The sequence below is a fragment of the Pinus tabuliformis genome, chromosome 6 (genome assembly GCF_031772625.1).
Source record: "Pinus tabuliformis cultivar Carrire ecotype Pingquan chromosome 6, CPIR1, whole genome shotgun sequence".
NCBI classification, from domain to species: domain Eukaryota; kingdom Viridiplantae; phylum Streptophyta; class Pinopsida; order Pinales; family Pinaceae; genus Pinus; species Pinus tabuliformis.
The window spans coordinates 1,649,071,556-1,649,215,734 of NC_142292.1; the positions used below are offsets into that span (position 1 = coordinate 1,649,071,556).

Here is a 144,179-nt window from a genome sequence, read left to right on the forward strand (position 1 = left end):
ATATACAGAGGCGGATGAGACATTAGATGCAATTCTCAGACATCAATTGCCCACACAGGAATGGTTGACTAAGGCAATACAGATGATATTATAAACTAGAGCATGTAAATCAAATTTTGTTATTTATTATTCAAATCTACAAGTGATCATGCACAGGAAAACTTGAAAAGATCAGCAAGCATGAAAGAGGAAGGGCTGAGCCAACTCAGCAGAAGTAATTGGCCAACAAAGCACAATTGACAGCTAACAGGTAGCAGGGCCGAAAGTTACAGCACGACATGCCATAAAGACGCATCTTTCAGAGTTAAAGCAGAACGGTCAGACCGACTCAGTGGCCTCTAAAGGCCAAAATATCTTCTGACAAACATAAAGAGCTTTTATGTTGTATTAAAAACAGTCATAACTTCTTATCTACTGTTCTGTACAAAGTTGGTGAAAACATTCATTTCTCAGATGACTCAACGCCTTAGATATTTTGTATAATCGTTTGTATATATTTCCCCCTCGCACAAGCTTAGAGGGGTTGTTGTTGATGACTCTTCAAGAGTTCTTTGCTGTAAATTTTCAGAGTTTAATACAAAGGCCAATGGAATTTCCAAAGTCTGTGTTGTCTGAGGGATTGTGATGCGATTTGCTGATTGCTACAGGATTCCTGTATGTTGTCATGGCTCAATAAGTTTCCTTTAAACTTTCGTTATGTTTCTTTCTGTTAGTTTTCATAACTCATCCATGTTCTAGATTTCACAATTACTGGCACAAAAAAAGACTAATTCCAGGATTTATTCATAGAATACCCTGAATTCAATCTATGCTATTACAAATGTTTTCTTCAGTTATGGTTATAAAGGTGTGATTCTTAATTGCTGCACCTCTACACTGTATCTTTCACAGAAATTATTGTTTAGGAATTCAAGTCTGCTCCTCTACAATACATCTCTTTCTCACAACCCAGCTTAGTGGAAAATTCTTACTTGCTTTTCACTGGTTTCACACATTTCATCACTATAATATCAAGTTTGTTTCATGAGATATTCAAAAGGCCCTGCAGTTTCAGCAATCATAATCTACTTCTCAAACAACCAGTAACCAAAGACTCCATTGCCCAATGAACTAGAATTATCTGAAGGTTTACACCTTAGGTACAGAAGACATCCCTCAACCAAAATATAAATCCAAACCCTGAAAATCAGAGCTAGCCTAAAATACTATCATAACAGAGACAAATCATAAAGAGAGAGCCCTCTCTGATTACAGTTTGGCTAGAAACTATAATCCAAAGATTGGTTAGTGGTTACCCCGGCCGTATTCCCTTGGGAGTCATAGGGAACAACCTGGGTGTTAACATAATTGGCGACTCCACTGGGGACAAGCATACTTTTCAAGCTGTTGTCTATCTATAGACAGTGGTTCTAAAAAAGCTTAAACAGTCCCTTAAACAATCCTAAAATATCTTAGAAAATACCAAAAACAAATTCAGAAGCTGTCTCCTAAAAGGGAAACTAGACACACTAGGTCAAACCCTGACCCAAATCCACCAGCAGTTTTTGAAAATCCAAATACAATTCCTAAAATAATTAGGAAACAGCAAAGGTAGGAAAATCCTAGTGATTTGAGTCCTGAGACAGGTCACCCTGAACCAGTTCCAACTCCTATCAAGGTTCTATTTCGGTCTACTCCTGTTTCCCCCAGTTCACCATCTACATCTCAAAGCCCTCCTTGTTGTGGGGAAAAGTATCCGACTCGGATGACCCTATCCCTACTCTAAGGGTGACAGTCCTTAGCAACAACTGAAAGTAAAGCTTTGATTATTTTCCTTTATGAAAGTACAGAGAAGGAAGAAAAGATTGACCAACCGGTGTCTTTCGCTTTTGTCGATCCTATCCTCTCTCTTTGTCTCTTGTTCCCAGCTCCCTGCTTCCTTTGCCGGTCCAGCTACACACAGATCCTGCACAAACACAAGAGAGAAACTACAAGAAACATGTACTCATAACTGATGCATGGATTAGAGTGAATCAGATATACAAGTAAATACAATACATCAATGCAATACAAGTATATAGGAGAACATTCAAAGCTTTATTGATAGAAGTAAAAGGGTTCTGAGAAGGTTACAACCATCAATGGCTCCAATCCAGCAGCACCTCCCCAGCAGCAAGAAATCTCCTCTTCACCTCTATAAAAGCAATCACCCAATAGCTCTAACTGTAAACCAACAGCACTTCCTTGCTTTGCACAAAATTCCAGCCTCCTTAGACCTCATAGAAGAGCTCTATATATAGGATAGAAGAAGAGAGGATGAGTCAGCTTGAGACTGACATAAAGCTACCTTGTGTCCTCTCCCTCTTCAGTTAATCTTCAGTTCTTGAGTCCACTTGGAGATCCTTGCTTACACATGGAGATCAAGTACCTCTTACTCATCACAGGGCGAATCTCTTGAACCAAGTGTCAGTTTGGAAGCTTCCTGGGCAATTGACACCTTGCAGAATGACTGTGCCACTTGGCCAATCTCGCCCAGCGCAGGTAGCCTTCATTAGATTTGACTTCCAGCGCAGGTACAAGGAGGAGCAGTTGCAATACAGCGCAGATGCTCAGTGGAGCAGCTGACATGATCCAAAAATAGCCTGTTTCTGAGTGTTTTCAGGTGGAGAACTGATGGGAAGTGCTGTGGTTTGCTGACCTTGTTCTTCTAGGGGTAAGAACAACATGTTTAGGGACTGAGGATCCCTGTAATTAATGACATTTCATGCTCCATGTTGCGAGGCACAAAAATGTCTATAACAGTTGCCCCCTAAAGTATGAGGCCGTTTATCGGGTGAAATGCTTTATCTAGAGGGTCCGAAGTTCATTCCAGTGCTGAGGAGGTGCCCTGTAATACAATACAATACAATACAATACATTATTTTTCATTCTGTTTTCATGATCTAGCTGAGGCGGGCATTCCCATGCTCAGCTTTATAAATACATTTTGGTACATATAACAGACGATCGTCTGATGGTAGACTGATAATTTTCTGCTGAAATTATCATCCTTTGAATAGGATGATCATCTGCTGCAATGATGTACATGACAAATGCTTTTATATTTCCTGAATATATATCGCAGCCCGGATGGATGAAACTAGATCTGGGGTCTTCAAACTCGTTCGATCTTCACTCTAAGTACAAGTCGATCCATGTGAGAATTGCGCTGAAGTCGAACATGGAAAGACATCGCTTGATTACCGGCCAATAATGAAAACTGTTAACAAGCGCGAGAGGAATCACCGATAATGATAATGACCCTCAAGGTACTGCAGTACAATTCACGTGGCGTGAATAAAGGACTTGGCGTCGAACGCCACGCAAAATCTCCTGGTCGAAGGTCATTGATGTATACCTGTCGCCGGAAGTGAGAAACTTGCCATTGAGGCATGCAAGCTTCAAAGTACTGATGGGGTTGTTCCTAGATCAACTTCTTGGATAATGAGCTGAAGTCGACAAGAAGCGATCCGTCAAAGCAGGGCCTTAATGAATCCCACATCAATGACACGGAACGGAGCTAATGATTTTAGTGGAGGTGAAAACAAACTGTGACATATGATTCAGGGTGGCGATCATGAATGGATGAAGGATAATGTACGGCAGTGGATGGGACACGGTTGACACTTTCAGAATGACCTCTCTTGAACATATAACGACACTGATGCGATGGATCGGTAGCATTACCCCAAATGTGGATGGTTTGGCGAGGACCATGGTGATGAGACCGGTGAATGAAACAACCCAACCCGATGTGGTACGGAGGAAAAGTGTCATGTTCAAGAGTGACTTGCTACCATTAAACTTTGATGTTCTCCCAATTTTTCCCCAGTCATTTCTGACCAGTACCTCTTTATTTTTGTCAAGCTTGAGGAGGATAACATATGCTTGTTCTATAACCTGCCCTTCGGGCAAGCCCATCGCTATGATTTAACGAGCTTAGCGATAGGGAAACTCGTTCTCGTCTAAAGACAAGTTTGTCGCTATTTAATCATTTTAACGAGTCTAACGACAAGGAAAACTCGGTCCTTTTCATTTTTAGAGAGTCTGAAAAGGTACAGAAAGTTAACTCCATAATTCCTTTTTCGTCATCTAATCCCTTAAGTCCGAAAAAGTATAAAACAATACAGAAGGGATGAATTTTCGATTGCTTTAACTTGCCGAACAAGACAAGCGCTCGATCTTTTTGTGCAATAATCCCTCAGGTCCAAAAAGATTAAAATCTAGAGGAGGGATAGCGTTCCGGTCGTTTAACGAGCTGGAAGGCCAAAACTCGGCAAACTTTTCATTTTTTACGAGTCAGTGAAAAGAGCTCAAAGAAGACTCGTCTTTTGAGGAACGAGTGATAAACAGGGATAGCAGCAGATTCCAGGTACAAATTGGAATTTTCCAATCACGGCAGTGTCACAAGGATGGCTAGGTGAAATCACTCTTCGCAGCTGTTTCTCAAAAGAGGTAAACACACAAATGGAGGTGAATGATCGGCCAAATGAACAGTGGAGGTGATGGTACACAAACACGACCAAGGCTTTTATGGCTGATGAATTTACGATCTCAAAAGGTTATTTACCGGTTCATTTTTTCTGAATGAGCTTGAACTCTAAAGGAAAGCTTGCTCATAACTCATGTTTATTTTTTAACGAGCATGAACTATGTGCTAAAACTGCTCGGATCTTGCGTTTATTTTTTAACGAGCATGAACTATGTGCTAAAACTGCTCGATATACCAGTCATAATAAGAACGCCTCCTGTGAGATAGCTATTTTTTAAGGAGCTTTATCTCACGAAGCTATGCTCCAATTTTGGCAAGTTTTTACCTTTGCCCCACAGGCTTTCTTCATGCAAGGTCGGAAACGGCTAATCCTACGAGTTTAAAGGGTTAGACCTACAGGTTTAAAGGGAGGACCTAAAAATTTAAAAAATAAATAGTCGTCCGTTGCTTACATTCCAAAAGTTTGCATGCCCCCAGACATAGGATAGGATTTCGAGGCTGCCCCTCCTCTCCCCTACCTCTGCTTTTCTTTGGGTGTTCACAGCTACTTGTCATCTTGCCAATCTAATGTTAACGATACTAGTCTTCTCGTTATTTTAAGGGGTCTTATGCGGTACTCAGGCTTCCCGTCGGCCCAACTTTTAATGAACAGCTATTTGTGACAAGAGAAGAACACTACTCAAAGATAAAACATTGGTATTATTGAGGGAGGCTTGCTTCTTTCTTATTATCCGAAGAGGGTTCTATTCGCTGCCGCAAATCAATCTCTTTCTTCGGCGATGTCTAACATTAGGTTACTAAAGATGGTGGCCACTTGATGTAGCAATAGAATCTCTTTCTTTGGAGGCTGCCCCTACTTATCCTTCAAAACATATGTTTTAATGGGTGAGCCTTGTCTTCAAAGATGGTTACTACTTGATACAGCAAATGGTCCTCATCCTCGGTATCCTGATTATCTAGACAAGGGGAGCGAGAAGCTATTATCTCACTCACATAACTTTGACAAAAGAGTATTATTCCAAAACAACCCCTCTTCCTTCTTTCGGACGGGGTACGGACTAGTCATATTCTTCTGCGGAAATTCTTCCTTATACCCAGGGTTTCTTCTGCCTGAAGCAGACCAGGGTGCATGCCCCCTGGGTCCTAGTCTTTCTTTCCGAATCACTCGCACTCATCGGGAAGGAGGACTGGGGGTGGAGGCGAATCTTGAGTGAACAGACCATTTAGGAATGGTATTTGACTATTTGCGATGCGAGATCCCGGAAACGAAAGTTGGTCTACGAGCTTGACCACCCTTCCTTCGTGTGGAAAACACATTACTCTAAAGAGTGAGGAGACTATCGCTCCCATGCAATAAATATAGTCGCGTCCGAGGAGTAGGTTATAATCCAAGGGTCCTTGGACGACCAACACGTTCATATTAACGGTCTTCCCTTTCAATGTAATAGGCACATTGGGGAGGATTCCTAATGGTCGACTGGTTCCTTTATCAAAACCTGAGAGATTTCTTAACTCAGGTAAAAGCGCCGGGGAACCCAGTGCTTTCCAAGCAACAGAGGAAAGGATACTCACAGACGCCCCCTCATCAATGATAGTACCGGCCATAATCATTCTATAGATCTGGACAATGATTCTGAATGGTATACTGGCTGGTAGCCGGGGTCTGCCCAGTTGATTCCAATCAAAGGATACAACCAGGTTGCTTGGTGGTGGGACCGAATATACGGCCGGGTATGACCCTGATGATGTTCCTTCCTGCGATAAAGGAATGGGCGCATTGCCCTGACGCTCATCAGAGTCGGTGCTAATGAAAAGAACCTGGATGGTGTCATCCTTATTCTCTTCAGTGAGGATGTCGCATGAAGATGACTCTTCGGCGACAGTGTCATTTGAAGATGGGTCTTCAATGACAGAGTCATTGGACGATGAAACCTCTGAAGGAAGAACCGGGTCAACTGCCGTTTCGACCTTTAGACTCTCGTCTGGTCTGGATTCAGTAGGTTCATTCTCAATGACCGACACTTCAGCTGACCACCTGGGCGGGTCAACTGGATTTTCAACTATCAAGGGATTAGGCACGAGTTTTTGGTATCCAGGAGGAAGTCGTAACGGTGAAACCGGACGATCTTCCAAAACTCTCTTGGCCTCATCTAAGAATGGACATTTGTGGATGGCATGCTCGCCTTCACACAATACACAGGGTGATCTTGGTCTCCCTCTTCGTCCTTCACTCTTGCTAGTTGACGGACTGCAATCAACATGACTATCAGAGGTTGATGCTACCGGATTGTGCAACCTCGGGGACCAGTCCCTTAGTATCCGGGGAATACAAGGACAATCACGATGGAAGTGGGTCCCTTTGCAAATGACACATGGCGATTTAGGCCCGGTCGGTGCAGTGTGTGGGTTTTTGTCAGCTTTCTTCTACTTGCCCCCAGTCGCCTTCGCCATAGACTCCTTCTGCTTCTTTTCTTTCTTCTTCTTTTCCTTCTTCTCCTTGGGAGGCTGACTTTTGCCAGCTCTACCTTGCGAAGATGAAGGATCAGAGGAAGTATCGTAAGAAGTGGAAGGCTGGTGGGTAGTTCTAGATTGTTCTGACTGTTGATTCGACTGCTCAGGATTAGTGGCGATCTGGACTACATTAGTTGAAAAGAGCCATACAGGTAGGCCGATTGTCAATCTTGGAAGTGACAATGTTGCCATATGAGGTGCACCAACATCTCCCCAAGAGGAGAAGGGATTTGGACTTCCGCCAAGGTTACTTCCTTGGTTGGTGGGCTCCATACTTTTCAACTGAAAGATCAACGTGGGAATAACAGGTGATTATGTTCCGCTTAAAATAAATTTTATTAACGACGCTTTTAGACACAAACTTGCTTTTTCATGTTTTAAGAGTCGAGAAAAAGCTAAAGATGACTCTAGTCGCCTTCGATGTATTAACGAGCCCGAAGTGACAAATGCTCGGTTGGACTTTTTCAGTTATAGAGTTTGAAAAAGGCCAAAAGAAACTGCTCTGGAGATCTAGGCAGAGGGTGTGCCAAACCTTTCGCGAAACCACAGAATACGTTTTACGGTACGGGTGGTCGATCTTCGTGAATGCTGTGTTCACTGCATCGCGATCAGTAGGGCGGCCGACACGGCTTCCTAAGGATAAAGGATAAATGCCTATAGGGGTCTCCCAATATACGCGACGGTACGCGGGAGCACAAGTCCGTATTTGTGCCACCGACTCTCAGGAGGAATCACCCACCTTCGTAGAGATCGACAGTCACTATGTTTAACGACGCCGGAACACGTCTCTACCTAGACCTCTAGATGTTTGCGTTATGTTACAAAGCGTTTTTATGTAAATTGGGTTTATTTTAATGTTGATCTTGCTTAGCAGTTTGCCTTTAAGGATCACCACGAGATGTATATATACAACTTCCTACATGCAATCTAAGATGAGAAGCAAAACTTTTCAATCTTTCAACTTTGAAAACCTTAATCTACTGAGGGAAAAGAAAGACACAACTTTTCTCACAGATCATAGAACACACACTAAAATGCAAATTTTCCTAAATCGTCAAGCACACAGTCAAATGAAAAATGCACAATGCATGTATTTCTTTTCGTTATCCTTAATGTTGATGTAAGACAGAAAGGAAAACTGTTGTATAACTTTTGAATCTAATTTCAAGCAGAAGTAAACAAGCTTGTCCAAAATCAAAGGACACCTTAAGATTGACTTGTTTAGACACTGGAAATGTATAGATTCAAACCATAAAATGAAAAACAAACAAACTCAAACAACCATGAACAGTAATAAAACTAGCTCTTAAGATCACAAAGACACTTTTACAGTTCGGGATCTAAGAGGCCACGGCTATACTGGTTTGATTTTCACAATGGGAAACTGTAACTGAAACAAGAAATACTGAAAGAACAATCACAGTTTCATCACACAACTGAGGCGGAATGATGTCAAGGAAAGTTGGTTTACAGCAAGTACAATGACAAGCAATCAGCAGCAAAACAACAGTGAAAACAGGGCTAAGACACAGTGGGAAACCTCAGGAAGACATAGCCTAACTGGATCAGCGCAGGCTCTGGTCTGTCAAATTGACTCTCAGCGCAGTTCCCGAAGGGAGTACCTGCGCTGGAATGCAGACTGCCTGTGGACAGCCTGCACTGAGACACGAGAGTTGCGTTTACAAGGATTTCCGGGTCATAAAAAGCTAAAAAATGCACTGTTTTTGCTGAAATAAAAAGCTATAGGTCAAGTACAAGCTAAGGGATGATCAAGAGGATGAAAAGCTATCACAAAGAGTACAAGAGTCTTTTGTAGATCAGCTCTTCAAATCATGAATCTGCTCAAAATGAGCAAGAGTAGCAGCCCGTCTACTTCGCTTTTGATATAGTCAAAAGCTTTTCGATTCGGTACTCTTTGGTTCAGGAAATGAATAGCAAAGATACTACAAACACCAACAAGATACTAGGCTCCCCAGCGGAGTCGCCAGTTTGTTGTGGGGAAAAGTATCCGACTCGGATGACCCTATCCCTACTCTAAGGGTGACAGTCCTTAGCAACAACTGAAAGTAAAGCTTTGATTATTTTCCTTTATGAAAGTACAGAGAAGGAAGAAAAGATTGACCAACCGGTGTCTTTCGCTTTTGTCGATCCTATCCTCTCTCTTTGTCTCTTGTTCCCAGCTCCCTGCTTCCTTTGCCGGTCCAGCTACACACAGATCCTGCACAAACACAAGAGAGAAACTACAAGAAACATGTACTCATAACTGATGCATGGATTAGAGTGAATCAGATATACAAGTAAATACAATACAAGTATATAGGAGAACATTCAAAGCTTTATTGATAGAAGTAAAAGGGTTCTGAGAAGGTTACAACCATCAATGGCTCCAATCCAGCAGCACCTCCCCAGCAGCAAGAAATCTCCTCTTCACCTCTATAAAAGCAATCACCCAATAGCTCTAACTGTAAACCAACAGCACTTCCTTGCTTTGCACAAAATTCCAGCCTCCTTAGACCTCATAGAAGAGCTCTATATATAGGATAGAAGAAGAGAGGATGAGTCAGCTTGAGACTGACATAAAGCTGCCTTGTGTCCTCTCCCTCTTCAGTTAATCTTCAGTTCTTGAGTCCACTTGGAGATCCTTGCTTACACATGGAGATCAAGTACCTCTTACTCATCACAGGGCGAATCTCTTGAACCAAGTGTCAGTTTGGAAGCTTCCTGGGCAATTGACACCTTGCAGAATGACTGTGCCACTTGGCCAATCTCGCCCAGCGCAGGTAGCCTTCATTAGATTTGACTTCCAGCGCAGGTACAAGGAGGAGCAGTTGCAATACAGCGCAGATGCTCAGTGGAGCAGCTGACATGATCCAAAAATAGCCTGTTTCTGAGTGTTTTCAGGTGGAGAACTGATGGGAAGTGCTGTGGTTTGCTGACCTTGTTCTTCTAGGGGTAAGAACAACATGTTTAGGGACTGAGGATCCCTGTAATTAATGACATTTCATGCTCCATGTTGCGAGGCACAAAAATGTCTATAACACTCCTCTCACATCTTCACCCACTGCACATATCCCCTTGACCAACACTCTAGGTGCTGCCACACCTGTTACCCCTGTGGTACACATCGTTCCTTTTATCCCAGTTGCTCCTGTAAATCCCCCAAACCTTGTGAATATGGCTAACAGATATGCACCCTTGCAGTTACCAGCTAATGCTGCAGCTCTACCCCAAGACTACCAAACTAAAATCTCATATTTTGACTCCACTGGCCATCTTACAGCTATTCAGCATGCCAAAAGGATGCAAGACCATTTTGAGACCTATGAAATAGATGATGACAGTGTGAGAATGAGGATGTTTGTTCAAAGTCTGACTGGGGATGTAAGAACTTGGTTTAGATCCCTGAATGCAAATTCCATCACAACTCCTGATGAACTTTATCAAGCCTTTACTAACAGATGGGAGAAAAAGAAAGATCCTCTGCACATACTTGGTGAATATGACACTATCAAAAGAGGTCCCCAAGAGACTGTTTTGGAGTATTGTGCAAGATTTAACAATGTATATAACGCAATCCTGCAAAATTTAAGATCTCCCCCTGATTTGGCCTTGTACAAATTTCCTGATGGTTTTGACCCTGATATGGCCTATCAGTTGAAGGAGAGAGACCCTCAAACCCTTGCAGATGCCCAAAAGGTTGCTGTCACAGTGGAAGCTAACCTGATTGCCAAAAGAAACAGAGCAAGGTTGGAAAAGAGAACCACCTTCAAAGAAGAACCCTCAACCTTTGATCAAAAACTCGATGCAATACTCACTGGTATGAAGAGATTAGGGGATAGAGTGGAATCGGTTGAGAGAAAATCATCATGGGAAGCACCACAAAACAACCCTCCTAGGAATCCAAATTTTAGGAGAACTCAAAACCCAAACGTTGGCAAGGCCAGTACTGAGCAAGACATAAGACCCCCTTTTCAAGAAAACTATGCTGAAACTTCCACATCAAGTGAACCCAATGAAGATTCTCAGATTAATTTAATGGGTCTAGATGGTGAAAGTCAAGTCTTTTTGACACAAGAAGACCATGAGGATGATGTAATCAAGCTGTTCCCAACCAAATCAGGTGAGTCATTTGACTTCAAACAAGGCTATGATACAACTGTTTATGAAGTCCATAAGCAATACAAGCTAAGGAGCAGAACTGTAAATGTAACTCAGCCTAAAAAGACAAAGGACAGCCAGCAGCCCAAAAGAACCATTGTCACATAACCAAGTAACAAAACTGGTCCAAATACAGATGAGGTAACCGTCGAGGAAATAGCTGAAACCTTTTCCTCAAAACAACAGCCAGTAGATCCCTCACCCTTGAAGCCCAACCTAAGTAACACCTCTCAAGAGATGAGCAAGAAGGGTAAGCCTCAAGATCAAGATAAGAATCAAGAAGAAGAGTTAGTGAACAAGGAAAGAACTGTCATCCACAGCCAAAAGATCCAATCTGAAAAACCCTTTGACCTAGAAACTGAAATTAGTAAATTGAAGGTGGCTATTCCTCTCTTAGAACTGGCCAAACATGACATTTATAGGCAACAAATCAAGAAGTCCCTTCAACTTACTAACAACAAAGATAATGTCAATGTGCTGGATGATACCCCAGAATTACTTTTCGGCCCAGAGGTGGATGGAAAGACAACAGGTGTAGGCATTTTACCTTTCTATGTCAGCCTACATGTTCATGACAAGATATTACACAATGCAATGTTTGACTCGGGTGCCTCTCACAACCTAATGCCCAAATCAGTCATGGAAAGACTAAACCTGGATATTACAAGACCATACAAGGACCTGTTCTCTTTTGATTCCATCCAAGTCAAGTGCTTAGGCCTAATAAAAGATCTATGTGTGTCTCTTGTTCAGTACCCAAACAAAATGATTCTAATGGATGTTGTAGTTGCTGACATCCCACCCAAGTATGGGATGCTGTTATCAAGGTCATGGGGGGCTAAACTTCAAGGTTCCCTGCAGTTAGATATGTCATATGCCACCATCACTGTTTTTGGGCAACCAAAGAGATTATACAGAGAAACATTAATGAAATACATGGTCAGCAGTGAAGAAAAGCCTCAAAACTTTCCCATATATGTTGTCCATTCAGACATAGACTCATACATTCTCTTCAATGCTAATACAACTCTCTCAGATAATGAGGTTGAACCCAAGGCACTCATACAAGAGGAAGACTCTAATGAGCAAACTGCTACCCAAGAAACAATGATTAAGCAAACATTAAACACAGTCGCTGCTCAAGAAAGCGAACAGGTTCCATCAAGTGAGGAGGCTGCTCTAGAAAACAAACCAGATGGCAAACCAGAGTTTCAACTTACAATTCCAGCACACAAGGAGGTCATTAAGTTCTCCCTGGGACAAGAGATCCTATGGTTCCTTCAATTTGATGGGTCAGTCAACAAATTAGGGGCAGGAGCTGTGGTTTGGATACATAATAAACAAGACAGTCATGCAGAAGGCCGAGCCTATAGACTGAATTTCAAGTGTACTAATAATATGGCAGAATATGAAGCTCTTTTACTAGGCCTCAAGCTAGTAAAGTTCTTACAAGCCACAAAAGTCTCAATTATGGGGGATTCAGATTTAGTCATCCAACAAGTGAAGGGAAATTTTGTCACCAATGACAAGAGACTGAGGTCTTATAGGTCTGCTGTGGCTGAAACACTAAGCTTCTTCTCTGAATTCCAAATCACCAAAATTTCTAGGACCCATAATCTTCATGCTCATAGTTTAGCCACATTTGCAAGTACCTGCAAGCTGCCTTTTGAGCCCCATTATTGCTTTACAGCCGAGGCAAAACACAGACCTTCTGTCCCAAACAATGTCAAAGACTGGCAGGTATTCGAAGATGATGCACAAATAAACAACTTCTTGACCTTGCAACAAGAATTTGCAGGATTAAATATTGACACAGAAAGAGCAAGTCAATCACAAATACTTGAAAGAGCAAGTCAATCACAAATACAGTTTGAACATACTAACCACCCAATATCACCCAAAACAGCAAAACAAATGCTAAATCCAACTATTTTCAACAAGGAGAACATACAACAAATTCAACAAACCAATCATGAGGAAGCAGCTGCTGTAGAGGCTGAAATCATAGAGCTGAAAGACAATTTTCTCCCAACAGGCCTAACTCCATTAGAAGACATCTTTGACTCAAATGACATCCCTAGAAAACCAAAAATGCAGCCCCTAAATGCAGCCATTGAAGAATGCAACATTGGCACTATTGACAAGCCCAAGATAATAAAGCTATTTACATCTCTGCCTCCTGATCAAAAACCCAAATACATTGACCTTTTCAAAGAGTTTCAGGATGTCTTTGCATGGGGTTATGAGGATTTAAAATCCTATGACACCTCTGTTATCCAACATACTATCCCTCTCAAGCCTAATCAGAAGCCATTCAAACAAAAATTGAGAAGGATTAATCCCATGCTCCTCCCTTCAATTGAAAAGGAATTGCAAAAAATGTTTAAAGCAGGCATCATAGCACCAATCAGGTTTTCTGATTGGATTTCAAATTTGGTCCCTACAAGAAAGAAAACTGGTGAAATAAGGCTTTGTGTAGATCTAAGAAATCTGAATCAAGTATCCCTCAAAGATAATTATCCCTTACCCAAGATGGATCACATCCTCCAAAGAGTGGTAGGTGCCTCAAGGATCTCACTACTTGATGGATTCTCAGGCTTTAATCAAATCCTGGTACACCCTGATGATCAAGACAAAACTGCATTTACAACCCCATGGGGAACTTTCAAATATGTGAAAATTCCTTTTGGATTGAAAAATGCAGGGGCAACATTTCAAAGAGCAATGGATATTGGTTTTGCCAAGGAGATTCATGACTTTCTTGTCATTTACTTAGATGACCTCACACCTTTCTCAAAATCAGATCAAGAACATTTGAAACATCTAAGGCAGATCTTCTTAACATGCAGGAAATATGGAATTTCCTTGAATCCCAAGAAGTCTCTATTTGGTTTGGAAGAAGGCAAGCTGTTAGGACATATCATTTCAAAGGATGGCATAAGAATTGACCCAGACAGAATCCAGGCCATCTTACAAATGCCTCACCCAAGAAATATAAAGGAATTACAATCCTTTTTCGGTAAAATCAACTTCCTGAGGAGATTTATCCCAAATCTGGCTGAATTGAGCAGATTACTGAATAACATGTTAAAAAAGGATTCAAAGGTAAAATGGACGGTAGAGGCGAGTCAAGCCTTTGAAGGAATAAAATTGGCCCTTACCCAAACCCCAGTCCTAACAAATCCTCAATTTGACAGGGAATTTATCATATTTTCCTTTGCTTCCCAGCACACAATTGCTGTTGTCTTGTTACAGAAAGATGACCAAGGAAATGAGAAACCCATTGCGTTCTTTAGTAGAGCTCTTAGAGATGCTCCCCTAAAATACCAAATCATGGAGAAACAAGCTTATGCTTTGGTCAAGGCCATCAAAGACTTTAGGATTTACATCCTCTACTCACATGTTATAGCTTATGTACCAAGTCCCATTGTTAAAGACATTCTCACCCAAGAAAATTTAGAGGGCAGAAGAGGAAAGTGGATTGCCAACATTTTGGAATTTGATATTGAGATAAAACCTACAAAACTAATAAAAGGGCAAGGTTTGGCCAAACTGATGACAGAGGCAAACTTCCAAGCCTTAGACATCAACCAGCTGGACAGTGAACCGGAGCTGGTGACTCCAAAGATCAATGTAGCCTTTGAACAATCCCCTTGGTACTCTGATATATGTTATGTATTACAAAACCTGTGTGCTCCCCCAGGATTGTCCAGAACTAAATGTAGGTTCCTAAAAATGAAAGCTTCTAAATTCTGTGTTATGGATGGAAATTTACTTTGGAAAAACCATGAAGGGATATTGTTAAACTGCTTAATTGAGAATGAAACTAACAATATCATAAAAGAATTTCATGCGGGTGACTGTGGTGGACACTTGTACTGGAAGTCCACTGTGGATAAAATACTGAGGGCTGGTTACTACTGGCCCACCATGTTCTCTGATGTCAAGAAATTCACCACCTCATGTCATAAATGTCAAGTGTTTGAGGGAAAGAGACAGTTACTGCCACTTCCCTTAAGGCCTATTGCAACAGAGAGACCTTTTCAACAATGGGGCTTGGATTTCATTGGGGAAATTCATCCCTCATCTTCAGGCCAACATAGATGGATCTTAACAGCCACAGACTACTTCACTAAGTGGATTGAAGCTGTTCCATGCAGACAAGCAAATGATTCAACAATCATTCAGTTTTTGGAGAATAACATATTGGCTAGATTTGGTTGTCCTGACAAAATAATAACAGACAATGCTGCTGCTTTCAGATCCAAGAAGACGGTGAATTTCTGCCACAAATTTCACATTACCTTGGGCCATTCTACTGCATACTATCCCCAAGGAAATGGCCTTGCTGAGTCATCAAATAAAAGCCTGGTAAACATTATAAAGAAAGTGCTAGAAGAGAACAAAAAGAATTGGCATAAGAAGCTTGTGAATGCCTTATGGGCAGATAGACTAACAACCAAGAGATCAATTGGGACCAGCCCATATGAGTTAGTCTATGGATTAGAAGCTAAATTCCCTTCATCACTAGGGATTCCTGTCATGAAACTTCTTCAAGAAAGTCAAGCGGAACCAAATGATATGCAGAGAAGGATAAATCAAATAATATGTCTGCAGCAGACTAGAGATCAAGTGTACAGCAGAGTTCAAGTTTTACAAGAAAAGCTAAAGAAAGCGTTTGACAGAAGAACTAAGGTAGAAGACTTTAATGTTGGAGACAAAGTCCTCAAGTGGGACTCAAGAAGAGAGGATAAAGGAAAACATGGAAAATTTGATTCCCTTTGGACAGGACCATTTGCTATTCAAGCAGTGCAAGGAAACAATACTTATTTCCTCAAAAGTCTTGATGACGCTGATTTGAATGAAGGTCCTGTGAATGGCAGGATGCTGAAGCACTATTTTGACTACTGCCCATAAGTACAGTCTGAGTTTCCATTGTACATATTCAAGTGTATATATTACTCTCTGTAGGATGTAAAAATGCAGTTTCTCAAGTTTTATTAACTATCAGCAAAAGGCAAATAGGATCAGAGATCTACCAAGATGGGAAGAGCACAATTTTGGCATTGTAAAGCAGCATACTTCAAGTGTTGGTGAAAGCAGTCAAAGGCCAAGGCATTCTGACCTGCTGTTCTTGGTCTTTCAAATGAAAAACCATCCCCATGTGGAGCCACTGTTAGCTACCTATACCAATAGGTTTCATATTTCATGATTGGCAAAGAAAGTTCCAAATATGCTCTACTTTGATGATGCAAAGATCCCATATTTCCAAGAGAAGATAAGATGTGTATATAGCTTGATGTGTACTCAATTTTGATGGATGGTCCAACAGCCTAAGCTGGATCATGCCATGTTTTAAATTTTCAGTTGTAGAATAGAGAAAGAAATCTGTCCAAACTGTTTAATCTTGGCAGACAAGTAGCTTAGGTAGAGAATTAAGGTTCCCAACTGCTTAATCTGGGACCTTGGAAGCAATAAGGGTAGCATTAGATAGAAAATCAAAAGGAAAAAGTCAAAGAAAAGAAAAGGCAAATAAGGGTCTGCAAGTCTAAGTGCACCCTCTATGAAGAAATAAAAAATGCTAGGCAAATAGATGGGTAGGCAGATGGGGTTGCAGAAGTGTCATTCCTTACAATTGAATGGGGGCTAAACTATTCACAAAGGAAAATCAATGGTTTGAGAAGATCCTCTTCTCCATTATGTTGCAGCAAAGTTAAGGAGCATGTCTAACCTCCCAGTTTCCCCTTTCACTCCCATTCCTAACATCCCCTCATCAGTTGAGATTTATGGAAGAATTGGTGGTTTTATAGTGGTTCTTATTCCTTTAAAAGCCACATTTCTTGTCTAAAATTCTTTTCATTTTGATCTACTCCCTAAGCTAAGTGATTTTCAAATAAACTTAGTGATTTCACCCCTCATTCACCTCTTCCACCCATATTAACCCCTAACTTCTACTATCTAAATCCCCTATGTTACCCTTTCCCTACTATTATAACACCATGGTGTATAAACCCCAAACATTGTATAAATATCCCTCCCCTTGGCATTATAGCCATATGTCCTCTGTCAGGGATCAAATTGACATCTGGTCAGTTTGAGGAACCTAAGCCTTAACCCCCTTCCCCCTTCTGAATCCATTTGACCCATTAAACCCTTTATTTGCTAAGACAACCTTATGAAAAAACCCCTTTTACCCATAACCCGCTTCATTTGCAAAAAGCACACAAATACCCACTTTTTCCGACTTATCCAAAGTATGGGCGCGATATTATTTTCATTTGAAAATACAAAGAAAACCATATAATTCCGCCGAAACCCAAAGTTTTCCGCCGGGCGCAAATCCCAAAAGAAATATTATTTTATTCCGCCCTCCGCCCGTATCGTTCGGTCATCTCAGCGTCCCGTCGACCGTTGGATCGAGCCCCTTTGATCCAACGACCCTCGTGCATATCGGACCGGCCCCGACGTACGAGATTTACCTTCCGATATCTGTCAGAGGGTGACGTCAGGCCTCTGCCACGCGCCACCCCCACAGCGTATCGGAGGTACATCTGACATTCCTGCCTCCGTAACAAAAGCGGTGCGATATGAAACCGCTAACCACTTCCGGTTTCGGTTGATCCGCCCTGCCAGCGTCACCGCCGTGTCAGCGCCCCGTACCCGATTTGACCCACCTTTCTGCCACTTCACCATCCCCATGGACCCCTTGTATGCCGCCACGTCACCCGATGATGTCATGTTGACGTCATCCGACCTTGACCCCACCTGATGACGTTATGCTGACGTCACCCAAAAAAAAAGAGCGCCAAAGTCCTAAAAAACCATATTTTGGCCGAAATGTCGCATTTTTCGCACTTTTTGCAAAAGAAGCTGTTATATCCTCTGCATGAATTTTACGTCGGAGCATTCGCCAACCTGCTGAATTCAACCTCGAGACCGCCGGCGCGCCATTTCACCTGCATCCTTGACCATTGCTGACTGTATATCAGGTATTTATCCGTGCAAATCCTTTCTGCGCCCGGTTATTGTCTGTAAATTGCCAAATTAACTCAAAGCAGTGAAAAAATAGATAATTCACCGGCAAATCCCCTCTGCCTTGTTCCCATTTGCACCAAGAAGGTCTAAATTCACCTGCTAAGCCTCGTTCACCTGAAATTTTTGTCCAAACTGCATTCTGTTCGCGCAATCGCGAACTAGTAACCCAAACCATACCAATTTGCTGTAAAAGAGGGAGTAAGGCCAGACATTTGCCTTAGTTGTGATCAAAGCAGTATTTCAATTGCTGCAACTCACCTTTTGTCCTCTGTACCCAAGTAATTCACCTTCCTGTTCAAAGAAAACTCTTTAGTGTTGTTCTGCACAGTAACACTAGTCCATAAACCACAAAAATCCTTAAAGCATCCATGGATCCACCAGTAGCCCCAGTGGCATTAAACGTTGCTCCATTGAATTCCCCTCAGAGACAATTGGAGTGGCAGCCTCTGGCAGACCTGGACTATCAAATTTCAGAGGAAATGCTGATGAGGACCAAGTTCCACATCCACCTGCTGAATGAATTAAAAGCTAAACATGAGAGTGGGACAGATGTGCTGGGCATATGGGACTCTTTTCTCCCTATATTCAAGCTTCCTCAGGTCAATCAGTTCCCTGATCTGATCCACCTATGTGCTGAAAACTATGACCCTACTCAGAGGGCAGTGCTTGACCCTTCAGGATCAGTTGTGTTCTATATCACCCCAGAAGCTATCAGAGAGATGCTCTGCTTCAGGATTGAGAAGAAACTGGTCCCTCTATCACTCATAAACTTGATAAATCAAGGAGCCAGATTGACAGATGCTTAGGTCACCAAATTAAATCAGCTCTACATTGACTCTGACTCTGTGAAGTATCCTCCTATCAATCAAGTATACCTCAACCAATTGGGCAGAGATCTTGCAGACATGATTAGTCCCACTTTGGGCTACAATTCAATTGAGTTTGTGGATGAAACTGTGCTGGTAATGATGCTTATGTTTGCCCCTGGCAAGTCTCTAGTCTGCTATGACTATGCCACCTATATATCAGATAAAATACACAAGCAATTGATGAACCTGGCCAGAGAAAGGGTGTTCAGATACACCTCCTACATCTACCATTTGATTTTGTACTATCAACACAAGAGATTTCATTTTGCTATGAAAAGAGTGGATGCCCAAGGCAATCCAAGGTCAGTGGTCTATTGGTCCTCTGCCTTCCACTACAGATCTCACTCTCCATACACTTACTGTGAGTTCATAGATCTCTTCATCCACCCAGCCATGTCTATGTTGATGAGCTCACCTCCTCCAAGGCTCACTGATGACATGCAAAGGATCCTTCAGCTATCCAAATCATACAGCATTGGGGACTGGTACTTCTACCAGAACCACACATTCATTAGGATATATGGGTGTGAACTGCCTCCCTACAGATTGCCCAAGTATGTGCCCATGAGATTATTTTCCCTGGAATATTTCAGGCAATTTCGCAATGCCGATGTGCTGCACTTTTCAGGCAGAGGCAAGAAAGCACAACTAAAGGTCAGGAACCAACTTGGCCACTTTATCTACAACAAAAGGGAAGAAGGTTGGAAGGAGGCAGATAACATGTTAGAATCCCTTGGCCTGCAAACCAGTTTCCTGTGGAAACCATATGACCCCAGTCACTTCATATCTCTAAGAAGGGTCAAGTATAGGCTGTCCGGTTATGATCATGTGAGGATTCCTCACATAGAAAAATATGCTAATCAAGTAAAATGGAGAAGAGGAACCCTAGAGGAGTCTGTTACACAATAAGAGTTGAATCAAAGAGCAGTGAGAAGTCTGAAGAAGATGGCTGACCTTGAACTTTGTTCACAGGTACCCACTCTTCCAAGCACACAAGTGGGAGCAGTTGCTTCGTCCTCAACTGCAAATCAGCAAGCAGCCAAAGCTAGTGAGCCAACCTCTAGCAAAGGCAAAGAAAAAGTGATGGAAACAGAACAGCCACCTCATGAGGAGGTGCAGCAGCAACAACAGCAGGTGGAGCAGCCACAGCAGCAGGTACAACAGCAAGAAGAGGGGCAGCATGACAAAGAGCAGCCATTACAGTAAGAAAGGGCAGCTGAGGCCCCAATTTTCACTGAGCAACAGGCTCAAAACACTGTGCCCCCTAGGCAAGAGACTACTACTGAAGCTTCAGTCCTCCAAACTCTACAAAAGGAGGACATAAGTAGGAAAAGGGACAGAGAGACTCCCCTCACATCATCCATAGATCAGGGAGGAAAAAGGCATAGAATGAATCCCTTCTCTGAGGAGGAAATGCCAATAGGGCAGTCTCTGGGCATGGGCCCACCTAGTAGAGAAGCATCTGCTAGCTCCTTCCAGCAGGGACAAGACAGAACAATAGGAGGAGAAGTCAGCTCCTCAAGCCACCAAAGAGAAGCTGAAGGAGGAATCAAACAACAATTTATTGACATTAAAAGGAAAAATGAGCCACTTAAAATACAACTCTACAATCATCTGCTGAAAATGGCTCCTACCAACCAGCAAAGACTGATGTCTGCCTATGATGTTCAGGAGGGCAAGATGATAATGAGTCATTTTATGCCAGCTGTAGCACAGCCACAGTCCCCGGCAGATTATATAAGGACCAATCTTGAGGTCCTTGCCAAGGACATCCACCCAATGGACAAAATTGAATTGCACAAACAAACCGGTGAGATGTTGTATGCCTCCTTGGCAGATAAAACAATGGATAACTACATGCTAGAAAATAGCCTAAATAACACCACTGCCCAGCTTGAATTGGAAAGGGCCTCCTCTCAAGCAAAGGATAACAGAATCAGGGCCTTAGAAGATATAATTATAGAACTTGGGCATGATCCCAAGGATATTAAGGCTGTGCAAGCATTGTTGAAACTGAGGGATGCAGACATGGCAACCCTTAGAAAGATGGTCAAAATCCCAGCAACAATTCACCCACAAACTGAAGAAGTTGCTCAGCTAAGGCATGATCAAGATGCCACTACTTTGCTGGTATCTCTTTACAAACAACTAATCCAGACCCAAGAGAAGTTGGGAGAGTCAGAGGCTGCCCGGGCAGCATTACAGGCAGCATTGCAGCAAAAGGAAGGAGGTCAAACCTCTCAGCCTCCTCCTGAAATAATCAACCCTGAGGAAGCTCCTCAAACCACTGCTCCTCCAACTCAACAAACAGAACAGGCACCACCATCCACTTCAGCACCAGTGCCAACAACAGACCAGGCTTCAAGCCTGGACATGCAGAAACTAAGGAATGAAATCCAAGCCCTGGAAGCCCAAATGTCAGAGTTAAAAGAGGCCAGGGAAAATTTGGTCAAGTTAAATGAAAGATATGACAAATCTAAGCAGACTGTAGCAGAAAAGGGCAAGGATATAAAGGCCCTTAAAGACATGATTAAGGAGCTGGAGAAGGAGCTCACATTAGATAAAGTGACAGCTGAGCTCAAGACAGTGCTATGGGCAAATATTGGTCAGTCCATCACTGACCAATGGCAATATATTGAGACAATCCATGAGCAGATTGAGCTCATAGCAAAAGCACAGAGAGAAATCCAGAGATCAAGGGCATCTCTAGGCAATATGCCTGAGGTTGCCAACAGAATGATCAATGTGCTTAACAACAGAACAAGTGCTCAGTTGGCTACTATGGGAATCCCCAACAGAACTGAGACTATTCAGCTAATAAAGAGGGTCCTAACACTGAGAAGCCTAGTGCAGACACTAGAAAGAAGGACCCAAGATATGCAGACCGAGGTCAATAGATTCATGGAAAAATTTGTGGCTTTACAAAACAGAGGTCTTCCAGGCTTACTGAACAGCGCAGGAAAACTTCTTTCACATGAAAACTACGCCAAGAGGTTGAACACCTTTGCCACAAATCAGATCACAGAGAAGGCCAGCACCTCAGAGGAAACAGGGCCAGCATCAGGGCAAAGTCTCTACAACAGAGTAGAGAACTTATTCTTTATCATGGATGAGATCAAACATCTGTTTGAAGTACCTCCCACTTTTTATAAATATACAGAGGCAGATGAGACATTAGATGCAATTCTCAGACATCAATTGCCCACACAGGAATGGTGGACTAAGGCAATACAGATGATATTATAAACCAGAGCCTGTAAATCAAATTTTGTTATTTATTATTCAACTCTACAAGTGATCATGCACATGAAAACTTGAAAAGATCAGCAAGCATGAAAGAGAAAGGGCTGAGCCAACTCAGCAGAACTAATTGGCCAACAAAGCACAATTGACAGCTAACAGGTAGCAGGGCCGAAAGTTACAGCATGACATGCCATAAAGACGCATCTTTCAGAGTTAAAGTAGAACGGTCAGACCGACTCAGTGGCCTCTAAAGGCCAAAATATCTTCTGACAAACATAAAGAGCTATTATGTTGTATTAAAAACAGTCATAACTTCTTATCTACTGTTTTGTACAAAGTTGGTGAAAACATTCATTTCTCAGATGACTCAACGCCTTAGATATTTTGTATAATCGTTTGCATATATTTCCCCCTCGCAAAAGCTTAGAGGGGTTGTTGTTGATGACTCTTCAGGAGTTCTTTGCTATAAATTTTTAGAGTTTAATACAAAGGCCGTTGGAATTTCCAAAGTCTGTGTTGTGTGAGGGATTGTGATGCGATTTGCTGAGTGCTACAGGATTCCTGCATGTTGTCATGGCTCAATAAGTTTCCTTTAAACTTTCGTTATGTTTCTTTCTGTTAGTTTTCATAACTCATCCATGTTCTAGATTTCACAATTAATGGCACAGAAAAAGACTAATTCCAGGATTTATTCATAGAATACCCTGAATTCAATCTATGCTATTACAAATGTTTTCTTTAGTTATGGTTATAAAGGTGTGATTCTTAATTGCTGCACCTCTACATTGTATCTTTCACAGAAATTATTGTTTAGGAATTCAAGTCTGCTCCTCTACAATACATCTCTTTCTCACAACCCAGCTTAGTGGAAAATTCTTACTTGCTTTTCACTGGTTGCACACATTTCATCACTATAATATCAAGTTTGTTTCATGAGATATTCAAAAGGCCCTGCAGTTTCAACAATCATAATCTACTTCTCAAACAACCAGTAACCAAAGACTCCATTTCCCAATGAACTAGAATTATCTGAAGGTTTACACCTTAGGTACAAAAGACATCCCTCAACCAAAATATAAAACCAAACCCTGAACATCACAGCTAGCCTAAAATACTATCATAACAGAGACAAATCATAAAGAGAGAGCCCTCTCTGATTACAGTTTGGCTAGAAACTGTAATCCAAAGATTGGTTAGTGGTTACCCCGGCCGTATTCCCTTGGGAGTCATAGGGAACAACCTAGGTGTTAACAATTCAGAACCAATTGTAACCTCAAAAGGCATACATCATAATGCATACGCTACTTTACTGAACCCAACCTGCATGTATACGCTACTTCCTTTAACCAAACCTGTGTATACCTACAAAATTACTGAATCATAAAACCTCTCAATCAAAATTGTACCAACCAGTAACAATCTAAAGATCTACAGTCAAATTATAGATATATAAACAGTCAGCAGCAAAGATAACCCTTTTCACTTAATAAAACAATCAATCAGACACAAACTCCTTATGCATTCAGTTTTACTTTCAGATCTAAGAAGACTTCATTGACAGACAACAGTAAAACAGTAGCACTGATCAGATAGATCAGTCATTTCTGAACAACAGGCTTTTCTTTTGAATGCGTGTTGTGGGGAAAAATGCCTATGCAGGACGATCCTATCCACCTAAGGTGTGACAGTGCCTTAGCAACAAATGAGTACAGCTATTATGATTTCTTCCTTTATGAAATGTGAAGAAGGGGAGATCGATAGACTTACCGTTGTCTTCCGTTTGTCCCTCGATCTAAATCCTCTTCTCTTTGGATGTTCACAGCTACTTGCCTCCTCGCTTGCTCAAGAGAACAACTACTTGATTCCACGAGATCACAAGAGAACAACTACATGTGACAAGAGAACAGCTACTTGCGACAAGAGAAGAACATAACACAAAGGCAAATATTCATATTCATAAATGATTCAGGATTAGAAGTAAATCAAATACACTAATGCAATCATATAAAATACATCGTCATATAGGAAAGAACCAAGATAGCTTTATTGATTGATAACAGGGTTCAGGAAGAGATACAACCCAAAGGGCTCCAATCCAGCATCTCCTTCCCAGCAGAATGGAATTCCTTCTTCAGCTACCTTCAAAGCATTAAGCACCCAATGTCTCCAGTCTCGAACCAACAACAATTTTTTGCAATAACAAAATTCCAGCCCCTAGATCCCATGGAGGAGAGATCTATATATAGTCATTTTGGAGAGAGGATGAGTCAGCTTGAGATCTGACTAGTGTCCTCTCCCTCTCTCAGTTCTTGAGTCCACTTGGAGGTTCTTGCTTCCACTTGGAGATTTGGAACCTCTTACTCATCACCAGTCGAATTCCTTGATGCAAGTGTCATTTTGGAAGCTTCCTGGGCATTGACACATTGAGGAATGAGCCTGCCACTTTTCCAATTACGCTCAGCGCAGGTAGCCTTTGTTGGAGTTGACATTCAACGCAGGCAGACAATGGAGCAGTTGACATTCAGCGCAAATGCTCAGTGGAGCAGTTGACATGATCCAGAATTGGCTTGTTTTTGAGTGTTTTCAGGTGGAGAACTTCTGTGAATTGCTGTGGTTGGTTTTCCTTGTTCCTCTAGGGGTAGGAATAGGGACTTTGGATCCCTTAGATTATGGACATTTTATGCTCCATGTTGTAAGGCACAAAAATGTCTATAACAGTTGCCCCCTAAAGTATGAGGTCGTTTATCGGGTGAAATGCTTTATCCAGGAGGGTCCGAAGTTCATCCATCTGCTGGGAGGAGACCTGTAATAAGATACAATACAATACATTATGATTCATAATGCTTTCATGATCTAGCTGAGGCGGGCATTCCCATGCTCAGCTTTATAAATTCATTTTTGTACATAGAAAAGATGATTGTCTGATGGTAGACTGATAATTTTGGCGAAATTATCATCCCTTGAGTAGGATGATCATCTGTTGCAATGATGTACATGTCAAATGTCTTTATCTTTCCTGAATATATATCGCAGCCCGGATGGATGAAACTAGATCCGGGGTCTTCAAACTCGTTCGATCTTCACTCTAAGTACAATTCGATCCATGTGAGAATTGCGCTGAAGTCGAACATGGAAATACATCGCTTGATTACCGGTCAATGATAAAAATCATTAACAAGCGCGAGAGGAATCACCGATAATGATAATGACCCTCAAGGTACTGCAGTACAATTCACGTGGTGTGAATAAAGGACTTGGCGTCGAACACCACGCAAAATCTTCTGGTTGAAGGTCATTGATGTATACCTGTCGCCGGAAGTGAGAAACTTGCCATTGAGGCATGCAAGCTTCAAAGTACTGAAGGGGTTGTTCCTAGATCAACTTCTTGGATAATGAGTTGATGTCGACAAGAAGCGATCCGTCAAAGGAGGGCCTTGATGAATCCCACATCAGTGACACGGAACTAAGCTAATGATTTTAATGGAGGTGAAAACGATCTGTGACATATGATTCAGGGTGGCGGTCATGAATGGATGAAGGATAATGTATGGCAGTGGATGGGACCCGGTTGACTCTTTCTGAACGACTTCTCTTGAACATATGGCGACACTGATGTGATGGATTGGTAGCATTACCCCAAATATGGATGGTATGGCGAGACCATGGTGATGTGACCGGTGAATGAGACAACCCAACCCGATTGTGGTACAGATGAAAAGTGTCATGTTCAAGAGCGACCTGCTACCATCAAAGTTTTCCTGATTTTCTCCCAATTTTTCCCCAGTCATTGCTGACCAGTACCTCTTTATTTTTGTCAAGCTTGACGAGGATAACATATGCTTGTTCTATAACCTGCCCTTCGGGCAAGCCCATCGCTATGTTTTAACGAGCCTAGTGATAGTGAAACGTGTTCTCGTCTAAAGACAAGTTTGTCGCTATTTCATAATTTTAACGAGTCTAACAACAAGGATAACTCTGTCCTTTTCATTTTTAGAGAGTCTGAAAAGGTACATAAAGTCAACTCCAAAATTCCTTTTTCGTCATCTAATCCCTTGAGTCCGAAAAAGTATAAAACAATACAGAAGGGATGAGTTTTCGATATCTTTAACGAGCCGAATAAAACAAGCGCTCGATCTTTTTGTGCAATAATCCCTCAGGTCCAAAAATATTAAAATCTAGAGGAGGGATAGGTCTTCCTCTCCTTTAACAAGCTGGAAGGCCAAAACTCGGCAATCTTTTCATATTTTACGAGTCAATTGAAAAGAGCTTAAAGAAGACTCGTCTTTTGAGGAACGAGTGATAAACAGGGCAAGCAGTTGATTCCAGGTACAGGTTGGAATTTTCCAATCACGACAGTGTCACAAAGATGGCTAGGTGAAATCACCCTTCGCAGCTGTTCCTCAAAATGGGTAAACAATCATATGGAGGTGAACGATCGGCCAAATGAAAAGTGGAGGTGGCAGGTGCAAACACGACCAAAAGCTTTAACGGCTGATGATATTACATTCACAGTGGTTATTTACCGTGGTAGGTTCATTTTTTAATGAGCTTGAACTCTGGAGGAAACTCTTGCTCACAATCGCTTTTCTATTTTTTAACGAGCATAAATTCCGCGTTAAAACTGCTCGATATTGCTTTTCTATTTTTTAACGAGCATAAATTCCGCGTTAAAACTGCTCGATATCGCTTTTCTATTTTTTAACGAGCATAAATTCCGCGTTAAAACTGCTCGATAACCCAGTCATAAGATAAGAGTGTCTCATCAAGATTCTATTTTTTATGGAGCTTCATCTCACTAAGCTTTGCTCCCCATCCTCTCTTTATGCAAGTTAGGACACGGCTAACCCAAAAAACAGATAAATAACCACTCTTTGCTTGCACTCCAAAAGGTTTGCATGCCCCCAGGTATAAAGTATGATTTCAAGGTTACCTCTACTTCAATTCCATCGAAACTTTCGTTTCACCGGGAGAGGCTTACCTCTTTCAGGTTACCCAAAGATTGTCTCATTAATCTTTCAAACAAAACAATTCCTCGGCAATGTCTACCGAAATAAACAAAGGTGAGTGACGACCCCCGCCCTCTCACATAACTTTGATAGGAGAATATTATTCCAGAACAACCCCTCTTCCAACCACGGACGGGGTACGGACTAGTCATATTCCCCCGCGGAAACCTACCCTATACCCAAAGTTTTCCTGCCAGAGCAGGCCAGGACGCATGCACCCTGGGTTCTAGTCATATCCTCCCGGATTACTCGCGCTCATCAGGAGGACGGACCGTGGGTTGAGACACTTCTTGCGTGTATAGACCATTTAGGGATGGTACATGACTATTTGCGATGTGTGATCTGGGAAACGAAAGTTGGTCTACGAGCTTGACCATTCTTCCTTCATGCGGAAAACACATTACTCTAAAGAGTGAGGAGACTACAGCTCCCATGCAATATATATAGTCTCGTCCAAGGAGTAGGTTATAATCCAAGGGTCCTTGAACGACCATCACGTTCATTTGAACGGTCTTCCCTTTCAATGTTATGGGCACATTGGGGAGGATCCCTAAAGGTCGACTGGTTCCTTTATCAAAACCTGATAGATTTCTCATTTCAGGTAAAAGCGCTGGCAAACCAAGCGCTTTCCAAGCAATAGAGGAAAGGATACTCACAGATGCCCCCTCATCAATGATAGTGCCAGCCATTACCATTCTGTATATTTGACAAATGATTCTGAATGGTATACTGGCTGGCAACCAGGGTCTGCCTAGTTGGTTCCAGTCAAAGGACACAACTAGGTTGCTTGGTGGTGGGACCGAATATACGGCCGAATATCGCTCTGACGAACTTCCTTCCTGCGATAAAGGCATGGTGGCATTGCCCCCTTGATCATCAGAGCCAGTGCTGATGAAGAGAATTTGGACGGTGTCGTCTTTATTCTCCTCTGTGATGGTGTCATTCGAAGATGGAGCCTCTGAAGGCAAAACCGGGTCAACTGTCGTATCAACCTTTTGACTTTCGTCAGGCATGGATCCAGACGGTTCATCTTCAATGACAGGTGCTTCGGCTGACCACCTGGGCGGGTCAGCCGGGTTCTCAACTAGTGAGGGACTTGGCAGGAGTCTTTGATATCCAGGAGGGAGATGCGCTCGTAAAATCGGGTGATCTTCCAGAACTCTTTTTGCCTCGTCTAAGAAGGGACAACGGTGGATGGCGTGATCGCCTTCACATAGTCTGCAGTGAAATTTAGCTTTCCCGTTCTGTCCTGGGGCTTCACTCCCACTAGTTGACGGTGAGCAGTCGACATGGCTATCAGAGGTCGATGCTACCGAATTGTGTTGATGGGGGGACCAATCTCTTAGTATCCGGGGGATACAGGGACATTCTCTATGGAAGTGGTCTCCCTTGCATATGACGCATGGCGATTTAGGCCTTACGAGTGTTGTGTGTGGATTTTTGTTAGATGACACTTGTTTTCCCCCAGTCGCCTTAGGCTCCTTCTTCTTCTTTTCTTTCTTCTTCTTCTCCTTCTTCTCCTTAGGAACCCGGTTTTTTATTCGACCAGTTCCGTCAAGCGAAGAGGAAGGAGGGGAGGAAGATGAAGTGGAAGGCTGGGAGGCAACTCTTGTCTGATCTAACTGTTGACTCGACTGTTCAGGAATGGTGGTGTTCTGAACGACACTGGTTGAAAAGAGCCAGACTGGTAGGCCAATTGTCAGTCCTGAAAGCGACAATGTGGCCATGTGGGGCGCACCAACATCTCCCCAAGAGGAGAAGGGACTAGGATTTCCACCAAGGGGAACTCCTTGGTTGGTGTGCTCCATCTTTTCAACCTAAAGATCAACACAAGATTAAAGGGTGATTGTTCCGTTTAAAATAAATTGTTAACGATGCTTTAGACACAACTTGCTTTTTCACTTTTAAAGAGTCGAGAAAAAGCTAAAGATGACTCTAGTCTCCTTCGATGTTTTAACGAGCCCGAAGTGACAAATGCTCGGATTGGACTTTTTCTATTATAGAGTCTGAAAAAGGCCAAAAGAAACTGCTCTGGAGTTCTAGGCAGAGGGTGTGTCAAACTTTTCGCAAAACCGCAGAATACTTTTTAGGGTACGGGCGGTCGATCTTCGTGAATGCTGTGTTCACTACATTGCGATCAGTAGGGCGGCCGACACGGCTTCCTAAGGATAAAATATATATGCCTATAGGGGTCTCCCAATGTATACACGACGGTACGTGGGAGCACAATCCGTACTAGCGCTATCGTCCCTCAGGAGGAATCACCCACCTTCCACGAGATCGACAGTCACTAGGCTTAACGACGCCGGAACACATCTCTAGCCTAGACCTCTATGTTGTGCGTTATGTTACAAAGCGTTGTTAGGTTCATTCAGTTTATTTTAGGTTGATCTTTTTAAAGTTTGCCTTTCAAGGTTCACTACGAGATGTATGATACAAATTCCTAAATGCAGTCTAAGATGATAAGCAAGCTTTATTATCTTTTCAACTTTGAAAATCCTAGCTACTAAGGGAAAAGAAAGACACTATCTTTTCTCAAAGAGCAATCAGCACACTCTAATGCACTTTCCCTAAATCCAACATGCAAACTATCAAATGCAAAATGCACAATGCAGGTGTTTGTTTTCCACTTTCTTAGTATAAATGCCTACAAAGAAAGCTTTTTGCACAACTTTGAATTTGCTTTAAAAATGATCAATACAAACAAGTTCACTTTTTTCGAAATCAGAGAAGGTAGAAGAGATTACACTACTTAACAATTTTCGAAATAAAGAATTGTTTTGACACTTCAAAAGAGACAAATTCAAACCAATAAGCAAAAGTAAACCTATAATCAATCTGGAAACAGCCAATGAACTCTCTTCTAAGATCACAATCAATCAGATCTGAATCAAAGGCTACAGGATGACTACTTTACTCATGCAAAGGAAAACTGTAAATGATGCCACAAACACATAAAAACATTCATAGTATTTTTGTACAAAAGAAGTGGAATCTAAGCAAAGAAAAGGAGTTATCTGACTGGTACCTATGCTGGTTAAAGGCTGCAAAAAACAGAGATCTAAACAGGGCAACAGACAACAGAGAACCCCAGTTGCACAAGGCTAAACTGGTTCAGCGCAAGTCCAACATTGTGGAGTTGACATTCAGCACAGGTAGCCTTCACAGGACCTGCGTTGAAATGCAGACTGCCTTCACAGTGCCTGCGCTGAAGGAGAAACTCTCGTTTCCCCTGGGTTCTGGGTCATAAAATGCTCAAAAATCAACTGTTTCAGGCCAAATCAGAAACACAAGCAAGGTATAAACAGAGGGATGCTTTGAGAGGGTACTAAAGACTATCACAAGGATCATCAAATCATTTGTGGATCCATTGTTTGGATCATAGACAAGTCCAGCAACTGGATCAAAGCAACAACTTTCTACTTTGCATCCGGGAAAGATGCAGTTCGATAGTTGCCGTCAAGTCTATGAAGTAAACAAATGACAGAAACACAAAAGAAATGAATAAATAAATTGTCCCCAGTGGAGTCGCCAATTTGTTGTGGGGAAAAATGCCTATGCAGGACGATCCTATCCACCTAAGGTGTGACAGTGCCTTAGCAACAAACGAGTACAGCTATTATGATTTCTTCCTTTATGAAATGTGAAAAAGGGGAGATTGATAGACTTACCGTTGTCTTCCGTTTGTCCCTCGATCTAAATCCTCTTCTCTTTGGATGTTCACAGCTACTTGCCTCCTCGCTTGCTCAAGAGAACAGCTACTTGATTCCACGAGATCACAAGAGAACAACTACATGTGACAAGAGAAAAGCTACTTGCGACAAGAGAAGAACATAACACAAAGGCAAATATTCATATTCATAAATGATTCAGGATTAGAAGTAAATCAAATACACTAATGCAATCATATAAAATACATCGGCATATAGGAAAGAACCAAGATAGCTTTATTGATTGATAACAGGGTTCAGGAAGAGATACAACCCAAAGGGCTCCAATCCAGCATCTCCTTCCCAGCAGAATGGAATTCCTTCTTCAGCTCCCTTCAAAGCATTAAGCACCCAATGTCTCTAGTCTCAAACCAACAACAATTCTTTGCAATAACAAAATTCCAGCCCCTAGATCCCATGGAGGAGAGATCTATATATAGTCATTTTGGAGAGAGCATGAGTCAGCTTGAGATCTGACTAGTGTCCTCTCCCTCTCTCAGTTCTTGAGTCCACTTGGAGGTTCTTGCTTCCACTTGGAGATTTGGAACCTCTTACTCATCACCAGTCGAATTCCTTGATGCAAGTGTCATTTTGGAAGCTTCCTGGGCATTGACACATTGAGGAATGAGCCTGCCACTTGTCCAATTACGCTCAACACAGGTAGCCTTTGTTGGAGTTGACATTCAACGCAGGCAGACAGTGGAGCAGTTGACATTCAGTGTAGATGCTCAGTGGAGCAGTTGACATGATCCAGAATTGGCTTGTTTTTGAGTGTTTTCAGGTGGAGAACTTCTGTGAATTGTTGTGGTTGGTTTGCCTTGTTCCTCTAGGGGTAGGAACAACATGTTTAGGGACTTTGGATCCCTTAGATTATGGAAATTTCATGCTCCATGTTGTAAGGCACAAAAATGTCTATAACAATATGCTACTTGGAAGAGTCAAGCTTGCGTGTATACGCGCCTTTACCAAGGCAAACCAGTGTATAGATCTGCATATATGAACTCACAACTTTGTTGTTATTCCAGACTTCAGACATACCCAGATCATGACATTTAAAGAATAAAAAATGTGTAAGCAATCAGATCTATCCCAACCAATATCAAATCATACAATGATGTCATTTCAAGTCTCATGATCCTGATCCAACATTGTATCCAAGGTGCACAAAATATTTCAGATCATATCATAATCATAGCCCCTGAAACTTAAAATATACTTCAGATAGAAGTATTCCTGAGAAACCCTTTCACTTGCACTCTTGGCCCTTTCATCTTCTCCTCCTTATATAGTTTTTGGCCTTTCTCAATACCTCAGACCAAAACAACTCTTAGAGCCTATGGTATTATTGAACGAGATCAAATGGTCATTACACTGCTCAATATTGTGGGCTAATACCATGGTATTGACCCTTGGTATTCTTTAAACTTGAATTTCCTTGATTTTCCAACCTATACGCGCTTTTGCTCTTGTGAAAGTGCATGCATACGTATACGCTCTTTTTGTTATGTTAACCCGTTTGTATACGCTTCTTTGTCAAAGTGAACCTGCGTATACAACTTACAACATCCTTTTCCTTCAACTTCTTGGTTTTGATCAGTAGACCTTTGTTCCAACTTCCTGTTCTTCTGTACCAATGTCTTGTTACCTCTGAATTGACTTGTTACAGTGTGAGTTGCATTTTATCAAATCTGAACTGACTTGTGAGTAAGTTTCCATCAATGCAATCACTTGTATCATAATGCAAAAATATCCCCCTTAAGACTTGATGGCAACCATATTAGTGTTGATTAGTGCAAGCTACAGAAACTGTTAGAGATATTAAGCAACACCAAAATACTCCCCCCCTTTGACATCAAGGGCAAAGGGCGGTCCAAGATATTCTCCCTTTGAGATACACTATGTTGTCCATGCTCCCCCTGAGTACATGCAGTGTATGCGGAGATATTTTTTAAAAGAAAAACATGACTCTATAACTCAATTACGTGAGTATGACCTTCCTATCACCAATGACTCATACATACATCAATCACCCAACCAAGTGGGGATACACCAAATTTGACTCATTCACCCAACCAAGTGGGGATATACCAATTGTTTACACTTGGCAATATAACAATTATTACATCATCCTTCCCATGCATAGTGGGGAAAAAATTACATCATATGTCCAATAGGACTCATTCGAAAATAGACTATGATAGAATGTGACATATTACACCCTAGATCTTTACATGACCTATGCAACAATGAATATCTGAAACCATAGTTGAAATCAACAACCATAATGCCAAAAATGAAGAATTTTTGTGAAGGCTAATACTCCCCTTGAACCTGTGCTACCTGTGCATTGTCAACAAACCATTCATCAAGGCATCTTCATCAGTCAGATAAAAATCAATGAACAAAGCATATCAACAGACAATAATCATCCATATCAGACTGAGCACCCATGTCAAAGTCTGAACCACTGTTTTTCTATCAAAAAAACATATATGCTCCTTCAGCCACAAAAACTCGCATATATACACGACTATCCTTCATGAAACGCACGTATAGGAACCTTCCTCTGAAAATTGGATTTAACAACAGGATGATGCCAAAACTACTCCCAGATTTTGTTTGAGATATTCAAATGTTTCTCTAAGAAGCAGTTTGGTAAAAATATCAGCAACATGTTCTTTGGAGGGAATACACTCCAATTTAACCTTTTGTTCAAGCACTTGTTCTCATAAAAAAATGGTACTTGATGGGTATGTGCTTGGTCTTGGAGTGCATGATAGGATTTCTCGAAATACTGATGGCACTTGTATTATCACATAAAATGGAGATGGGTGGAGAACATGTGATTTGAATGCCTTGCAATGTTTGCATCATCTAAAGTAGTTATGTGCAGCAAGATGTAGCAGCCACATATTCCACTTCAGCTATAGAGAAGGCAACCAGACTTTTTTTCTTGTTGAACCAAGATACTAACCGTGATCCCATATAGAATGTACCTCCACTGGTGCTTTTTCAATCTTCAACATTTCCTGCCCAATCAACATCTGTATATGCATGAAGTTTAAGATCTGTATCTTTAGGATACCATAGACCAAAGTCTTGATTTCCTTGAAGATATTTGAATATTCTTTTTACAGCTTGAAGATGTGATTCCAACAATTCCTACTACATGCATGATATTAGGTCTGGTACTTATTAGATAGAGCATACTTCCAATCATAGATTTGTATGCTAGTTGATTCACTGTAGGTGATTCATCGTTAGAGCTGAGACTACATCCTATTACCATTGGAGTACATACTGGTTTAGAATCTTCCATTTCATATTTCTTTAGAATCTACTTGAGATATTTGGTTTGTGAAAGAAAAATACCATCTTTTATTTGTTGTACTTATAGACCAAGAAAATAAGTAAGTTCACCAAGTAAGGACATTTCAAATTCTTGCTGCATAACTGAAGCAAAGCTTTGACTCATAGATTCTTCATTGCTTCCAAAGATGATATCGTCAACATAAACAACAATAATTAGTAGTTTATCATTCTCAATCTTGGTGTATAAGTTGTTGTCCGTAGATCCTTTTGTGAACCCTTGTTGTTGAAGATATTTGTCAAGGTGATAATAACAAGCCCTTGGAGCTTGTTTCAGTCCATAAAGAGCCTTTTTGAGCTTGCATACAAACTTTGCATCATTTGCTAGAATGAATCCTTTTTGTTGTCCAATATAGACTTCTTCTAACTCTCCATTAAGAAATGCAGATTTGACGTCCATTTGGTACACTTTGAATTTCCGAAAACTTGAAAGAGCAAGAAACATTCTTATGGCTTCAAGTCTGGAAACAGGTGCAAATGTTTCTTCAAAGTCTATACCTTCTTGTTGAGCATACCCTTTACATACAATTCTTGCTTTGTTTCTAATAACCTCTCCATTTTCATTCAATTTATTCTTGAATATTGATTTTGTTCCTGTAACATTTTTATCAAGAGGTCTAGGAACTAGTTCCCAAGTATCATTCTTTTCAATTTGGTCAAGTTCTTCATTCATTGCCTTAACCTAGCATTCATCTTTACTAGCTTCATTAACATTATATGGTTCTATGGAGGACAGTAATTCTAGATAATTGGAAGTTCCTGCAAGAGTTCTTCTTGTCTGTATTCCAGACCCCTTTTCTCCTAGAATTTGAGATTCTATATGATTCTTTTGAACATACCTAGATGGAGTCTTTCCCTATCAGTTGTATCTTCTTCTGATGCTCCATTGGTTTCTTACTCTATATCATTTTAATTTGATACAAGAAAGCATTCACAGTCTTCCTCATTTTCATCATCCTTTGTATGTTTCAAGTTTCTGCATGCTTCATCAATTACTACATCAATGCATTAAACAATTTTCCGAAGTCTCTTGTTATAACATTTGTATCCTTTACTTTTGGATGAATAACTAAGAAGAATTCCTTCGTTTGCTCTAGGTTTAAACTTACCAAGTTTTTCATCAGTCTTTTTGATGAAACATTTGCTTCCAAAAAATCTAAAGTGTTTTATAGTAGGAGACTTACCATACCAAATTTCATATGGAGTTTGATCACTATTTAACCAAACATTATCTTTGTTGAGAATAGTCACAGCAGTAAATGCAGCTTCACCCTAGAAGGTGGTAGGAGTTCCAGATTCATCAAGCATAGATCGAGCCATTTGTTGAACTATTCTGTTCATTCTTTCCACTATGCCATTTTGTTGAGGAGTTCTAGCAACAGAGAACTATCTTTTTATTCCATGTTGTTCACAAAAATCAAAATATTCCTCTGATATGAATTCTCCCCCTCAATCAGATCTGAGACATTTGATTTTTCGATCTGATTCATTTTCAACTAAAGCTTTGAAGGCTTTAAACTTTTCAAATGCTTCATCTTTATGCTTTAGCAGACCTATCTAACACATTCTAGAGAAATCATAAATGAATAAAATAAAGTACTCTTCTCCACGAGGTGACTTTTTCCTTGTTGGTCCACACAAATCAGTATGGATGAGTTCAAGAGGCTTACTCGTTGATCCTTGTTTTTCACTGAAATGAACTCTAGTTTTTTTACTGACTTAACATGGGTTGCATATGGTATTTTCTAGGATGCCGATATCTGGAAGATCGCGAACCACCTTGAGCCTCCATGCTTTTCTTATTTGAGAAAATCTTAGATGCCTCGATTTTCTGTGCCATAACCACTTTTCATCTATTTTTCTTAGATAGCATTGCTTCTGTCCTCCTTTCAATATGTATATATTGTTTGGAGTTCTTGTACCTTTGATTACGATCTTTCCTATATCAATCTCACAAACCACACATTCGTTTGATCGAAGCACAACTTCATTTCCTTGATAACACATTTGACTGACACTCAACAAGTTATGTTTTAAACCATCAACATACATGACATTTCCATCTTTAACCTTTTCTTTCAAATAAACATAACCTTTACCTTTAATGATAGCTGGTGTGTCATTTCCAAAGGAGACATTCTTTTCCTTTTCTAAAGAATTATATGAATGAAGTTTCTCTTTATCACCTGTCATGTGTTTAGGGCATCCACTGTCAATGTGCTACTGATTTTCTTGTCCTTCTGAAAACAAAGATATGCCATATCTTTCTGATTGAAATTTCTTCTTTCTCCATACCCTGGAATTTGATGTTGTTTTCTCCTTTTGGAGTGTTCGCGGAAATTTTCTCTTGCTTTCAAATTCTTCATGACCAAAGTTAGTAGAAAAAGAAAATTCAATTTCATCTTCAAGAGGATAAAAGTTATTATAACAATTTTTCTTAATTCCTCTTATGCTCCTTGATTTTGTGGTTCTCTAGTCATGATAGTTTTATAAGCAACACATTGAGCAACCCTATGCCCAAAGTTATGGCATGAAAAACATTGTCCATTAAAGAAGTTTATGTGATCATAGAACCTTTTGGTATTGTTTACCTTTTGGTTGATGCTTCTATTAATGTTCATCCTTAGAGTAAATTGAGCATGATTTACCTGATGAGTACTTTTAGGCATTTGCTGACAGTTGACATATTGTTCACTGGTCTTTGCTGCATCAAGATAGCTTCTGGTGGAGGCTGATGGATTTTGCAATTGGGATAATTCTTCAGTATATCCAAGACCTTTCTTTATAAGAGGAGAACATTGAACCTTGACGATTTCATTTAAAGTTTCTAATCCTTTAGCAAATCTAAGATTAAGAGATTTTGTCTTCTCAAGTTCTTTTCTTAGACCCACAACTTCACATTCTAGTTTTTCATTGTGCTTTTCTATTTCAGTGAGTTGATGTGTCAACGTGTCTATGATCATATTCTTTTCTTCCAAACAAATTTTGAGTTTAGTGATTTCTTCAAGAAATTCTTCCTCTTCTAAGGCATCCAAAAAATCATCATTGTCATAAGCCATGAGTAGTTTATAATCTTGTTCAGTTTCATCTTCATCACTATTAGATAATCCATCACTATCTTCATGAGTATAGTAACTTCTTCTATTAACAACCTATTTTCTATAGCCTTTTGCAGATTCCTTTCCTTTTTCATGATTATCTTTATGAGGACATTTTGCAGCATAATGGCCAACTCTACCTTTGAATCTTTCGGAGCCCTGTTGAATCTTCTTAACAAATTTTACCTCATCTTCTTCTTCTGAAATATATCCTAATTCATTGTGCTCCTACTTTTATTTTCCTTTAGCTAACCCTTTGAAAGTGGCTTCTCTCATATCTAATGGAACTCCTTTCCTCATTTCAAAGGTAGTTAGAATTCCATGAAGTTGAACCACAGTAATAGATTGAAGATCCTACTTTTCTTCTATGGTAGATGCTTTTGACTCAAATTTAGAAGACAAGGATCTCAAAATTTTCTCTACTAAAGTAGACTCCTTTATTTCTTCACCTAGATTCTTAATACAATTAACAATCTCATCTACATGCAAAATGTAACTAGCAATACTTTCATCACTATGCATCTTAAGAGTTTCATATTGAATTCTTAGATTTTGGTGCTTAGCACGTTTTACCTAGGAGTCTCCTTCGTAGCTCTGAATGATTTTGTCCCATATCTCTTTGGCTGTCTTGAATTGCATGACTTTGATGAATTCTGATTCTGACAAACTTCCCAATAAAGTATTGACTGCTTTGGCATTAGTTTCATATAACTTCTTACCTGATGTATCTATAGGTATTGCTACTGGAAATTAGTGTCCTCCTTCCACAATTTCCCAAACATCGGCTCCAAGCGATTGAAGATAGGCTCTGGTTCTTATTTTCCAATATACCAAGTTGTTCCCATTGAAGATTGGTGGTCTGATAGATCCCATGCCTTCATGATTGTTCATCTTGAAAGATCTCCCTTCAAGTGATCAAGCTTCTTCTGAAGGACCTGCTCTGATACCAATTGTTGGAAATAATACTGAGAGGGGGGGTGGGGGGGGGGGGGGGGGGGGGTGAATCAGTATTTACAATTCAATAATATTTCATTTCCCAATCATATTTATATACGCTACTTCAGTGAAGTGAACTTGTGTGTGCACGCTACTGTGATTAAAGAAACCAATGTATACCCAGAGAACTTATGATTTAGTTAATTTATCATGTGTTGATCTTTAATCAGTGCATCATAATCATATTATATAGTAGCTATGTGTATTACTAACAGAATAAACCATCACACATAAACAACAGACATGAACACCAAGATTTAAGGTGGAAACCCAATGCGGGAGAAAACCACCTGTTGCTGTCATCTCTATCTTCTTAATATAAAAAAAATCAGTTTACAATCTTGTACTGTTGCAGACTCATACCAGTGTGCAAGGACCCACTTGCAGAGGGCTACAACCTTCTCTCATTTTCTAGCTTCTATTGGAAGGGAGCTACAACCACCTAGCTCTTGTACTAGCCGATATGTTTACTAGTACATAGGCGCCGACCTACAGAAGGCTATGACATTCTCTCTTCCTCCAAGGACCACGTTTCATAAATTTTTAGACTGGATACTCCTGGTACACAACAACACAATACGAAGGCCACATTGTTGGAATTATGATACAGGTGTTGTCCTTGATGGCAACTCATTCACAGGTCAATTTAGTTTTGGTAAAAGGAAACTCACAGTACAAAAGGTCTATTCAAAGGTTACAAGGCAATGGTACAGAAGAACAGGAAGATGGAACTAAGGTCTACTAATCAGAATAAAGAAGGTAAAGGAAAATTTTGACACATGCTAGTCCACTTAGCCAAAATAGCATATACACGTTGTTCCACATAACAAAAAGAGCGTATATGTATACACACACTTCCACAGAAACAAAAACGCATACATGATTGGAAAACCTAGGTTTTGGTTTGAGGTATTTGGTCCATGGTATTGACCCTAGGTATTTGGTCCGTGGTATTGACCCTAGGTATTTGGTCCAAGGTATTGGTCCTAAGTGGTTGTGGTCCAAGGTATTGACAAAGGGCCTAAAGCTATATAAGGAGGAGAAGATCACAAGGCCAAGTGTGCAAGTGTATGGGTTTCTAAGGAATACATCTATCTGAAGTATATTTTATGTTGTAGGGGCTATGTTTGTGATTTGATCTAAAATACTTTGCACCTTGAATTCAATTTTGGATCAGGATCATGATAGTTGAAGTGACTTATTATTCGATGATTTGATATTGGTTGGGCTAGATATGACTGTGTGCACCTGTTTTATTCTTTAAATTTCGTGATCTGGGTTTGTCTGAAGTTCAGAAGTGCAGAAAATTTATGATTTGATATTTGCAGATATGGACGTTGGTTCGTCTCTTTAAAAGCACATGTACATGTAGGTTATACTCTTCAAAATAACATGTACAAAAGAAAATCTTCTTTTTCATATCTGACTGATCTATCTGATCAAATTCTGTTTTTTTACTACTGTCTGTCAATGAAGTATTCTTAGATCTGAATGTAAAATTGAATGCATAAAGAGGCTGGTATTTGATTGATTGATTGTATAAGTGAGAAGAAGTGATCTTTGTCGTTGCCTGTGTAAAGCTCTGTAAGTTGACAGTAGATATTCAGTATATTTCTGGTTGGTACAGACTTGATTCAAAAGTTTATGTTTGCAGTAGTTTTGAAGGTATACGCAGGTTTGATTAATGAAAGTAGTGTATACACACAGTTTGGGTTCAGCCAAGTAGCATATACACTCTGATGCATGGTTTTTGAGGTTACAGCTAGTTCTAAATGATGATGGAGGTTTCTGGGTTCAGCACAGTGTTCTGGTGTCAGTGATCTGATTGTTCAGATTAACTGAATGTTGGTTGATGTAGTTAAGTTCAAAAGTTTTTTTTATGGGTCGAGTATGAAAATTGGATGAAACGCGGCCTTCAGATTGTGGTGTTGTGATCCAGGAGTATTCAGTCTGAAAATTCATGAAATGTGGTCCCTGGAGCAAGAAAGAAGGCCGTAGCCTTCTGTAGGTTGGCGCCTACGTACTAGTAAACAAATTGGCTTGTACAAGAGCTGGGGGTTTGCAGCTCCCTTCAAGTAGGAGCTGGAAAATGAGAGAATGTTGTAGCCTTCTGCAGGTGGGTGCCTGCATATTGGTATGAGTCTGCACCAGTACAAGATTGTAAACACATTTTCTTATTATTAAAAGAAGATAGAGACGAGAGCAGCAAGAAGTTTTAACCCACATTGGGTTTCCACCTTAAATCTTGGTGTTCATGTGTCTTGCTTACGTGTGATGCTTTATTTTGCTTTTACTGCACTGTCTAATAAGTTACTGATGTACTGGTTTAATATCAACACATGATAAATTGTCTAAATCACAAGTTCTCTGGATATACGCTGGTTTCTTTAATCACGGTTGTGTGTACACGCTAGTTCACTTCACTGGAGTAGCGTATATAAGTCTATTTGGGAAATAAAATTATTGATCTAATAATACTGATTCACCCCCCTCTCAGTATTATTTCCAACAATTGGTATCAGAGCAGGTCCTTCAGAAGAAGCTTGATCACTTGACAGAAGATCCATCAAGATGAATACTCACGAAAGCATGGGATCCATCAGATTGCCAATCTTCGATGGGAACAACTTCGTTTATTGGAAAATAAGAACCACAACCTATCTACAATCTCTTGGAACAGATTTTTGGGAAATTGTGGAAAGAGGATATAAATTTCCAACAACAATTCCTACAGATGCGGCAGGTAAACAACAATATGAAACCAATGCCAAAGCTGTCAATACTTTATTAGAAAGTTTGTCACAATTAGAGTTTGTCAAATTCATGCAACTCAAATCAGCCAAAGAGATATGGGACAAAATCGTTCAGAGCTATGAAGGAGACTCTCAAGTAAAACATGCTAAGCTTCAAACTCTCAAAATTCAGTATGAAACTCTTAATATGCATAGTGATGAGAGTATAGCTAGTTACTTCTTACGCATAGATGAGGTTGTTAATTGTATGAAGAATCTGGGTGAAGAAATAAAGGAAGTTACCTTAGTTGAGAAAATTTTGAGATCCTTGTCTACTAAATCTGAATCAAAAGTGTCTACCATAGAAGAAAAACAAGATCTGCAAATTATCACTATGACATAGCTTCATGGAATCCTAACTGATTTTGAGATGAGAAAATGAGGTCCATCAAATATGAGAGAAGCCGCATTTAAAGCTTTGACAAAAGGAAAAGAAAAGGAAGAACACAATGAATAAGGACACATTTCAGAAGAAAAAGATGAAGTAAATTTTGTCAAGAAGCTTCAATGGGGTTCTGGAAGGTTCAGAGGTAAGCTACCTTTAAAATTCTTTGCTTGTGGTAGAGTCAGTCATTATGCTGCCAGATGTCCTCATAAAGATAAATATGAAAAAGGAAAGGAATATGCAAAAAATGTTGAAAATAGCAACAAGAAATACTAAAAATAGAAGTGCTAAAAATAGCACTATTATAAATAGCATTTCGGGATACCTTCCTATTTTAGTCAGTCCCTAAACTAAAATAGAGAAGTAAAATTTGAATTTGATCTTAGAAGCTGTTTGTAAAATAATTAATTAATTCATCTTGAGTTAATTAGTTGTAGGAAATCAAACATGAAGTCTATGTGAGGACATGCAACAGTTTCTTCATTGATTGAGGAATTTATCCCTTAGTTAAGGAGATGGGGATGAGTTGTACTTTGAGTTGTAATTAGTTAGCTTAGTTATCTGAGTTAAGTCCAGTTAGATTAGTTCAAATAGATTGTTGAACTAATTGTGAGATCAGTTAGTTAATGCATGCATGCATGTAACTGCTGCACTTCATATAACTAAGTATTCTCTCATAGAAAACTCATGCATGTTAGTTCAGTCAGAGTCCTAGTTGAGATCAGGTGACGGGATAGTGTACTATCAGTTGCAGGAATATTCCTTGGAGGATATCTCTTGCATGCAGAAGGAATTCATTCCTTAGAGATTGTGCAGTTACTTCTTCAGTTTAGTGAGTGTGTGATGAGGCCAATTCGCAAAGGTGGCATCACTGGACCCCAAGGAAAACTGTGCAAGGAAATAGGAGGCTTGGAGGGTTGAGGATAGTCATATGTTGTGTCTATTTAGTTTGTGATTTGTGTTGTTCAATTGCAGAGAGAGCAGGATAGCTTGTGAGCTAATTATGTTTGTAATCTGAACATACCTCCACTTGTATGATATTACAGAGATCGGGGCTTTAGGCTGAGGCTTTCCCCAGAGTATTTTTGTGTGTTCATGTGTGATTGCTTTCTCATTCTCAGTTATATGTGTTCTTATTGATCTTCCTCATATTCGATTAAGATTCCGCAAAGTTTGTTTTCGAAGTAGATCTTGTATTTTGCTTTAGTATATTTCCTAATCTGTTGATCTTCTACATGGTATCGGAGCAAAGGTGATCAAAGGAGAGAACTGTATACAAGAAGGGAGAAGTTTGAAGTTTGAGGTTCCTTAATATAGAAATTGAGTTCTTAACACATCTCATTTTCACCAATGGCGTTCAACGGTTTAAGACTCGAATATGCTCTTGATGGCAGTTTGAATTATATAGCCTCGAAGGATCACATGGAAGAAGTATTAGAGCATAACGGTCTAAAGGACTTCATTGATCAAGAAGTCCCCAAGCCCGCAGCAGCTAATGCTACTGAATTGGCAGAATGGAAGAAATGTGTGGCTGGAGAAAGGAGAATCCTTCTAGGGGGAGTTCAAGACCACATAGTCTTGAGTCTCCATAGGAAGGAGACATCGTTTTCGATGTGGAAAACATTGAAAGATCTATATCAGAACAACAACGATCAAAGGAAGCTAGCGTTGAAAGACAAGCTTCGGAAAATCAAGTGTGAAAAGGGTGACACGATCTCTACGTATCTGAACAAGCTCACCACCTACAGGGATGAGCTTGGAAGCATAGGGATCACGACAGCCGATGATGACATGGTGAGTCTTGCGCTCCTCAGTCTTCCTAAGAGCTGACATAGCTACCAAGACTCGGTTAATGGAAGAGAAAAACTGCCAAATTGGGAATGAATTTCGTCGGATTTGATGCAGGAGGAGATAAGAAGAAGCATTAGAGATGGATCCTCATCGAATGAAGATGATGAGGAAAATCTAGCCTTACCGAGTAAGGCGAGGAAGGGGAAAGGGAAGTGTCCCATTACAAATCTAGTTCTTCCAATGGTGGGAAGAAGTTTGACAAATCGAAAGTGCGATGCTTTAATTGTCATGAAGTGGGTCATTATGCTACAATTGTCCATAGAAGAAATCCAAGAAAGGTTCCTCGAAGGGATCTAATGGTGAGGCACTGGCCTCACAGTTTGAGCTATATTTCTCTCTTATCGCATGCATGGTTTCGTCCATGATGGGATGTGTTTGGTACCTGGACAGTGGAGCTTCCTCCCACATTTCAGGTGACAAGAATCTTTTCAGTACCTTAGAGGAGAAGGATCTCTAGATGCGGATCGAGATGGGTGATGATGGAAAGTACCGTGTTTCAGGTGAAGCTACGGTTGTGTTTCAGAGGGAGCATGGAGCTCCCCTCACCTTGAATGATGTAAAGTATGTACCAGGTTTGAAAAAGAATCTTGTGTTTGTTGCTATGCTAGAAGATAAAGGCTATGATGTAGTCTTTAGTAAAGGAAAGGTATTCCTGAGGCATATCAACACTAGACAGACCAAGCGAATAGGGATTCGAGTTAAGAATCTCTACAAGATGGAGGTAGATGAATGTGCTGCTTTGAGTTCCAAAGCTGAGATGGTCCAGAGCCAAGATGTTGGCGAGCTATGGCATAGAAGATTGGGGCACTTGCACCATGGAGCCCTGAAGATCATGCAGCAAATTTCTACTAGAATACCCAAGGGAAAACTCGAGCAGACGATTACATGCAAAGGTTGTACGTTGGGTAAATATGTGAAATCTTCCTTTCCAGATCGAGACAGTAGACTCGCTGGAGCAATCCTGGAGCGAGTTCACTCAAATGTTTGTGGACCATTCTCTACAGCCTCCACTGCTAAAAAAAGGTACTATGTTATTTTTATTGATTATTTTTCTCTTAGATGTTGGATCTACTTTATGCAAAATAAGGATTAGACCTTCTTGAGGTTTTGTGAGTTTAAAGCCTTGGCAGAGAAAGAATCGGGAAAGAAAATAAAAGCCTTGCATAGTGACAGTCATGGAGAGTATGTCTCCCAACAATTTAAGGACTTCTACACTACAGAAGGAATTAAACGAGAGTTGACGACACCCCATAACCCACAACAAAATGGGGTGGCTAAAAGGAAGAGCAGATCGATTATGGGAGCAGCTCAAGTGGTGTTGCATGACCAAAGCCTACCACTACATTTGTGGGCTGAGGCATGCAAGACAACAGTACACTTGCAAAACAGAAGCCCGCACCGTATACTGGGAATGAAGACACCTATGGAGGCCTTTTCTGGGAAGTGACTAGATGTGAGTCACTTCTAAATCTTTGGATCATCAGTTTACTTTCATGTGACCAAAGATGCCCGGAAGAATCTATATCCCACAGCTGAGTTGGGAATACTTGTGGGTTACACGGATACAACCCATAACTATAAAGTGTTCCTGCCTACCAGACAGAGGACAGTGGTACACAGGGATATAGAGTTCGACGAGCAATAATCCATGCAAGTATCACTTGAGAGGGAGCTCAAGTTGCATGCAGATGAGGAACTTTCAGTTCCTAAGGAGGAGGAGCCTCAAATTGATGTGGAGCAGCCGCATACAGAGAATCTGGGAGTGGAGACATCCACTCATGCTGAGACTTCCAGAGATGGGCAAAAATTCTCAAGGGAAGCTGACAGGTTGATGCTGGGTGCACGAGAGAATGTGGGATAGCCATCTTCTCAGCGCAGACAGAGGAGGTTGCTCGAACGATACACTAGTTACGTGGACCTGGTTGGGGAGTGTGTAGATTCTAAGCCTTCCTCATTCGAGGAGGCAGTGCAGCAACTAGTCTGGGTTGATGCAATGGTGGAGGAGTACGACTCCATCGTGTGGAACTGTGTTTGGTATGTTGTCCCAAGACCTCAAGACAATTCAGTGGTGAGTTCCAGATGGATTTACAAGGTAAAGTAGGCAACTGATGATAGTGTTGAGAAACATAAGGCAAGGTTTGTTGCCCGTGGTTTCTCACAGGTCAAGGGGATCGACTATGATTAGACCTTTGCTCCTGTAGCAAGGTACTCATCTATCAAATCGATGTTGGCACTATCATCTCAGGTGGGTTGGAGGATCCATCAAATGCACATGAAGACAACATTCCTCAATGGGAAGATTGAGGAGGAGGTGTACATTAAGCAGCCAGAAGGTTTCGAGACCTACGATTGTGAATCGCATGTGTGCCAACTCAAGAGGGCTTTGTATGGGCTGAAGCAAGCACCTCGTGCTTGGTACACCAGGATCAACAGCTATTTCACCAGGTTGGGCTTCACCAAGAGTGAAGAAGATGTGAACCTTTACCACATCATGGTAGAAGGTAAGCCATTGATCATTGTTCTTTATGTTGATGATCTGATTTTGACAGGTGATGATCAGCTGATTCGGTATTGCAAGGAGGACCTTGCAAGAGAGTTCGAAATGAAATACATGGGTCTTATGCACTACTTTCTATGGATGGAGGTGCGGCAGAGAGATGGAGAAGTTTTTGTGTCTCAAGGCAAGTATGCCAATGAGATCCTCAGGCGGTTCCATATGGAGAAGTGAAAACCCATGTAGACTCCTCTAGCTGGGAATTAGAGGAAGGAGGATGCTACTTCAGGTGAGGTAGTAGCTGCTAATATTTATCAGCAGCTAGTGAGTTCACTTATGTATCTGGTGAACACACGACCGGACTCACGCTTCGCAGTGAACTAGCTGAGTCAAGCTATGGTTCAACCTACCAAGCTGTTTTGAAAGGTAGTGAAGCATGTGCTGAGATACCTCAGAGGCACATCTCAGTTTGGATTGTGGTACAGACGGAAAAAGTGAGTGAAGCTTTAGGGTTTCATAGATGTGGATTGGGCAGGGAGTCCATCAGATCGGAAGAGCACTTTTGGAGGAATCTTCAACCTTGGTTCAGCTGTAGTTTCCTGGTACAACAGGAAACAGAGGTCAATTGCACTTAGCTCCGCAGAGGCTAAATACATGGCTGCTAGTCAAGCTACATGTGAGACCATTTGGATGCAGAAGATTCTAGTGGGATTGTTTGGTCAGAGGATGGATCCTATAGTGATCTACTACGATAATCAGAGTTGCATCAAACTCTCTGAGAATCCAATTTTTCATGACAGGTCCAAGCACATAGATATCCGACATCACCATCTTCAAGATTGTGTGGTCAAGAGGATCATGTTGTTCCTGTATGTTTCGACCGAGGAACAAGATGCAGATATTTTGATGAAGGCATTGTCAAAATGCAAGTTTGAGTTCCATAGAGATAGGATTGGGATTACTGATAATCCCTTTCTTGTTGAGAGGGAGTGTTGAAAATAGCAACAAGAAATGCTAAAAATAGAAGTGCTAAAAATAGCACTGCTATAAATAGCATTTCGGGATACCTTCCTATTTTAGTCAGTCCCTAAACTAAAATAGAGAAGTAAAATTTGAATTTGATCTTAGCATCTGTTTGTAAATTAATTAATTAATTCATCTTGAGTTAATTAGTTGTCGGAAATCAAACATGAAGTCTATGTGAGGACATGCAACAGTTTCTCCATTGATTAAGGAATTTATCCCTTAGTTAAGGAGATGAGGATGAGTTGTACTTTGAGTTGTAATTAGTTAGCTCAGTTATCTGAGTTAAGTCCAGTTAGATTAGTTCAAATAGTTTGTTGAACTAATTGTGAGTTCAGTTAGTTAATGCATGCATGCATGTAACTGCTACACTTCAGATAATTGAATATTCTCTCATAAATAACTCATGCATGTCAGTTCAGTCACAGACCCAGTGGAGATTAGGTGATGGGATAGTGTACTATCAGTTGCAGGAATATTCCTTGGAGGATATCTCTTGCATGGAGAAGGAATTCATTCCTTAGAGATTGCGCAGTTACTTCTTCAGTTTAGTGGGTGTGTGATGAGGCCAATACACATAGGTGGCATCACTGGACCCCAAGGAAAACTGTGCAAGGAAATAGGAGGCTTGGAGGGCTGATTATAGTCATATGTTCTATCTATTCAGTCTGTGAGTTGTATTGTTCAATTGCAAAGAGAGCAGGATAGCTTGTGAGCTGATTCTTTTTGTAATCTGAACATATTTCCATTTGTATGATATTACAGAGATTGGGGTTTTAGGCTAAGGCTTTCCCCAGAGTATTCTTCTGTGTTCATGTGTGATTGCTTTTTCATTCTCAGTTATATGTGTTCTTATTGATCTTGCTCATATTCGATTAAGCTTCCGCAAAGTTTGTTGTAGAAGTAGATCTTGTATTTTGCTTTATTATATTGCATAATCTATTGATCTATAGTGGGAAATTCTACATGGTATCGGAGCAAAGGTGATCAAAGCAGAGAACTGTATACAAGAAGGGAGAATTTCAAAGTTTGGGGTTCTAGAATATAGAATTCGAGTTCTTATCACATCTCATTTTCACCAATGGTGTTCAACGGTTTAAGACTCGAATATGCTCTTGATGGCAGTTTGAATTATATAGCCTCGAAGGATCACATGGAAGAAATATTAGAGGATAACGGTCTAAATCACTTCATTGATCAAGAAGTCCCCAAGCCTGCAGTGGCTAATGCTACTAAATTGGTGGAATGGAAGAAATGTGTGGCTAGAGCAAGGAGAATCCTTCTGGAGGGAGCTCGAGACCACATAGTCTCGAGTATCCATCGGAAGGAGACACTGTTTTCGATGTGGAAAACATTGAAAGATCTATATCAGAACAACAACGATCAGAGGAAGCTGGTGCTGAAAGACAAGCTTCAAAAAATCAAGTGTGAAAAGGGCGACACGATCTCTATGTATCTGAACAAGCTCACCACTTGCAGAGATGAACTTGGAAGCATAGGGATCACGACAGTCGATGATGACATGGTGAGTCTTGTGCTCCTTGGTCTTCCTAACAGTTGGCATAGCTACCAAGACTTGGTTAATGGAAGAGAAAAACTATCAGATTCGGAACGACTTTGGTCAGATCTAATCAAGGAGGAGATAAGAAGAAGCACCAGAGATGGATCCTCATCGAACCAAGATGATGAGGGAAATCTAGCTTTAGCGAGTAAGGCGAGGAAGGGGAAAGGGAAGGCGTCCCATTCCAAATCCAGTTCTTCCAATGGTGGGAAGAAGTTTTACAAGTTGAAAGTGCGATGCTTTCATTGTCATGAAGTGGGCCATTATGTTATGAATTGTCCACAGAAGAAATCCAAGAAGGGTTCCTCGAAGGGATCTAATGGTGAGGCACTAGACTCATAGTTTGAGCTTGATTTCTCTCTTATCGCGGGTATGGTTTCATCTATGGTGGGATGTGTTTGGTACCTGGACATTGGAGTTTCCTTCCACATGTTAGGTGACAAAAATATTTTCAGTACCTTGGAGGAGAAGGATCTCCAGATGCGGATCGAGATGGGCGATGATGGAAAGTACCGTGTTTCAGGTGAAGGTACGGTTATGTTTCAGAGGGAGCATGGAGCTCCCCTCACCCTGACTGATGTAAAGTATGTACCAGGTCTAAAGAATAATCTTGTGTTTGTTGCTATGATAAAAGATAAAGGCTATGATTTAGTCTTTAGTAAAGGAAAGTTTTTCCTGAGGCATATCGGCACTAGATAGACCAAGCGAATAGGGATTCAAGTTAAGAATCTCTACAAGTTGGAGGTATAAAACTGTGCTGCTTTGAGTTCCAAAGCTGAGATGGTGTAGAGCCAAGATTTTGACGAGCTATGGAATAGAAGATTGGGCCACTTGCACTATTAAGCCCTGAAGATCATGCAATAGATTTCTACCGGATTACCCAAGGGAAAACTAGAGCAGATGAATACATGTAAAGGTTGTACCTTGCGTAAATATGTGAAATCTTCCTTTCTGGATCGAGACAGTAGAGCTGGACCAATCCTGGAGTGATTTCACTCAAATGTTTGTGGACCATTCTCTACAGCCTCCACCGCTAAACAAAGATACTATGTTATTTTTATTGATGATTTTTCTTGTAGATGTTGGATCTACTTTATGAAAAATAAGGATCAGACCTTCTTGGGTTTTGTGAGTTTAATGCCTTGGCAGAGAAAGAATCTAGAAAGAAAATAAAAGCCTTGCATAGTGACATTCATGGAGAGTATGTCTCCCATTAGTTTAAGGACTTCTACACTGCAGAAGGAATTAAACGGGAGTTGACGACACTCCATAACCCATAGTAGAATGGGGTGGCTGAAAGGAAGAACAGATCGATTGTGGGAGCAGCTCGAGCGATGTTGCATGACCAAAGCCTACCACTGCATTTGTGGGCTGAGGCATGAAATATAGCAGTATACTTGCAGAACAGAAGCCCGCACTGTATGCTGGGAATGAAGAAACCTATGGAGGCCTTTTCCAAGAAGCGACTAGATGTGAGTCATTTCTGAATCTTTGGATCATTAGTTTACTGTCATGTGACCAAAGATGCCTAGAAGAATCTAGATCCCACAGCTGAGTTGGGAATACTTGTGGGGTACATGGATACACCCCACAACTATCGGGTGTTCCTGCCTACCAGCTAGAGGACAGTGGTATGCAAGGATCTGAAGTTTGACGAGCAAAAAGCCATGCGAGTATCACTTGAGAGGGAGCTCAAGTTGCATGCAGATGAGGAACTTAAGGAGGAGGAGCCTCAGATTGATGCAGAGCATCCACATGCAGAGGATCCGGGAGTGGATACATCCACTCATGTTGAGACTTCCAGAGATGGGCAGAAACGCTCAAGGGAAGCTAACAAGTTGATGCTGGATGCGCGGGAGAATGTGGGACAATAATCTTCTCAGCGCAAACAGAGGAGGTCGCCCGAACGGTACACTGGTAACATAGCCCCAGTTGGGGAGTGTGTAGATTCTAAGCCTTCCTCATTCGAGGAGGTAGTGCATCAACCAGTCTGGGTTGATGCAATGGTGGAGGAGTACGACTCCATCGTGTGGAACTGTGTTTGGGATGTTGTCCCAAGACCTCAGGAAAAGTCAGTGGTGAGTTCTAGATGGATTTACAAGGTAAAGTAGGTAGTTGATGGTAGTGTTGAGAAACATAAGGTAAGGTTTGTTGCCCGTGGTTTCTCACAAGTCGAGGGGATAGAGTACAATGAGACCTTTACTCTTGTAGCAAGGTACTCATCTATCATATTGATGTTGGCATTATCATCTTAGGTGAGTTGGAGGATCCATCAGATGGACGTGAAGACAACATTCCTCAATGGGAATATTGAGGAGGAGGTGTACATTGAGCAGCTAGAAGGTTTTGAGACCCTCGATTGTGAGTCGCATGTGTGCCAACTCAAGAGGGCTCTGTATGGGCTGAAGAAAGCACCTCGTGCTTGGTACACCAGGATTGACAATTATTTCACCGGGTTAGGCTTCACCAAGAGTGAAGCAGATGCAAACCTTTACCACATCATGGTAGAAGGTAAGCCATTGATCATTGTTCTTTATGTCAATGATCTGATTTTGACAGGTGATGATTCGTTGATCCAGTATTGCAACGAGGACATTGCAAGAGTGTCTGAAATGAAATACATGGGTCTTATGCACTACTTTCTAGGTATGGAGGTGTGGTAGAGAGATGGAGAAGTTTTTGTGTCTCAAGGCAAGTATGCCAATGAGATCCTCAGGCGGTTCCATATGGAGAAGTGCAAACCCATGCAGACTCCTCTAGTTGGGAACTAGAGGAAGGAGGATTCTACATCAGGTGAGGTAGTAGCTACTAATTTTTATCGGCAACTTGTGGGTTCACTTATGTATCTGGTGAACACATAACCTGACTTATGCTTTGCGATGAACCAACTGAGTCAAGCTACGGTTCAGCCTACCAAATTGTTTGGGAAGGCAGCGAAGCATGTGTTGAGATACCTCAGAGGCACATCTCAGTTTGGATTGTGGTATAGACAGACAGAGGGAGTGAAGCTTCAAGGCTTCACAGATGCGGACTGGGCAGGGAGTCCATTAGATCGGAAGAGAACTTCTGGAGGAATCTTCAACCTTGGTTCAGCTACAGTTTCCTGGTACAACAAGAAACAGAGGTCAGATGCACTTAGCTCAGCAGAGGCTGAATACATGGCTGCTAGTCAAGCCGCATGTGAGGTCATTTGGATGTGGAAGATTCTAGTGGAATTGTTTGGTCAGAGGATGGATCCTACAATGATCTACTGCGATAATTAGAGTTGCATGAAACTCTCTAAGAATCTAGTTTTTCATGATAGGTCCAAGCACATAGATATCCGGTATCACCATCTTCGAGACTGTGTGGTCAAGAGGATCATGTTTTTCCTGTATGTTTCGACCGAGGAATAGGATACAGATATTTTGACGAAGGCATTGTCAAAATGCAAGTTCGAGTTCCACAGAGATAGGATTGGGGTTACTAATAATCCCTTTCTTGTTGAGAGGGAGTGTTGAAAATAGCAACAAGAAATGCTAAAAATAGAAGTGCTAAAGATAGCACTGCTATAAATAGCATTTCGGGATACCTTCCTATTTTAGTCAGTCCCTAAAGTAAAATAGAGAAGTAAAATTTGAATTTGTTATTAGCAGTTGTTTGTAAATTAATTAATTAATTCATCTTGACTTAATTAGTTGTAGGAAATCAAACATGAAGTCTATGTGAGGACATGCAACAGTTTCTCCATTTATTGAGGAATTTATCCCTTATTTAAGGAGATGAGGATGAGATGTACTTTGAGTTGTAATCAGTTAGCTTAGTTATCTGAGTTAAGTCCCGTTAGATTAGTTCAAATAGTTTGTTGAACTAATTGTGATTTTAGTTAGTTAATTCATGCATGCATGTAACTGCTGCACTTTAGATATCTGAATATTCTCTCATAAATAACTCATGCATGTCAGTTCAGTCAGAGACCTAGTTGAGATCAGGTGATGGGAGAATGTACTATTAGTTTCAGGAATATTCCTTGGAGGATATCTCTTGCATGCAGAAGGAATTCATTCCTTAGAGATTACACAGTTACTTCTTCAGTTTAGTGAGTGTGTGATGAGGCCAATTCACACAGGTGGCATCACTGGACCCCAAGGAAAACTGCGCAAGGAAATAAGAGGCTTGGAGGGCTGAGGATAGTCACATGTTGTGTCTATTCAGTGTGTGAGTTGTATTGTTCAATTGCAGAGAGAGAAGGATAGCTTGTGAGCTGATTCTTTTTGTAATCTGAACATATTTCCACTTGTATGATATTACAAAGATCGGGGTTTTAGGCTGAGGCTTTCCCCAGAGTATTATTGCGTGTTTATGTGTGATTGCTTTATCATTATCAGTTATATGTGTTCTTATTGATCTTGCTCATATTCGAATAAGCTTCCACAAAGTTTGTCGTAGAAGTAGATCTTGTATTTTGCTTTAGTATATTGCATAATCTGTTGATCTATAGTGGGAAATTCTACAAAAGGGAATAGGAAACAAGTTGTGAATAGAAGGAGTTACTATACTTATGAAGATAACGATGATTTTTGGGATAGTTTAGAAGAGTATAGTGATGGTTTATCTAATAGTGATGATTATAGACTTCTCATGGCTGATGAAAATGATGATTTTTGAAATGTTTTAGAAGAGGAAAACTTTCATGAAAAAATCTCTAAACTCAAAATCTGTTTAGAAGAAAATAATATGATCATAGATACCTTAACATACCAACTTGCTAAAAAAAGAAAAACACAATGAAAAACTAGAATGTGAAATTGTGGGTCTAAGAAAAGATCTTCAGAAAACAAAATCTCTCAATCTCAGATTTGCTAAATGATCAGAAACTTTAAATGAAATTATCAAAGTTCAACGTTCTCATCTGATAAAGATAGGTCTTGGATATACTGAAGAATCATATCAATCATAGAAGTTGTCAACCTCCACCAAAAGCTATCTCGATGCAGCAAAGACCAGTGAACAGTATGACAATCATCAGCAAAGGAATAAGGTTGATCACCAAGTAAATCATACTCAATTTTCTCCAAGGATGAATATCAATAGAAGCCACAACCAACCTCAGGAAAATCATACTCAATTTTCTCCAAAGATGAATATCAATAGAAACTACAATCAACAGGTAAATAGATTCGATAGTCACAAAAACTTCTTTAATGGACAATGTTTTTCATGTCATAATTTTGGGCACAAAGCTACTCAATGCGTTGCTTACAAAACCATCATGACTAGAGAAGCACGAAATCAAAGGAATGTAATAGGGATCAAGAGAAGTTCCTATAATAACTTTTCTCCTCTTGAAAATGAAATAGAATGCTCAATTTGTAACAACTTTGGTCATAAAGAATATGAATGCAAGAGTAAATTTCGGCAAACACCTCAAAAGGAGAAAACACCATTAAATCCGAAGATATGGAGAAGGACAGAATATCAAACAGAAAGATGTGGTATAGCCTTGTATGCAGAAGGACAAGAAAATTAGTGGTACATCAACAGTGGATGCTCCAAACATATGACAGGTGACAAAGAGAAACTTCACTCATATAATGCCTTAGAAAAGGAAAAGAATGTCTCATTTGGAAATGACACTTCAGCTGTCACAAAAGGTAAAGGTTCCGTTTTCTTGAAAGAAAAGGTTAAAGTTGGAAATGTTATGTATGTATATGGTTTAAAGCATAATCTATTGAGTGTCAATCAAATGTGTGATCAAGGAAATAAAGTGGTGTTTCAATCAAACAGATGTGTTGTTCATGAGCTTGATACAAGAGAGATCGTGATCAAAGGTACAAGAACTCCAAACAACTTATACATACTCAAAGGAGGACAACAACAGTGCTATCTAAGAAAAAATGATGAAAATTGGCTGTGGCATAGAAGATTGGGACATCTAAGCTTTTCTCAAATAAGAAAAGCATGCAGACTCAAGGCTGTTCATGATCTTCCAGCTATCAGCATCCTAGAAAATACGATATGCAAACCATGTCAAATCGGTAAGCAAACCAGAGTTCACTTCATGGAAAAAGAAAGCTCAGCTAGTAAGCCTCTTGAACTTATCCATACTGATTTATGTGGACCAACAAGGAAAAAGTCACCTCGTGGAGAAGAATACTTTATTTTGTTCATTGATGATTTTTCCAGAATGTGTTGGATAGGTCTTCTAAAGAATAAAGATGAAGCATTTGAAAGTTCTAAGCCTTCAAAGCTTTGGTTGAAAATGAATCAGATCAAAAAGTCAAATGCCTCAGATCTGATCAAGGAGGGGAATTTATATCGGATGAATTCTTTGAATTTTTTGAACAACATGGAATAAAAAGGGATTTCTCTACTGCAATAACACCTCAACAAAATGGTGTAGTAGAAAGGATGAACATAACAGTTCAACAAATGGCTCGAGCCATGCTAGATGAATCTAGAACTCCTACAACCTTCTGGGATGAAGCTGCATTCGTTGCCATGACTATTCTCAACAAAGCAAATGTTCGGGTAAATAGCAGTCAAACTCCACATGAACTTTGGTATGGTAAGACTCCTACTATAAAATATTTTAAAGTTTTTGGAAGCAAATGTTTTATCAAAGGGACTGATGAAAAACTTAGTATGTTTGAACCCAGAGCAGATGAAGGGATTCTTCTTGGTTATTCTTCCAAAAGTAAAGGATATAAATGTTATAATAAAATACTTAGGAAAATTGTTGAAAGCATTGATGTTTTAGTTGATGAAGCACGCAGAAATCCAAAACAGATAAAATCAACAGAATATTATGACAATGAGGAAGATGGGGATTACTTTCCCACATCAAATCAAAATTATATTGAAGAAGAAACCAACGAAGCACCAGAAGAAGATATAATGGTAGAATAAAATACTTCGTCCAGGTATGTTCAGAAAAATCATCCAGAAACTCAAATTTTAGGAGAAAGGGAGGCTGGTGTACAGACAAGAAGAACTATTACAGGGACCTCAAGCTATCTAGTATTACTATCCTCCACCAAACCTCAAAATGTAAATGAAGCATGCAAATATGAATGTTGGGTCAAGGCCATGGATGAAGAACTTGAGAAAATTGAAAAGAATGACACTTGGGAATTAGTTCCTAGACCTCATGATAAAAATATTATAGGAACTAAATGGATATTCAAGAACAAGCTGAATGAAAATAGAGAATTCATTAGAAACAAGGCCAGAATTTTTTGTAAAGGGTATGCTCAACAAGAAGGTATAGATTTTGAACAAACTTTTGCACCTGTTGCCAGACTTGAAGCCATAAGAATGTTTCTTGCTCTTTCCAGTTTTCGGAAATTCAAAGTATACCAAATGGATGTAAAATCAACCTTCCTTAATGGAGATTTAGAAGAAGAAGTTTATATTGAATAACCAGAAGGATTCATTCTTGGAAATGATGCAAAACTTGTATGCAGACTCAAAAAGGCTCTCTATGGTCTGAAACAGGCTCCAAGGGCTTGGTATTACCGCCTTGACAAATATCTACACCAATAAGGTTTTACAAAAGGTTTTGCAGATAGCAATTTATATACAAAGATTGAAAATGATAAATTGCTAATTATTATTGTTTATGTTGATGATATCATTTTTGGTAGCAATGAAGAATCCATGAGTCAGAATTTTGATTCAGTAATGCAACAAGAATTTGAAATGTCCTTGCTTGGTGAACTTACCTATTTTCTTGGTCTACAAGTTCAACAAACCAAAGATTGTATTTTTCTTTCACAAACCAAATATCTCAAGTAGATCTTGAAAAAGTACGGGATGGAAGATTCTAAACCTGTATATACTCCAATGGCAATATGATGTAGTCTCAGCTCAAATGATGAATCAACAACAGTACATCAACCAACTTACAGATCCATGATTGGAAGTTTGCTTTATTTAATAGGTACCCGACCTGACGTCATGCATGCAGTAGGAATAGTTCGAAGATTCCAAGCAAATCCAAAGGAATCACACCTTCAAGCAGTCAAAAGAATTTTCAAATATCTTCAAGGAAATCAGGACTTTGGACTATGGTATCCTAGAAATGCAGATCTTACTCTTCATGCATATACAGATGCAGATTGGGCAGGAAGTGTTGATGATAGAAAAAGCACTAGTGGTGGTGCATTCTATATGGGTTCCAGGTTAGTGTCTTGGTTCAGCAAGAAACAAAGTTCAATTGTTTTATCTACAACTGAAGCATAATATGTGGTTGTTGCAACTTTCCGAAAACAACTACTTTGGATGATGCAAACTTTGCAAGACATTCGATCACATGTATTCCACCCATCTCCATTCTATGTGACAATACAAGTGCCATCAGTATTTCAAAGAATCCAGTCATGCACTCCAAGACCAAGCACATACCCATCAAGTACCATTTTCTACGAGAACAAGTGCTTGAACAAAAGGTCAAATTGGAGTATGTTCCCTCCAAAGAATAGGTTGCTGATATATTCACTAAACCACTGCCCAGAGAAACATTTGAATATCTCAGACAAAAGTCGGGAGTAGTTGTTGCATCATCCTACTATTATATCCAGTTTCTCAAAGGAAGGTTATTATATGTGGATTTCATGAACTATAGTCACGTATACATGCGGGTTTCTATGGCTGAAGAAGCTTATATGTTTTTCTAATAGGAAAAGCAGTGGGTCGGACTCTGATATGGGTGCTCTGTCTGATGTTGATGATTACAGTCTAACGATATGCTTTGTTCATTAATTTTTATCTGACTGACAAAGATGCCTTGATTAATGACTTGTTAACAATGCACATGTAGCACAAGTTCAGGGGGAGCATTAGCCTTCACACACATTCTGCATTGTTGGCATTATGGTTGCTGAGTCTAGTTATGGCTTCAGATATTTATAACATTTGTTGCTTAAGTCATGTAAAAGTCTAGGGTGTGATATGGCTTCTCATACATTTGAATGAGTCCTATTGGACAAATGATGTAATTTGTATCCCCACTTTGCATGGGATGGATGATGTAATATTTATTGTATTTTTGTCATGTATAAACAATTGGTATATCCCCACTTGGTTGGGTGGATGAGTCAAATTTGGTATATCCCCACTTGATTGGGAGATTGATGTATGTATGAGTCATTGGTGATAGGAAGGTCAAACTCACATAGTTGAGTTATAGAGTCATGTTATTCTTTTGGAAAATATTTTTGCAGACTCTGCATGTGCTCTGGGGGAGCATGGACGGTTAGCATGTACAATAATATCAGAACATGCACAAAGAAGGAGTTTAATCAAAGAATTCAGCATGTGCCTAGGGGGAGCATGATCATATTCAATTGTTCAGATATGAAGAGTATCATGGTTTTCCCTTTTCCCTTGATGTCAAAGAGGGAGAGAATTTTGGTATTGCTTATTATCTCTAACAATTTCTACAGCTTGCAGAAATCAACACCATCATGGTTGCCATCAAGTCCAAAGGGGGAGATTGTTGGCATTATGATACAAGTGTTGTCCTTAATGGCAATTCACTCACAGGTCAATTCAGTTTTGGTAAAAGGGAACTCACAGTACAACAAGTATATTCAGAGGTTATAGGGCAATGGTATATAAGAATAGGAACATGGAACTAAGGTCTATTGATCAGAATAAATAAGGTAAAGGAAAAAGTTGATACACGCTGGTCCACTCAGTCAAAACAATGTATACAAGTTGTTCCACATAACAAAAAGAGCGTATATGCATACACGCACTCCCATAGAAAGAAAAGTGCATACATGATTGGAAAACCTAGGTTTTGGTCCGAGGTATTTGGTCTATGGTATTGACCCTAGGTATTTGGTCCGTGGTATTGACCCTAGGTATTTGGTCCAAGGTATTGACAAAGGGCCTAAAGCTATATAAGGAGGAGAAGATCAAAAGGCCAAGTGTGCAAGTTTATGGGGTTCTAAGGAATACTTCTATCTGAAGTTTATTTTATGTTGTAGGGGCTATGTTTGTGATTTGATCTAAAATACTTTGTGCACCTTGAATTCAATGTTGGATTAGGATCATGAGACCTAAAGTGACTTATTATTGGATGATATGATATTGGTTGGACGAGATCTGACTGTTTACGCCTGTTTTATTCTTTAAATGTCATGATCTGGGTTTGTCTGAAGTTCAGAAGTGTAGCAAAGTTATGAGTTGATATTTGCAGATATGTACATTGGTTCATATCTTCAAAAAAGCATGTACATGCCAGTTATACTCTTCAAAATAGCGTGTACAAAAGAAAAGCTTCTTTTTCAGATCTGACTAATCTATCTAATCAAATTCTGTTGTTTTATTGTTGTCTGTCAATGAAGTCTTCTTAGATCTGAATGTAAAACGGAATGCATAAGGAGGCTGGTATTTGATTGATTGATTGTATAAGTGAGAAGAAGTGATCTCTGTCACTGCCTATGTAAAGCTTTGTAAGTTGAAAACAGATATTCAGTATATTGCTCATTGGTACAGACTTGATTCAAAATCTTATGTTTGCAGTAGTTTTGAAGGTATATGCAAGTTTGATTAACAGAAGTAGTGTATACGTGTAGTTTGGGTTCAGCCAAGTAGCGTATACACTCTGATGCATGGTTTTTGAGGTTACAGCTGGTTTTAAATGATGATGTAAGTTTCTGGGTTCAACACAGTGTTCTGGTGTCAGTGATCTGATTGTTCAGATTAACTAAATGTTGGTTGATGCAGTTTAAGTTTACAAGTTTTTTTTTTATGGGTCTAGTATGAAAATTGGATGAAACGTGGCCTTCAGATTGTGGTGTTGTGATCTAGGAGTATCTAGTCTTAAAATTCATGAAACGTGGTCCCTGGAGGAAGAAATAAGGTCGTATCCTTTTGTAGGTCATTGCCTACGTACTATTAAACAAGTTGGCTTATAGAAGAGCTAGGGGGTTGCAGCTCCCTTCCAATAGAAGCTGGAAAACAAGAGAAGGTTGTAGCCTTCTGCAGGTGGGTGCCTACGTACTGGTATGAGTCCGCACTAGTACAAGATTGTAAACAGATTTTCTTATTATTAAAAGAAGACATAGATGATAGTAGTAGGTGGTTTTCACGCACATTGGGTTTCCACCTTAAATCTTGGTGTTTATGTGTGTTGCTTATGTGTGATGCTTTATTCTGCTTTTACTACACTGTCTAATAATTTATTTATGTATTGGTTTAAGGTCAACACATGATAAATTGTCTAAATCACAAGTTCTCTGGATATACATTGGTTTCTTTAATCACAGTTGCGTGTACATGCTAGTTCACTTCACTGAAGTAGCATATATAAATCTATTTGGGAAATAAAATTATTGATCTGATAATACTAATTCACCCCCCTCCCAGTGTTATTTCCAACACATGTTTCATCAAATTTTCACACTAGGCCCATCAGAAACTTTGAAATTCAAATTGCATCAACCAATAATAAGTTAATATGAACAGTCAGATCACTGTCACCAGAACACTTTGTTGAACCCAAAAACCTGCATCATCATTCAAAACCAACTATAACCTCAAAAATCATAGATCATAATGAATATGCTACTTTATTGAACCCAACATGCGTGTATATGCTACTTCCTTTAACCAAACCTATGTATACCTCCAAAATTACTGAACCATAAAACCTCTCAATCAAAATTGTACCAACCAGTAACAATATGAAGATCTATTGTCAAATTATAGATATATAAACAGTCAGTAGCAAAGATAACCCTTCTCATTTAATCAATCAATCAATCAGACACAAACTCCTTATGCATTCAGTTTTACTTTCAGATCTAAGAAGAATTCATTGACAGACAACAATAAAACAACAACACTGATCTGATAAATTAGTCATTTTTGAACAACAGGTTTTTCTTTTTCATACGCTACTTGGAAGAGTTGAACCTGCATGTATACACTCTTTTACCAAGGCGAACCAACATATAGATCTGCATTATTAACTTACAACTTTGTTGCTATTCCAAAATTCAGACATACCCAGATCATGACATTTAAAGAATAAAACATGCACAAGAAATCAGATCTAGCCCAACCAATATAAGACCATATAATGATAAGTTATTTCAGGTTTCATGATCCTGATCCAACATTGTATCCAAGGTGCACAAAATATTTCAGATCATATCATAATCATAGCCCATGCAACTTAAAATATACTTCAGATAGAAGTATTCCTGAGAAACCCTTTCACTTGCACTCTTGGCCCTTTCATCTCCTCCTCCTTATATAGTTTTTGGCCTTTCTCAATACCTCAGACCAAAACAACTCTTAGAGCCTGTGGTATTCTTGGATGAGATCAAATGGTCATTATTCCACTCAATATTGTGGGATAATACCATGGTATTGACCCTTTGTATTATTTAAACTTGAATTTCCTTGATTTTCCAACCTATATGTGCTTTTCCTCTTGTGAAAGTGCATGCATATGTATATGCTCTTTTTGTTCTGTTAACCCGCGTGTATATGCTTCTTTGTCAAAGTGAACCTACGTATACATCTTACAACATCCTTTTCCTTCAACTTCTTGATTCTGATCAGTAGACCTTTGTTCCAACTTCCTGTTCTTCTGTACCAATGTCATGTTACCTCTTAATTGACCTGTTACAATGTGAGTTTCCTTTTATCAAATCTGAACTGACTTGTGAGTGAGTTTCCATCAAGGAAAACACTTGTATCATAATGCCAACATGTACATGTGATGTTGTGCACACGTTGTGCAGGTGGTTGTAGTGTACAGGTGGTATTGTGTACATGTGGTACATATGGTAATGGTGTAGATGCATGTATTGCATTGTGTTGTATGACGTGTGTACTTGTATGTGTGTGATGCACACTATGTGTATGTGCACATGGTTGAGGAGAAGGCACTGGGTGCTTTTCTGGTGTGGCACCTGATCCAGAGTGCGTACAGAATAAAGACAATGGTAGCAGCTAAGGATTGATTAAAGGATAATTATTAGCATTCTACTTCAGTTTTATCATGCATTTGACTTATAATTATGGTATATGATGATTATATGTGATATATGATTCTATTTATGATGGTTACATGTGATTTATGATTTGATGGTTATGTTGTGATCTAACTTGATGTGATATTTTTATACATGTTTATTTTGTCAAATATGTTATTTTGACTTTTTGTGACAGGAAGCGAACAAAATTGCAAGTGTACCTTATTAACAAGCTACCAATGAGGTATGATGTGAATTTATTTCGATTTATTTTAAATCTAATGTAAGTTATGTGCTTGGAACAAGAATGCATGAACATGCTCGGTTGGGTGGTTGAAATTGACTACAAGAATTAGCAACAATAGCAAAAGAAATTGGAACATGTATCAGTATGCTAGTAGAACACTTTAGGAGTAGGGCCATTGTGGGCACTGGTACCCAATAGTGTCCATTGATTTCCATCAGCATGTTATGACTAGTATGATGGTTTTGAGGCAAGTATATTCCTTGGTGTTGTATCTTCCGGTGGGAGGAAGCCTTTCCAAGGGATGGATCGCTCGGGATAGAGGATTCCTGGGAACATGGAAGGTGACTGACTGCAGGGAAGGGGGTGACAAGATTTCTCGAGGGACTATGTAGCAGAGAAGGGAAGGTCATGGATATATTGGTTTGGGTAATTAGCATTGCTAGATAGAATCATATGCACATTGGGAGTGCACCCTAGAACAATGAGCCAATAACTGTTCACTAAGAGGAAAAGTAGCGCAGGATTGTAGTGATGGACATTAGATGCAACTTTGACTATGGCAATGGATTCTATACTTCCTGGAAAGGAGGCGAATCCTGTTATTACTTTGAGGGTGGAGGTGTGATCCTCTGGACTCCCATGTTGATTGATATGGGCATCGTATCCTTTTATTTGTTGGTTTAGAAAATGTGCATATGTGTATATGTGGTTATTGTAAAATACCATAATAAGTTGTGTTATAAAGTTCTAGTATGCGGTATGGTTAGTATATTGTCATGTTTTCATGATGTTTTACTTTTGAGCAGGTCATTCATTGTAAATACTGCAACGAGAAGATATAAAGCTCCATGGGTAGTATGTTTTCTTTTCAGTGGTTTTGTTGAGGTCTTGGTGTGTTTTAACATTGAGGACGGTGTTCCCTAAGGGGGAGGGTTACGTAACAACCGTGGTGAAAAGTTCATGTAATAAAAGTTAACAAACGCAAAATAAGACCACGGTTAAGGGACCCTTATTCCAAGTTGAATGTTGGGCAAAGATATCCTAGTGGGCATCACTGTATGTGTGTGTTTCTTTGGCTAAGGAAAATTGGCAAAGGCTAAGGCAAAAAGGAATTTTTGGCACACTTATTTATGAAAATAAAGGAAAATAAGAGAAAAGCAAGGTAAAGGGTCATCGGTTGCATGTGAGGACAAAATTAAAGGAAAATAATGGAAAATGAAGAAATTAGAGGCCTCGTTAATAAAAAGGCTTATGAAGATCAGTTGGCAGGTCTTGTCAGCCCAAGCTTTTGTCAAGTTCAAGTTTGGAGCTCTCCCATTATTCTCATTCTTTCATTCTCTTGGTCACTTAGATTTTTCTTGGAGCACTCTAGATTTGGATCAAGGACGAGAAAACAAGCAAAAGAAAGGAAGGCAAACAAGGATCAAGGAAAGGAAAGCAAGATCGAGCAACTTCAACAAGAATACTTGCAGGTAACCTTTTGCATGTGTGATTTCCTAGCTAGTTTGGACATGCATGGCTTTGCATGTTGGTGTATGGTTCTCTTGTTGTCGGTGGCATGGTTTTGCCAGGTTATGACGGTGGTTTTCAGCCTAGCCTATCCATTTTTCTAATGCCATGGTATATTGGGATGTTTATTTCAATTTTTGAGCTTTAATTGTTGGATGGATTTCAGAATCTGGGGCGGAGGTCGTCTCAAGGATCATTCCCAAAGGACTAGGAATCCCTAGATTTTTTTTGGCAGGATACACGGTAAAGCCTGAGGGAGAAGTCTCATTTTAGGGCCTAGTGATCTGGGTTTTGATTGTGGTAAAGCCTGAGAGACAGGGAGACAAAAAATTCCTCAAGGATAGTGATGGATTCCAGATGACATTCCAGGTTGTGTTCGGTTGTGATCAGAGCACCGATCTTGGTGTGATCACAGTTGGATGAGGGTGTTGGTGGTTTAACCTATGGATTCCCTTTATTGTTCTTGGATTAGTTGTTCTATGAGATCCCACATTCATGCTTGGAATATGGCATGGGGGTGATTGCGTGAAAGAGAGATTTGGTTCAGCCATGTGTATGGTCGGGTGGTACATGGAAGTCCCGAGCCTGGTCAAATTTGCTTATAATTAATAAACACTAAGTTCTCTTACCTTTGCACTGATTTATATGTAAATTTAATGGTTTTCATATCTCTGATATTTACATGGTTTAATGCTAGTCATAAGCATGGTTGTGTGACTGGTTTATGTCATGGTTATTTCATGTATTTACTTGTAACTATTAAATGGATGGATGTAAGACCTAATTGATGATCTAGTAGCTCAATGGAGAAGGAGGTGATCCTTTTGATGATGTTTCATAAATTGTTTTAGTCATTTATGCTTTGTCTTGTATCCTAGACCTGTAGGTTGCATTGATTCCAAGTGTTTGACAGAATGTCAATCCGGGTTGGGTACTCTCAGGCCTAGTCCCGAGGGTTATTTTTGATTGATCAGCATGATTATCATGTTTTTAATGATTTCTAAAAGTTACAAGAAGTTATGGGTAGAGGTTAGGATTCTAGGCTAGAAAAGTGGCTCAAATCTCAGGGTCGCTAACACAGAACTAGAAATTCTAGGCCACAGTCGCTGGCAGGCAAGCCTGTGAGAGTGACCTTAGGTTGTTGGTCACTCCCTTCCCATAGCATGAGAGTGACTATGGCCTAAAAACTGCAGAATAGCAGTGGGACCTAGGGATAGGCTATCTAAGTAGCTGGCTTGTCTCCTAAGGGGTTTGTTGATGATTTTGGATGATTGTATGTGATGTTCTGGTGATTCTAATTCCTTAAGGTGACATAGGAGGTCGAATATTATTGTAGTAACATCTCTTTGAATGTTTACCCCAGTTAGCATGGTTACTTGGGCGGATGTGGGAGGGGGTGTTATAGCACAATTGAACTTAATAGTGATTGAGGAAGGCACCATTGTTCACTAAGACTGTTCCATATGCTATGAGGAGGATTTCTTCAAGGTCCAACGCAGTGGAAATTTCAAGGAATAATGTAATGAGCATGATAACTAAATTGTGCCATGTACTAGGCTCAAGGGAGGAGGAAACAATGAGAGTGTAGTTAAGCTTCACATTGACTAAAGGAGGCCCTCACTATGGACTAAAAGCATGCCTAGGAGGGAGATATTTGACCAATGAGGCTCATGAATAGGCTATTCTCATCACTTGGGAGAGATTTTATGTATTCACTACTTCCATTGGGTAGTAGGACCAAGAAGAGCTCCAAAATGGAAAAGTGTGGGATCAATAGAGTAAGAGAGGGGAAATCATCTGAATAAGACTCAAACATGGATCACACACATGAGTGCCATTAACACAAGTTAGGGGAATGCACAAGACTCATGAACAAAAATCACACCTTGAAATGAAAACATAATGACATTTATTTCTAAAAGTGACAGTTGAAATGCTACATTGTGACATATTGATGCCAAGATTGGTAGTCCTTGATAGTGTCCATGTGTCCATCAAGCCATTGTTCACATGGGTACATGTGCATTGTAATGTTGATTCATGTCAAGTGTAAGTCAAGTGTCACTAGTGGATGTAACAGTCGTAGAGTAGGTGAAGGGTCATGAGGGTAGTTGAAAGTTCACAAAGGGGAATGTCAAGGGTCACCCCACCCTTTGCTATAAATAGTCCCTCATAACTCACTGTATGGGCTTTTGGTCAACCAAGCTTCTGTTACGACTATCTTGAAGAAATCTTGGATAGTATTGTAACGCGCCTTGGCTTCTCCACTACACGGAGCTAGTACATCTCTTTGGAGGAGCAGGCGAATGTTGCTGTAATGTTTCACTAATGCAGCTAGCAGATTTACATGGATGTATTTTATGATTGGAAATTACACTTCTTTATATAATAAGAGCCAACACATTTTCATGCATATGTTGTTATTGTAGTTGGATTGTTCCAGTTGCCTTAATGATATATGTTGTTTAGCTTACGTATTTGTGTATGAATTGATTCTTATGCAATTATATGAATCTTGTTGCAAATGTGCTATTGGTTTAACCATCACTTTGGATTGTCGATTGCTCTACTTTCCAGCTTGTGATGCATCTTCACTTGTGTTTTCCCTTCCCATTTGAGTACTGATACATTTTCTCAAGGGGCACACTCATCCCACCCCCTTTGCGTTAGAACCTCTCATGAACCTTCATTGACTCACCTCAGTGGTCAAACCCTTGCTACTGACAGAGTTATCTTACTTGCCTCTGTGCGACATCATAGTCAAGGCATTACCTTACAACCCACTGCTAGGACTCCTACACCAAATAGTCTGAGGTCTAATTGGGACTTCTTACCGGGGAGATCCCCTTAACATGTTGGCAGGTCCAACACCATTAACATTTATGGTGCTAGAAGGAGGGCCTGATGAGAAGTTGTGTCCTCTCATCTAGTTTTGAACCTTTGCTTACCTTTCATGGAGTCTTGCACTCTTCTTCCCCCACGATGTTTTCGAATCATGAAGATGTCTCCATCACGGAGAAGCTTTTCAATCTCTTTTCCACTTTCACGTATGATGGTGAAGGTGAAGTGGCATGGCCTGAGCACTTACATTACTTTCTTTCCATGCTTCATCATGAAGATGGATTTTCTAACGAACATGCTGGTTTTCTGCTTGCATACACACTTCATGAATCTCCATTTCGTTGGGTGCTCAGCCTACCGGCTGACACTGTGCACTCTTTTGAGCACTTATGTGATCTCATTGAAGACATGCTCTATCAATGGAAACTGTTACAGCAACGGAGGGCTCCGCATGAATCAGTTATTGATTTTTGGCAGCGCTTCTGTGACTTGCAGTTTCAAGCTCTGAGGAGCCGGATGAAATTTTCTTATCTTTGGGACCGGTTCGAGTATTGCGTTAAGAAATCTTCCCATCCCAAGATAAATCTTGAAATAAAGCCTCACTGAACATTCTTCATTGAAGGAGCTACGCAATCTCATGTGGATGTAGGCACTGTCTCAACTGACTACCCGTATTCCTCTCATTCAACAGCTCCACCACTGCCAAGTGATGCTGAAGAGCATGCTCACTTGCCTGTTCATCTTTCACATTATCCCAACATCACTTCACTCAATTTTCGTGTAGATTTGGTTGTGAGTCCTTCGAGTTATCATATGTATTCTTGTCTACGACCTTCATCTTCACACTCACGTGTTCCTCCGAATGATGTTGTCTTGTGTTCATCCATTTCGGAGTCTTCACTTGTTGTGAACGAGGAAGAACCCATTGACAGAGTTGGTGTTGCACAACCAACATGTGTTGTCATTCATGAAGAGTATGAGTGGGAGCTTGAGCATCAACACTTAGCGAAGGATGACTCCCTTCCATCTCAGTCCCCTCCATTCTTTCCTAACCTCTTTGGTGAACCTTCCATCCATGATTTTGCATGTGTCTTCATCCACAGATGCACCCATTGTTGATCACTCGCAGGACTCACCGGATGTTGGTCCATCATTCAACAACAGAGAGGATAAGTTATTCGTTGAAAATCCACTTGATCCTTCATCTGTCTTTTCCAGAGATACAGAGGATGAGTTTGTTCACTTTTCATCTACCCCTTTGTTTGATTCATCTGATCATGAGGATGCCGAAGAATTCATTGATTTTTCTAATCGTGGTGATTGTGATCCATTTACTTCCATTTTTTATCACGATCATGACTCTATCGCAGTTGATCTTTCGAAGCCACCAGTTTATGATGATCTACCTGATGATGAAGTTGAGACACCCAAGACTGTCGAGGCACTTCATCCTGAGCTAATGGTTATGTCAGGTCCTCGTTCTCTTGGGGTTAGTCTCACTTCCGATCATGAAATTGTTCAATCACCCAAGGCTCCTCATCACTCATATGGATGCATTGAAGATCCATATCACTCACAAATCACACTTCCTCCACTCGAACTACACGATCCCATTTCTCATGCATTGGAGGAGTCTTACATTGCAAGCACTCGTGCGCAATGCAAGTTATCTTCGTTTCTTTCGTTTGCTTGCATGTCATAGTCAAGAGTGTGCTTGTGTTTCAAAGTTTCACGTAGTGTCACAAAACACCATGATAAGTCCATGAATTTCCCATCATGCACATGCACTCACTTGTGTCCCGTGGGAAATTTGAAACACAAAGTGTGGCTGTCTTCATTGTTATATATTTCTTGCTTGCTGGTTCGCACAACCGGGTTTCTCGCGGACCAAGCCTTCACCAACATGGATCTACCAATGTGCCGGTGGATGCATTGGAAGTATCACTTCACGTGATCAGGCCCATGCATCATTAGTGCAGGAGTAGGAGTAGTGTTTTTCAGTTTGCTTGCTTCGTTCGTAGGTTAGTTTTGCATGAAACCATGTATGACTCTTAAAGAAAGCTAGTTAAGGTACAAGAGGGTTTGTACAACTATCACTACTTGGTTATCTGTCATCTTGTCTCTATATGATGAGCTTGTTACTCTTATTCCATGATACGTTGAAGGAAAATATGTAGTGTTCGAAGTGAACCTTGGTGAGAACACGACGCTTGCACACAAACTAGTGTCACCTTCTCTAGTCAGTTGTTTTTTGGGTTAACCCTTATTAGATCAGTCAAGTATAGTAAGGTAAGGGAGAAAACCTTAACAGGCATGTTAGAGATACAATAAAATAATTATCTGTTGGAATGACCTCTTCTGCCTCTGAAATTAATAACTACTATGCACAGTTACGAAAACAAAAAAAATGAAAAGTCAAAAAATGAAAAATGAAAAAGGCAAAAGAAGAGATAGGCTTCCTATGCAGGAAGGTGATGCAAGTAACTTCGTCGGGGTAGTAACCAAGCTCGCTGGCAGTGGAGCCATGCTTGTGTTCCTATGTGACTCCACCAGGGTATTGTTCAGGCCTGCTGGCAGTGGAGAAACACTAGAGATTAAACTAAGACTCTGACGACTATACTACTTATGCACCTATATTGATCCAGGTGGATATTGGTGGCCACTTGCCAAGTCCACTTGGACCCCCACCATTGTTTCTTTCAGCTTTTCAATTTCCTTAATTGTAGCATAGTTTACAATTTTTAGCAGTTTTTTCGGGTCCTGAACTTCCAGAGCCATTTTAAGGCCCTAAATGGCTTTTTTTGGGAAAACTAGAAGCAACATGGATCCAGGACTGATGTTTCTCTTCCCAAAGTTGTAGTTCTCGAATAGATCTTTCTAATGAGATATTGTACGCGTCAAATGGAGATCGTATGCCAAAGTTACAACCCCAGGAAGTTTATTTACCAATTTACCCAAACGGGGCCCACAGTTTGGTGTTTCATCTTCTAAGGTTAGGTTTTTGGATGTTGAGGGGTTTCCGTTATTTCTAAATAATAAATAGGCCTTCAAGCCTTATTGTAACACAGTTCAGAGGCATGTAGTTTCCACATCTCTTCACAGAGATAAGCTACCATCGTCCTAGTTGGTCTATTTCCATTGTTGTTTGTAAGCATATTTCAATATTTTACATTAATGAAATGAAGTATTATTTCCGCTGCATATTTATGTTTATGGTTATCTCTGTAATTTGTTACATTCCTATTTAAATCCGGATCAGTGGTATTAGAGCGGTTTGCATTTTCTCTGTTTTTCTTTGCATGTCCCCAACGAGGTCGGGATATAAGGAGTTAGGGCTTGAACTAGTTGAACCTTTACAAGACTAGCATCGCAAATCCCAACGGCCTCCCATGGCAGATGAAAAGAAAGACAAGGGGGTAGGAGATCCTATCAAAATCTTGCTCGAAGAAGCCCTCAACCGACAAAGGAACGCGATGATGGACAACTTTGCCCGTATCCTTCAACGACTACCCAGGGGCGACACATCGACTTCCAACAGCTACTCTGGAAACGCCACACTGCTTAAGGTACAAGTTAATTTTGAAATCCCCGTATTCGAGGGTCAGATAGATCCAGATGGCGTTGATAAATGGTTAAATCTGATAGTGGGTTATTTTTCTGTTCATGATTTCTCCAGTCTGGAAATGATTATTTTCGCTCTTCTCAAAGCAGCCCCCCACGTCAAGGACTGGTGGGAAACCTACTGCGAGCAGAAGGATGAAAGTACAGGCTCACTAGTTTCAATCGCACCCACTTGGGATTCATTCCGGGATGCCATCAAGGAGCAGTACAACCCTGTCAGAAGCTATGAGGATCAATACATAAAGTGGACCACACTGCGGCAGGGGAGGGACCAAGACGTGCCAGAGTTTACCAATATTTTCCATACCCTTCACACAAAGTTTGGTATCAAGGACTCGAAGCAGAAATTGGTACTCAAATATCGCGGTTGCCTGCACAAGTACATCTAGGAAGAAATAAAATTCCTAAACATCCCCTCACTCGGCACAGCCTACCGATATGCTGTCAAGGTCGAGCAAAAAATTTAAACAGAAGAAGCAAGATTTTGGATTTGCGAATCCAAAGCAAGGGAAGGTTCCCCCAAACTGTAGAACAAAGGACAAAGCCAAGGTGGGGCAGCCTAAGACGACCCACCAAAGCTGCAAGCAAATAACAACATCGTGAAGCCAAAAAAGGACATGGGAAAGTGGTGTGAGTTCCATAAGAGCTCCACTCACAACACAAGTGAGTATCGGGCCAAGCAGTCACTGGTGACCGAGCTAAAGGTTTCAGAATCAGATGCATGTTCCGACTCTGAGTCAGAACCTAACAAGGGGAATGACAAAGGGAAGCAGATTATCGATGCTGATCCCAATGCCACCATTGCCAGTACGAAGATCCAGAAGGAGGAACCCAAATATCCAGAGGAGGAGGAGCGTCTCTTCCACTCCTAGAGGTGGGTAAAGGGCTCCCCGCTATAGTTCATTATCGACAGCAGGAGCCAAAATGACCTCATTTCGATAGAGGTCGTGAAGCGGCTGGGCTTACCGACCACAACACATCCACAACCGTACACCATCGAGTGGATGCACTAAGGATGGGATCATCACGTGAGCCAGAAGTGTCGCCTTGCATACAACATCAATCCCTTCAAGGATGAGGTATTGTGTGACATTGCTCCGCTTGAATTTTGTGATGTATTATTAGGACAACCATACTTGTGGAAGCGACATGTTATGTATGAATCAAGGCCCCATGTTGTTATTATTACTTTGGGACATAATTTGTATAGGATACCAAAGGTAGCACCACCTACTGCCATCTATTTGGTTACTGCAAAACAATGCAGTAAGCTCATTTCCAAAACCAGGAAATTTGTTTTCCTGATGATATGCCCTCAAGGAAAGAAGAGGACGGTGGCCACGACCTCCAGACAGGGCCCCTCCACACGACAACTACAGATGGACAAGGTCATGGAGGAGTATGAGGACATCTTCACCTCCCCTATAGGGGTTCCCTTGCACTGTCAGGTCAAGCACTCCATCAATCTGACCCTAGGTGTGCCGCTGCCCAATGGACCAATCTATCAACGTTCCATTCTGGAGAACGATGAAATCAAGAGGAAGATTCAGGATCTGTTGCAGAAAGGTCACATCCGTCTGAGTTCATCACCCTGTGGAAGCCCGATCGTGTTCATACAGAAGGAGGATGGGACTTGGAGACTCTATATTGACTACCGGACGCTAAACAAGATCACTGTCCGTAATAGGTACCTGATCCCATAGATTGATGACCTCCTGGACCAACTGAAGGGGGAAAAATATTTCAGCAAGATCGATTTGAAGTTAGGATATCACCAGGTACCAATTGAACCCTCCGATGTGTGGAAGACTACCTTCAAAGCCAAGGAGGGCCTTTTTGAATGGTTTGTTATGCCTTTCGGATTGACGAATGCTCCTGCAACCTTCATGAGGCTAATGGATGACATCTTGCGGCCATTCACCAACTCATTTGTAGTGTTATACTTGGATGACATCCTAATATTTAGCCAGAGTTGGGAAGAGCACTTCCACCATATCCGACAGGTTCTCCAAACACTGCGGCAACACAATTTATGTGCCAATTTGGAGAAATGCACTTTTGGCATGACCCAGGTTCAGTATCTGGGATACATTATTGATGAATAGGGGGTGCATGTGGATCTAGCCGAGATCCAAGTCATTTGAGATTGGCCATCTCCAACCAATCTAACAGAGCTTCGCAGCTTTCTAGGTCTTGCCAACTTCTACCGTAGGTTCGTGTTGGGATTTTCTCATATCACTTGGCCCTTGAGTCAAGTTACCAAGGGATGAGCGAAAGCAAAATTATTTTGATCTGAATCTCAATAGAAGGCATTCACAGAGTTGAAAGATCACCTCTGCATGGCACCAATGCTCGCATTACCAGAATTGCAACAACCATTTGAGGTCGACACAGATGCCTCTGACTATGCTATTAGGGCAGTCCTGACTCAACACATGCATCCAGTGGCATATCACAGTGAGACACTTTCAGACACAGTCCATAAGTATCCCACTTATGAAAAAGAGATGTATTCCATTGTGCAGGCCTGCCAACAATGGAAGCATTAAATTTTGGGGAAGGAAACGGTCATCCACACAGACCACCAACCCCTACAGTTCATACAGACCCAAGGGAAATTGCAGAATGATCGCCATCAGAAGTGGTCCACATACCTGCAACAGTTCCATTTGAATATCAAGTATAAGAAGGGAAACACTAATAATGTTGCAGATTGCCTTAGTCGACCACTGATCATGGCGTTAACCACTGTGCTCAACTCTTGTGAGCACGAGACTTTTGATGGGCCACTTCTCTACAAAAGCGACCCAGAATTCAGCCACACATACCAAACACTCTTAGAGGGTCAGCATGGTCCAGATTTTCACCTCCAGGATGCTTCATTATGCGACCTGGGTCACCTTTTTGTTCCTTCAAGCGAGCGTGCAAAGATGATTTGAGAAGCACACTACAGTTGGGCTGTTGGGAATTTTGGGGTCGAGAAAATAGTGGCAGTACTGCAGAAGTATTCCTATTGGCCGATTCTTCGACATGATGTCAGGAAGTACATCAGATCATGCACTGCCTGCGCCATTGCCAAATCGACCATCAAGAAGCAAGGCCTCTATACCCCACTGCCTACCCCAAGTTGACCTTGGGAATCCATCTCCATGGATTACATGTCAGGTCTTCCTTCCACTAAGCATGGAAATGACTATGTTTTTGCAGTTGTCGACAGGCTCTCGAAGATGGCCATTATGGCGGCCTGCAAGAAGAATATCACAGCAAAAGCCACTGCTAAACTCTTCTTTGAACGAGTGTGGGTACACTTTGGGATCCCATAGTCTATCATCTCAGATTGGGACAGCAAGTTCCTCAGTATATTTTGGCCCAGTCTTTGGTCGATGCTGGACACCAAACTCACTAAGTCCACAACCTTCCATCCTCAAACTGATGGCTAGACAGAGGTTGTCAACAGGATGATCGTACACATTTTGTGCATGTACAACTCAAAGCATCCATGCACATGGGATGAGAGCCTCCCTTATTTTTAGCAGAGCTACAACCGAGCTCTCCACAGCTTGACTGGCCATAGCCTTTTTCAGGTGGGCTTGGGATTCTAGTCATTATGTCCCATTGATGTGGCCATGCCATTTGCAGCTACTCACACAGATTCGGCTCATGTCTAGTCCGAAACAGATAAGGCAACCGGCTTCATTGAGCACATCCAACATATTCTCCAGCAGGTCCATGACACTCTGGAGAAATCAAATTCCAAGTACAAGCAGTGACATGATCAACATTGGCTACCACACAAGTTTCAGGTGCGCGACGAAGTCTGGTTGCATTTGCAAAATGAACGCCTTACCGGAGCCTATCGGAAACTTAGACCACTCCGATATGTCCTTACACCATTACCAAGGTTGTGGGAGATAATGCATTTGAGCTCAGCATTCCCCCATTCCTTGCCCTGCACCTAGTGTTCAATGTGGGTTGCGTTCGGCCATACTTTCCGCCATTACTAGACACATCCAACATTGCAGAATAGCTCACACCCACAGAGTTAAATCCAGATTGCATAGAAAAAGCTACAATTGATTGGATCATGGACACACAGATCAAGCACACTCATCAGCAGAATATCCAACTGTATCGAGTTGTCAAAGCAGGCCAACTCCTTCACCAAGGCAAGTGGCTCACTAGGGACCAAGTTCAGCAAAAGTTTCCTCATCTCATGGAGGAACTCAATGCAATGGGGACCATTGCTTCCTAAGGGGGGAGGAATGATCCAGGTGGATATTAGTGGCCACTTTCCAAGTCCACTTGGACCCCCACAATTGTTTCTTTCAGCTTTTTAGTTTCCTTAATTGTAGCACAGTTTACTATTTTTAGCAGTTTTCTAGGTCCTGAACTTCGAGAGCCGTTTTGAGGCCCTAAACAACGTTTTTTGGGAAAACTGGGAGCAAAATGGGTCCATGGACCGATGTTTCTCTTCCCAAACTTGTAGTTCTCAAATAGATCTTTCTAATGAGATATTGTACGCATCAAACACAGATTGTATGCCAAAGTTACGACCCCAAGAAGTTGATGTACCAATTTACCTAAACAGGGCCCACAGTTTGGCATTTCATCTTCTAGGGTTAGGTTTTTGGATGTTGAGGGCTTTCCATTATTTCTCAACAATAAATAGGCCTTCAAGCCTCATTGTAACACAGTTTAGAGGCATGTAGCTGCCACATCTCTTCTCAGAGATAAGCTATCGTCGCCCTAGGTTGTTTATTTCCATTGCTGTTTGTAAGCATATTTCAGTATTTTACATTAATGAAATGAAGTATTATTTCCACTGCATATTTGTGTTTATGGTTATCTCTATAATTTGTTGCATTCTTGTTTAAATCTGGACCATATATACCGCTCAACCCCAATTGAAACAACTATGTTGCCTTGGCTTGGAATGTGTGTCAATCGACCAAGAGTTTGGTAGATGTTGCATCTTACAATCAAGCCAGTTTGAAACCAAGATGAGTTGAGAACTGAAAAATACTTCTGGAGGCGTTAGCCTTGCTTTTCAAGAACAAGGTCCATTCAGAGAGCTGGACTTCTACCAGTGTGCTGCCAAGTGTTGTAGCAGCTACAACCACCCTCCAAAATTATGCCTTAGCCCATTTTGGAGACTCCCTACCAACCTTACATAGCACTTTGGCTTGCTTCGTCAAGTACACAAGCTTCAGTGTTTTTCATGCACAAAGGCAGCCTGTTGAGCATAACTTGATGCATTCCCCTCATAAGCTGTTCATCTGGACTTGGTCCATCTGCAGGCTAAGTAACTTCCCTTGAAAATTGCTCATTTCTGGAGGAAAACCAGCCTTCCCTCCAGAAATTGTGCAATTCTCTCAGGCAGCCTACTGGGCTCCAGGATTGCACAATCCTACCAGTCAACACTCCCAGTAGGATTTGCGCCAATTTCCCCGGCAAGGCTGCTCAGCCCATGATTTGCGTAAATATGAGTAGTAGTCAACTGCTCTGCCCAGAAATTGTGCAATCCTCCTAGGAAGTCAACCCAACTCCCAGCCAGGAATGCGCATTTTTCTCAAGCAGTTGAGCAACTACATGCATGAGTAGTCTGGTTGACCAGTTCCACCTGGGACCAAGGAAACTTGAATTGCATGCATGCATGACTTTCTCTTCCCGGAATAGAAAGAGGCAACATGCGAAAGGTATACCATGATTCAAGGAGCTATTTTTAGTAGTCGAGGGTTACATGCAAAGTTGTTTTAGAAGTTTCCCTCCAAGTGTCGATTTTTCATAGATTTGTGGCATGCACGTCATGAGACCAAACTTATTTATTCGATGCATCAGATCTTATTAATTCACAAATATCTTGGAGCTCTGACATCCCACAACACATCCAGGACTCTTCGACACATCCGGCTTAGTTATTCACAGGTATGTGGCCTCAACTTGTCTTTTTCAGCATTTCTGTCACTTTTTGAGTATTCGCTTGTGTGAGTGTTGTTTGATTGATTTCTTTGAAAACTTCCTATCATTTACACGTATACTAGCTTGTCCTAGCTCTATTTCATTTTTTGTTGCTATCTCATTGTTTTCGCATGCATGAAATTGTTTTGCACGGACGTTCGCCCAACCGGTGAACTGCCTCACCCACATGCATGTTGATTTGTTTGTGGAATCTTTGCATTATCAATCACTTTTGTTATCTCTTAGTGTCACTATGCATTCACTGTCTTGTTTGTTTTCAGTTTCCCGCCAGCGAGTCAGGCCAACCTTGGCCCAGACTCTGCCTCCACCTAGGCTGCATTGCGTAATCTAGGGAAGGAAGGCTCACCTTCCTCTACAGAAATGCGCATTCCTACCCAGCACTAGCTTCCAGGACTATTTTGCACATTTTTGGAGGGCAGTGGCTGCTTGGACCAAGAAATTGCCCAAATATGTCCTTGGGCCCATAGTCCTTCCCAGCTGGAATTGCGCATTGCGCAATACCAACAGCCAACAACCTAACTGGATTGCGCATTTCACAGATCTAGTAGCCAGTCCTTTCTCCCAGAAAGCCCACACTGCCTTTTGCACAGTTTTGGTAGCCAGTCACCCAACCTCCCAGTAAAATTTGTGCAATCTTGCTCATCAGTTTTCCAGGTATGTGTTGTGTCCTTTCTTAGATTTTCTTTGCTTCCACTGACATATTTATTTCCATGCATGTTGATTGTTTCTAGATCTTTCAAGTGTTCATTTGTCTCAATGGCTTCTAAGAGAACAGGGTCACAAGACACTGATGGAGTTGCAGTTGAGCAGATGTCCTCTAGTTTACCGATCTACGAAGATACGGAGCTGTATCTAGATAAGGACATCAAACTGAAGTGGTAAGAGGTTAATGAAACATTCATAGGCACGTTTGGGGAAGACCTTGAATACCGTCAGGTGTACATGAACATTCACAAGTTTGGCTTGTAACGGATTGTATGCAGATACCCCATGTTCCCATGTGTGGACATAATTCATTGGATCATCTCTCACACTGACCCCAAGGTGATGACCTTGAGCAGTGTGAGTGGGACGAAGCTTGCGACCTTTTGGGCACAAGATTACGATGAGATGTATCAGATGTTAGAGCCTGTGACTATCATGACTCCTCCATTTAGGTTGCCCAATAACAAAGCTAACTCTAGAGACATTTTGAAGGAGTGGATTAAGGAGCCAACTCGTTTGAGGATGACACCCACCCAGATCTACAAGACAAATATATTGAGGAAGGCATACCAATACTTGGTCATATTCACATGTCAACTGAGTGGCCAAGCAAGCACTGAAACCTTTCCTCAGAGTTCGGTGATTGCATTGGACCAATTGGCTAGAGAAGGTAAACCATGCAACTGGTCTAGCATACTGGCTCATCAGCTGAAGGAACAAGTCACAGAGGCTCGACAGTCACACCAAGGTATGCATGTAGAGATTTACATGTCTGCCTATATCCTAGATGCATTTTATGTCCGACATGAGTTGGGCTTGGAGTGAGCATGGTCACCGGCGGAGACTGTTGTGAACACGTATTTAAAATTGTTGTCTGAATGCAGCTTTAGAGGAGTAATCATATGACTTTCCGACCATTTTGTCACCCCAGTGTACAAGATGATATTGGAACAGGATCCACCCTGCATGTCAGAGGAAGTAATGGAGGCATTGTTAGGCCTTGCAGATTGGTATGTCTCACCATCTGACACTTTCATCCGAATGTTCAATGCGAAGAATCCTCCGCATGTTCTACCAAAGTTTGCCTTGGGCGTACTTGTCATGTAGGAAGTAGCATATCACATCTCGGTAGGATTGACAGCTAGATTGCAACAGAAGAAGAAGGCACTTTGGCCTGCTCTTTCATTGCGAATTGGGTTATATGAGATCCGGAGTATCAAGCAAGCGGATTTCGAAGCATAACAGATGAAGAAGTACCCGTTCGACCTCTGAAGCTTCAACCCGTATGACCCCCATTGCATTGTGAAGGATCACTGCACGAGATTTTAGTTCAACTAGATCCATGGGGCATTTCATTGGGCCGAGGAAGACTCATGGAGGTATTGCTACAGTTCCTCCTAAACCAATGAATAGGTTGGCTTCGTCGTGGAGTGGTTAGCAAAGCAACATGAAGTAGCATCATGGAGAGCACCAACAGTAGCAGCAAAAGTAGTGGTAGTAGAGCCTAGCATACCAATGCATGAGAAAGGAAAGAGGAAGATTGTTGATCGCATGGAGGAGGAACAAAGCTGAAAATTTCGAGCAGATCCACTTGTAGAAAAAGAAGCTATGGCTATAGAGGCAAAGAGGCATCAATGCAACAAGTGAATCGCGCGAAGGCAGAGGGATAAGAAGAGAATGGAAGAAGCAAAGAAGGAGTTGCATGAGCTGAGGGAGAAACTCTGGAAAGAACAAGAGTTGCGCCAACATGAGAGGGAAGCACAACAACAGCAGATACATTAGGGGGCAGATGATGTGCAAATGGAAGAAACAACGCTCGTACAAGTAGTTGATTCATCAGAACAGCTAGCATCAGGCGAATAGGGTGAACCATCATAAGGCGAAGACTTTTCTCATGAGATATAACAAGCGCTTGAACAGTTGGATGTGGGCATGGAGCAGAAGGAGTCGGAACAGGACACCGATCTCATGCCTCACCACAAAGAGATTGACTCACTCGCTTCATTACATCCATATGATGAGCAAGTCTCAAATGAACAAGGAGGCACTAATATCCTTGGTGGTCAGCCAAAAGCAGAGATGCACAATATCTCCTTTGACGAATCTCATTACAGAGTTGTGTAGTCTCAGAGAGTACTGACTCCAGAGGACTAAACATCCCCTGCACAAGTGATTTTGAATGATGTGAAAAAGCATCCAGCTGCTTTGGCCAATGCAGCCAGAGTGTATGCCAAAGCCACTAGCTCAAGCGTTTGTTTCCTCATAGCAGAGAATGACTGAATAGTGAAGGAACTATAGGTGGCCAAGCAAGGAGGAGACTTGGTGACAATGTCTGCTCGAGCTGAACTGAAGAAGGCAATACTAGATGAAGTATTCTCCCTTGATACAATTATGTGAGCATTGTACTCCAAGTTTGATACCGTGAACCAAGCAGTCGTCCATCTCCATGGATGGCAGCAACAATGTGCAAGAAGAGCACGCATCTTAAAGAACATACATGTTTTTGTTGATAACATGCAAGCATGGATGATGAAGTACAAGGGAGCCCCGCTTCACTTACCAAAGATGGTGAGGGCCAATGCGGTTGAGCTGAAAGCACGTATTTGGAGTCAGATCTAGAACTATGATGACCTACCACAACTCATCATTGTATACAGGCTTCCCATGCACGAGTATTCAAGAGCATGGATGTTGTGGTGCACACACATGTGATCCCATCACTTGGGCCTCTCACCCAGGCGAAGACAAAGAAGTAGGTTCGGTAGGAGCTTGAATCGTACTTCGACGAGTTGATGCGCACTGCCACCAGCCCAGACTTTCCTATCAGTGTAGACATCATGTGCAAGTATGTTGCTAGTCCAACCACATTGAAGACAATGATGCACATGCTTTCAGACAAGTTGGACAGAGGAGCCGGAGCAATGTACTCAGGTGTTATGGAAGCAAGGTTCAGGTTTCAGACATATGTGACAGTGGAACACACGAACACTATCAAGGACTACCGATCTTGGCATCAATATGTTACTATTGATTAGCATGGGGATGTTGAGCAGTTGGACTTCTATAAATGTCTAAGTCAGAATGATGTCTACTTTAGCTTGTTCAAGCCATTGTTCACATGGGTACATGTGCATTGTAATGTTCAGTCATGTCAAGTGCAAGTCAAGTGTCACTAGTGGATGTAACAGTCATAGAGTAGGTGAAGAGTCATGAGAGTAGTTAAATGGTCACAAAGGGGAATGTCAAGGGTCACCCCACCCTTTTCTATAAACAGTCCCTCATAACTCGTTGTATGGGCTTTTGGTCATACAAGCTTATGTTAAGTCTATCTTGAAGAAAGCTTGGACAATATTGTAACGTGCCTTAGCTTCTCCACTGCACTGAGCTAGTACATCTCTTTGGAGGAGTAGGCAGATGTGGCTATAACGTTCCACTGATGGCGCTAGTAGGTTTACATGGATGTATTGTATGATTGGAACTTACACTTCTTTATATAATAAGATCCAACACATATTCATGCATATGTTGTTCTTGTAGTTGGACTATTCCAGTTGCCTTAATGATATATGTTGTTTAGCTTACGTATTTGTGTATGAATTGATTCAAATGAAATTATATGAATCTTGGTGCGAATGTTTTGTTGGTTTAACCATCACTTTGGATTGTTGATTTCTCTGTTTTCCAATCTTGTGATGCATCTTTGCTCGTGTGTTCCCTTCCCAGCTGAGTACTGATACAGGTTATCAAGGGGCACAAGCATCCCACCCCCTTTGTGTTAGAACCTCTCATGCACCTTCCTTGACTCACTACAGTGGTCACACCCTTGCTACTAACAAATTTATCTTACTTTCCTCTGTGCAACATCGTGGTCAAGGTATTACCTTACGACTCACTGTTGGGACTCCTAGACCAAAGGGTCTGAGGTCTAATTGGGACTTCTTACCAGGGAGATCCCCTTGACATGTTGGCAGTTCTAGCACCATCAACATTACCCCAATAAAGTCACCTCAAGGAAGCACAAGTGTCGCTTCGCTTCCAACAAGCCTATTCAATACCCCGACAAAGTTTCTTGCTTCACCTCTCTGCACAAGAATCCTTTCTCTTCTTCACCCTTTTATTTATTTTTCTTAAAGATATGCTTGAAGCATTTATTGAACATTTGTAACATGGGAAGAAGAGGGGTCCCAAATTATTTTCTTTGCAAGAGAGGTTGTTCCTTTCTTAATGGATTTGAAAGATAACTTCAGTAAAAATGTTTAAGTTTTTCTCCTTTCGCTTCTCTACTCAGTTGAGTTGATAGGTCGAAACACCATTCAATACAAGGCAAAGTCAAAATCAAGATTCTAATAAAGATACAGGATTCATAGTTTAGCCAGAGAATTTCTGTCTAGAATGAATTTTATTTTCCATTCATACATCATTGACTTTAAAGATATATAACGAAGAAAAAGAAGACCATGACAAATTAACCAAGCATAGTTCATCATCACAGTTCCCTTTTCAAGTTTTTCCACATTGTCTTTTGAGCCAAAAGGAACATATTTCATGCAAAGTCTCATTAGAAAACACAAAATAAAAGACAAAACAAAACAAAATGAAGAAACAAGACCAAATTATCAAAGAAATGAATAACTAAACATTAAAAAACACGCAACAAAAAAGTAAGAAAACAAAGGAAAGACTAAATGGAGAGAAGCATAGAGCGTGGATGCAATGTAAGGGAAACTAAATGAAACTAGACCTAAACATATCCTAATAGGCTAGAAGGCCAGTGTTAGTGTAATGAAATTTCCAATGTAACCACTGTAATTGCTCCTGACTTGCAAACATAAAGATATGAACAATTAAAAATAATACAAAGAATTGTGCAAAAGAAAAAATAACAACTTGAAAAACTTACACAATGAAATGAACGTATTTCTTATTAAAAAACAAATGTGTCATACCAATTAGTTTGATCCAGTCTTGAAAGTTACCTTATTGATTGAAATTTTGATCATACAAAACTAGAAGGCTTCTTGCAAATGTACATTCATATGTGTTTTCAATTTTTGCAAACATTATAAAAGATCAAAACTTATTATTAGCATAGGAGTTTGCTAAGTAAGATTTCTCTAACCATTCAACGATTGGATTATGATATTGAAAACAACCAATTTGAAAACTGTGAGACTCATAAGAAAAAAAAGATTCAGTTAACACATTCAAATCATAAAGAGAATCTCTGGTATTATGAATTGATTGATTGATTAACATATAAGGTTTTGAGTCTCTATTGGTTTTCTTTGCATCCAATTACATGAAAAACCATCAATATGAAATCTTAGGGTATAAAAAATAATTCCTAACATTGTAAACCCAGGAACCAATTAGGATATTGGGTTGACACAAGATTGGAAACATGTGTAGAATCAAACCCATTATTTGTGTCAATACAAGGGTTTTGGTCCACTAAATGATTCAAGCATTTGTTATCACTCAAGAAGAGATAGAGTGCTAGAAAGATGATTAACTTCATGATATGCACAAAAGAGATACAAAGATGATCGATCTCGGAAGAGTTTAATAGGGAGAAATCCTCCAACCTAAAATGAATTTTATCTTGATAATCAAAATGACAAGATTTGAAGTTATGAGGATTCACAAAAGATGTGATCTCGAAACCTTGGTCTAATATAAGGGATTCACATGAAAATGGACTAACCAAAAAAGAATCCTTTATCTAATTAGAAAGTCCATCTTAAGGATCAAGAAGTTTAACCTAGAAACACTGAAAGTCCTTTAGGAATGAACTCATAACTAGTGGGTTGATGTTAAGGAAAGAATTATGTGTGAAAATATGGATCCAGCTTTTCTTAGAGATTTCAATAGGATTGTGATAACATGATATAACCATTAGTAGGGGCTAAAGTGCCTCAGCTTCTTGATAGGTCTCTAAACTTTCTGATGGTGGATCATCAAATCTTGGTTGCTTATAACAATAAAAAGTTAGATATGCACCATGATTTTCGGATGTATCAATGAAAACATTGTGTGTGCCACTAGTTTGATCATATTTAAGATTAGGCATATCAGACTCTTGATGGATAGAAAATTTAAATACATTGATCGGAAGACTCCCTTGAATAGATAGAGTTGGAACATCTTCCTCCTGACTTATGAAAGATTTACAATTGAACAGATCATGAATGATAGATTCGAAATTTTCATCCTTTGATTGTAGGACCACACCATCCTGTACCTAATTGAAACCATGATCAACCGAATAAATATCTAAAGGATTTAGAGGGGATTCTAGTATAACAAACTCATCAAATGTATATGGGTGTGCTAGAGGTGAGGAAGGATGAAAAGACTTGGGAGAATGAGCACCATTTCTAACTAAATTAGATTGAACTTGTAAGAATAACAGTTCAATATCATTTTCATTAGTATAATGGTTAAAGACATGCATTTCAATATGGCTTTCAAATTAACCATATTTTTCTTCAACAAGGCATATTGAAGATTCAAAAGCCTAACAATTTACAGTTTTAAATTTATTTCCTGAAGATGTATGGGTCAAAGGAATTTCAAGATTGTTTTGAACTAAAATAGTATCCAAACCGATAAATGGAGATTGTACACTATGAGAAACAAGTTCCAAATCGATACCTTGCAAATCAAATCCTCTAAATAAGGAAATATATCATCCAATTCACTTGAGTACTAATAACCATATGTGTTAGTGGAAATGTGGATGTCAAGGTGATGGTTGTCCAAAGTCTCAACTTGGATGTAGGGCTTAGAATCATTTGAAATGTTATCAAGACTACTAGATCGGTGATCAGTTAGGAATGCGAGATTATCATCTTGAAATAGGGAAGAAAGATAGGACATATAATCAACACTTTTCTCCTGTACTTGTGAAATGAAACTACCTTGTCCTTTATTACCTTTTGGATTAAAAAACTAAAAACTAAGAAAGTTTGGAAAAGACCTATTAAGTAAATCAAGGGACAAGGGGTCATGAGAAATAAATGATAAAGGGTGACACATATCCCTTGACGAGATCATGCTCTCAATCAAACCTAATTCAATATTAAATTTATGATCATTAATATCATATTGAATCATTAAGGGATTGGTCTACACTTTAGGCTAATGAACCACTCGAAACTTTTCTCCATTGAAACTAGATCATGGGAAGTGGAAGAAGGTTGATAAGATGACTCAACAATTTGTTTTCCAAATTTCCCAACTTGAACATCATCACAAGGAGGCACCCAAATTGGTACTGGAAAAGGAGGACAAGGAACAAAATGAATAATAAGTTCCTCCTCTAAAATTAGAGGTGTCTCATGGTTTGCAAAAGTTGGGAGAGCAGAATTATCTAGTCTCATGGTTTGCAAAAGTTGGGAGAGCAGAATTATCTAAGGGTTCAGATACAAAATATTTCAAGGTGAGTAGAATCAAACTATCAAAATTTTCCATGATGAAATATGTGTCAACCACCCCCTCGAGAATGTCATAGAAAAGGTGAAGAAACAGTTGAATAAAATCTTCTATAGATTCACCTGATTTCATTCTAAGTTGATTAATTCCATCACATACATCGTGATAATCATACCAGTCAAAGGCTTCATGAAGCTCCTTAACAAGTTGCTCAAATGAATAGATAGAAATCATTGGTAATGTATGACACCATTTCTTGACTCGACCTTCAAATGTGAGAGCGAAAATTATGGCCATGACATCCTTACAATGTATTCCATTAGAAAGGAAAAAATTAGCAAATTGATGTTCAAGGACAGTTAGTTCATCCTCACCATCGAACTTAAATTGTGACAAGTTATGAAATTTTTTCCACGAGGATGGTAAGATCAAGCTCCTTTTAAAAGCATCCTGAAATTATGATTTGGGAATGAGTCATTTGAGATAAGACATCCAAAACATATTCAATAGGCACAAATTGTCATTTGGCCCTCCTTCTAGTGCCAAAATGTTGATGGTGTTGAATATCGCCAAAATACAAGGGGTATGTCCGATGTGAACTCCCAATAGTCCTCACACCATTTGGAGTAGGAGCCTCATCCGGCGTATCGTCCTGACCACCATAACTTAAGGTTTCCTTAGTTTTAATGGATAACATAAGAGATTATGCACATACATTTCTAACAAACAAGTTAGTTGAAATTATGAAACAACAATTGTAATGTGTAAAAGGACGCCTTCATGAGAGGGGAGACAGGGGTGAGTGTCTAGAAGGAAGTAATAGTAATAACCTATGAGAGACACACGAGAGAAAGAAAATATTCATTAGTTATCTAGCGAAATAGTTCACATAGACACAATGACAATTAAAGAAAATACAACACATATTCAACATGATAAGTACCAAAGCCAGTGAAGTAGTTCAATTTCATTAGTACATATGAACATAACATATACCCAAAATATCTAACGAATAGTTTTACAACATTCATGATACATGCATGCAAATGTGTTGGCCCTATGAGCTTCGATTATTACGTGAAAGATCCAAGTACACAGTTATAATAGAGCCACTAGCTCTAGTAGTGGAAGATTAAGTCACTTATTTCTTCTCCAAGGAATGAATTTCTATCCTATGTCAACTTAGAGAATCCAAGGCCAACTCTCCAAATCCTAAGCCTCCAAAAGCCCTTTTCTTGAGTTATGAGGTTGATTTTATTCAAGAGGAATGACCTTTAATATTCCCATGACTCTTTAACTACCCTCATGACTCTTAGACTTCCAATGTGACCTTTGAACTTCTATTTGACTTGTTTGTCCACATGTGACTGTTGGACTTCCACACATTACATTTTTTCACCTTCCTTTTGATAATTACATCATTACATCCCTAATGATGTTGTAAGATAGATGGACACACATGGCATTGTGATGACATTAGTGAAAGTCATAACTTGATAACGATGGCATGGAGTTTTATGATGAGATGGCAATGTCAAGTTGTTATTCTTATTGTTTTTTTTTCAATATTCATGAAAGATCTAATTTTTTCTTCATCTTCACCCTCCAAAGGGTATTGTATCAACATTGAGACGCTCTAAGTTATCATGCAATGTTCCAGGATCTGCTTCATGCCTTCATGATGGTTCTTCTTTGTGCTTCTTCTCTGCAAGTGCTTCCTTGTTCCTTAGCCTTACTATCTTCCTTGAGCATCACCCTCCTTTGTTTAGGAGATACACCTACCAATGAAGATCATTCATGACAAGGAAGAATTAGTCTTGAAATCATATATCCTATCTCTAATTTTCTCATGAAATAAGCTGCGTGTGAAGGTTTTTGAAATGACTTGAGGAGGGAGATCACTATGAGGAGGGCGCACTTGAGATTAACAGTGGTTGAGGAAGGAACCAATATCACTAAGACTATGCCATGCACTATGAGGAGGATTTATTAAAGGTACAACACAATGGGCTAGCTCAAGGAACAATGTGATGAGCTTGCTAACTAAAAATGTGTCATGCACTAGGCTCAATGGAGAAGGAAACAATGAGAGCGTAGTTGAGAGTGACAGTGACTGAGGGAGACTCTGAATGTGGAATAAAAGTGCACCATGCACTCATGGAGAGAGAGAGAGAGACTTCTTGGCCACAAAGCGCAATCACAAGAGATAAGAAGGTGCACAATGTTGCTTAAGAGTGTGTAGTGTGGCACAGTGATAGTGGAAACAGATGCTCGACTATTGCTTGAGAGTGTGTTGTGCACTCTAGAAGGGACAAAGGGTCCTTCTTTTCCAGAAGTGTGCTCATAGGATCCTTGCTTTCCATATTTTCACTCAAAGGGTCCTTGTTTTGCAGAAGAGTGCTCAGAGGGCCATTGTTTTCCAGAAGTGTGTTATGAAAGGGATATCCCTACTCGACACAGTTCTCTTCATCAATGGCTAGTTGTTCACTAAAGATGTTCTCTACGCCTAGGAGATGCTTAATGCATTGTGAGAGGGAGGAGACCTTGTATGGAATATTTTTCTTTTGCATAGGGCCACTAGAGATGCTTCATGCACTATACAAGGTAGACTTGCTCAAAACTCAATGCAGTGATTCAATTCAAGAAAGGAGGGTTAGGTGACTATGCTTTGAAGGTTCTAAATGTGCAACCATATGAGATATCCTTAGGAAATACTTAGTGCACAAGTATAGGAGGGAAAGACCTTATCAGTGAGGCTCATGAATAGGCTATCCTCATCACTTGGGAGATATTTCATTTATTCATAACTTGCATGAGGCAATAGGACTAAGAAGAGCTCCAAAATGGCTCAGTGTGGGATTAGTAGAGTAAGAGAGGGGAAAGCATCCAAACAAGAATAAAACATGGATCACACACATGAGTGCCATCAATATAAGCTAACGGAATGCACATGACTCATGAAAAATAATCACACCTTGAAAAGACAACAAAGAGACACTTGTTTCTAAGTGCGGTAGTTGAAATGCCACATTGTGACTCTTAGTATATAAGTTGTGACATAAGTTTTGACTTTGACCAGAAAGTGTGATAAGTTGTAGGAATGTGTCTAGCATATATTCTAATGACATCTTGGACCATCTAATGCATAAGAATTGTGCTAGACTTACCTTTGGTGATGTGTAAATGTGCGACACATGCAAGAGATGTAAAAGTTACAGTTGAAAAAGATAAAGAAAGTGAAGGAAATGTTGGGTTGTGTTATATTCTTTCCACAACTAGCCCCCCTAGTGAACTCGGGGGGTTAGAGGGGGGACGAAGCCCCCCCTTCGTTGCGTCAACTGCGCAGCGAGAGGGTCACGGGGGGGCAGAAACCCTCCTACCAGGGGATTTGAAGGGGGTGGGTAGCCCCCCTCTACGGGGTCCAAGGCAGCACCCCGTGGAAAATGTTTTGGACACTATATTAGGTTGGGTGGACCTACCTATGGTTTTGTGCATGGTTTTCGCACATGGTTTTGGATGTGATGATTTTCAGTCCATGGTCTTGGATGCTTTGACATGTATAAACATCTATTGTAACGTTGAAAGGAAAATAATGAAAAATCAAGCTGGTAGTCCTGGTTTTGGGATCCAAGGGAAAATCTCAATGTATATGTGTTTTATGTGTTATTCTCTCGCATTGTTTATGTTCTGTGTTTTAGAATTCATATGGAGATAATTTCCGTACAAGATTAAAACCTACATTTGGTATTAGAGTTGTTTTGGCTTCAAGGGGATGCCTTTGTTGCTGAGGGTTTCGCTCGGGCCTGTGGTAGACCTTGTTCAGTGGGAGATCTGTGGGATCGATTCTGGTGGTGAAAGAAGATGGCGAGCAGTGGAAAGATAGAGATCGAAAAATTTAATGGTCAAATTTTTGAGTTAAAGAAACTCAAGATGGAGGATCTGTTGGTGGATAAAGATCAGTGGATCGCGGTAGATCCAGGTACTAAACCAATGGGAGTGTCCGATGAAGAATGGAAAAAGTTGGATCGAAAGGAAAAGAGCACAATATGATTGTGTGTCTCAGATTCAGTATTACTGAATGTATCAGGGGAAGCTACAACGAAGGCTTTGTGGGACAAGTTAGGGAATTTGTACCAATCTAATTCTCTGGTGAATAAATTGTTCCTACGGAAAATGTTGTATAACCTGAGGATGAAAGATGGAGACTTAGTGACAGAGCATCTGAACACATTTAACATTGTAGTAAGTCTGTTATTATCTATTGATATTAAAATTTCATATGAAGATAAGTGCATCAGTTTGTTGTGTTCTCTACCAGATTCGTAGGATAGTCTAGTTATTGCAATAGGTAGCAATGCAACTGCCTTGCAATTTGATGAAATAGTCTCATCCTTGTTGACAAAGGAGATGAGATGGAAAAATATTGAGAGCCAGGATGGTGATGCCTGGTCTATACAAGGACGATCCCAGAACAAAAACAAAAATAAGTCATCGAGGGGGAGATCTAAATCTAGAGGGATATCTAAATCTCCAGGAAAACCTGTAAAGGCGATGTGCTAGAAATGTGGAGAGGAAGGGCACTACAAAAGGAACTGTAAATCTAAAGCTCCTGTCAAAGGAAAGGGATCTGGTGATGCTCCTTCTACAGAGGTGAAAACCACCTCAAATGAAGGTGGGGATGTGTACTTAGCTTCTTCAAGTACACATGTAGATCATGAGGCATGGTTGATTGACTCAGGTGCATCCTTTCACTTCACTCCCCATAGAGAGTGGTTCTACGAGTATGAGAAATATGATGGTGTTAATGTCTTCTTAGGGGATGACAAGAAGGCTAGAATCATTGGTCGCGGAAAGGTAAAGTTGATGTTGCAAGGTGGAAGGGTTAGAACACTTCCGGGTGTTCTCCATATTCCTGCATTGGCCAGAAATCTGATTTCCATAAGCAAGCTGGATGATGCAGGTGTAAAAACAATGTTCGAGAAGGATACTTGTAAGATGGTTTAGGGAGCACTGGTATTGATGCGGGGAGTTCAGATTGGAACTCTGTACAAGCTGCAAGGTAGCATTGTTTTTTAAGGGTGCAACAGTTCTATGGTTCTTGAAAGTGGAGCAAAAAATCTAGTGGTCTCTAGAGAGAAGACCATGTTGTGGCATCAAAGGCTTGGATATATTGGAGAGAAGGGCATTTGAATACTTCATGATAAAGGTATGGTAGAAGGTATGAGTAATATCTCTCTAGATTTAGAAGAAATCTGAAGTCTTTGACATGTTTAAGGAATTTAAGGCTCTGGTGGAAAACCAGACAGAGAAGAAGATAAAGGTGTTGAGGACAAATAACAGTGGTAAGTTTTGCAGTGAATTCTGTAAGAAGTGTGGTATAGCATGGAAGAAGACTACTCCATATACACCTGAGCAAAATGGAGTTGCAAAAAGAATTAACAAGGCATTGATGGAAAGGGCAAGAAGCATGCTCAGTGGTGCCAGGTTAGGACAGGAATTCTTGGTAGAGGCAGTGGAGACAGCATGTTACCTGGTCAATAGATCACCTTCATCAGCGTTGGAGGATAAGACTCCACAAGAGGTATGAACTGGTAAGAAACCCTCTTTTTCACATCTAAGGGTATTTGGATGTGATGCATATGTACATGTTCCAAAGCAGAAAAGAACCAAGTTGGATAGTAAATCTACAAAGTGCATCTTTATTGGGTATAAGGATGGTTTAAAGGGTTATAAGCTTTGGAACCCAGTAACAAGGAAGGTTGTGTACAGCTGAGATGTGGTGTTTAGAGAGGTGAAAGATGTTATTAAACATGAAGTCCAACCAAAGGAGCTTGAGAAGATAGAGCTTGAGCTTAAGGAGGAAGAATCAGACTCTACAACAGAAGAGGAATCAGAAGATGAAAAGCCACAAACTCTGAGTGTGAGAAGATCAGTTCAAGAAAGAAGGCAACGAGAAAGGTATAGTCCATCTGCTTTCTGTTCAAATTTTTCTTTATCTATTACTGATGATGATCCGAGAACTATGAAGGAAGCAGTGGATTCAGAGGATGGAAAACTCTGGAAAGAGGCCATGGTTGATGAAATGGAATCTTTGCACAAAAATGAGGCTTGGGATCTAGTGGAGTTGCCAGCTAGAAGGTAACCCATTGGCAGCAAATGGGTGTTCAAGAAGAAGACAAATGCAGAAGGAAAGGTGGAGAAATACAAAGCTTGGTTGGTAGCAAAAGGTTATTCCTAGGTAACAGGCATTGATTTTGGTGATATTTTTTATCCTGTTGCCAAGGTATCTTCTATTAGATTACTTTTATCTGTTGTTGTTGCTTTTGATTTTGAGGTAGAACAAATGCATGTGAAGACAACATTTCTTCACAGGGATATGGAAGAGGAGATCTACATGAAGCAACCCGAAGGCTTTGTAGTGAAGGGTAAGAAAGAACTGGTATGCAAGTTAAAGAAGTCTTTGTATGGGTTGAAATAGTCACCAAAGATGTGGTATCATAAATTTGATACATTTATATGGGGACTTGGCTTCACCAAAAGCAAATCATATCACTGTGTGTATTTTAAATTAATTGGTGACCATGTTATTTATCTGGTCTTGCATGTGGATGATATGTTGCTGGTTGGAAATGACAAAGAAATTTTCCATGATTTGAAGACCCAATTGTCCTCAAAATTCGACATGAAATATCTTGGTGCTGCAAACTATATTTTGGGCATGTAAATTAAAAGAGATCGAGCAAAGAGGAAGCTCTGGTTAAACCAGAGGAAGTATGTCGAGACAGTACTGCAGAGGTTTAATATGCAGGATAGTAAACCGGTGAAGGTTCCCATTCCTATAGGTGTAAAGTTATTTGTTGAAAAGTGTCTCAAGGCACAAGAAGAGGAACATGACATGTCCCGTGTTCCATATGCTAGTGTAGTTGGTAACCTGATGTATGCAATGATGTACTATACCAGACATTGCACATGCAGTGGGAGTATTGAGCAGGTTTATGTCAAAACCAGGGAAGGAGCATTGGACAACAGTGAAGCGGGTTTTCAGGTATTTGTGTGGCACTAGTGATTATGGTTTGTGCTATCAAGGAAGACCAGGATTGGACAGAGTTTTGGATATCCATGGCTTTGTTGATGCAGACTGGGTTGGAGATCTAGATCAGAGAAGATATACAAGTGGGTATGTGTTTAACCTATTTGGAGGTGCAATTAGTTGGATGAGTAAGAAAAAATATGTAGTGGCATTATCAACTACAGAGGCAAAATACATGGCAGCCACTCATGCAAGCAAGGAAGCAGTTTGGTTGCAAAGATTGTGTTCAAGTATGGGGTTAGTACAGGGAGCTATAAGGATAGACTGTAACATCCAAAGTGCAATTTTCTTGGCAAAGAACCATGTTTATCATTCAAAGACAAAGCACATTGATGTTCAGTATCACTTTGTGAGGGATATGATAGAAGACAAAAAGGTGTTGTTGGTAAAGGTGAACACTTTGAAGAATACTACAGATGCATTGACAAAATCTGCGAGCTCTGAGAAGTTCTCTTGGTGTAGAGAAACAATGGGTGTTGTAGAGCTAGATAAATGACTAAGCAAATGACTAAGCTCTCTTGTGGCCCCCTGTGGCAATAAAACAACAAGTGGGAGAATGTTGGGTTTTGTTATATTATTTCCACGATTAGCCGCACTAATGAACCGGGGGGTTAGAGGGGGGGCTCGATTAGCCGCACTAGTGAACCGGGGGGTCAGAGGGTGGGTGGAGCCCCCCCTTCGTTTCGCTGACTACGCAGCAGGGGGGTCACAGGGGGTTTGAGGGAGGCGGGTAGCCCCCCTCTACGGGGTCCAGGGCAGCACCCCAGGGAAATTTTTTTTGGACCCTATATTAGGTTGGGCGAACCTACCTATGTTTTTGTGCATGGTTTTCGCACATGGTGTTGGATGCAATGAATTTTGGTCCATGGTATTGGATGCTTCGGCATGTATAAATATGTATTGTAACATTGAAAGGAAAATAATGAAAAATCAAGCTGGTAGTCCCGGTTTTGGGATCCAAGGGAAAATATCTGCATATATGTGTTTTATGTGTTATGCTCTCACATTGTTTATTTTCTGTGTTTTAGAATTCGTATGCGGGTAATTTTTGTACAGGGTTAAAACCTACAGGAAACACATGCTAGAGAAAAAATAACATGAAAACATCACTTCTTAAAGTGAAAGTAAGAAAAAATGATGACCACGAAAGTGAAAGTAAGAAAAAATGATGACCACGAAAGTGAAAGAGAAACTTGCGAAAACAAAGGTGTGAAAAAAGAAAAAATTGGGAAAACTCATTGAAGTAGAAGTACAATTGCAACCAAAGTGAGGGGGATTGTCAACGAAGAGTGCGCATTAACTATCGACATAGGTTGAACATTACGTAGGCACTATCTCGATGGAATGTGCTATGCCTTTTCAAGTTTTCATAAAAGGAAGTGTGCTTATACATTCATCAAGGACTAAGCATGTGTGAGCAAGTGATTTTGACAGTTAGAAACCAGGAAGAAGACTTAAAAAATTAGCACAACATCAATCAACAATGAAGTGACCATGGTATGATAGATCATAAGATCCTTAGTAGGCTCCAAAATTAAAGTGTACGCAAAATTTTGGAGGGTGTTGATTACAACGTCAACAATTACTTATGTTAATACTAAGCATGAGAGTGAGATCTTTTTACCACATCTTCTTCCTACCACACAAGTATATTTGTTTTTATTTATTTTTTATTATAGTGGGCATTGTTATTTTTATTTAGAGAATATTTTCTTTTTAGCCCTCATAATAGGCTATAGAATGCGTATGTAGAATATGCCTTTCAACCCAATGACTAGTAAATATTCATAGACATCAACCCTCTTGTATCATATTATTATTATTATTAAAAATAAAAACAAAAATTTATAACAAGATTTTTAACTATAAAAATTTACCTCATTTTATTATGAGATTTTTAACTTCTTGTTATAATACTATGGGCCAATAATATAGATGACAATACAACATTTCCGTTATGTGACATGTTTATATGACTTTTTTTTAATTAAAAAGATAAAAATAGAATTACTACCTTTTAAAAATAGATTACAACCTTTAATTTGTAACTACTATTAAAATTATTCTAGCATATTATATAAAGGTTAAACCTTTATTATTCACTTAATAATTATTGAAAATTAACATAAAATTTTGAAAACTCTATTTTAAATTAAACACACTTATCCACGTAATAATGTACATAAATATACTAGAAAAAATTGCTTTCAAAATTATAAATAAATACATCAACATTAATCTGAAAGTACTTACGCAAATTTTAAATTACTAAAACAAGCTTTACATATCACAATTATTTTGGCAGAAAATCTCAACGAATTTCCTGCATTTTTTGGGGAAGGAAATAGTGTAGTTATCACCTAGAAATGTAAAATTAATTTGTGTAATTATTAACAGTGACCTATGAAAATACTAAATCTCCAGTGGCTTTTTAATTTATTTTTAAACTAGGTATTGATTATAAATTTTCCATGCTAACCTTTCAAGTTATTCATTAAACATAGAATAGTTAAATATGCTTGAAGTTCTTTGAAGTTCTTCATCAATTCATCAAGCATATACCACTTAAATGTTTCCATCACCAGAGATATATGGGGTAAGTGTCCCCTGATGTATTAAGTTTGGCTAGATCCACCTTGTTGATCTCCATTAATCATGAACAATTTGGAAAATTACATCTTTTTTATCTTTAGTTATATCATATTATGTTCTAAAAGAAATTTTTTTAGCTAAATATATATTTATAAATGGTTTGAGAGTTTAGGATTTTATTCATCATGCTCATGAATGTGGATGGTGTGTTTATAAGTTCTAAATGGTAATTATGAGCCACTTATTTAAGTTTTCTCTTGAATTTTTCCTATCAAGTTTATTCTTTCTTGAATTTTACATGATAATATCTTTATTTGAGATCTAATTTGGAAAACAATTATCTCTATGCAATTAGTTTAGTAAGTCATCAATCCTTGGTAGAATATGCTCGTTTTTTATGGTGATAATGTTGAGTGCCCTAAATGTTAAACCCTTGACCATTACATCATTATTTGTTGCCATTAATGGTAGACTCATTATTTATAAATGTACCCTTTGCCTCGTATAGAACCAAGGAGATCTATTTTTAAGGATCTTTAAAAAATATTTATAATAATAATGAAATTTTTAGTTATTCACCTTTTATCATTCTCAAGGCATAGAATCACGTATTCTTTTTATTTTTATGTGATTTCAATTATTTGGATCACAACATTTGGTACAAAGAAAAGGATTTGTGGTTTGGACTTTTCTAAACAAAACATTATACATTTTCACTCTTTTTTCTTCTACAATATTGGATTGACATGGAACTTATGGGGTTAGAATACTAAACATTGAGGTACCATTCTCAAGATTTTATATTTTGATTTTCTATAATTTTGATAGTACAATGTATAGAAGTTAAATAGAAATTTTTCTCAGTCCCAAAACCTTGCTTAAAGTATGGATTCTATGAAAAGTGTGATATCTGGAGATTTAGAGTCCAAATAAAGTGATAATGGTGTTATTGGAAGGAAGAAGAATCAAGATATTATAGGTCTAAATTGTACATCTTGAATTGATACAAATATGAAGTAACAAGCTGTATAAGTCCACCCTCCTAAAGTAGGGAAAAAAAACAAGTTGTGAGAATTCCATCATAAATTTCCCTTTGAAGGTCCATACTGCATGGGATTTGTGGGTGTTGATAAATCTAGGGCAAACTTTCTGGGGTTTTTACAATTGATTTCTCTTTAACCTAGAAATTTACTTGTGGTATATTAATACTGTATCATTATCATTATTATGTTATGTTATCTCCAACCCTAATATGCTTCTCCAATGATTGCAATAGTGTGGTGTTCACTAAAAATTAATGGAATAATCACTCTCAAGGGAAGTCACAAGGACTGACCTCTCTCAACACTTAGTTCACAATACACCATGAATTACAAACTGGAGGTTCAGACCTAACCACGACTTAAAGTGATCAAGGGGCCCAATGAGTTATTTAAGCACGAGGTAAATGGCGCGTTCCTTTCACCAGGATCGTTGTCCCTCATCAACCACGACGATCCTAAAATGAACTCTGGTGGCATGACTTGCATGATAATTAACAAGAGCCTTCAACTTCTTCTCGGTATCCTTCTAAACCAGCCTTGAATTCAACAAATTTTGTGAAAAAATCATCCTTCTTCTACATGAAGAAGATCCAACATTTTCCAGGGAAATCATCAATAAAAATAATATAGTACTTATGTTCTATTGTGGAGGCTATAGAAAAGTGTCCACAAACATAAGAGTGGAACCGCTTCAAGATTGCAGTTGCTCTTCTTTCTTGGCCATGGAAAGTGGATTTGACATATTTATGCAATGTGAAACCCTTCCAAACATCCTATTGGTCAAGGGAGCCTTGGGGGAGACCGATGGTAGTTTCATGCATGATTTTTAAGGAAACATGGTGTAAATGACCGAATCTTCTATGTCGGAGTTCTCCAACATCTCGACTCTGCACTTTTTCATTCTTACTGCTCAATGAAGTGTAATATCCCACCTCAAGTTTGTATAGTTCCATCACTCGAACCTCGATTCTCTTCACTTTCTGGATATTTATGTGTCTGAGAAAGGCTTCCCATTTACAAAAAATAACATCAAAGGCACAATCCTCCAATACTGCTACAAATATCACGTTCTTCTTCATCCCAAGTACAACTATAACATATTTGAGGCAGTGAGGAGAGAATTTATCCCTCTCAAAGGTGACATTACCAATTCCTATAGCATTGTACCTCCCATCATCCCCCATTTCGATATGCATATGGAGATACTTCTCCTCCAGATTGTTGAAAAACTCCTTGCACCCTGTCATATCGAACAAGGCACCAAAATCAAGGTACCACACACTCCCCATAATAGAGTTAGCCATGCATGATATTAGGGTGAAGTCTATTTCAAATTGTGAAGCTAGTGTTTCACCTGTTGTTTCTCCTAAAAGCTTCTTGGTACACTTATAGTGCAAATATTTTGTTGAATAGTGCTCGTATTCGTGGGAGTGGAGGCATTTTATCTTACTCAATTCTTTCTTCTTGCCATTATTTTGGTCGGGTTCAAGTTTTCTTCGGGTCGTATTTCCTTTACCCTTCTTCCCCTTTCCAACCAAAGAAAAATTCTCTTTATCCTCTGCTTTGGATGAAGTTCCATCTCTGTTATTTCTCTTTAACTCTTCTTGAACCAAATCAAACCACAACATTTCCAAATTCGGTAAATTTTCCCTTCCATTCACAGAGTCTTGGTAACTAAGCCAATATTTTGGAAGGCCTAGAAGAGCTAGGCTCACCAGGGCATCTTATGCAACATTCACCCCAACCCCTCCAATCTCATCTAGAACTTGTGTAAACTTGGAGATATACTACGGAATAGTTTCATTTTTCTACATCCCGATGTTTTAAAGTTGTCTTTCAGGGCCAATTTTATATGGTCACTGTTATTTTTCAAATAGCTCAAATAATTTATTCCACATGGCAAGCGGTGTCTCTTTGCTATGGAGATTTGAGACCACATTGTCTCTCACACCTTCGAGAATAATTCTTCTCGCCTGCGCAACATCCATATTCCAATGGGTTGACTGATGTGCATCCAACTATGGAGGTTTTGCAATATTAGTTTTCACATATTCTAACACGCCATTGTCATCAAGCACTACTTCCATTTAATCTTTCCAGGCTACAAAATTTGAGCTAACCTCCAGGGAATACTCCAATCTCAATCCATTGAAAGACATTCTCCCAACCCTAAAGAGAAATTATTGCGCTGAAGCTGCTACTTCAAAATTCTTGAGAGACAGATTTGAAATACTGGTTCTAATATGATTTCATGGCTTTGATACCATGTAGAAATTTGATAGAAATCAACTACTCAAGATTTCAACCTGAAAACAAGAGACACAATTCTACTCTACTGATTTGCGAAATGTAAATCACAATTTAAAACAACATGCATAGACATGCAATAAGAAAGACCACAAACACACAATGATTTCTAGGGGAACCCAACTAGGAAAAACCCCTCAAGCCTTTTTCATTAATCAGTTGAATAGAGAAACTATTACAATTGCTAACTCCAACTATGAGCTCAACCTGCAAAAGAATAATTGTTCTCTCTACTCAAAATGAGAACTCTGGCCAACACTTAGCCAATTATTTTCCCACCAAGCCTCTTATTTCCTTGCGCTTTTCCTGAGGAAATTAACCCCTAAAAGATAGGAATTTCCTCCTAATTTCTTGTACAATTCCCAAGGATTTATCAATAACTCCATGCAACACCTATACACTTAGAACTACTATATAACTCTTGTTACACTACCTTGTCATCTCCACTTCAGCTAAGGAATTCAAATTTCATGCATGCATTAGCTAGTTTGGGTTGATTGATTAGTTAACTAACAAATATCTGAGTTAGACTATTGTTGTACTCCACAATTGAACTTCAACTGACTCCAAAAATAGTTAGAGGGCATTTAACTGAATACAACTGCAAATAAATTAACTGGATTACTAAAATTTAGCAATCACACATGCATAATTGAACTCCAAGCCCTCTAACTCAAATTTACGAAGCTAACTGAGTGACAAAATCCATGTAAAACTAGTTAACTGCCTCCAAGTTTTCTTGCTGATTTGGAAATTCCATTTACTCAATTTCACTAAGGCTAAAGTCAAATTGAGCCTTTTACACTACATTTTTTCAACACAATTTATCTTAGAAGGAGATAGAAATGACCTAGATCGTGAGGTTGTAAATGAAGAACAACTCCCACGATGTGGTGAATCCAGAGACACGAAGGAGAATAGGGGGTCATGCCCACAACCGTGGAAATATGAGGATAATTAATATCAGGGGTGTTGTGGTTTCCCGTTTCATGCAAAATCATGTTGATTAGATTCCCTTCCATAAATATGTTTGGTGTTAGTGCGGAGAAACTGGGAGATGGTGAGGTTTAGCTCAGCCACTGGAAATGTCAATGGGTTATTTATTTTCCCCACGAGAGATTTTAGGGAGGTATATTGAAGAGGTTTCAACAGAATAGTTTTGGGACCTGGTTCAGAAAAAAAGCTTTGATGGTATTCATTGTAAGAGGCACTAGAGTCCTTGGTCTATGGTTGGAATTGCATACTAACTGGGGGAAGTCACTGGAGATGATAGAAGAAAGCATAGAAAGAGGCAACTGTGAAGGTTCTCTTGGTATGGTCATGCTTATAATCCTGGATGCAAATTTCCCTTAGTGGAGTAGGGTGCCTCCCCTAAACTGCATCAAAAGGGTACCCTTCAATATTTAATGGGTTTATTTTAATCTTCAAGATTACTCTTTGAATTTTATATGGTGCATATTTCGAATACAATTTATCTACTAGAAGTTACAGTGTAATTTTTGTAATGGTTTGAATAGTATATGGGGTCTCATTTATGAGGTCATGTTTTAGTCAATTACTTCTGTCTTTGCACCTTGCAGTGTCACTTATAGTAGTTGTTTGTTGAACTGAGCTTGGAACTATCTCGGTTTTCACTTTTTTTTAATATTTGGGGTCCATTGATTTATAGAGGTCAATGTTTGTGGGGATTTATCTTTGAAATCCACCCTCAGTTGTTGTGAGTAATCGGCCTTGCTTGAGGGATCTTTGTGGGTAGGTGCAATTTCCTCTTATCGTGTTTTTATTCTCCCTACAACTTGTCTTTCCCGTTAGTGGGCAAATTTAGTGTAAGTGTTCCAAAATATACTAGGTTTGGTAGCTGTGTCCCATCGGGCTTATTGGTGGAAGATGGAACACCAAAGACTGTACAATAAGTGTGGTGGAGGGGCTCGTAACCCCCAAGGATGTAATAAATCTCAATATCAGTCCCAAGAGGCTACATGGAGGCTGCAAAGAGCTATCATGGAGTAATCCTCCCTAATACCCATAATGAAATTCATAATTTAGAGTCTCAAATTGTTCAAGAAAGATAGGCCTTCTCGGATTCTAAGATCTTGAAATATGTAGCCACTTGGATTCCTAACTCGAGGATGAAAGAAACATTATTTTGGAGCATTAACCTTATATTGGAAGAGGAAGACTATGTTAGGCAAAATTTTGATGGATAAACAAGTTGAAAGATACAACATCTTTGCTAGATTGGAACATGTAAAAATGTACCAATGCAATCAGAATTATCGTCTAGACGGGATTTAAGAGACGATTACACACACCGAGCTTCATTTCCAGTGTAAACTAGATTCTTATGCTCCCCTAGGATCAAGTGTTAATGCCACAATCCCAGCCGCTTCTTTAAATGCTTGAGTTTTCATGTTTATTTCTAGTTTTTTCTTTAAAAATGCTCTCATAGATAGCCTAGTTATGCTTGTAGCACTGACACTCGAAATTTGGATTGATTATTCTATAGGTGGGTGGTAAAAAATATATAGTTTTCTGCTAGGTAGATTGAGACCACCTACCTAGTGATAGTTATGCTAGGTAGATTGAGACCACCTACCTAGTGATAGATATGTTGATGATGCATGGCATATATACCTATTTTACTTGATTTTCTAAAGTAAAACAATATATAAACTTTTTAAAAAATATATTTAGATTAAAAACAACAAGACAAAAAAAACAATATTTGTTTTTAAACCAATTTTTTTTTTTATAAAACTAAAATAAAATAAATAGTTTCCAATAATCCAAATTTAGCATCTACAATATTTTCAACTCATTCAAAATTACTAGCTAATTCATTTATTTAATGAACATCAACACTAAACATATTTTATAGAATAAAATAAAAATTATATATATATATATATATATATATATATATATAATTTCTTAATAAATTATCTATAATAATTAATTTCTTAATAAATCTTCTATAATAAATAAATCTATCAAATAACATAGTAAATGTTGGCCAATTTTCAATACTCTTAGATTTAGATTTTCCAGTAATCCACTTAAATGATTTACCATTAATGATATATTCTAAATATAGGTCTTCTATACTTTAAAACAAGATTATTGTTAAATACAATTTAATTAATTTGTTATTTAATTTAAGCATATCTACAATATATATATAGATATTTGTGTTTTTAAAGTAAAATTAAATAATTTTGGTTTTTTTAATTTTCATCGTATTTATTATAAATAAATAAATTTGATCTTATATATTTTTTATAAATGTAAAATTAAAATTAAAATTAAAACAAAACATAACAACATTATTTTTTTTCCTATAAAATAATATCAGTTTTTAGTCTTGAGCCTTCTAAAATATCGCTTTTTAGTTTTAAGCCTTCTAAAATTTAATTTGAAGTACACATTGTCGTAGGATTTAAATATTAAATATTAAATATCACAGTTTAGATAATACTTCTTAAGAACACACAATCATGACCCATATTTGTGGACAGCTCATATTCCCTTACCTCCTTCAGCGATTCTAACGTACACTGACACAAAAAGTAAAAAAAACTCTACATGAACATGTGCGGAGAGGAAAATTAGAGAATTTATTGTTTAATTTTTATTTTTATTTTTTAATTTGGGAAAATCAAAAGATATAAGGTTCATGATCATCTCCGGCAGCAAATAATGCAACGCATGGAGGACCCCATTTCCGTAGAGGGAAGGAAATTAACTAGCATTTGCACCAGATGTTGCAAAGGAAACGCCGTAAGGCATAAAATGCGGAAATTCATTATCCATGCAATGTGTGCGTTATGTCAATGACCTAAATATCAACATATCTATTCAATTTTTCTAAATATCATATCTATTATTCACTTTTGAATAATTAATATTATTATTGACAAGCATGTTCTTCATGCTTTGTATTGGTCAAAAGAAAAATATAGAAAGGCATGTTCATCTTGACCCTTTCAAAGGAATAAAATTGAATTTTGTTGTGTCATTTACCTTGCTAAGTGGCCAAGTAGGCCCTCCTAACCCTCATGTTGGCTCAGCTTAAGTGGCACCCTTTCGCATGGCTTGGAGACTATACATATAGCCCTCTCGCATTCCTCATTTGATACATCTCACACACATATATTTCTGATCTCAGAGGCCGAAATCAGAAGTAAAACATATCTCTGATCTGCCCTTGCTCAAGGAGACTTGCAAGGTCAAGTAGAAGACAAAGCTTGAGGCATAATTCTCTGGGGTATTGTGGCTCCTTCTTATGGAAGTAAGTGTGAAGTCTGAGTGAAATAATGAGAAGTGGAACCATGTGAAGTTTGAGGCTTTTATTTTGAAATATAGTGCTAAGGTCTGTGGCATAATCTGAGGCTGAGGTAGAAGGAAAAGTTCGGCTTTTGGAGAACTGAAGCAGACCTCCTTTATGGACAGATTTGGAAGCATTTTCTCTTGGTATGCTCAAGGGTTGAGTTGGCACTTGGAGGTTGGTTATCTTAGCTACATTACTGGTTGGTTTGTATATGACTTGATGTCTTGTTGACTTGATTCCATAATGAAAGGATTGTTGGGTTTCTCCCCTTGGAGTGGTGTTTTCCTGTGTAATTTCTTGTGTGGTTGTCTCTTCATGTTTTTCTGTTGTACTTCTCTGTATAATTGTTCTCTGTATAATTGTTTTATGTTGCATAATAAATAAGAGAAAATATCAACCTGAGTATAAAATCATAACAAACAATTATCGAGTTAAGAGAACTACAAAAAATTCAATAGGTAAGCTGTCCTGTGGCAAATTGAATTGATTTAAGTGAAGGTTCTCTTCTCAGCAGGTAACACAATATCTGTTGGGGAGATCTAGAAAAGAAAGGTGGGACACGATCATTTGGGTCAGTGTATTCTTTGCGAGTCCTCAGACCTTTGAAGAGCCCAGATAATAAATAATCACCAAGTTGAGATACACAAGTATCCCTTTCATACTTCAACAGCAGACTGGCTATTCTTCTATGTGCAGATAGAAAAGTCACGCAGAGATTTCTGGGAAATTGACATGTCAAAGTAAGCAAATAGAAATGCTTCATACATATACAAAACCAATTCTATATACGAATATATAGAAATGCTTCCATAGTCATGCATATGTAGGCATTTTTGCATATGTATACGGCATCATCTACCGAGGCAGTAGATTTGCCCAGACAGCCACAATGGCTGGAATCTGGCATTTTTTTTTTCAAAAAGTCTCTGAGTAGGAGTGTTTGAATCCTGTTTTTAGTGGCGAAAATAGATTCAGCACTATCAAAAACTCCTCAGCACCCAAAATCTCAAAGTTTGATAATTGTAACCTGGATTTACAAAACTTCCCACCAGATTATATCAAAATCTTACCAAAATTTCCATAATTTTCTGGGCAAATTTGAAAACTAACTAACTAGACTACAACTATATATACTATATATACAAAATAAATTCCATATATCCACATACATATAGAAACTTATATATACAAAACTACATACCTATGTACATTTCTGTGTATGACTTCTGTATATATTCTTATATTAAATCACTTTCTGCATATCCATTTATATGAAACGACATGAAGCTTCTATATATGTGTCAAACACCTCTATATACGAGTGGAAGTGCATGAGTGATTTTTTACATATCCATGAGAAACTACTTCTATGTGCATACACATATATGGGAGTGCTTTTTACATGTGCGGAGGAAACAATTTCTATGTGATTCATTATATATCCATGTATGGAAACATTGTACATATACCCTTCTATATATGTGGAGATAAATCCTACTTAAATACACATACACTTGCAAGTTACAATAAAGAGTGGAGCAAACTCATAAACTAAATTACTCTTTACATCAATCACAGAACCTAAATTAGTCTTTACATCAATCACAGATGTGGTTGCTTCAAAGTCTGTGCCGCCTCATCCACGAGTGGAACTATATTCTTCCAAAACCAATGCTTTCTCCATTGAAAAATCATTTCTTCGATGGGTACACCCTTAGTTACACCCTTAGTTTCACCTAGCTATCGTAGAAACCCCTGGAGGTCTCTCATGTCCAAAATCTGCAAAAATCACTAGTATCAAATCTCAGCACATATATAAAAAAATTAAAAGCTTCAAAAACTTTAAAAACTAGTTTTTACCTGAATCAGTCCATTGTGCACTTGGTGGAAGTGGAAGATCGGGATCTCCTCAGAAATTTGTGTCAGTGTATTCCCAATCATCTGTCATGATTAGCTACTTTCGCAGCCATCCAAAAAATGTTGGGGGAAAGGATATCCTCTGACCACCTCCCTGTCGAGGCATCAACTCACCCCACCTCATCAACCATGGATCTTTGGGCATTGGTGCATCCGCTTCTATCCACTGATATTGAAAAAATGGCACACATTCCAAGAAGAATGTCACCAAGATGTATCTGAAGCCGAATTGTTTCAACTCTCCTGACTTGCACTTCATAAATTGGCTCTTCATATTGACCAAAACACCCTCACACCAATTGAAAACTATGAGACTTAGACAATCAATGGCATTTGGAAATAATACATTGTTGCTTCATGCAATGCTTGAGCCCCAGCTATTTGGGCCATAGTATGAAGGATTATTCGTAGCGGGAGATTAGTGATGGTTTTTATAACTATCCCCCCACTTTTAGTTTTTCAAGTTCCTAGACAGTGTCTCACAATTAACATATCCGTGCTCTCCCTCTAGTGCGAGAACTAGAAAACTGAATATGTTGTCCCTTTCTAGAAAAGCCAGTAATGAAATAAATGTCTACAACATTTATTTTGAGTTCTTGGTCCCCAATCATGAATAGTTGGTGATCCACATCCCACCAACTAATAAAATTTTGTAATAACTCTACCTGGATCCTAATCCTAGGAATTCAGAAGAATTTTAGTAAACCATAGTCTTGAAGGGAAGCAATGCAATTTGGGTCCTGCGTTGCTTGATGGTCTTTGGCTCTGTGTCTTGCTTCTTTCCATTTGGTTGCTAGTTTTGGTTGATTAACCTATAAAACATCCATCAAACAACATTTCATGAGTTTCTATGGAAACAAATCTAGAAATAAATCATTAAACATGGAGGATTTTCCAAAAAATTCATAACTTTGCGCCAGTGCGATTGTCTATATATTTTTCTGCGCTGCCACAGTTGGTAGCAGGGTGAACAGCATAGGTCCGATGGGTAAAACCCATGTCAATCTCCCTTGAAATGAATTTTTTCTAAGCCCTACATGCAACCTATTCTATGGATGAAAATGCATAAAAATACAACCAAATTAAAGGGAAGCGATAGATCTCTTACCTACAGCAAACGGCTCAACGAATGGTGTCCGGGATTGATCGTGCTCTTCACTTGAAGATCGAGGTAAAATAGGGTAAAAATGCTCTCTGATTTACAAAATGGTAAAATGGTGAAAATGATTTACTTTTTTGAGATTTTATAAGTTTTTAAATGACATTTTTACCAAATTAGGGCATATTCAACTTATATTTTAATATTTTTCCTCGAAATTGGTAATGTGTGTTTCACTTGTGCAACGATAAGTCATGTAACATGGTGACAGTGATTAATTATGACCGATTCAATGAGTTTTGTTTTATCACTTTTTCGGACTCATAAAAATAAACGAAAAAAGAACCCCTTGGAGTCATCTTTAAGCTCTTTTCTGACTCTCGAAACATGAAGAGATCATCGAGTACTTGTCATTTCGAACTTGTTCAAGTAAATGAAGTGATGTCTACTCAGTATAAGTTTAACCCTTTTCCGCACTGAGATAGACTATTGTATGAAAAAGGAATACCTTATTCGAACATGGCTAAGAGGTTCTTTTGGATATCATTTTCTACCTTTTTGGATTCAAGAGACAATTTATGAAAAGGGACCTTTGGAGTTTTCTTTTTCACCTCTTTTTCAAACTCTCTAAACATGAAAAAAATGTTGAGTTTTACCTACGTCAAACTCGTAAAACTTAAACAACGTAAGACTTGTCATCATGACAAGATCGAGTTTCTCCTTGCTAGGACTCGTTAAACTTACTACGATGGATTCATCTGAAGGATGAACTTATATGGCAAGGATATGTTATCCCCTTCAAGCTTGTGATAAAAAATAATGGTGTACTCACTAGAAATACTGGAGGAAAAATGAAGGTGAACATCTCTTATATTTTGTGTAAAGGAAGCGTGTCGCTCTTGAACATGACACTTATTTATTGCTCATGTCAGGTTTGGGATATCCTCACTTCATCACTTGCCTTCCTGGGTTTGGGAAATCCATTTTTCCTATCATCTGATTATACTACCTCGTCATCATGACCTCTGATCCCATGTTGAGTCAAATGGTGCCAAACTCTAGATTCGTGTCATCGATATGTTCAAGAGAAGTCCTATCTATAGTTTTTACGACCTATACATTGTCTTACCTTTCTGCCATAGTCCTGAATCAAACTTACCTACTTTACTATATCCTTTGTTTCATATCAATGATGTGGGATACATTATGGCCCTCCTTTCACAGATCACTTCCTGTCGACTTCAGCTCATTATCCAGGAAGATGATCTAGAAACTCACTTCTAATACGTTGGAGCTTGCATGCCTCAATGGCAAGTTCTTCGCATTCAAAAATAGGTTTACATTATTAGCTTTTGATCGAATTATTCTACAAGTGTTTGAATTCATCTTCATTATCTACACTTTTGGATTTTTCTTATTATACCTTGAGAGCCATTTTCATTATTGGTGTTTTCTCTCGTGCATGTTAATGGTTTACATCATTGACCAGTAATCAGGTGGTTTTCTATCATGTTCAACTTCGACACATCTATTCGCATGCTAGAATTCATACATTGATCGAATCGGGACAAACCTCAAGACCCTAGGTTCCATCTAATAAAACCTAGGTTGTGTGGAGTTGTGAGTTATTCATGATTGTACACGTGATTATACAGATGGCTGCGACCATATCGTGGGTCCATATATATGATCCTTTTTACTCGAATGGTTGCACCCATACCGTGGATTCATGTACTATTAGATGCCTATTCATGTATCATTAGGCATGTTTATGTCATAGATGTCAGATATGTATATGTATATGCTTGAATTGTGGGTCTCCTCACGATGTTTTTCTGGTCCTTTCCTTGACTTGTAAATTATTTCACCCATCACTCCCTGTCCTTTCTTCATGCTTTAGGGGGCATCTGTTACATAGTATTTTGTCACACCTCCTATTCACTTCCTGTTACACATCCCAAAATGCCAAAATATTGACAACTATGTAGTGTACTCATCATGAAACACATACTGAAACATCCCCGAAGAATGGAAGAAAAACTGCCCCAAGTCAATTATGGAGAAGGTTGACTGAAACCCTAAATTTCAGGGCCAACACTCTTTGCTCCACTACTTGCCTGTGTTGATGGCAGGTTTCAATTCTTTGACCTAGCTTTGCCAACGCGGGTTTTGATATGAAAACGTGTGTTGAACCTCTTCTGGCAGGTTTTCTCAAAATGGAGGAGAATCTTCGTATGCTGGAAACTTTGAGAATCAACGAGCTAGATGTTGTTGGGTAGAGATATGGTTGAGCTCTCTCATTTGGAGCTCCTTAGCTTACCTTTAAGGGCCTTCCCCTTGAGATGTGGACCTTCCTCCCTCTTTTTTGGATCCCTAACTCCCTCTCCCTTCCTATAAATCAAATCCCCTCCATTCCCAAATGGTTGGTCATTGATATCCTGCATTCCTATGATGAGATTATGCCTAAATGTTGCCCATCTAACTTGGAGAAGGAGTGATTAAAGAGTATTGGCTTGGACTTGGACATCCACCAAAAGGAGGTCTCCAACATCAAGGCAATGGTTGTATGCTTCCCATTTTCTATTCATTAATATATACATCTAATGTTCACTTTCCATCAATGTCTAAATATTTATGCATTTAGCTTGATATTCCTTGATCTATCAAGTAGTTAATGTTTGATATATATTATGTATGCTCTGGTATCTCGTATTGTCCTTTGATCTCTCTTGCAAGTATTCAGATGTAAGGCATAAGCATGGAGCGAGCCTAGAAGCTAAGGGATCGAAGCCATCACCAAAGGATTGAGCAATTAGCATCATAGTGAGGTTGTAGAAATTTTGAATAATTTAACACATATTCACAGAGATTATCCTGATCATACAATTATAAGCGGAACATGTATAATACATAATCTCCTCTACGTTGATCATTAATTTACAGAAGCAGAAACATTCACAGGTACACATAGAAGCATCAATCAAACTCATTAACACAGTATGTATCTGGGGGAAAGCATCTCGCTAAAAACCCCACATTATCTGTATATTATATTGATTGAATCATGTAACAATACATAGTACAATACTCCTCACAAGTACTCAGTACTATCTCCACATGCTACACACAATACAACTCAGATCTGATCTCCAAATCTATTCCACTTCTTGCCTGCCTCTCCAGCTCAATACCTGCTCAAGAACTGATGAGAATGGCTTACCAAACTTGTATTTGACCTGCAAATAATCACTCACACTCTGTTGGACGTGAGCACAAACTACAATTCTTGATATTGGCCAATTCATTGTCATACTAAATCCCTCTGATTGTGCAAATCATCATGCACAACTATAGTCACACTCATAGCAATCTGATCCTCTAACACCTGTCCCTGCTGAAGTGAACATGCACTGACATGTAATTGAGTTAACTGATGTATTCTATAGTTGCATTATGAGTTAATAACTTGTGAATTAATTAATAACTAATTCACCCAACTCATCTCTAGTCTATTGATCAGTCAGACTAAATACAACTAGTTTAACAAAGTTAAACTGAACACAACTCCATCAACCGCACCTCCAGTCCACTAAACTCAACTCACTTGAGTTCTAACTGAAGTCCTGCATGCAAATATTAGTCATCCCATAGGTAACCACATATTTCCCTCTGGGATCTGTATGTACCACATCCATAGCTCATCCTGAAGTGCTCAAAGAGAATAAGATCAAGTTTATAGTCCAAATATTATTATGAGACAATAATATTTGACTTTTCTATTTTTGACAGCCAGTCTAAAAATAGACTTTGATCACTCAAACTGTGATCACCCACACTGTGATGACAAGTGAAAACTCAAATATCACAAACTTCATCACAAAAGAAAATGACAAGTGAAAATTCAGATATCATACTCATTTATGAAAGCAAAATAGTTTTGCATTAGTAATATCATCTTTAATGAAGTCTCCCAGCCACAAATACAAAGAACAACCCTTATATGTTTTGTAAAGTACCTTGGGTTTAAAAAAAAACGATGGTCCAAAACTCACGTTAACATAAAACTTCATGCATAAGTCATAACACTTTCAAATATATAAAGGGGCAAGATATAACCATTGTTGGACAATTGTTTCATTTTATTGGGAAACACACATATCTAAACTTTAAAAATATTTTCAAATGGTTACCTTATATCTATCCGTGAGCATAGTTCATTTACCACTAGACAATGTATTGACGAAGACAAGCCTAGAACTATCGAACCCTTCCCCAGAACATCCCAAGTTTTTTTCATCTTCGTTATGGCTCATGTTGATGAAGAGCTTCTCACTTGCATTGTCGTTGTTGTTCCTAAAGGGACTCCCGAGTATGCAGCTAAGGTGGACATGTGGTTGTGGGGCACTTCAAGTGGCGATATTGATAACATTGACATCTCTTCTAGTGGATCGAAAGCTGAGGTGGGCATGTGATTGCATGCATTTTAAGTGGCGATATTGACTACATTCTCATCTCTTACATCGGATCGACAAGTAGTTTAGTGCATGAAATATGTAAAATGAAATAACAAGGCATAGAACCCCGGCAGCAGCGATAACACGTCCCCTAGGGAGTAAAAAGCTTGATGACAACAATTATCCTTTTATTGACTGCAAAGGCATGAAAGATTCACCTATAAATCTTTTAAAAAGCAAATCTCTATACAATATATATTTATAAATAAGTTTATCAAATTATATACATTTCATCATTACCATTCATTATCATCATCATAACCAATCCATATAAAGAAATTGTTTTTTCTTAAAAAATTTTAATTTTTAATATTAATTTTTTCATATATTTAAATTTTAATATCAAATATAAAAATAAAACTTTATTCTAAAATAAAACTCGTTGAAACAAAAAGTTAAATGAACAATGATATTCTTCATAAAATAAAACTTTGGAATCCCTCTCTTGCACCCTTTTTAAGTTATGAATTATATGATTTGAAATTTAACTAAAAAATAAAATTTCCTTGAATGAACCCCCAATGTATTTTATCAAAATTTATATTTTATAAGGGAAAGAAAATTTACATAGAATCTTTTTACTAAAATAAATAGATAAGGTGTTGAGAGTGTCATCCCCACACTAGATGGTAACACATCTCTGTTACTCTCTAGTGGATGGTTCTAGGTATACACATTCATCCATGCTTTTTAACTTGTCCATGGTATTGCTACATCAGTGAAGGGCGGGTTTTGTGACCAGGGATGCCTTAAAAAAGTGGAGTATGGGACAAGGGATGGCGTAAAAGCCATAGGAATTACATGACAAGTTATAGTTTAAAAGCTGTGAAATATTAAATTCTTTTTCATATTATCCATGGAATGAGTTTGGGGGGGAATTCTTGTGTATGTAGTTAGCACAATTTTATATTGATGAAATGTTTTTAAATGTTTTTTTACTGCTTAATTTATTTGGGTCAAGTTAGTTGACATTATAACTTAATTTTTAAGTTGGTATCAACCATTCTTACAATCACTCAATTTTATAGACTTAACAAGATTTGAGGCATGTTATTTGGAGTTTTTATTTAACAAGAATTAACTTAATTTTTAAGCTAGTATCTTTTACTAAAATAAATAGATAAGGTGTTGAGAGTGTCATCCCCACACTAGATGGTAACACATCTCTGTTACTCTCTAGTGGATGGTTCTAGGTATACACATTCATCCATGCTTTTTAACTTGTCCATGGTATTTCTACATCAGTGAAGGGCGGGTTTTGTGACCAGGGATGCCTTAAAAAAGTGGAGTATGGGACAAGGGATGGCGTAAAAGCCATAGGAATTACATGACAAGTGACAGTTTAAAAGCTGTGAAATATTAAATTCTTTTTCATATTATCCATGGAATGAGTTTGGGGGGAAATTCTTGTGTATGTAGTTAGCACAATTTTATATTGATGAAATGTTTTTAAATGTTTTTTTACTGCTTAATTTATTTGGGTCAAGTTAGTTGACATTATAACTTAATTGTGACATTATAACTTAATTTTTAAGTTGGTATCAACCATTCTTACAATCACTCAATTTTATAGACTTAACAAGATTTGAGGCATGTTATTTGGAGTTTTTATTTTTTTAATTTAACTAAACTTTACAGACTTAACAAGAATTAACTTAATTTTTAAGCTAGTATCTTTTACTAAAATAAATAGATAAGGTGTTGAGAGTGTCATCCCCACACTAGATGGTAACACATCTCTGTTACTCTCTAGTGGATGGTTCTAGGTATACACATTCATCCATGCTTTTTAACCTGTCCATGGTATTGCTACATCAGTGAAGGGTGGGTTTTGTGACCAGGGATGCCTTAAAAAAGTGGAGTATGGGACAAGGGATGGCGTAAAAGCCATAGGAATTACATGACACGTGACCGTTTAAAAGCTGTGAAATATTAAATTCTTTTTCATATTATCCATGGAATGAGTTTGGGGGGAAATTCTTGTGTATGTAGTTAGCACAATTTTATATTGATGAAATGTTTTTAAATGTTTTTTTACTGCTAAATTTATTTGGGTCAAGTTAGTTGACATTATAACTTAATTTTGACATTATAACTTAATTTTTAAGTTGGTATCAACCATTCTTACAATCACTCAATTTTATAGACTTAACAAGATTTGAGGCATGTTATTTGGAGTTTTTATTTTTTTAATTTAACTAAACTTTACAGACTTAACAAGAATTAACTTAATTTTTAAGCTAGTATCAACAATCAATTAATTTTATAGACTTAACAAGATTTGAGGCATGTTATTTGGAGTTTTTATCTTTTTAACTTAACTAAATTTTACAAACTTAACCAGAATTGAGACATATTATTTGGAATTTTTATCTTTCTCATTTAATTCAGCAAGAATTAAGACATCTTTACTTTTTTTTTTATTATAAGATACCAACATGCCACTTTACATAAATAGAAACTTTATCATAAAATATTAACATGTCATTTTATAGAAATAGAAACTGTGCAAAAAATGAGGGCACATTAGTGGGACCACTGTAAAGCAATTCCAAACACCAAAACTCCAAAAGTAAATTTTTCTTATTCACTCAAATTAAACACATGTGATACTTCTTACAAAATTTTGATTCATTAAAAGAAGAGGTTTTATGAAATCCTGTTTGGTGAGGACTTTAGAATTGAACTGGATACTGGGAGGGTTAGGGTATGTTTAGCACTGTTTACAGGTTGAAGATTTGTTTCGTTCAATGCAAAACGGTAACTCAGGGAAGTTTAGGGAGTCTGACCTGCTTTCTCCATAGTTGTTGCATATGTGTTGCACAGTGATGCAAAATATTTACATGCTGAAATAGTTAATACAATGGTGTTGCACAGCCATACAGAATATGGAGATGGAGAAATAACTCACATCAATTGCATAATTCCACAAACCACTTCACAGATGTCACTGTAAGCATCCTAGTTGAAGTAAAGTGATTGAATTCGCTTTAAGCACCATAGTTGGAATAAAGTGATTGAACTATTTTAGTCGAAATGAAGTGATTGAACTATTTTGTTTGAACCTTAAGTTACAACTGCTTCTTCTTATGATTGAACTATTTTGTTTGAACCTTAATTTACAACTGTTTCTTCTTAGTTTTGGATAATAAACAGAGACTATGGTAATCCTGTGGTGGTCTTCCACTTTCTTCTTAGTTTTGGATAATAAACCGAGACTATGGTAATCCTGTGGTGGTCTCTCTGGTGGAAGGATCTTCTCTGTGGTTACAAATTTAAATCTCTTAAAAACCAAATAAAGAGTTACTAATCTTGTGGCATAAGCATTTCTTCTAGATCACAAATCTAAAAAAGATCAAAAATTTCAGATATTGATCAGATTCAACCACGTTCCCACACCAAATTAACTTGTTATTAATGCAGTCAGTCCAGTTAAGAAACATAATATTGGTTTATCTTCTGAAGAGACTATGGCAGAAGCACGGGTGGCTCCTATATAGTATCCAAAGCTGGAGCTGTAATGTAGGGAAAAGAGAGCACAGCTGAAATAGAATGGAAATGTAAATTAAAGAAACATACACAACTAGAATAGTATATTCGCAGAACAAAAGCTAAATTAAAAGAACAGAGGTCTAGCTTCAGAAGACATGAAAGACCAAGCTATTTTTACAACAGACTATCGGTACGAGCAGGCAATCTCCTGAAGAAATTGAGAGGAGCAGAAGGAAGCCCGTGGCGGAACCTCGGATGGCGCAGGAGATACAGAACAAAAACCACTGCAGTTTGGAAGGGCGTGGTATAGAGAACTGTGGCAGCTATCAAGCAAAATATGACAAATATGGTAGTCGCTCGTGGATTGCTCCACCTCAGAAGATTTTGAAGCCTTTCTACTTCAGTAGCCATATCCCCCGCCATGGTCTGTATTCGCCCAACAAACTCCCGGATTCGATCGTATCGCATTCTCACAACGTTAGAGGCTTTGCTAGTGGGGAATGTCTCGAATTCTTCACCGATTTTGTCAGGATGAACCAGTCCGGCCTGGAAGAGGCGAACCTTACCGATCCCGACATCTTTCACGGATGCTGAAGACTTTTCGTCTCCTTGAAGATGACAATCGTCAAAAACACAAACAGTGATTACTGTACAGGGATCATAAACTTCCCAGGTATATTGCACATTCCATTTTGGACTCAAGGTATCAATCATAGTCCTGGTACGAACCCATTTCTGTCCATATTTTGCAACGCAGTAAGCATCCATTCTGTGTCGTCCATCTTTGCACTTCGTAGGAAGCAAGTTCTGAGCGCGCAAGATCTCAACCTGCAAAATACCAATGTTAGGCTTCCAGAGACGCTCGTCGGTCGGCCTCACATCGCCACTGTAGTGAATAGGCTCGCCCAGCACATGATAGCCCCCATCTAAAGACAATCTCAGATAAATTCTACTGGCGGACTCCATTTCTTTCTTCTTCGACTTTCCCTCCCCCGGAGCAACAGCAGGGTTGTCAAGTCTGAACCATCGAGGATTCACAGGCTTATCATCCAGTCGTTTGTCTATGTTATTCACAGGAATCGTTACTCTCCCAAGAATTTCATCCTCAGATATCCCCAAACGATTCTCGACCGTGAGAATCAAATGATGCTCGAATGGTGCCGCGTTCAGAGTAATATTCCTTAACAAAACTCTGCACTAACGCTTCTCTGCAGGTCCCCGCCTCCGTCAACATCCCCGCCCTCCTCTACATCAAACGTTGATATCCACGCGTCAGGACGGGTTCGATAACGGTTTTCTTAATGTTTTAAAATATTTCTTATTAAATTGGACGGCTGATTTTATTTCAATCGTCTAACAAAAGATCCGACGACTACCATTAAGACAGAAAGGCATCTGGGGGAGTTCATCTCAGAGGGAAACGCCTTACGGCGTAATAAATAAAAACAAAATACGATCTGCAACTACCTGCACCATATTCAACTCCGGCACAACGTCCATCTATGCAACTAGTGGACCAGCTGGTTGAATATGATGGGCCAATTCATGTCTTTACTTGCTTCAAAGTTACAAAGTTTTTCAAAAACTTCAATTTTTGGAGTGTGAATAGTTTTTCATGATATTGGAAATTGAGTCACTACAATAAGAAAAAAATTAGGGTATCTAAAATCATGAAAGTTTGACAAGGTTATATTTTTTTAAATTATGTTATGTTTTGAATAAATTCAATATTATTAGGAATTTTTCGACTTCAAAATTTTGAAACTTAACAACTATAATTACATTATATGTAATCTCTGTAAATTTGAAAGTAAATTATTTAAGATTCATGAGTCACAAGGTTCTCTTCAAACCACTTAAGAGCCGATGACATGGAATTTGTTTTCCTCCAACGGTCGTTAATGAACATGAGATCTCGCCATCGAACTGCACGGTGGTTTTCTGAATATTTTGTTGTGAATATACCGTTGTGCTCGAGAGTGGTTAGGTGTTATAGACATTTTTGTGCCTCGCGACATGGAGCATGAAATGTCAATAATTACAGGGATCCTCAGTCCCTAAACAGGTTGTTCTTACCCCTAAAAGAGCAAGGTCATCAAACAACAGCACTTCCAATCAGTTCTCCACCTGAAAACACTTCAAAACAGGCTATTTTTGGATCATGTCAGCTGCTCCACTGAGCATCTGCGCTGGAATGCAACTGCTCCTCCTTGTACCTGCGCTGGAAGTCAACTCTAATGAAGGCTACCTGCGCTGGGCGAGATTGGCCAAGTGGCACAGTCATTCTGCAAGGTGTCAACTGCCCAGGAAGCTTCCAAACTGACACTTGGTTCATGAGATTCGCCCTGTGATGAGTAAGAGGTACTTGATCACCATGTGTAAGCAAGGATCTCCAAGTGGACTCAAGAACTGAAGATTAACTGAAGAGGGAGAGGACACAAGGCAGCTTCATGTCAGTCTCAAGCTGACTCATCCTCTCTTCTTCTATCCTATATATAGAGCTCTTCTATGAGGTCTAAGGAGGCTGGAATTTTGTGTAAAGCAAGGAGGTGTTGTTGGTTTACAGTTAGAGCTATTGGGTGATTGTTTTACTAGAGGTGAAGAGGAGAGTTCTTGCTGCTGGGGAGGTGCTGCTGGATTGGAGCCATCAATGGTTGTAACCTTCTCAGAACCCTGTTACTTCTATCAATAAAGTTTTGCATGTTCTCCTATATACTTGTATTGCATTGATGTATTGTATTTACTTGTATATTTGATTCACTCTAATCCATGCATCAGTTATGAGTACATGTATCTTGTAGTTTCCTCTCTTGTTTTGTGTAGGATCTGTGTGTAGCTGGACCGGCAAAGAGAGCAAGGAGCTGGGAACAAGAGACAAAGAGAGAGGATAAGGATCGACTAAGCGAAAGACACCAGGTTGGTTAATCTTTTCTTCCTTCTCTCTGTACTTTCATAAAGGAAAATATCAAAGCTTTACTTTCAGTTGTTGCTAAAGACTGTCACCTTTAGAGTAGGGATAGGGTCATCCGCATCGGATACTTTTTTCCACAACAAACTGGCGACTCCGCTGGGGAGCCTAGTATCTTGTTGTTGTTTGTAGTATTTTGCTATTCATTTCTTGAAGAAAAGAGTACCAAATCGAAAAGCTTTTGACTATATCAAAAGCGAAGTAGAGGGACTGCTACTCTTGCTCATTTGCTGAGCAGATTCAAGATTTGAAGAGCTTATCTACAAGAGACTCTTTACTCTTTGTGATAGCTTTTCATCCTCTTGATCATCCCTTAGCCTGTACTTGACCTATAGCTTTTTATTTCAGCAAAAACAATGCATTTTTGAGCTTTTTATGACCCGGAAATCCTTGTAAACGCAACTCTCGTGTCCCAGAGCAGGCTGTCCACAGGCAGTCTGCATTACAGCGCAGGTACTCCCTTCGGGAACTGCGCTAAGAGTCAATTTGACAGACCAGAGCCTGCGCTGATCCAGTTAGGCTATGTCTTCCTGAGGTTTCCCACTGTGTCTGAGCCCTGTTTTCACTGTTATTTTGCTGCTGATTGCTTGTCATTGTACTTGCTGTAAACCAACTTTCCTTGACATTATTCCGCCTCAGTTGTGTGATGAAACTGTGATTGTTCTTTCAGTATTTCTTGCTTCAGTTACAGTTTCCCATTGTGAAAAGCGAACCAGTATAGCTGTGGCCTCTTAGATCCTGAACTGTAAAAGTGTCTTTGTGATCTTATGAGCTAGTTTTATTACTGTTCATGGCTGTTTGAGTTTGTTTGTTTTTCATTTTATGGTTTGGATCTATACATTTCCTGTGTTTAAACAAGTCGATCATAAGGTGTCTTTTTGATTTTGGACAAGCTTGTTTATTTCTACTTGAAATTAGATTCAAAATTATACAACAGTTTCCTTTCTGTCTTACATCAACATTAAGGATAACGAAAAGAAATACATGCATTGTGCATTTTGCATTTGACTGTGTGCTTGACGATTTAGGAAAATGTGCATTTTAGTGTGTGTTCTATGATCTGTGGAAAAAGTTGTGTCTTTCTTTTCCCTCAGTAGATTAAGGTGTTCAAAGTTGAAAGATTGAAAAGATTTGCTTCTCATCTTAGATTGCATATAGGAAGTTGTATATATACATCTCGTGGCGACCCTGAAAGGCAAACTGTTAAGCAAGATCAACATTAAAATAAACTCAATTTACATAACAACGCTTTGTAACATAACGCAAACATCTAGAGGTCTAGGTAGAGACGTGTTCCGGCGTCGTTAAACATAGTGACTGTCGATCTCTACGAAGGTGGGTGATTCCTCCTGAGAGTCGGTGGCACTAACACGGACTTGTGCTCCCGCGTACCGTCGCGTATATTGGGAGACCCCTATAGGCTTTTATCCTTTATCCTTAGGAAACCGTGTCGGCCGCCCTACTAATCGCGATGCAGTGAACACAGCATTCACGAAGATCGAACACCCGTACCGTAAAACGTATTCTGTGGTTTCGCGAAAGGTTTGGCACACCCTCTGCCTAGATCTCCAGAGCAGTTTCTTTTGGCCTTTTTCAAACTCTATAACTGAAAAAGTCCAACCGAGCATTTGTCACTTCGGGCTCGTTAATACATCGAAGGCGACTAGAGTCATCTTTAGCTTTTTCTCGACTCTTAAAACATGGAAAAGCAAGTTTGTGTCTAAAAGCGTCGTTAATAAAATTTATTTTAAGCGGAACATAATCACCTGTTATTCCCACGTTGATCTTTCAGTTGAAAAGTATGGAGCCCACCAACCAAGGAAGTAACCTTGGCGGAAGTCCAAATCCCTTCTCCTCTTGGGGAGATGTTGGTGCGCCTCATATGGCTACATTGTCACTTCCAGGATTGACAATCGGCCTCCCTGTATGGCTCTTTTCAACTAATGTAGTCCAGATCGCCACTAATCCTGAGCAGTCGAATCAACAGTCAGAACAATCTAGAACTACCCACCAGCCTTCCACTTCTTACGATACTTCCTCTGATCCTTCATCTTCGCAAGGTAGAGCCGGCAAAAGTCAGCCTCCCAAGGAGAAGAAGGAAAAGAAGAAGAGAGAAAAGAAGCAGAAGGAGCCTCTGGCGAAGGTAACTGGGGGCAAGCAGAAGAAAGCTGACAAAAACCCACACACTGCACCGACCGGGCCTAAATCGCCATGTGTCATTTGCAAAGGGATCCACTTCCATCGTGATTGTCCTTGTATTCCCCGGATACTAAGGGACTGGTCCCCAAGGTTGCACAATCCGGTAGCATCAACCTCTGGTTGTCATGTTGATTGCATTTCGTCAACTAGCGAGAGTGAAGGACGAAGAAGGGGACCAAGATCACCCTGTCTATTGTGTGAAGGCAATCATGCCATCCACAAATGTCCATTCTTAGATGAGGCAAAGAGAGTTTTGGAAGATCGCCCGGTTTCACCGTTGCAACTTCCTCCTGGATACCGAAAACTCGCGCCTAATCCCTCAATAGTTGAAAATCCAGTTGACCCGCTCAAGTGGTCAGTTGAAGTGTCGGTCATTGAGAATGAACCTACTGAATCCAGACCAGACGAAAGTCTAAAGGTCGAAACGGCAGTTGACCCGGTTCTTCCTTCAGAGGTTCTATCGTCCAATGACTCCGTCATTGAAGACCCGTCTTCAAATGACACCGTCGCCGAAGAGTCATCTTCATGCGACACCCTCACTGGAGAGAATAAGGATGACACCATCCAGGTTCTTTTCATCAGCACCGACTCCGATGAGCGTCAGGGCAATGTGCCCATTCCTTTATCGCAGGAAGGAACATCATTAGAGTCATATCCGGCCGTATATTCGGTCCCACCACCAAGCAACCTGGTTGTATCCTTTGATTGGAATCAACTAGGCAGACCCCGGTTACCAGCCAGTATACCATTCAGAATCATTGTCCAGATCTATAGAATGATTATGGCTGGTACTATCATTGATGAAGGGGCGTCTGTGAGTATCCTTTCCTCTGTTGCTTGGAAAGCACTGGGTTCCCCAGCGCTTTTACCTGAGTTGAGAAATCTCTCAGGTTTTGATAAAGGAACCAGTCGACCATTAGGAATCCTCCCCAATGTACCTGTTACATTGAAAGGGAAGACCGTTTATATGAACGTGTTGGTCGTCCAGGGACCCTTGGATTATAACCTACTCCTTGGACACGACTATATTTATTGCATGGGAGCGATAGTCTCCTCACTCTTTAGAGTAATGTGTTTTCCACACGAAGGAAGGGTGGTCAAGCTCGTAGACCAACTTTCACTTCCGGGATCTCGCATCGCAAATAGTCAAATACCATTCCTAAATGGTCTGTTCACTCAAGATTCGCCTCCACCCCCAGTCCTCCTTCCCGATGAGCGCGAGTGATTCGGAAAGAAAGACTAGGACCCAGGGGGCATGCACCCTGGTCTGCTTCAGGCAGAAGAAACCCCGGGTATAAGGAAGAATTTCCGCAGAAGAATATGACTAGTCCGTACCCCGTCCGTGGAAGGAAGTGGGGTTGTTCTGGAATAGTGTTCTTTTGTTAAAGTTATGTGTTTGGCACGAGTCATTCACCTTTGTCTAAAAAAGTGGGCAATGCCCAAGTAGGAATTCCCTTATCGCAACGAATAGTAACCATCTTTGAATTCAAGCCTCGCCCATTAAAACATATGTTTTAAAGGATAAGCAGGGGCAGCTTACAAAGTAGGAGACTATATTGTTATGACAGAGGGTAACCATCTTTGGACAACCCAATGATAGACACCGCCGAAGAAAGAGATTGATTTGCGACAGCGAATAGAACCCTCTTCGGATAATAAGAAAGAGGCAAGCCTCCCTCAATAATACCAATGTTTTGTCTTTGAGTAGTGTTCTTTTATTGTCACAAATAGCTGCTTATTAAAAGTGGGCCGACGGGAAGCCTGAGTACTGCGTAAGGCCCCTTAAAATAACGAGAAGACAAGTATCGTTAACATTAGATTAGCAAGATGACAAATAACTGTGGACACCCAAAGAAAAGCAGAGGTAGGGGAGAGGAGGGGCAGCCTCGAAATTCTATCCTATACCTGGGGGCATGCAAACCTTCTGGAGTGCAAGCTAGGGGCGGTTATTTATCTGGTTTTAAGATTAACCGTTTTCCGAACTTACATAAAGGAAGGAGGAGTTGGAGCATAGCTGTGGTAAGGCGCAAGCTCTATAAAAAATGGATCCTTAGAGGAGGCTTTCTTCTTATTATGACTGGTATATCGAGCAGTTTTAGCACATAGTTCATGCTCGTTAAAAAATAAACGCAAGATCCGAGCAGTTTTAGCACATAGTTCATGCTCGTTAAAAAATAAACATAAGATTGTGAGCATGCTTTCCCTTAGAGTTCAAGCTCATCCAGAAAAAATGAACCGGTAAATAACCTTTTGAGATCGTAAATTCATCAGCCACAAGAACCTTGATCGTGTTTTCATCCATCACCTCCACTGTTCATTTGGCCGATCATTCACTTCCATTTGTGTGTTTACCTCTTTTGAGAAACAGCTGCGAAGAGTGATTTCACCTAGCCATCCTCGTGACACTGCCGTGATTGGAAAATTCCAACCTGTACCTGGAATCTGCTGCTATCCCTGTTTATCACTCGTTCCTCAAAAGACGAGTCTTCTTTGAGCTCTTTTCACTGACTCGTAAAATATGAAAAGTTTGCCGAGTTTTGGCCTTCCAGCTCGTTAAATAACCGGAACGCTATCCCTCCTCTAAATTTTAATCTTTTTGGACCTGAGGGATTATTGCACAAAAGGATCGAGCGCTTGTCTTGTTCGGCTCGTTAAAAGTACCGAACAGCCATCCCTTCTGTATTGTTTTATACTTTTTCGGACTTAAGGGATTAGCTGACGAAAAAGGAATTTTGGAGTTAACTTTATGTACCTTTTCAGACTCTCTAAAAATGAAAAGGACCGAGTTTTCCTTGTCGTTAGACTCGTTAAAATGATTAAATAGCGACAAACTTGTCTTTAGACGAGAACGAGTTTCCCTATCGCTAGGCTCGTTAAATCATAGCGATGGGCTTGCCCGAAGGGCAGGTTATAGAACAAGCATATGTTATCCTCCTCAAGCTTGACAAAAATAAAGAGGTACTGGTCAGAAATGACTGGGGAAAAATTGGGAGAACATCAAAGTTTAATGGTAGCAAGTCACTCTTGAACATGACACTATTCCTCCGTACCACATCGGGTTGGGTTGTTTCATTCACCGGTCTCATCGCCATGGTCCTCGCCAAACCATCCACATTTGGGGTAATGCTACCGATCCATCGCATCAGTGTCGTTATATGTTCAAGAGGGGTCATTCTGAAAGTGTCAACCGTGTCCCATCCACTGCCATACATTATCCTTCATCCATTCATGATCGCCACCCTGAATCATATGTCACAGTTTGTTTTCACCTCCACTAAAATCATTAGCTCCGTTCCGTGTCATTGATGTGGGATTCATTAAGGCCCTCCTTTGACGGATCGCTTCTTGTCGACTTCAGCTCATTATCCAAGAAGTTGATCTAGGAACACCCCCATCAGTACTTTGAAGCTTGCATGCCTCAATGGCAAGTTTCTCACTTCCGGCGACAGGTATACATCAATGACCTTTGACCAGAAGATTTTGCGTGGCGTTCGACGCCAAGTCCTCTATTCACGCCACGTGAATTGTACTGCAGTACCTTGAGGGTCATCGTCATTATTGGTGGTTCCTCTCACGCTTGTTAACGGTTTTCATTATTGACCGGTAATCAAGCGATGTCTTTCCATGTTCGACTTCAGCGAAATTCTCACATGGATCGACTTGTACTTAGAGTGAAGATCGAACGAGTTTGAAGACCCCGGATCTAGTTTCATCCATCCGGGTTGCGATATATATTCAGGAAATATAAAAGCATTTGCCATGTACATCATTGCAGCAGATGATCATCCTATTCAAAGGATGATAATTTCAGCAGAAAATTATCAGTCTACCTTCAGACGATCGTCTGTCATATGTACCAAAATGTATTTATAAAAGCTGAGCATGGGAATGCCCGCCTCAGCTAGATCATGAAAATAGAATGAAAAATAATGTATTGTATTGTATTGTATTACAGGGCGCCTCCTCAGCACTGGAATGAACTTCGGACCCTCTAGATAAAGCATTTCACCCGATAAACGGCCTCATACTTTAGGGGGCAACTGTTATAGACATTTTTGTGCCTCGCGACATGGAGCATGAAATGTCAATAATTACAGGGATCCTCAGTCCCTAAACAGGTTGTTCTTACCCCTAAAAGAGCAAGGTCATCAAACAACAGCACTTCCAATCAGTTCTCCACCTGAAAACACTTCAAAACAGGCTATTTTTGGATCATGTCAGCTGCTCCACTGAGCATCTGCGCTGGAATGCAACTGCTCCTCCTTGTACCTGCGCTGGAAGTCAAATCTAATGAAGGCTACCTGCGCTGGGCGAGATTGGCCAAGTGGCACAGTCATTCTGCAAGGTGTCAACTGCCCAGGAAGCTTCCAAACTGACACTTGGTTCATGAGATTCGCCCTGTGTTGAGTAAGAGGTACTTGATCACCATGTGTAAGCAAGGATCTCCAAGTGGACTCAAGAACTGAAGATTAACTGAAGAGGGAGAGGACACAAGGCAGCTTCATGTCAGTCTCAAGCTGACTCATCCTCTCTTCTTCTATCCTATATATAGAGCTCTTCTATGAGGTCTAAGGAGGCTGGAATTTTGTGTAAAGCAAGGAGGTGCTGTTGGTTTACAGTTAGAGCTATTGGGTGATTGTTTTACTAGAGGTGAAGAGGAGAGTTCTTGCTGCTGGGGAGGTGCTGCTGGATTGGAGCCATCAATGGTTGTAACCTTCTCAGAACCCTGTTACTTCTATCAATAAAGTTTTGCATGTTCTCCTATATACTTGTATTGCATTGATGTATTGTATTTACTTGTATATTTGATTCACTCTAATCCATGCATCAGTTATGAGTACATGTATCTTGTAGTTTCCTCTCTTGTTTTGTGCAGGATCTGTGTGTAGCTGGACCGACAAAGAGAGCAAGGAGCTGGGAACAAGAGACAAAGAGAGAGGATAAGGATCGACTAAGCGAAAGACACCAGGTTGGTTAATCTTTTCTTCCTTCTCTCTGTACTTTCATAAAGGAAAATATCAAAGCTTTACTTTCAGTTGTTGCTAAAGACTGTCACCTTTAGAGTAGGGATAGGGTCATCCGCATCGGATACTTTTCCCCACAACATTAGGGCCTAAACCCGCCAGAAATCCAAAATGTCTTACATATTGACAACTCTAACCTTTTATGGAATTGAGATCTCGCGATCGAACTGCACGGTGGTTTTCTAAATATTTTGTTGTGAATATACTGTTGTGCTCGAGAGTGGTTAGGGCCTAAACCCGCTAGAAATTCAAAATGTCTTACATATTGTACTTATCATGTTGAATATATGTTGTATTTGCTTTAATGGTCGTTGTGTCTATATGGACTATTTCGCTAGATAACTAACGAATTTTTTCTTGCTCTTGTGTGTCTCTCTTAGGTTAGTACTATTACTTTCTTCTAGAGACTCACCCCTATCTCCCCTCTCGTGAAGGCCTCCTTTTACACATTGCAATTGGTGTTTCGCAATATCAATTTACTTGTTCGTTCAAAGGTTATGTGCATAATCTCTTATGTCATCCATTGAAACCAATGCAAAACTTAAGTTATGGTAGTTGGGTCGATACTCCAAACGAGGCTCCTACTCCAAACGGTGTGAGGTCTAATTGCGACTTGACAATGGGGAGACCCCCTGTATGTTGGCAGTATCCAGCGTTACAATAACATAGTTTTATATTAACTTCCAATTGTAAATAAAAGCCAAAAAAATCTTATATTTTCACTTTTGACTATATGTAAGATACATAATTCTTATGCTTCTTAAAATATACTTCAATACAAAATTTAATAAATTATTTGAATATCTATAGTAAAAAAATTATTTCAAAATCAATTTCATATATATGTAAAAGAGAAGGTTTATATATATATATATATATATAGAGAGAGAGAGAGAGAGAGAGAGAGAGAGAGAGAGAGAGAGAATGATGATGATGGTTAACGTCCACTAAGACCAAAATTTGGTCTATCGGACCTAAAGAAATAAATTATTTAGTTTGATTTAAGATTTTATTCCTATGCTCACAAAGCTTGGAGAGAAGCCTCCCGAGCTCACTATAATTTTGACATCATAAAAGGCTAGGTAGGTCAGTATTGCAACAAAGATTATGAAACTGAGATCTAATGTGGTTGTACACAGGGCCCTATAAGAGGAAGTGGTTTTCATCCTCGATGTTCCTATTCTCACAGAGATGGCAGATCCTTTCCATCCATGGTGTTTTAGGAACTGCCCAACGACCTGTTTCACTATGGAGCTCATGAGAGTTCGTTCTAATCTTCACTATATTAATTTTCTTCTTTGAGCTAGTTAAAACAAAGAGATACTTTTGATCTTCTAGGGTGGGGTTGATGACCTTGTTATAATAACTTAATTTTCTTTTAGCTGCTAAATCTTTCTCATACCACATTTTTTCTTTGAACTTAGAAGTAACAAAATTTTTAATGTTATTAATGTTTTGCAATGCATCATTCTCGTTGATCTCCCAAAGGTTTAACCAGGCCCTCGTGTCTTTATACCACCCCGCTTGAACCTTAGGTGGTTTTGGCTAGAATTTAAAGCTAGCTTAGGAAGTCTCTGATCTCCTATGTTATTGAGTTTGTGCTTGTACAACAAAAGCCTAGTCATAGCTAGGCTCTCGATAGGGGAAAGACCTACTTCTATAAGGAGAATAGGATAAGGTTTATTACTTTTAATTTTTAGGTTATATGTTATAAAACGCTTCTGGATTTGCTCAATCTTTCTCCAGGATTCTCTAGAGATGCTGCAACCCCAGACCTCACATCCATATAAGATAACATGAGTGACTAAAGTTTCAAAGAGGAATTTTTTTTTATCCCACATTACGAGGTTTTCCGTTCTACAATTATTTTCAAGACCAAAATAAGCTTTCCACCCCCCATTAATCCTTTTCTCAATGCTATAGTTCTAGTTGAGCTTGTGATGAATATCAATTCCTAGGTACTTATAAGAATACACTTCCTCCAAGTTATTATTATCATACATAAAATTAGTGTAAGTGTCCTTCTGGGATTTGATAATTACAACTTTTGTTTTGTTAGTGTTAATAGTCATACCCATGGTAGAGCAGAAATCCTTAAGAAGCCTAAGTTGCTTATCAATATCAGATGGGCACCTTGTGAAAATAACAATATCGTCAGCATAGAGAAGAAGGATGATGACTATCCCAGCTAAGATCGTGCCAGCACAACCTGCTTCCTCTAAATAACCTTCAAGCTTGTCGATGTAAATACCCAATAGGGTAGGGGAGAGGGGGCAACCTTGTTTAACTCAAATATTACATTTAATATCTTTCGACCACCCCTCATTGCTTTTTAGCTTGGCAATTACATCCTCGTATAATCTTATAGTGGCAGCTCTCAACTCGAAATGAACCTTTAGCTCTTCTAATCTATTCCAAAGGTTGTTTCTAGGAACTGTATATAAAGCCTTTCTAAAGTCCACAAAGCAACAAAAGAGATTGGATTTATCATTATGACATTCCTCCACAATGATCCTAAGCGTAACGAGGTGGTCTGTTGTTGAGTGATGCCTTCTAAAACCCGCTTGGCCTTTAGCCCACTTACCTTCACTTTCAAGCCATATGCTCAACTTCTTTTCCAAAATAATACCATATAGCTTGGCTAAGAGAGGGTTGATCATAATGGTCCAATAATTAGAGGGGTTATTTGTATCCCCACTTTTAAAAATAGGGATAATGAGGCTCTCAGTCCATGGTTTAGGGAACCCTTGCTTGACTGCTTGATTGAAAAGCTTGTGGATGTGAGGGATGAGGACAGAACCTGCCTGGTAACCATCGATGTCCTTAGCTTTCCCATTTGTCAGGCATTTAAACCCAAAATCAATGTCTTCTAATGAGAAAATTTATTTTGTTGTGAGCAGGGTATCAAAGTTATCCATGACATTTGGAGATTCATAAAGCTTTTTAAGATAGGAATTCCAATCGTGTAAAGCAATTTTATTATTATCTTTAGTTTTCCTAGTCAGAATCTGCCTCCAAAATTTCTTAGGAGCTACCTTAGAGAGGTGTAAGAGATTCTCTTGTCTTTTACGAATGTACTGCCTCTTTTTCCTTTTAGTTAGGGCTTTGTATATTTTTATCTTGCCCATTTTAAGAGATTCATCAACAACTTCCTTAATTGCTCTCCTCGCACTTTTACAATCTTTGTCATACCATGGGTTGGTTTTTCTATTTCTTTTATTATTTGAAACTTCAATTGAGAACTTGTTAATAGAATATGAGAGGGTTGTAGTAAAATTATGATAGAGGTCTTCTATGTTGTCTATACTAGATAAAGGAAGCAAATTAGTTTTAATTCATTTAGAAAGAGATCATTTTTGTTTCTATCAAATATTAGGTTCTTTTGGCTATAAGGATTATTTTCTATGGGATCTCTATGCATGACAAAATTGAGAGTTATATGTAAACGCCTATGATCAGAGTCAGGCTCGTGGTCGTTTAAGATGTCAAAATTTATTATTTCGTTGTATAAAGGGAGATCGAAAATAACATAGTCTAACACGCTGCTACCTAGCCCATGGATGTAGGTCATCTGGCTAGAATTGGGACACTTTTTTAGACCGTTGCCAATTATGAGATCCTGAGCACTACAGAGCTTGACTAGCTCTGACCCAAACAAATTCTCCTCGAGGTCTTCAAAGCTCCTTTTGTACCTACTAGCCAAAGTAGGATCTTCGTCTAACCAAAGAGGATTAGGGTTGGAATGATTTCTTAGAATAATAGCTTGGCTGCTTGAAGTTCGAGCATTAAAGTCACCTATTAAAAGGATATTACCTTCATTCCTTAGGCTAGAAATACCATTCTCTAAACCATTGTAGGGATTATTTTTATCTAGATTCTTCTTCTTATAGAAGTTAGAATTGATGGGGGGAAATAACATATTGCTATGTAGGTATTTTTATTATTAATGTTAGTGATCTCTACCCAACTAGAATGCTTCCTACAGAGAAGAAGCATTGTAGCTCAATTACAATGGTGAAACACTAGCTCCAGTAGTGGAACATTAAGTCACTTTTGATTCTCCAAGGAATGATTTTCTCTCCTATGTTAAGATAGAGAAGCCAAGGCTAGCTCCCCAAAGCCTAAGCCTCCAAAAGCACTTTTCTTGAGTTATGAGGTTGCTTTTATAACAGAGGAATAACCTTTCATATCCCCATGACTTTTGAACTACCCTCATGACTCTTAGACTTCCAATGTGACGTTTGAACTTCTACTTGACTCATTTTTCCACATGTGACTTTTCATATTCCACATGTGACTCTTGGAATTCCACACATTAAATTTTTTCATCTTCCTTTTGATAATTACATCATTACATCCAAAAATGATGTGGTAAGACACATAGGACATTTTGATGGCACTAGTGCAAATCACAACTTGACAATGATGACATGGGGTTTTATGATGAGGTGGAAATGCCAAGTTGTTATTCTTGATGCTTTGTCTTCAATCTTCATGAAAGATCTGCTTTATTCTTCATATTCACCATCCACAATGTCCTGAATCAACATTAGGACCCACTGAGTTATCATGCAATGGTCCAATATTTGCTTCATGCCTTCATGATGGTTCTTCTTTGTGCTTCTTCGTTGTAAGTGCTTCCTTGTTTCTTCTCCTTACTATATTCCTTAAGCATTACCCTGCCTTGTTGAGGAGGTACACCTACCAATGAAGATCACTCATGAAAAGGTAAAATTACTCTTGAAATCATCTATCCTATCTTTACTTTTCTCATAGAAGAAGCTGCTTGTGAAGGACTGTGAAAGGACTTGAGAAGGAAAGGATTAATGAGGAGGGCACAGTTGAACTTAACAGTGGTTGAGGAAGCCACCACTGTTCACTAAGACTATGCCATATACTATGAGTAGGAGTTCTTCAAGGTCCAACGCAGTGGGAAAGTTCAAGGAATAATGTGATGAGCTTGCTGACTAAAACTGCGCCATGCACTAGGCTTAAGGGAGGAGGAAATAGTGAGAGTGTAGTTAAGCTTCACATTGAATAAGGGAGGCCCTAACTGTGGACTAAAAGTGTGCCATGTGCTCATGGAGAGAGAGAGAGAGACTTCTTAGGTGTAGGGCACAATCACAAGAGACAAGGAGGGGCACACTATTGCTTAAGAGTGTGTAATGCACCAGAGAGGTCTAGTGAGGGCATAGGGCACAATGATAGTGGACAAGGATGCTTGAATCTTGCTTGAGAGTACATTGTTTGCTCTGAAAGGGACATAGGGTCCTTTTTTCTAGAAGTTCATTTAGAGGATCTTTTTTTCCTGAAATTGCACTTATAGAGTCCTTGTTTTCTTGAAGTGCACTCAAAGGGTCCTTGTTTTCCAGAAGTGCGCTCTGAAAGAGATATCCTTCTGCTGGGTAGAGTTCTCTTCAATAATAGTTGATTTTTCACTAAAGATGCACTATGCACCCAAGAGGGCTCAATAGAATAGGATATTGCATAGTTGGCTAAGGAAAATAGTGGCCTAGGGAGAGGATTAATGCACTATGAGAGGGCGGAGACCTTGTATGGTGCAGTTTTGTTTTGTAGAGGGCCACTAGAAATGCTTCATGTGCTATACAAGGTAGAATTTCTCAAAAATCAACGCATTGAGTCAATACAAGTGAGGAGAGTTATGTGACTATCCTTTGAAGGTTCTAAATGTGTAACCATACGAGATATCCTTAGGAAAGACTCAATGAACAAGTCTAGGAGGGAGATATCTCACCAATGAGGCTAATGAATAGGATAAGTCATCACTTGTGAGAGATTTCATGTATTCACAACTTCCATTGGGCAATAGGACCAAGAAGAGCTCTAAAATGGCAAAGTGTGGCATCAGTAGAGTAAGAGAGGGGAAAGCATCTAAATAAGACTAAAAAATGGATCACACACATGACTCAATACAAGCTAGGGGAATACATAAGACTCATGAACAACAATCACACCTTGAAATGACAACATAACGACACTTATTTCTAAGTGTGACAGTTGAAATGCCACATTGTGATACTTAGGATACAAGTTGCGACAAAAATGTCGACTGCGACCACAAAGTGTTCTAAGTTGTAGGAATGTGTCTAGCATATATTCTAATGATATGTAGGACCATCTAATGTAGAAGAATGCACTAGAGCTACCTCTAATAATGTGGAAAGGTGCAACACATATAGGAGTCGTAAAAGTTACACTTGTAAAAGCTAAATAAAGTGAAGGCAACACATGCCAGAGTGAAGATAACATGAATATGACACTTGTTAAAGTGAAATCAAGAAAAAATGATAGCCACAAAAGTGAAAGCAACATTTGTAAAAATAAAAGTGTGCAAAAGCAATAGTTGGGAAAACTCACTGAAATAGAAGTACAATTGAAACCAAAGTGAGGGGGAATGTTAATGGAGAGTGCACAATGACTATCAACATATGTTGAACATTGCGCATGCACTGTCTTGATGGACTGTGCTATTCCTTTTCAAGCTTGCATAAAAGGAAGTGCACTTATGCATTCATCGAGGACAGATCATGTGTGAGAAAGTGACTTTGATAGTTAGAAATCTGGAAGAATACTTACACACTTAGCACAAAATCAATCGACAATGAAGTGACCATGTGACAATAGGTCGTAAGATCCTCAGTAGGCTCCAAAATTCAAGTGTAGGAAAATTTTTGGAGGGTGTTGATCACAACATCAACACTTGGCGACACACTAGTAGAACTCTAGATTATTTATTTAGGTTTTACCTTTAAGTGCAAGGTCTTGGTATTTTTAGGAAGTATTTATTCTCCATGTAGATTGCCCTGACTTTACCACTTATCTTGGTTTAAGATGTAGTCTCTTTTTTCTTTGCTCCACTTGGAACACATCAACATAAGACTAGTCATACCTCAATTGTTTTGATAGGGGAGAAGGATTTGATAATCATAATTAAGCACATTCCTCGGTGTTGTTCTACTACAAGTGAGCTTGTTCAGTACCCCGACAGAGTCACCTAAAGGAAGCAAAAGTTTCGCTTCATTGCCAGCAGGCCTATTCAATACCCCGACGAAGTTTCTTGCGTCACCTCTCTACGAAGGAAGCCTTTCTCTTCTTCACCATTTTATTTAATTTTCTTAAAGATATGCTTAAAGAATTTATTGAAAATTTGTAACATGGGAAGAAGAGGGATCACGAATTATTTGCTTTGCAAGAGAGCTTGTTCCTTGCTTAAGGGATTTTAAAGATAACTTAAGTAAAAATGTTTGTTTTAAGTTTTTCTCCTGTCCCTTCTCTACTCGGTTGAGTTGATAGGTCGAAAGACCATTCAATACAAGTCTAAATTAGAATGAAGATTCTAATAAAGATACAGGCTTCGTAGTTTAGCTAAAGGCTTTCTGTCTAGAATGAATTGTATTTTCCATTCATACATCATTGACTTTAACGATATATAACCAAGAAAAAGAAGATGATGACAAATTAGGCAAGCGTTTTCCATCATCACAGTTCCCTTTTTCAAGTTTTTCCACATTATCTTTTGAGCCAAAAGGAACATATTTCATGTAAATTCTTATTAACAAAGACAAAACAAAAGACAAAACAAAACAAAATGAAGAAACAAGACCAAATGATCAAAGCAATGAAAAACTAAATCTCAAACACCATGAAAGACAAAAGTAAGAAAAGAAAGGAAATATTAAATGGAGAGAAAGATAGAGGGTGGATGCAATGCAAGGGAAACTAAATGCAACTAGACCTACACCTATCTTAACAGACTAGAAGCTTAGGGCTAAGTGTAATGAAATTTCCAATGTAAGCACTATAACCGTTCTTGACTTGCAAACCCAAAGATATGAACAAATAAAAGCAATACAAAGCATTGTGCAAAAGAAAATAACAACTTGAAAAACTTACACAATGAAATCAAGGTCTTTCTTATTAAAAAATGAATGTGCCATACCAACTAGTTTGATCTAGTCTCGAACTTTACCTTGTTGATTGAAATTTTGATCATACAAACCTTGAAGGCTTCTTGCAAATGTACATTCATATGTGTTTTCAGTTTTTTCAAACATTACGAAAGATCGAAACTTATTATTAGCATAGGAGCTTGCTAAGTACGATTGCTATAACCATTCAACAATTGGATCATAATATTGAAAACAACCAATTTGAAAACCTTGAGACTCGTAAGAAAAATAAAAATTCAGTTAACATATTCAAATCACAAAGAGAATCTCCGGAATTATGATCTAACTGATCAATTAACATATAAGGTTTTGAGTCTCTATTGGTTTGCTTTGTATCCAATTACATGCAAAACCATATATATGAAATCTTAGGACATTAAAAATCATTTCTAGCATCGTAAACCCAGGAAACCAATTAAGATATTGAGTTGACACAAGATTGGAGACATGTGCTATATCAAACCTAGTATTTGTGTAAATATAAGGGTTTTGGTCCGGTAAATGATTCAAGCATTTGATATCACTCAAGAAGAGAGAGTGTGCCAAAAATATGATTAACTTCATGATATGCACAAAAGAGATACAAATATGATTGATCTCGGAAGATTTTAATAGAGAGAAATCCTCCAACCCAAAATGAATTTTTTCTTGATAATCAAAATGATAGGATTTCAATGTATGAGGATTCATGAAAGATTTGATCTCCAACCCTTGGTATAATACAAGGGATTCACATGAAAGGGGACTAACCAAACAAGAATCCTTTATCTGATCAGAAAGTCCATCTTGAGGATCAAGAATATTAACTTGGAAACATTGAAAGTCCTTTAAGAATGAACTCATAACCAGTTGGTTGATGTTAAGGAAGTAATCATGTGTGAAAATATGGATCCAACTTTTCTTAGAGATCTCAATAGGATTGTGAGACCCTGACATAACCATCAGTAGGGGCTAAAGTGCCTTGACTTCTTGATAGTCTCTGAACTTTTTGATGGTGGATCATCAAATCAAGGCGGCTTAGAAAAATCAAAAGTTAGATATGCACCACTATTGTCAAATGTATCAATGAAAACATTGTTCGTGCCACTAGTTTGATCAGATTTAAGATTAGGCATATCAAACTCTTGATGGACATAAAATTTAAATACATTGATCGGAAGACTCCCTTGAACAGATAGAGTTGGAACATCTTCCTCCTGGCTTATGAAAGATTTACAGTTGAATAGACCATGAAGGATAGATTAAAATTTTTCATCCTCTAATTGTAGGACCACACCATCCTATACCTAATTGAAACCATGATCAACTGGATAAATATCTAAAGGACTTTGAGAATGTTATGTAACTAGCTCATGAAAAGATAGAAAAGATAGTTCAACGCCTTATAATTCAGCCTCTTCGAGGGGGCAAACTCCTTTACATTACACAAATGAATGATTCTTTGATGATTCAAATGACAAAACCTCATTTCTATATATAGGAATCTAAGGAGTCACAATATAACCCAACAGACCTAACAATAATAATATAAAGGCACAAAAATAACAATAGATGGATTCTATGGGGCAAAATAATAACAATATGGGGACAATAGGGGCACAACAATAGTAATAAGCGATACAACTACAATAGTAATGGGGTAATTACTAGTATTATAGGGACCTAACATGCCCATCTCCTTCAAAAAAGTGTTGTACTCAATACTTAAGTAGTTCTGGATGCTTCTGTATAAAATTCTCATCCTCCCATGTGGAATCTTCAGTGGATAAGTTCTTCCACTTGATGAGATACTCAGAAATTGATCGATTTCATAGCTGTCAAGTTCTTGTTTCTGTGACTGCTTCCAGTTCCAATATATTTTTTCCTCCCTCATCAAGTTCTAGCAATAGTGTTTGAACTGGGAGATTGTTGCCTATAACCTTCTTTAAACATGAAACATGGAAAACTGGGTGCACTTGAGAAGCTACTGGAAGCTCCAATTTGTATTCCATAGTACCAATATTTTGCAACACCTTATACAGACCATAATACTTTGGCGATAATTTATTATTCTTCTTAGATTGCTTGAGGGACATTTGTTTATATGGTTGTAGCCGTAGGAATACCCAATCACCTACATCAAAAATTCTTTCGCTGCGATGTTGATCTGCCTATTGTTTCATTCTATTGAGGTTATCATTTAAGAGTTTGAGGACTTGTTGTTGATGCTCGATGTGATGTTCCACTGCTTGAACCTTAGAATTTTCTCTTAAATTTGATGTGATGGATGGTGGCGGATATCCATAAAGTGCCATAAATGGGGTCAATTTTGTTGCTGTATGGAAGGAAGTGTTATACTACCATTCAACCAAAGGTGACCATTTGACCCATTATGTCTGTTTATCCGATACAAAGCAACGAAGATATCCTTCCAAATATTTGTTTACTATCTCAGTTTTCCCATCAGATTGAGGATGATAAGATGAGCTATGAGCTAACTGAGTACCAAGACAAGAAAATAATTCTGTAATTTCCAGTGAAAATGGGATCTTTGTCACTTACAATAATCTTTGGGTTTCCATGTAGCTTTTGAATTGTTTCCATAAATGCAGTAGAAACTGTACTGGCTTTAAATGGATGTGATAATGCACAAAAGTGTGCATACTTGGTAAGTCTGTTAACTACCACCATGATGACACTCTTTCCCTCAGACTTGGGTAAACCTATGATAAAATCCATTGAAACCTCCTCCCAACGTTGGCTTGGAATGGATAAAGGTTGTAATAGACCCGGGGTCTTAATTGTTTCAAATTTATTTTGTTGGCAAACCAAACATTCCGCCACAAACTTTTGAATATCCAATTTAAGGCCATCCCAAAAAAAATTCTTCTCAACCCTGTGGTAAGTTTTTAAAAATCTTGAGTGCCCTCCTAAGGGAGAAGTGTGCAATTCCATAAGAATCCTTTGTTTGAGTTGGGAATTCTTACAGAGGTTTAAGCGATCTTTGTACCATAACAAATCATTTTGCTAGCTAAATGTATCAGATGTACTGGAATCTTGTTGTAACTTTCGAATAAGTGCCCACACTTCTTCATCATTCTTCCATTCCTCCCTTGCTTCGTTTATCCAATCTGGTTGGATAATAGAAATGGCGCACAACAATGCTTCCACATCCTCATCCTTTCTTGAGAGTGCATCTGCCACCACATTTTGCTTCCCTTTTTTATAGATGATATCAAAGTCATAACCCAACATCTTTGTGACCCACTTTTGTTGCTCTTCAGAGGATAATCTTTGTTCTAAAAATTATTTAAGGCTATCATGATCCTTTTTTACCTTGAAGTGTCTTCCCATTAGGTAGGGTCGCCATTTCTTAAGTGCATGTAGTATTGCCAACATTTCCTTCTCATAAATAGCTTTGTGTAAAAACTTTCCCTTGATTGGACGACTTTCAAAAGCAATGGGTCTTTCATCTTGCATTAAAACAGCACCAATTCCATTTCCTGAAGCATCACATTCCAAAATAAAGGTTTTTGTGAAGTCCGGTGTAGCTAAGACCGGTGCTTGGCATGTTGCCTCTTTAAGATGTTCGAAGGCCTTTGTTGCTTCTGGAGTCCATGAAAATGCATCTTTATTCAATAATGTTGTTAGAGGTGCTGCTATTCTCCCATAATTCTTAACAAACTTGTGATAATACCCTGTCAACCCGAGAAATCCTCGCAGATGGTTTATGGATGTGGGGATTTTCCATTCCTTAATGGCTCTAATTTTGCTAAGGTCTACCTTAACTCCTTCATGAGATACAATATGACCCAGATATTCCACCTCTTGTACTCCAAAGAAACATTTGGATCTTTTTGCATATAATTGTTTCTCCTCCAATAGTTGTAGCGCCCTATCAACATGTTCAACATGATCCTTCTAAGACTTGCTGTAGATTAGTATATCATCTTAAAATACTAACACAAATTTTCTAAGGAAGGGTTTAAAAATGGAATTCATCAAACCTTGAAATGTAGAAGGTGCATTGGTAAGGCAAAAAGGCATAACCAAAAATTCATAATGACTCTCATGAGTTCTAAATGTTGTTTTCGGAATGTCTTCAGTCTTCATTCCGATTTGATGATATCTTGAACGAAGATCCAACTTGGTGAAGTAAATTGATCCATGCAATTCATCCAGTAATTCATCAATGACAGGAATGGGAAACTTATCTTTAATAGTGAGCTTGTTGAACTCCCTATAATCCAGACACATGCGCCATGATCCATCCTTCTTGTGCACCAATACTGCTGGAGCAGAGAAAGAACTTTGAATAGGTTGAATTATACCTACCTCTAGCATTTCTGCAACCATATGTTCAATTTCACTATTTTGGGCATAGGGATATTTTTACAGCCTGATGTTTGGAGGAACACTTCCTGGAATCAGATGAATAGCACGATCATGATCGCGAATAGGTGGGAGACCTTTGGGAGTCTCAAATACCTTGGAATGATTGTACAAGACTTTTTCGAGATCTGGAGAAATAGATGATTTCGATGTGGAAACATCTAGCGAACATAATTGTGCAATTACACCTCTTTGTTCCTTTTTTAGAAGCTTTTTCATACCATTAGAGCTGATTATCTTTCCCGGTTTCCCTGCAATACCCCTTAATTCAACTTCCTTTCCTTCCACAGAAAATTTCATGAAAATTTCTTGAAAATTAAAAGCTATTGTACCTAAGGATTGTAGCCATTGGACACCTAGTACAACATCAACACCTCCCATTGGAATGGAAAGAATTGGGCTAGTCAATACATATTCTCCCATGGATAGCTTGATATTATGGCACTTTCTAGAGCAATTTATCGTTCCTCCATTTGCAACCATCACTTGACACTCTAGTGCTGGATATAGGAAGCATATCAATTCTTTTGCTATCTTACAATGAATAAAATTGTGGGTACTTCCTGAATCAATCAACACTATTACCTTTTTCTTCTTGATTTGTCCTTCTATCTTGATGGTTTGAGGAGTGGTAATTCTAGCCAATGCATTACAATATATGGTCGAATTCATTTCTTCTTTATCTAGGCTTTTTTCCTGGAATATATCCTCTTCTTTTGACCTTTCTTGCTCCTTTTCTTCTTCCTCTTCACAATCTATGTAGAATAATTTCTTCTCAGCACACTTATGACCTTTAGTGTATTTGCTATCACAACTGTAACAAATCCCTTTTTCTCTTTTTTCTTCCAATTGTTGTGGTGTCATAGGTTATGGAAGGCTAGGGGCAACAACACTTTCATCTTTATAGTTGTGAGTGGTATGCTTCCTAGTTGCCATAATTTTGCTTTCCATTTTTCTTGCTAAACTGAATGCCTTCTCTAATGAATTAGGTTCCCAAAGGTGAACATCATGTTGGATATTATCCTTTAAAGTCCCTATGAACACATCAATCCTATGCTACTCTGGAATATTTTTTACCCTTATGTTCAATTTTTGGAACTCCTCAATGTGCTCCATTATTGAACCCTTTTGTTTGAGACTTATCAATTGGCTAAAAAAAGTGTTGCTTTTTGTATCCTCATAATGTGTTGTCAATTCTTCCGTAAAAATTGCCTAAGTGATAATTTTTTTACGAGATCAAAAACATTGATACCATACAAACCGATTTGGTTCCAAATATAAAGTTGCAATATGTACCTTTTGTGCGTTTTGCACATTATTGAGATAAAAAAATTGCTCCATCTGTAATATCCATGTTGCGGGATCCTTGCCATCAAACTTCCTCATATCGATTTTTGGAATATGGTGGGTCTTCGATCCAATATTAGATTCTCTGAAATCATGATTAACATTTCTTTTGTTCTCATCATGAGTTTCCTTTACTACCCTTTCACCATTAGTAAGTATTTCTTGTACAAAATTTGTCAAACCTGTCTTCAAATCTGCCATGCCTGTCTTCAAATCTATCTTCAAATCGTCCATCTTAGCTTCCATGTCATTCATCTTAGCTTCTACATCTTTCTTCAAACCATCCATCTTAGATTCTGTTACTTTTTGTGCGAGTGAAATTTGTTGCACTTGGTCTCGTAATTTTGATATATCATGTTGCATTTCTTCTTCTTCTTCATAAGTCATGCTAGAGCTTTCAGGTTGCTTACTAGGTGTTTGAATTTTCTTTCCTCAGGGCATCAGTTACTGATAATAATGCTCTACTATGCCCTTTGAATTCCTTCAAAATAATTTTTCAAACCAAGCTTAAGCAAAAATTTAAAAAAATCTACACACTTTTTTTCACTTTGTAGGAGCTCGATATTCCCTCTGATGTATCTCTGTAATTTCGGATCATCCAGTTCTGAAATTGCGACCTGCAGTAGCCCTCTATGTCCTCTTTCCAATGCCACCAATCTAATCGAATTTAGATTCTTCAAGGCATAGTTATGCACAATCTCCAAAGATGACCTGATTATAGACCTTTTCAGAAGAACGAACTTGTAGGAAGTGTCACGTGTCACTGTTTCGACCTTAGGATTTGAAAAATATATACAGGAAACTACAATCCGTCCTATTTCAGTAACTTCTTACACAATTTCAATCTGATGCTCAAAACAAAAGCTATGACTATTTTCCCCAGGTCACCTGTTTGGAATGTAATTCGGGAGTCTCCAAAAGTGCCAACTTCCTTAGATCATATCTCCTCAAATATAGCGCGAAAAGCTCGGAAATTTGGACTTACGGTTCAGAATGAATTCAGCCCAAATGGGTTTTTTTTTTAGTGTCTGAAATGTCACAGAAAAAAATTTATAGCGCAAATTCCACGATGACCTGTTTGGAGCAGTGAAACCCTAGAATTCAAAGCTCTGATACCAAATGTTATATAACCAGCTCACAAAAAGATAGAAAAGATAGATCAACACCTTATAATTCAGCCTCTTCGAGGGGGCAACCTCCTTTACATTACACAAATGAATGATTCTTTGATGATTCAAATGACAAAACCTCCTTTCTATATATAGGAGTCTAAGGAGTCACAATATAACCCATCCGACCTAACAATAATACTATAAAGGCACAAAAATAACAATAGAGGGATTCTATGGGGCACAGTAATAACAATATGGGGACAATAGGGGCACAAAAATATTAATAAGGGATACAACTACAATAGTAATGGGGTAATCACTAGTATTATAGGGACCTAGCAGGATGCTAATATAAAAAAAATTATCCAACATATATGGGTACAATGAATAGTGTGATAGAGGTGAGAAAGGATGAAAAGACTCAGGAGGATGAGCACCAGTTGTAACTAAATCAGATTGAACTTGTAAGAATAATAGTTCAATATCATTTTCATCAGCATAATGGGCAAAGACATGCATTTCAATATGACTTTCAAATTGAACATATTTTTCTTCAACAAGGCATATTGAAGATTCAAAAGCCTGGAAATTTACCTTTTTAGATTTATTGTCTGAAGATTTATGGGTCAAAGGAATTTCAAGATTGTTAACTTATTAAATAAATTAAAATTAAGTTTTTAATAAATTATTTTATTTCTCTTTCTATAGTTATAGTGAAATTTATCATTGATGCAACATTTCCTTTAATCTCACTTTCTCTAATGACTATTTTTCCCCCATTCTCTATATATCTTGGCCAAGCACTCTTCCCATCATTAGTTAAGCTTCTTGTCCCTAAAGATGGGTGAAATGTTCACTCGAAACGTCGGGCTCTTCAAACAAAATACACAGGTTACTAGAAGTTGTCAACAACATTATGTTACTGACTATGTAAATATACATTCCATAATATGCTTGTTGCAAGCAAGAACATGGTTAAGACCAATAGGCTAAAGGCATAGTTGGTTAGGGGTTTTGTTATTAAGGGTCTAGGAACAGAAAATCAAATTTTGGGCATTGAAATACACAAAGACATGAAATGGTAAGCTTTGGTTATCATAACAACATTATGTTGAATGTGAAACTTGTAAATATCCCTTTTTCTTCCCATTTTGAGCTTTATTCAAGGTTATGTCTTAGTAGTAAAGAAGAAAAGGGTTAAATTTATCGTGTATCATATGCTAATATTGTAGTATTTTTAATATACGTGATGAAATACTTCACATGCAATTGGTGTTGTTAGTAGATACATGGAAAATCTAGGTATAGATCATTAGGTAGCAGTGAAATGTATACTTCGATATCTTAGAGGTACAAGTGATCATTACATCACCTTTAATGGAGGAGGAGTAGATCTTGAGAAGGTTCATACTCAGGAAAGTTGTGCATACATATACTTCCCTTGGCCTACAAAAAAGGTGATGAATGGGCATGGGAAAGGTATTTGGAAATTGTTGTCAAGGTGGAGAATATTGGGTGGTGACAACCATAACTGCTTAAATGTATGGTAATTCATTTTCTTGGGCTATGGGATAATTATGAAACCCTTGGCTATCTAGATTTTATTGAATCTATGCCAAGAAATTTGTATATTATGTGTTTCTATGTAAACCTTGTGTGTGGAATCCCACGAATTCTTTAGCAATAAAAATTACTATCTTTGTACTATGTCAAAATTGGTGTGGCTCATTTTGTATTTTGTACAATCTCATGTTTGATGCAAAATTTGCCCAACGCTGGAACAATCCCTAGTATGACAATTTTTAGCATGTTATATTCTACACCATTACTAACAAGCTCTCCAATCACCACTAGGCATGGTTACAATCCCTAGTATGACAATTTTTAGCATGTTATATTCTACACCATTACTAACAAGCTCTCCAATCACCACTAGGCATGGTTTATGTTTGGTTCTCTTAATGACTTCCACAATTAGAGGAAAATATGGGTAATCGACGAACACCAATTTGGGGTCGCAATGGTGGAACTAGTGGGCCATTGTTCACGCATCAAGAGGGATATTCACCATATTGAAAATTGCTTCAATCATGAATATTGCAATATACATTAATTCATATAATAAGAAAAAATTTACGATTACAACAACACCTACCTCAAACATCTTTCAAATTCAACCTTCTCAAAAACCTCTTGAGAATGAATTAATAAAAATAACTAAATAAAAGTGATATGCTATGCTTTTTTGTTAGGTTAAAAGCTACATGTTAATGTAACAATTGTTTTCAACCGACCAACAAACTTACACACTATCCTCAATATGACTAATCATCAATTAATAATTAAAAAATTCAAGTAAAATTAAAACTTTAAATTTATAACCAATTAAATATTTAAAAATATTTTTATTTATTTTCAAAATTAAAGGTTAAGTATTACGTAAATTAAAAAATAAATTAATATTAATAAAAACAAACACCATAATCTTATTTGTTACTATTATCCTACTTCTACTATTACGCTTTCCATTCCTCCATTATCTCTTTATGATTTGGAACGCTGAAACCAAAAAATCTTGATCCCACAGGCGTTCCTCGTGCTTATTTTGATGGGGCGGCTCAAAATGGTATTTGTGCATGTGGTGTCTTTATTATTCCCATGGAGAACCAACATATCGACATTTTTTGGCATGGTGGTAAAGGGTCAAACAACAAAGCAGAGGCAATGGCGTTGGCTGGTCTCCTAAAATTTTGTGACTATCTAAACATACAGGATTTGCAAATATTCAGTGATTCCAAGGTCATAATTGACCATGTTAAGTCTACTCATTCCATAAAAAATCTCAATCTTTCGGGGTGGCTGAACAGAATAGACTCTATCTGGAAATCTCGAAAAGACTATTCTATAAACCATATCGATAGAGAAAAAAACAAAGTTGTTAATTCTCTGTCAAAAAAAGGTCTTTCCTCACAAAACAAATTCTGGAAGATGAGCATATCTGTGGGGGATGAATTGCACCATATCTAGGATTTCATTCTACTAGGTACTTAATTCACTTTCATCTCTCTTCGATTCTGGTATGTATCAAGTACCCCGGTTTTTTTTCCCATTCTGCTTAGCACTTGATGTTTTCTGATCCTGCTTACTCTTGCTGATCCATACAATGCCTTCATTCTATCCTGTACATTTTAGATGAGGTTTTGTTTTTATGGGCTCCGATTATGCTATTTCTCTGTATTGGCTTGGTTGCCTTATCTAGCTTTACTTATGGGTTATCATAACCGTCAGATATTGTACTGTTTTCTCTTAATGAATGAATAGTAATCTAGCTTTTTTCTTACTGAAAGAAAAAAAGACTAATAAATTAAATATATTATTATTATCAAACATGTAAATAGCAATTCAGTCACTTCGTGTAGTTCCAAAGTCACAAATAACATAGTTTATTTTAATCTGGTTAGCAGGAACATGGTATATAATTCAGCCATTCTTCTTTCATAATTATTCAACAAACATTATTCTTTCATATAAAGTCATAGTTATATGATCAACATTATTTTTTTCCATATAAATTTTAGATTTAACATGAGATGAAAATGCCACCGCTTGGTTACCTCAAGATTCTAAATTTAGAGAATAGTTGGGTGACAGGTCCATCAATCATTTAAAAAAAACAACTTTTCTTTTGGTTGGTTGTTGATGTTAATGTTAATGGGATTTACCGTGTTTTTTAAAAAATTGGTTTTATTATTTAATTTAGAATAGTGTTTTTAGAATTATAATTTAATTATCAATTATTATTATTAAATGGATAATAAGGATTTAATTTTTGTAAAATATTTTTAATAGTATATATAAGTTAAAAATTGAGATTTATTTTTAAATATTTATATCATTTATTTTTAATTAAATTAATTTTTTTTTAAATGTGATAAGAACTAATACTGTACTAAATAAGTTATGATTTTTTGGGCTTGTGGTATTGATAATCTATGTTATTGGCCCATGATTTCTTAACAAAGCAATCTCTATAATAAAGTGAGGATGAATCTCTATGACTAAGAATCTTGTTACATGTTTTTAGATGAAATGACTTTTTCAAGAGCATTTTTTGTGGATAATTTTAACCAAAATCTGTGAGAGAACTCTTATTTAAGTTGTTTAATATGTTTAGAGCGTTAAATCCATTTATGCATTAAAAAATGTATCACAATTTTACTCAAAATTTTATTGGCTAATTTTGATGAAAAATGATATTTTGTTCATAAGTTAGACTAAGTTTGTTTTAAATTATATATGCTTAATTTATATGTTAATTGTTTTTAATTAATAATAATAATATAGTTTAAATAAAGTTATAATTTAGTTAATTATTATGAATTCTTCTTTCTTTTTTTTCCTTTTTAAATTTTAGCATCATGAGATGCATCATGAAGTCTGTGTTTTGATGATTATCATGGATTGATGCCTATTAGTGTTTACCAACCATTTAATTGATATGATTGCTCTAGTATTTTAACACAACTTAATTGCAAAACTGCATTGAAGTTAGATTTCATATTATAAGTTCATGCTTCTCATAACAAAATTTTGCATTTTATGAATTGTCTCACTAACATCATTTTCAATTTTCTTGTTCAATTGTTTGCTTTTTAAAACAAAATCATAAAAAAAATCAGTGATTTAATTTATATGGTTGTGCTAGTATTTTAACACAACTTAATTGCAATAAATTGTGTGGAAGTTAGATTTCACATTATAAGTCTCTACTTCTGATGACACAACTTTTTATTTTATGATTTTCCCTCACTAACATTAATTTCAATTTTCTTGTTCAGTGATTTATTTTTTAAAACAAAATCATAAAAACTAGACCATTTAATTTATATGATTACGCTAATATTTTAATACAATTTAATTGTAATAAACAATATTAAAATTAGATTTAACATTATAAATATTTTTTTCTCCTAACAAAACTTTTCATTTTATGAATTGTAGTTACTAACATCATTTTCAATTATCTTGTTCAATTGTATGCTCTCAAAAAAAATCATAAAAAATGAAAATTTCCATAATCATATTAATTAAAAGTATTTCCATTATTATATTATGAATTTAATAATAAATACTAAATTAAGAAATAAAAAATTATTTAATATTCATGTGTATTAAATAATAAAGTAATTTTTATAGGTTAATTAAAAATTATAATAAGATTTCATGAAAGATAAAGTTGATGATGTAATCATTTGATAAAAATTATGGTCTCATTTATTTTATTGGAAGGGTTAATTTCTTTATTCACTAAACTCTTATTCCTGTATTTTTTTCTTACATCACTTTTTTACTCATCTTGGATAAGATTTTACTAACTTCGTTGTATTTTTCAATATATCTAACTTTGTTATATCTTTCAATATATTTATTTTGAATATTAGTACCCTATAACATTATCTTATTTTTGATATGCATGTTTAATTCTTATAGTGTAAGAGAAAATATGGCTAAATTTATAACGTTTTATTTCCACATGCTGATCATATATTTTCCTCCCATTACTTCTTTGGATGTTCCCTTCTTCCTATGTAATATCTCAGATCTTCATTGTGCTATTACTTGTTTTTCATGCCATGTGATGCTAAGGGCTAAGTATGTTTGTGCTTTATTCTTTCCTTCATTACTAAAATTGTTTATGTAGTATGATTGCTCTCTTTTGGTATATTTCTTCTCCATTTTCCTTCTCGTAACAATCTTGTGCATGGCCTTTCAAGACATTTTTCCCTAATGGAAACTTTATTTTTCTATGATGTAATCTTCAAACGACTCCTTGCACTATCACTTCCATATTTTATTTCTCCTTTTTGGATGACTGTAATTTCTTCAAATCTTGTTTATACACATCTATCATTTCTTGTCAATAAAAAATCAACTTTCTTAATGCCTCCAATTCTATTTTTTGGCTAAGAGTATCTTGGAAGAAGCAGTCATTTTCATTGTTATCCACATTTTGCATTTCTTATGAATACAAAATCAATTTTCTTAGTGCCTATAGTTCTATTGGGTATAGCCCTATTTTGGCTAAGAGTGTCTTGTAAGAGGTAGTGTTTTTCACTATTATCCACATCTATCATTTCTTATCAATAGAAAAGCAACTTACTAAGTCCCTCCAATTTTTGTAATCATTCAATCTAATTCCATCTATTTGTAGGTAAAATTAATCCCCATACTTCACATCAATAAATGTCAGGCACTTATTTTTTATTAGGAATATTTCTATCTATTTTACTTATAATGTGTCCCTTAAGCATGCATCCCACTTTAACTTCTTTAAAATTCACTCTAAAATATCTGTAGTCTTGGATTGTTTCTACCAACCTAACTTCAATATCAATTTCTCATTTTTAGTATCAGTAGTTTTAACAAAAAGACCACTATCTTTCTTAATAGTTCATATTTTGACAAAAGGATGGCTATATTTCTTTTTAATTAATATATGATGGAAAAGAACCTTTAGACAATGCCACCAATCTAAATGTCCGAAAAGTTTCAATAAGTAGCTAGTTAAACAAAATATTTCTTAAATTTAACAATTTCGACATTGAAGGAAAAATAAGATCTCTAGACTTCATCCATGGGTTAAATTTGATGTGTAATCCTTCCCATCAGGAAAAAAATGTATGTCGGGTTTCTTATTAAAGGTATCCTTTGCATAATTTTTGATATTTATTTTTACTTGTCAATTAACTATTTGTATTACATGTTTTTTTTATTAATTTTTATTATGAATATTAAGCGATTTGTGCATGGAAATTATGATAATATTAAAAAATGCTTAATTTTAGTGCATATTATTATTATTGTGTTAAAAGAATATAAAATT

The 144,179-nt window shown here is 38.7% G+C and overlaps 1 protein-coding gene across 1 annotated transcript; it reads right to left on the minus strand.

The window, feature by feature from the left end:
* Window positions 1-112,479: 112,479 nt before the first annotated feature.
* LOC149265289 (FT-interacting protein 3-like) lies at window positions 112,480-113,805 on the minus strand. Its single transcript, XM_089402644.1, has 2 exons — window positions 113,773-113,805; window positions 112,480-113,454 (listed from the first exon to the last, which is right to left on the minus strand). The coding sequence occupies exons 1-2, from the start codon at window positions 113,803-113,805 to the stop codon at window positions 112,480-112,482; spliced, it is 1,008 nt and encodes a 335-aa protein (XP_089258770.1).
* Between the last annotated feature and the right edge of the window lie 30,374 nt (window positions 113,806-144,179).

What these genes read in the sequence shown, in the direction of transcription:
- LOC149265289 (XM_089402644.1), bottom strand. Translation starts at nt 113,805, where the DNA reads ATGGACGTTGTGCCGGAGTTGAATATGGTGCAG. An exon ending in CGGAGTTGAATATGGTGCAG is followed by an intron (nt 113,455 to 113,772) that starts GTAGTTGCAGAT and finishes GCACCATTCGAG; the next exon opens with CATCATTTGATTCTCACGGT.